The 144,179-nt window shown below is 45.9% G+C and overlaps 1 protein-coding gene and 1 pseudogene across 2 annotated transcripts; one reads left to right on the top strand and one right to left on the bottom strand.

Annotated features, from left to right (window-relative positions):
- The first annotated feature begins 33,257 nt into the window (after window positions 1–33,257).
- On the top strand, window positions 33,258–34,948 carry LOC147700397 (uncharacterized; annotated as a pseudogene).
- Window positions 34,949–44,492: 9,544 nt separating this feature from the next.
- Window positions 44,493–119,689, bottom strand: LOC147700396 (uncharacterized). Of its 2 annotated transcripts, XM_086935768.1 has the most exons (4): window positions 119,532–119,689; window positions 66,724–74,382; window positions 48,913–49,006; window positions 44,493–46,705 (listed from the first exon to the last, which is right to left on the bottom strand). In XM_086935768.1, exon 2 carries the CDS (start codon window positions 73,181–73,183, stop codon window positions 72,206–72,208), a length of 978 nt encoding a protein of 325 aa, XP_086791894.1. In that variant the 5' UTR covers window positions 73,184–74,382; window positions 119,532–119,689; the 3' UTR covers window positions 44,493–46,705; window positions 48,913–49,006; window positions 66,724–72,205. The 2 variants fall into 2 exon arrangements, with proteins under 2 accessions (XP_086791894.1, XP_086791892.1); XM_086935766.1 differs by lacking the exon at window positions 48,913–49,006.
- Window positions 119,690–144,179: the final 24,490 nt, after the last annotated feature.

Below are 144,179 nucleotides of genomic sequence, written 5' to 3'. Positions count from 1 at the left end.
AAGCAAGATCGTCGAGGAACCCCCCATATCTAACCTCCCCCACCTGTTGTGTAGTGTATAACTGTGTGTAGTGTTGCACAAAAGCCTCCTGAATCCCCTTCGCAGTCTGACACCGGGTGCCATCCCTCAGGACCAATTCCAACACCCCCGTACTAAATCGTGGGTGTCTCGTGAGTGCAGCAAGTACCTTCCCCGGTCTCTCACCCTCACAATATTTCCTCGCGGTCCAGTACTTTCCTCTGTGTTTCACCTCCCTGGCCGCCTCTTCCTCAAACTCCGAAAGCTTGTCCCTAAACTGACGTCTGAGTTCCGGGTCAGAACTGGTAAGCATTTTATTTTCCAGGTTTTTTAATTCAACCTCCAGTTTCGTGATGGTTTGGACAATAGTCTTGAGCACCCCACAGCTCTTGGATATCGTAACTCCCCGGATCGTCACTTTAAACGCTTCCCAGATCATTTCCACACTGTTCACTGACCCCCTATTCCTGGGAAAAAATGCCTCTATCTCCTCCCCAAGCTCCGCCTTAAATATGGGATCCAACAGGGCTGATGGAAATAGCCTCCAGGGGGGTCGCGGCCTATTGAGTCCTGGCATCGATAGTGTAATCCTAACCGGGCAGTGATCCGAGTATGTTCTGGGAAGATGTTCCACCTTGTGTATCCCCACGATAAGCCCCCGTGACAGGAAGACATAATCCAACCGCGCCCACGTGCGTGCATGCGCCGTGAAGTGTGTGCCCTCTCTACCGTCTGGATGAGTGTGTCTCCAGCTATCCACCAGCCCCGCCTCCTCCACAATGCCCCGTAACACATCCCTAGCTTGAGCGTTGTATTGATGGCTCCCGTCTGATCTATCCTCCACAGCCCTCAGTGCTAGGTTAAAATCCCCGCCCCATATAATATGCGTGGCCTCCACAGCTATGACATGACCCCAGAGTGTAAGAAAGAAGGCAGGTGTATCCACATTTGGCGCATAACAGTTCACAAATACCACAGTATCCAATCCAAGTCTCCCCCACAGAATCACAAAGCGCCCATCCGGATCCACTCTCACCCCTAACTCCTGAAAAGGAAGTGTTTTCTTAATCAGCACAACAGTCCCACGCGCATATGACGAGTATGATGAAAATTTCCTAATTGTGGCCCACTGCTTACCAAATGCAGGATCAGCTGTCGGGCGCAAGTGCGTCTCCTGCAGGAAAGCAATCTGTACTAGATGCCTATCTAAATACTGCAGCACATGCCTACATTTTCTGGCATCATTGAGTCCCCGCACATTCCAGGACATAATCGATATCTTATCCAGTGCAGTATCATCCATCACTCATGTACAGAGATCATCATTGCAGACTCATCCATAGAGCAGCGTCGCCTCGCAGGCGAAGAACAGTGTAGCACAACACCAGTATGCACTCTCATCCGCTCCAGATCCACACCACAGTCATCCTTGTCAGCTCCCATCCCCTGAACACAACAAATCCCACCCAACCCCAACCAGCAACTCACATGTACCGAGCACATGGTCAGAACCAGCAACAGTGCAAGCCCCATATACACCGTCCGGCTAACAGTGATAACATTTCCGCCATTAGAATTCCAACATCGCCTCCCTCCCCCCTTGTGGCAACAAAGAGGTCGAGTATGAATCATAGCACAGTACCACAACATATCTACACATGCGAGGCACAACGCGGCCCCAAAACAAGCAAATCCCTGGTCCAAACAGGCATGCACATTGAGATCAAAGCTGCAAATAGCTGCATAAAAAACCACAACCCCATGTGTCCATCGCATTTACGTATCAGTGCAGCCCCCCCCCCCACCCACCTGACCAACCCCAACCTGTCAGGACTGCATGCCCCCACCCCAACATCCACCCAACAAAACATTTGCGTAAGAAACTTCCAGTTCAGTGGGGAATACCCTTCGGGGTGTAGTCTAGAGGCGCACATGGCCGCCCCCCCATACCTCACCATTAGCCCTCACGTTCCAAGTATGCACGGCCCAGGCATTGGGGGGGGGGGTGCCTGGAGTACATTACCATCGTAGTCCAATGCTCCTCCAACGACCCTCCACAGCATCCAGTAGACCCAACTCTCACTTCATCACAGCAGTATCCAACATTACAAAGTCGAGAAGAAGTCAATCAAGGCGGTCATTGCGGACAAGGTCCTAAAAGCTCAAAGACAACAGTAGCCCAGGCGGTAGGAAGGATCATACATCTTCATCGGCTGAATGGAACCCCTCCTGACCTCCTCCCTCGCGTCGTCTATCCGCAGCACGTTCCCGCCTGAGTCGTTTCACAAAGTCTTCCGCCTGTTGCGGGTTCGTAAAAAAATGTTGCTTCGCCTGATGTGTCACTCTCAACTTTGCGGGATATAGCAGAGCGTAGTCCACCTGCAGCTCCCTGAGCTTTTTCTTAACATCAAGGAACTTGCGCCGCTGCTCCTGCACCACTGGTGTGAAGTCCGGGTAAATGGAGAAGTTGACCCCGTCATAGGAGAGTGTACGGGCAGTGCGAGCCGCCCGGAGAGCTGCGTCTCGGTCCCGATAGTTCAGGAGGCGCGCGATGATTGGGCGCGGCGGGGTAACCGTGGCCGGCCTCAGCCCAAGCGACCTGTGCGCCCGCTCCACAATAAATTGTTTAGAGAATGTCTCCGCACCAATCGCGCCAATCAGAATCTTTTCCACATATGTCTCCATCTTCCCCACATTTGTCGTCTCCGGCACACCTACCACGCGTATATTGTTGCGCCGACTTCTGGCCTCCAACTCCTCATTCTTTGCAGCTATTACCCGTAATACATTGTCCATTCTCGCCAGCTGCGTCGTGTGCGTAGCCGCAGTATCATCGTGGTCAGAAATACGCTGTTCCGCCGCCGTGATGCGTTCCTCATGTACGTCCAGTTTTTGCACCACCGCGTCCATCCGCGAAGATAGTTTATCCAACTTGTCCACGATAGTAGCGAACCCCTGTCTCATTTCTTGTAGCATCTGCTGAAGGTCCGGGAGAACAGGCTGCGGGGAAGCATCGGTGACAGGCGGAGAGGATCTGGAGCTCCCAGAATCCTGTGCAAGACGTGTACCCCTCCTGGCCGCCATTGAATCAAAGGACAGCTTCGGCTGCTTGTTGTCTGGTTTACCCATGGCAGTGCGTCCGTGTCCGATCACAGCACCTACTTAAGGCAGCAGGGGCGTCCGAGCCAACCCGTGATCACACCGCGACGCAATCCAAAAGGGGGCTCCTCCGCCCGTCCCCCGGTACACACTATTCACAAGGGACTTAAGGCAGGCTGCAGCTCATCCGCATCAGCACCTCGCAGACGTGGTCCAGATGTCGCTGCGCACTCCGGCAGCATCAAAAGCATGAAGCGCCCAGGTTCCAACAGGGGACTCTCGTGCCCATACACTCCTAGCAGTAGTGAAGGCCCATCAGCACTGTGGAGCCGCAGGTAAGCAGTAAGCGCGTTATGCCATCTCCCCAGTCTGTGCTACAAGCGGCATAGAGGTTCTTCACAGCGCCAGTGACAGTGCCACACAGAGACCAGCGTCGCTCACAGCAGTCCCAACAGTCAAAGTAGTGCCCTGCAGTAGTGACACAGCACTCCCACGTGAGGTGAGAGGTAGAATGTTCTAAAAAACAGTGTGGTGTTTAAAAGCTGCCGCTGCACAGTTGCATCACCCTTCCAGCGTCGTCATTCTCAGCACATTCCGTCTCCCTCCGACACCAGTCTCCCCGGGCTCACGCACCTGACAATGCCAATGGCGCCAACAAACACAGCAGATCTTTACCGGCAGTGCAACCGGGGGAGGCACGCAGAGAATCACCCCAGTGCTGCTCCGGCCGCCACAGTTCTACCGGCACATAGCCGAGGCAGGGAATGAACGTGACCGGACAGGGGCACGAGCAGGCACAGCACCCCGCCACACCCGTCCACTCAATGGCCGCCTCCTGACACGGCCGCCGGTCCCGATTTAAGTAGCGGACCTCTGCAGCCTTTCCCCTCGGCAGCGACCGCAGCGGAGCCCCGAGTGTCCAGAGAGAGCACCGGGCTGCTGTTTCCTCACTCCGGCAGCAGATCCCGCAGCTCAGCACCGCGCCGGGGAACTCCGCCTGGAGGCGTGTGGTAGGGCCCTCTCACCTCGTGGCGCGCCGCGGTCTCTGGTAGTGTGGAGACCCGGCCAGCAGCGCCAGTCTCCTCCAGGGCACTCCTCGGGGGAAACTTCAAACGGGCACAGCTTCGGCCAGGAGCAGCACAGACACCCAGAAATTAGACCGAGTATGTATCATGTCGGCCCCTTCGAGGATCCAGGGTCAAAAGAAGAGCAGGCGATGTAAAATTAGGATATTTAATTGGATTATAACTCCAGGCTGCAGGAGCCTCACATAAGTGCGGCCATGCTGCAAGTGCGCCCTCTAGCGCCCCCCGTTCTTCATCAATATTTAAATTGTTTGGTATTCATGTGACAGATAGAGGGCATCTTTGTTATGATGACAAGCATTATTTAAACTCATAATGACGACAAATTTCCTTTTCTGTGTTGTGTGATAGTTAGGGTCTTCAGGGCTGTGAAGCAGGCCCCTGCTCTGACGAGGAGTGTAGACTAGAGTGCGTGCATGAAAATCTAAAACATTTGGTGCTGGAGTATTGCTGGGAGCAATACTCCACCAAATGTTTGTTTTTCACGCATGTACTCTAGTCTACACAGTTCGCAGTGGTACCTCATTCCAGAGTACGTGCACGCAGGAAAAGCAAAGACATTTGGTGGAGTATTGTTCCAAGCAATACACCAGCACCAAATGTTTCAGTTTTAAGAGTGAAACATCTATGCGATGAGTGTCCGCCATGTATGATTAGCATATGTGTAAACGGATTACAATGTCGCCTCGTCCCTCCCACCCCCCCCCAGCCCATCAGTGAAATCTTTAATCATGCTGGCGCATTTTTTCAGTTAGTTCATTTAAAGTCACATGTCATTGAGTTCAGCATGCTGGAGGGATGGCACCATTGTATGGTACCTTGTGGCTACCACTTTGGTTTGTAAGTGAGTAGTGTGGTCCTACTTCCAGCCTATCAAAATCGGTTTTTATTATTTACACCACAGCGTGGCCGCTTCTCCGAACTGTAACATCCTAAACAGTAGAGCAGTATTTATTTAATTTTATACACTGTACCTCTGTGCTTGGCTGTGATCAGGAGCCTCGCATCTGGCTCGGAGGCTCAGACAGGCAACCACGAGGAGGTCAGGTGTGATCTTTATGCTCCCATGTTTGCAATGCCGCTGAAGCAACTTGCACGTACAGTGAAGGGAGAGAGAGATTGAGCAGCAAAGGCAGAATGGCCAATCACTGCACAGCTTCACAATACGCCATACAGTGATTGGTCATTACAGTGCCTCGAGAGATTACAGTGGCAAGTCAACGACGCTCTACATGAGCAGCAGTAGCCAATCCAGACGCTGATCTCAATCCTGGCGCTGCTCTCTACTCTCAGAGTAGAGAGCAGCGCCAGGATTGGGGTGAGCAGGCAAAGTCGCCGCTCATTTTTTGCCTACTGGGGCCAGCGATTAAGGACAGCCCCCACTCACCGATGCTGTTTCAGCAGAAAAGCCACTGTGTGCATGTTGGGTTCCTGGCCGGGTAAAGGCAGCCGGCCAAACCCAACATGCGCACGGCACTGCCGTTGTGCCTCAGACAGCCACAGAGCCGCAGAAGTCTGCAATCATTATTTCCTGCCAGTGAGTTCAGCTGGTAGTAAATAATAACCTTCAGCATGTGAGTTCAGTGTCACGTGACACCGCCGATCGAGAGCGCCGGTTTATTACTTTATTAGCAGAATTTCAACTTTCAAACTTTTAAATATGTACTTATTTAAAAGTTTGCCCCTGACGTAGGCTGTTACACTCTAAATGCATTGGGTTATATCACCAAATATGCTACTCTTCAAATTCCAATACCGATATCTCAGCAACTTCCATCTACAAGCGGAGAACAACATTTGTATCTGCGATGAAAGCATGACATCAACCTGTTTTGAATAAACTATGTACAACAGAATTATCATCCCTTTCTCCAGGAGTTTTTGTATGTTGTTAAAATGTTAATAAGGATAGTTTATTATTGAAGCCCTGGGGCAGATAGTTGTGCATTCTAAGTCTAGTTCACCTTTTAGTGAACTAGCTAACTGCAAAAGATTTATTTTGGCAGGATGAAATCACAGTTAAAAACTGTACACACAGGATGCAATGGCAGGCCTGACACAGGTTTAACCCTTTCCCCCCACTTTGCTAAGCCTTTTTTGACTATGTGGGGTAGTTAGCACTTAGGCCCCTGTAATTTTTGCTTCAAATAAAGTATCCATGGCAAACTTGTGTCCTTTTATTCCAGCATCATGAGGATTTTAAAGGTACCCAGGGTTTGTGGATTCCTCTGGAGGGGACTCGGAAATTAGCCAAAATACAGCAAATTATTATTATTTTGTTTTAAATGGGGAAAAAGTGCTGCAGAAGAAAGCGTCTGTTTTATTTACCTGCAAATGGTATCAAAAAAGGGTTTGTGGTGCTGAAATCACCATCTTCCCAGCTTTCAGGGACAGGTAGACTTGTGTTAGAAAACCAACATTTTCTACACTGTTTTGGCATTTTACTGGGACATAGCTACAAATTTCTGAAAAGTCGACAAAATTCTGAATTCAGCAAGGGGTCATTTGTGTAGATCCTTCAAGGTTTTGTTTATAGAAACCAACAGTTGAAAATAAGAAATATTGAAAATTAGTTGAAAAAAACAGCCATTTGTGCCAAGGTTTTAACCTGTAACTTCCTCTAAATATGACAGATGTTTTTAAAGCAATATACTGTTACATCCGCTGGACCCTTCTGGTTGTGGGTATATATCGGACTTGTAGGTTCACCAAGAACCCGAGGAACCCAGAGCCAATAATTGAGCTGCGTCTTGCAATGGTTTTTCATTGTGTACCGGGTATATAGCAATTCCTTTGGTAAAATATAAAGAGTGACACCTATGTATTTCCGAAATGGGAACAAAATATAGAGTTTAGAAGCAGTAGTTATTTGCACATCTCCAAAATTGTGGTCACCCATACTAGCATGTGAGCAGGTGAGTTATAGTACATTTTTCAAAGTTACTTCTTTTTTACACATTGTCTTGCATTTGGAAGGCAGAAATGCTTAGACAGTCAATAGGTAATAGCAGTTTCTCTGCAATGCTGTATTCCCCTAAGTCTCCCGATAAAAACGGTACCTCACTTGTGTGGGTAGGCATAGTGCCTGTGACAGGAAATGGGCCAAAACGCAACGGGGACACACCACATTTTTACAGTGAAAACTGACCCTTTTTTTGCAAAGTGCCTAGCTGCGAATTTTGAATCCTATTTCTGCCGGCACCTAGGGAAACCTAGCAAACCTCTACATTTTTTAAGACTAGACACTTGGGGGAATCCTGGATGGGGTGACTTGTGTGGCTCTCACCAGGTTCTGTTACCCAGAATCCCTTGCAAACCTCAAACTTTGTTAACAAAAGAAAAACACACTTTCTTCACCTTTCTGTGATGGAAAGTTCTGTAACCTGTATGGATCCACAAAAGTCCACCAATCCCGCATTCCCCAAAGTTTCTCGATAAAAATGGTACCGTACTTGTGTGGGTAGGGCTAGTGCCCGCGACAGGAAATTGGGCAAAACGCAATGTGGACACACCACATTTTTTACAGTGAAAACTGACCCTTTTTTTGCAAAGTGCCTAGCTGTGGATTTTGCACCCTAGCTCTGCCGGCACCTTGAGTAACCTAGCAAACCTATATATTTTTTTTAAACTAGACACCCTGGGGAATGTAGGTGATTCTGGGTAGGAAAATCTTGGGGGATCCACGCAACGCATACCTCCCTGGACTCCCAAGTGTGTCTAGTTTTCAGAAATGTGTGGGTTTGTTAGATGGCCGCTTAGCCCGGGGCCAAATACCCAGGTGACCCCCCTAACAAAACCAGGTCGTTTTACGATCGGTAATTTTGAAGTCTCCTGTTAGACTTGGCATCTTCTGACGTGTTTCCCCTGAGTTTTTGCTTTCTGCCCTCCTGGTTTTGACTCTGTTTTTGCTGACGTAGTGTTTCTGCGCACTTTTCGCACTGCTGATCAGTGGTAAAGTGCAAGTGCTCCTGTGGTAAAGTATGTTATGGATTGGTGTTTCCTTGATTGGCTGTTTGGTTTTCTTGTCAGCCCCTGGTAAAGTGCACTGAGTGTGCCAGAGCCTGGGAATGAAATGCTACACGTGGGCCTGCAGCACGGATTGTGTCACCCACGTGAGTAGCCCAGAAAAGGTACCCCAGACGTGCCATTGCAGAGTCTGAACGCAGTTTGTAACTGTCATGTTGACTTGACCCATGCACACACAAGCCAGTCCCTAACCCTCCCTTTTCCTACATGTCAGGCACCCCTAAGGTAGGCCCATAGTACCCCTGTGGGCAGGGTGCAGCGTATGTGAAAGGTAGGACATGCCCCGGTGTGTGTGGCATGTCCTGATAGTGAATTACAGCCCATTTCATTTTTCACTATTGCAAGGCTACCTGTTCCCCATAGGACAGAATGGGAAGTTTGTTTATAACATCTTATCAAACATAACTGGCCTGGGAATTAGGTGGGAAAATAACATTTAGTATGCCTGAACTCAGAATCTAATTCTGCATCTTTTAGTAAAGGTGATTTTTACATTTTGTGTTTGAAAATACCACTTTTAGGAAGTAGGTATTTTCTTGCTGGAATGTGGATTGCCTGTCTGGGTTTTGGACGACAGTTGGCTAGGAAGCAAGGGTGGCTCTCGATAGTCAAGGTAGATCAGGAAAGGGCTGAATAGACCTGGGCTGTGATGGGAGAAGAGGAAGGAGATTTCCTTGCACCTCAAAGGGCCTGGTCTGCCTCTGACAATGCTGTCTCCACCCCCTGCCGGGAAATCACACCAGAGAAGGCAGAACTGGTTCTGGCTGGGCACAGACACCTTCTGCCTAGAGGATCAAAGGATTTTTTAATACAAATACTGGGGCCCAGACCCCTGAACTTTTAAGAAATCTTTTGGATCAAGAAGCCTGCCAAGAAGAAGAGCTGGAGAAGCTGTGAGGAGGGACTACCATTTTGCTGTGTTGGCCTACAGTGGCTGCTTTTGTCTTGGGCAGTCTACTTTTGTGAGTTTCTCCAATGACTTGAGGTAGAGCTAGCCCCCTGTTCAAGAAGTCTCAGGAACAGCAAAGATTTCAAGCTCTTCTGCCCTCAGCACTGGGTGCTGTGTGTTTTGTGCTGCGACAGAAGAAAAGCAACTGGACGACGTCTACGGCGCCGCTGCCGACTCCGTGTCTTGAAGGCACCGCCGCAACGTGGTAGCGCGACCCTGGTCTCACCGATGATGCCGGCTTATGCCGCCCGAGCCGCTGCTCGCACCGCAACCTGTGGGCACTGCACTCTGCAACGGCTCGCTTCATGCCGAAGCCTGGGCACTGCAGAGAGTACCGCCGCAACGCAGCACTGCGAGCTGGGTCCCACCGACGATGCCTGCTGATGCTGCTACCGAGCCTTTGCTCGCACCGGGACCTGTGGGCACCGCACGCTGCACCGCATCGCTTCACGACGACGCCTTGGCCTTCCCGACGCTGCCGCTCCACGCCAAAATCAACGCTGCTGCTTTCCCCGTGGTTCGAGGGCACCACTCATAAAGTTACACGATGCACCGCAGCTTTGGCCTACTGATGCCATCACCATCGACTCCCGTTCGTCAGCTGATGACAGCGCTTCAGCAACGACGATGCCACTGCTTGGAACGTGACGTGCCAGCACCGTGATGAACACCACCTTCACCTCGCACCGCGACCCTGGTCTTACCGAGGACGCCATCTGGTGCTGCCACCAAGCCGCTGCTCTCACTGCGACCTGAGGACACTGCACGCTGCACTTCGCACCACAGCACTCCACGCCTGCTGACGCCAGCGCTCCTGATCCCAACAGAAAAGAGCTCGACCTGCAACGAGAGTGACTTCTAGGGCCTCGGCGCCCTGCATATCTAACAGGTACTGTTTGTGGGTCTTCCCGACACCGTAGCTGGTCTGCGACGCCGCAACCTGCCTGAACTGTTTGGATTTGTTTGCTCACGACACCGTGATAGCCCCGGACGGAGCTATCGACATCAAGGAACTTTTTTTTATAGCGTATAGCGTATTTTGATAACTGTAGATTTTTAAGTACTGTATTGTGGATTCTTATCATTTTTGGTCTTGTATATAAAAATATTGGCTATTTTTCTAAACTGGTGTGATGTCCTTTTGTAGTGCTTACTCTGTATTACTGTTGGTTATGTGCAAATGCTCTACACACTGCCTCTAAGATAAGCCTGTCTGCTCGTGCCAAGCTACCAAGGGGGTGAGCAGGGATTATTTTAGGAGTGTAACTCCCTTATCCTGACTAGGAAGAAGGGTCTCTACTTGGACAGAGGTGCAAGCCCTTGCCAACTAGAGACCCCCATTTCTAACATCTCCATAGTACGATTTGCGCCCTTGCCTGTCGCGGGCACTTGGCACACTCACACGAGTGTGGTACCATTTTTATTGGGAGAACTTGGGTGGTAGGACATTTGTGTCAACCTGGTAATCCCACAACTTTCCTCACAGAAAAGTGAGGAAAATGTTATTTTTGTTTTTAACCTAAATTTAAGGTTTGCAGGGATTTTGGGTAGGAAAATGTTGGGAGATCCACGCAATCCACACCTCCGTGAACTCCCCTGGGTGTCTAGTTTTCCAAAATGTCTGGATTTGGTAGGTTTCCTTAGATGGCTGTTGAGCCCGGGACCAAAAACGCAGGTGACCCTCTTGAAAAACCAGGTTGTTTTGTGATAAATAGGTGGGCACTTGTGTTTTTGGTCCCGGGCTTGCAGACATCCAGGGGAATCTAAAACACCCAGACTTTTCTGTAAACTAGGCACCCGTGGCAGTCTAGGGAGGCCTGGCTTGCGTTGATCCCCCAAACTTTTCCTTTCAAGAATCTGCTGCAAACCTAAAATTTTACTAAAAAGTCAAATTTTCCTCTAATATCTGTGTGGGGAAAGTCGTGGGATCGCCACACGGCACAAATTTCCTACCACTCAGTGTTCCACTCAGTCTCCCGATAAAAATGATACCTTACTGCCCAAAGCTGGGCCAAAAGGGCAGTTTGTTTTATTCTAAAATATTTTTATTAACATTTTACAATAAAATCACATTACATTGAGCGATGCATGATGAGGCGACAGTAATGCTGGTGTTCAATCAGCGGACATGCCCCCTGCATTTGGCAAGGACACCGGGAGTTGTAGTCCACTTGTTTCTATTGCAATGTGATTTCAAAGGGAACTGGGGATGCATTGCGGGGGGAGGGGGAGTCAGGGTGTGAGTATTGTGGAGGGCATCTGGGTCGCATCAACTACAAGCCGTTAGTGTGGCATAGTATTGTTTGTAGGGGCTATCAGTTGGATGTCGTCACTAGGTGCAGTAGGTGGTGTAGTATGCAGCAGAGTGCTCCTATATCACATAATGGTTGGGGCCACAGGGGATTGTGCTATGCGTGCTCTGTTGCGAGGTTTGAACTGTCGAGACCGTAGGGTCATGTTGAGAGGTGTTTGGATCCGTGCGCATGTGCGATTGTTGAAACTGGTGGGATAGCATGTCCCACTCTAACGATATGGGGTGTTTATGCAGTCCCTTCGCTTCCTCCTCCCTCAGGGTCTCCTCCTCTGCCTTTGCCCATTTCTGTACCGCTCCCGCCCATGCCTCTATCGGGAGGCCGAATGTGGCTCGCCAGTTCATGGCGATGTGTCTTTTAGCGAGGAGAAAGGATTGAGCCGCGAAGCGGACTTGCACTTTATGCGTTTTCGGCTTTCAGAATATTCCTAGAGCAACTGCTACCCACGTGTGTAACTCTGTAAGTCCTGTGAGTTCTGTTATTGTGTCTAGGATTGTAGACCAGTTCGGTCGTAGAGTGGGACAGCTCCAAAACATATGCTGGAAGTGCGAGTCTGATGAGTGACATCTGGGGCAGAGAAACTGAGTGTCTGGATAGAACCGCTGTAGGCACGCCGGTGTTTGATACGTTCTATGCAGGACATAAAACTGTATATTTTTTAAACGGGCATTATGGGACACTTTCTTGGGGAATTCCAGCGCTCTAACACATTCCCCGTCGTGTAGCTGTCGCCCGAATTCATCTTCCTAGGAGGCTCGGAGAGAGTGTAGTGGTCTGTTAGCAAGTTCTCTTATGGACTTATACAGCCATGTGACCGGGTGTCGGCCTATGCCCATGTATAGGATGGTATGTATGACTGGGTGTGTTGGTGGCTCGCCAGCAGTAAGGTCAGAGTGTGGGAAATAATTTTCTATGAGCTGTCGGTGCGTTAAAAACTGTCCCGAGGGGAGGTCATATTCCTTCATAAGCTGTTCGTAGGGACGAAGTTGCCCCTCCGTGAATAGCGCTTCTGCCTTGGTTATCTCACATTCCGTCCATGCACGGAGCGTGGTGAGTGTGAAGTAAGTTTCCTGCTTGGGCTAACTGACCAGCGGCAGCCTAGGGGAGTAACATGGGGTCCCTGCCGTCATGCGGTGAATTCTCTGCATACACCTTCGGGCCACCGACACTTGCAGCGGGTATGTCCGCCGTGGTTTGGTACCCGGAAGCAGTAGACAACAAAGTTCTGGGATGGGGACCGGGCCCTGCGCCGTGTATGTTTCACCGGTATGCCTACCCGCCGTCCAGTACGACAGCCACTGGAGTTGCGCCGCCAGGAAATACGACTCGAAAGCAGGGGCGCCCAAACCCCCTTGTGTGGTAGGCAATTGCAGTTTAGTGAGAGCTATCCGGTTTCGGCTAGCCCCCCAGATAAGTGAGCGGAGGAGCGCATCTAGTTCCCGAAAGAAAGACCTGGGTGGAATAACTGGTAAATTTGTGAAGTAGTATAGTAGCCGGGGAACCATGATCATCTTGGCTATGGCTACTCGGCCTATCGGGGCCAACGGGAGTTCCTCCAGAATCCCACCGATGCTCTGATGCCGGCCAACACAGTACAATAATTGCCCTCATAAATGTCAGTGGGAGAGTGGTACAGGCAGACACCGAGATAACGGGGGCGCCCGTGCTCCAAGGCAGACAATGTGCGCCCACTCGCACCTCCCGTGGCTCAAGGGACGTGTGTAATGGGTAGATGGTGGATTGATCCCAGTTTACCCTGAGTCCGGACGTTCCCGCGAACTCCGTCAAGGTCGTCCATATGGGTGTGAGGTCTGCGGTAATATCTCGGATGTACAGGAGGAGGTCGTCCGCATACAGGGAAATGCAGTGGACTGTGTCCGCTATGGGAATGCCCCATGTGATCCCCTCCCGACGTAATCGTATCGCGAGAGGCTCCACTGCCAGGGCGAAAATCAGGGGTGACAGGGGGCATCCCTGCCTCGTACCCCTCTCCACCTGGAATGGGGATGACATGTATCGGCCTAGCCTGACACGATGTGAGGTTGGTGTAGAGGAGCTGCGTGTACTTTAGGAGGGTTGGACCTATTCCTGTCTGTCGCAGGACGGCGAAGAGGTAAGGCCACGTAAGGGTATCAAAGGCCTTTTCGAGATCGAGGATTATACAGGCCGCGTAAGGGTGTATGTCTCCCACCTTATCCTGAACATGGAACATTCGCCTTATATTGTGGGATGTATTCCTGCCAGGAACAAACCCACATTGATCCGGATGGACTAGGGGTCGTAGAATTTGTTCATACCTGTCTGCCAGAATTTTCCTCAATATTTTACAGTCGGCCGATAGGATTGTGATGGCACGGTAGGAGAACAATTGTTGCGGGTCGCGGTGTGGTTTGAGAAACGTCACTATGACCGATTCGCGAAGGAAGCTCGGCAGCTCCCCCCTCTCGAGTGCATCCATCAACGTTTCCGCTAGACGAGGGACCAAGAGGATAGAGAAGGTGCTGTAATATTCAAGAGGTAGACCATTCCTGGCCAGCCCACGGATCGCGCAGGAGATGTCTGCCGCCGATATTTTGGTGTCTAATGCGTTTTTTTCGGCTTCTGTGATGTGTAGGATTGGCAACGGGTCTAGAAAGTGGCTTATCGCCTCTTGTCTAAGATGTGAAGGGGTGCAGTAAATCGTGGTATCGTATTGCTGGAAAGCACTTAGAATCTCCATTTGGGAGCGCACCAGGTTACCCGAGGGACTTATTATTTCGGTGAAGGGTTTTGTGTCTGTGTCCTGTTTTGCTAAACATGCTAGGAGCGTGCCCGTTTTATCCCTTTCCTTGTGCATCCGAGCGGCGTATGCTCTAATGTTATATTTGCGCAAGTCTGCCAGGGCGGTGGAGTATTGTGTTTTGTCCTCCGGTACCTGAGCTACCATTGCAGCATTTGCATCTGCTTGTTTCGTGAGTGCTGCTAGCCTCCGTTCAGTATCAGTGAGTGTTTGTTCTAGAGTGAGTTTCACCCCCACTATTTGTTTGATGCATGCTCCTCGAGCCACTATTTTGAATGCTTCCCATTCCACTAGTCTGGAGGTAGCGGTTCCTGCATTGTGAGTAAAATAGTCTTGTATGCTTTGCTCATGGTCGTGTTTGAACACTTGGGGCCAGATATAGGAGCCCAAATACCGGTCGGTAACGGCCGATTTCGGCCGTTACCGACCGGTATTTAGAAATTGGCATGTAGGGGCCTTTATTTTACAGAATCGGTAAATTTACCGATTCTGTAAATTTACCGATTCTGTAAAATACCGAATCGGTAATTTTACCGATTCGGTAAATCCAAATGTAGGTGGGACTCTTTTGAGTCCCAAAGGCCTTACAGATTCGGTATTTTACCACCCAATCTAATTGGGTGGTAAAATACCGAATCCAGAGGTGCATGCACATGTGTGCATGCACACCTATGCCATGTGACAGACAGACATGCCCTTAGGGCATGTCTGTGTGCCACATGAAACACATGCCTGTATTTGGGGTGCTAGAGGGTGTCAAAGTGACACCCCCTGCACCCTGTCAGGAATCGGTATTTACCGATTCGGTAATTACCGAATCAGTATTTCCCATTTATTCCTATGGGCTTCACAGCCCATAGGACTCAATAGGGAATACCGATTCGGTATTTACCGAATCAGTAAATAACGAATATTAACGATTCGGTATTTCTATTTTTAAAAATACCTACATCTCCCACCTTCATGTTTACCGATTCATAAATACCGAATCGGTAAAATTCGGTATTTATGAATCGGTAAATACGAATTACCTACATCTGGCCCTTGGTCCATCAGACAGTCTCGTGGGAGGCGCCATGTGGGCACCGGGGGTGAGGGGGCCTCCATTGTATGTGTAATATTTGTGCATCGTGGTCGGAGATTACACGGCCTAAGTAATCCGCGTGTTGTACTTTGGGAATCAGTGACAGGGTGCATAGAACCCTGTCTAATCGGATCCGTAAGTCATGGGGAATGGAGTGGAATGAGTAGAGTCTTGCTAAAGGGTGGTGCGCTCTCCACGCGTCTACTAATGCCCAATGACTGACCCAACGGTGGAAACGTTCCGTTTGTTTAAGGGCGGGAGAGTGCGGCGGTGGCGGGTGTGACCTGTCTAGCGCAACATTGAGTGCGCAATTGTTGTCGCCCCCTAAGATCCATGGGAGAGATGCAAATTGGGCCAGAATGCCTGTGAGGGATTCCCAAAACCGGTCTTGTTCAATATTCGGTGCATATATGCTACCCAACAGAATGGGCTGTCCATCTAATAGTCCCTCTATCAGGGCATATCTACCTTCCCTGTCCACTAGTCTCCGGAGTCCCTGAAATGGGGTACCCGGGCGGACCAGATTAAAGCACCCCGTGCGTACATGGAGTATGACGTGGCACATATGGTTCTGCGCCATCGGGACCGCAGTTTGCTCATTTCTGGCGCTGTAAGGTGTGTTTCTTGCAGGAACGCAATCTGCACTTGTTGGCGTTTAATGTATGCGTAAGTTGCGTACCTCTTGCATGGTGTATGGAGACCCTGTGTGTTTAGGGTTAGAATACTAACGTCTGCACTCTGCATGGGAATGCCTGATGATCACTACCTGTGCCCTGCAGTGTGACGATGAGTAATGAAGTCATGGGTGCTAGCGGTGTCCTAGCCCTACGGTCCTCACGTATGGCCGATAATGCCACCCACCCAGATGTGCTGGTTGCCCTAGTGCATGTACCCCCCCGCGGGGTGAAGGGTGAAAGGAAACCGGGTCAATAAAACATGTAACCGGGTGGGGAAACTGTCCCAATACCTGGGGCATATCGGCGGGGCCGATACGTCCAAACCAACTCTCATGGAACCAGAGAGTGAACAGTCAGTACGTGGGGGTGGCAGCTAGTGTCTGCGAGGCGGGGTCCCGCCGGGGCATTTGAAGGATCAATGTTTGTTGTCTGGATTGTAGTGCGTCACACGCATAGTGACGTAGGATGCGGGCGGGTTTCGTTTGGGCGCGCCAGCTCACGTTCGCCCAACTGCACTGGATACTTCCGGTCTTTACCTTTCATTTCTATTAGTGCAGGTCACCAGCAGTTTGTGGAGTAAACCGGGGTATGGTGATGGAATCGGCCATGGAATGGGCCTCATTGCTGTCATCTTCTCCTCCTGAGAAGAAGAGGTGGGGGGCTCCCTCATTGTCCTCGAGTGGGGGAGACCCCAGAACAACCACAGCCTGAAGGGCGTTGCGTCATTCCTGCATAATTTGCTCCAAGTCTGGAGAGTCGACAATGTGTCTCTCCGTGGTTTCTATCCGTCCCTTCCGCCCTTGCGTTTGCGACAGTTGAGAGGTGCGCTTCCTGTTGCATGGTGCTCTTTGACTTCACCCCGTGAGGCATCTTCTGCGGGGTCCTGTGTGCAGTGATGGTCTGCCCATTCACACATGTCCGTGGCGTTTGAGAAGAAGTGGGTGGTGCCGGTATAGATGACCTTCAGACGGGCTGGATATATCAAGGAATATTGTATGTTATTTGCTCGTAGTCGGCGCTTCACCTCGTTGAAGGACGATCTTTGTTTCTGCAACGCCCTTGCGTAGTCAGGGAAGATCATGATGTGTTTGTTTTCCACCTGAAGGGGGCCTGTGCGTCTGGTGGCCCACAACACCGCATTGCGGTCCTGAAAGTGCAGAAATGTTGCAAGCATCGGCCGAGGTGTGGTTCCGGGAGGAGGTTTACTGGCTGGTACCCGGTGGGCTCGCTCAATGGAGAAGAAAGCCGTTCGTCCATGGTTGAGGTGAATGACTTGACCCAGGCTTCCATATATGCGATTGGGTGCGTCCCCTCAACTCCCTCCGGGAGACCCAGCACGCGAATATTACATCACCGGGAGCACCCTTCCAAATTGTCCATGCGCTCTTCCACGGTGACCCAGGACGGACCGTATCGTTTTCTGCTGTGCGCTTACGGTGGGCTGTAGGTGGGCGAGGGACTTCTCTCCTTCCCTCACCTTGTCAGCCAGTTTCCTATGGTCATCTCGGATACGGTTGATATCCGTTGCAAGGGTGCCCAGTTGTTCCTCCATGGAGGCTCTTGACAGTTCTATGGCTGCCAGGACCTGGTCTAGTTTGTCCGAGATGGTCTGTTCCTGGGGGGTCATGGATGTCTTGGTTAGTGTGTTAGTGCGGGGCTGATTCTCCGGCGCAGTTTCTGGGACAGACGTCTGTTGTGTGGCCCTGGGCTTCCCCATTTCGTCATTTGGGGTGGAATCCTTCACACTCTGCGTTGTCAGCGGTGAAGGTGCGAGTGGTTCAGTATCCCCCTGTGGTCGGTTCACCCCACTTGTGGACCGCTTGAAATGGGGCCGTAGTGCGTCCGTATGTCACCTCCGCCCCAGTGGGGCCTGCTCCGTCGCACTGCCAGCCGCAAGCGTGGTGGAAATCCTTTTGCGGCAGTCGCTCTGTGTTGATTCCGTCTGGGGGCTAACGGTGATCGTAGCGCTAGACCCAGCGCTAGACCCAGCGCCCCCAGGGCATCAGCGACAAGCACAGGTACCCCAGCACGCCGCCGGTGTCCAGTAGGTATTGCTAAGGTCGGTAACGGCCCGAGCGCCCACCCACTAAGTCCATGGGCGCAGTGGTGGCTTGGAGGTGGCTTGCTTGCTGTGTCTAGGCCACTATGATGGCCGCCATGTTAGGGTCAGGCAATGGTGGTCCGGTCCCCTGTTCGTTGTGGCGCATGATAGGAGATTGTGGGGTCAGAGTCAGCTGAGGAGGGCAGGAGCACTTGTTGCTCACCTTCTGTGACATTGTGTAGAGACCCCTAGGGAGGTTCAGTTGGTGGTCGCGAGTGTCTTAGCTCACGGGGCCATCTTAAAGTCAGGCAACTGTCGGCGTGAGGAGGGCCCCTGGTGAAGATCCTTGGAGGAGGGGCCCCCTTGTCTCGACTCCCGGAATCTGTCCATTGTAGGTGGTGAGGTTTGCCCCTGAGGCCGCCCGCCGCCTTCGGCCTCGTGGTGGTGTCGATGGGGCAGAAACTCGTTGGATGGTCACCGGTCGCTCCCGGTGTCCCCGGCGTCACGGAGGGTCCGGGTTCATTGGTGGCGGTGGATGTAGGGCCGTCATCTCGCCCTGCCCGGGTCCGGGGTGGTGGCCAGGCTCTCCCGGTGCGGGAGATCGTGGTGTGCGGTTCGCTGCTACAGTGGGGTCAGGGCTAGCCACGGGCGACCGCCATTTTGTCGCTGGGTCCGGGGAAAGACTTTGGCAGCAGTCTCAGTGGGTACTGTGGTTTGCGGGTCAGCCAGAGCACCCCCCACATGTAGCCTTGGTTCCGTCGCCAGCTGGGGCAATTTGGTGCTGTCTTCTAGTCTGCCCGGCTGCGGAGCCTCAGCAGAGCACGTCCGCCATCGTGGCTTGCTTGGCCACGCCCCCCCAAAAGGGCAGTTTGTTTATACGTTTTTTAGGCTGACGCTACTTTGGGCACCAGCTTTCCCCTTGGTATCAGTAGACCAAGGGGAAAGCTGGATAGTAAGAAATTTTTCCTGCGCGGTGATCCTACAACTTAGCCACACAAATGTGAGGAAAATGTGACTTTGTAAGTAAATTTGACATTTGCAGGGGATTTTAGGTAAGAAAACGCTGGGGGATCCATGCAAGCCACACTGCCATCCAGGAGTCAGTACACGCACACCACCATCCACGCACACCGCCAGCCAAGTGCCATCCACACACACCACCAGCCAAGCACCATCCACACACACCACCAGCCAAGCAATATCCACGCACACTGCCAGTCAAATGCCAGCCACACACTTTACCAGTCAAGTGCCATCCCCGCACACTGCCAGTCAAATGCCAGCCACACACTTTACCAGTCAAGTGCCATCCCCGCACACTGCCAGCCAAGCAGGGCCGGACCGGGAACAGCAACCAGCCCTGGCAGATTGCTGCTCGACCGGCCCTTTGGGGGTGGGGGGATGCTAGTAGAAGCACCGCTCCCGCTTTTGTTACTGGGGCCCCCAGTGACAAAACTGCCCCCCACGGCCAGAAAACTGTCCCACCACCATATCGGCCCACCGGGGAAACGCCTGGTGCCGCTACGGCCTGTCCGGTCTTGTAGCCAGCACCATCCATGCACAAAACGAACCAAGCACCAGCCCACATACATTGCCAGCCAAACGCCCCTCCATGCACACCACTAGGCATGAAGATAACCTATACAATACGCAAGTAGCTAACCATGGATTTCAATTATATGAGCCAATAGCGATAACAAGGAGAACCTGGTTTATAATTAGTGATAATAATCATGCAAAAATAGTGTTGTGATTACTAAAAACTCAAATTATAAATATAAAATTCTCAATTCATGCGTGTTTCAAGTGACCACCATATTGTATATATTTGGTTTTAAAAGATTCTTGCAAAAAACAGCGATATATGATCACTGATTGTATGTGTTTTTAGTAATCACACACACGTTTTTTGCATGATTATTATCACTAATTACAAACCAGGTTCTCCTTGTTCTCGCTATTGGCTCATAAAATTGAAATCCATGGTTAGCTACTTGCCTATTGTATAGGTTATCCTCAATTATATACATGTATAATGTAAATATGCGAAAGGGCTTTTTTGTACTCTAGATTATTAATTATTTTTATACATTCCCTGTTTAGTTAACCACAGTGACGGAGTCCTGATGAAGGCATAGCCGAAACGCGTTGGTTTTCAACATGTGTCACCAATCTCTGCACATTGTAGTTTAGTAAATAAGACTATGCAAGCAAGTTATTGAAATATTGGCAATAGATTTATCATTAATGTTTTGTCATTAAATTTTGCCAGTTGAAAAATGGAACCAGGATGCTTAATGAATTGACTGTCTAATATTACTCATAGGATTAGACGAATTTACAAATGTGGTTCTAACTATTACCATTGGGAATATGCATTCATCAATTCTGTTCATGCAATTTTCAGAAGTGATAGTTTTTCTATTTAATATGACAAATAATATTTATAAAAAATAATAAATATAAATGTAATGATCAAATTGTCTCTCTTGATGATATTGATAAAGGGTCCAAGTAATTAGATATCTAGAGTACACACGCCCATCTATTGTAAAACAGAACTGTACCCGGTGTTTCTTTTTTCCAAATCAAAGACAGATATGTTAATGATTTTGCATAATTTGATGAAAAATGCCAGGCTCCATTGTCAAAGATGACAGCTTCCATGGTCTAAGATGGTGACCTAGGATGGATCCTGGGCCAAAGGTAAACCAACTCGACAGGCTAACTAAAATGGGTACTAGATAAAATTGAATCTGTTCTTTTATCTGTTTAAGGACCTAAAAGTAAAAGAAAGAAGCCTAAAAGAAAGTGATTAAAATAGATAAAATTATAGAAATGTGGAAAGAGTCATACGTTTGGTGACATTCCTGGAATAATTTCTAAGTTGAATAGTTACTAAATTGTCACTGAATGTGTTTTTGATTGATTTTGCTTAATGGACACTTCATTCTACATTTACAGAATAAAACCACAAGCCAAAATCGTGCATTTGATTACATAGCAATTCATCACTTGTTACATGTTCAATAACACGTCTTCAAACTGAAATTAAAAATGGGTCTCTGCGTTGCAAGACATGATCCTTACAACATGTGCCATGTGATAAGAAAGATGCATTAAAAAAAAATCACTATAATGTGCAACATCACATGCAAGGATTATAAACAAGGGTTTTAAGTGCAATGAAAAATAACAGGGAACTATGCAAATGTTTTCATTTTCTGATTATTGCAGCTGGGTGCAAAAAGGGAAAGAAAAATATAAGGAAGGCTAAAAAGTATTTGCAGTCTTATTTAAAACTCTATTCAAAATAAAAAAAAATAAGTAGTTAGTTTCTTTGTGCGTAGAGATGCAATCCGGTCACCTGTGTTTCTTTCCGTTGAATTCCACTGAATTCGAAGGTTGAACATTGTTTAGTCTTCAGTGATGGTTAGTGAAAGCACAGTGGAGCAAATAGAACAGGAGCTGTTGGATTAGACAACGCAGCTCTTGATTTGAATGGAGCAGAGAAAGCACATCATTTTCTGATGTTGCTGCAGCAGACGGAGCACATCCTTGCTGTCGATGGAATCCAATACAAAAGAGAAGTCTGTGGCCCTTTCTCTGGCAAGAGCAGGTTTTGGCGCTGCTGGTGGATCAGTATTTGGTGATTTTGGTGACCCATCAGCTTCTGCATCTTTGAAGATGGGCAACTGCAGTGCAACAGGTTAGTGCAACCTATGGTTGGAAACAGGTTCTTTGCTTGTACGTGGACAAAAGTCAAGTGCTCACAGATAGTTACTTCGAAACTGTAATGCCACTTTTTTTTGGCACTGCTTCTCTGTCAATAATTGCAATCCATGTTGAATGTTTAAAAAAATAGGAGTCATTATGCAACAGGGCACTAGAATCAGTAGGGAAGCCAGTCTTTGCAAGTCATTCACTCTTAGATTAACAATACGCTATTTGCTGGAAAAAAAACGTTTCTTGCCACTTGAGGTTAGAATACCTCTATTCAAATGTAGGTCATAACAAGCTCTTTTTAATTTGTCAATGCGCAAAATATATCAAATCTAGTTTCCTGCCAAGGTACACTTTCAACAGAATCTTTTTCACAAGGAATATTAATATCTCCCGATTTCATTTGGTGTTGCACAGTTAGCAAGTAGGCATAATAAGGCCTCAGCAAATCTACTCGCCCACTTGCTATGGCGAGTCAGATTTTATCAGGGGGAGCTATATTTAGGGCTTACTCACCCCCTCTGGCAAGCTGACAAACCGGATTTCTGTTCACTCTCAAAGTGAAGGAGCGTTAAAGATGCCTTCAAATCTTGTTTTTATCTTGTCACGTTTATTCTGTGTTCAGAGACAGCAGTCAAGTCAGTTTGCAATTACTTTTCTTTCTCCAACTACAAAGTTCGAAGATTTTGTAAAGTGAACTCTCTAACTTGCTGTAAAATAAGTGTGAAATGAAAGGCCTTAGGATGTCATGTTTTATTCTAGCACACATTTTAATTGATTAAAAGTGAATTGTACAAACATTTCAAAATAAATTAGTAGAGAGCGCTGTTGGGGTAATTAGTAGAGAGATGAAAATGGTCTGGGGTAAACCGCAGGGCACTGTCTGGGAGACCAGCGGGTACATGGGATGTTAAGAGGTGCGACAATTGGGGCCCATGGCACAACTGGTTTACCTATGAATTAAAACCTCTATTTGTAATCTTTTAAGCTCACTTTCACTAGAGTTGAGGAAGAGTTAAATGTGCCATGTTTATGGTGCAGTTCACTTATTGGTGGGGGAGGGGTAGTGCCTTTACAGATGGAAGCATCAATACAGGCTCTATCTCCATGGGTTCCAGCGAATACCGCAAGCTTTTCCACATGTTTAGGTCTGATTTCACAGGACAAATCAATTCAGGGATGCCTCCTGTTGTGAGTGAGTACCTGTTAAATATGAGTGGAGGGACAAGAGGTGGACTGCGAGCAAAAAGGAGGTTTGAAGGCAATATTGTGTGTGAGGGCGAGGGGTGGCAGGACGGGTCCTTGTGCAAGGACAGTGATAAGCCAGCAGCCCCTTGGCCCATTCGACAGAGCTTTTCCGGGTGTGGGAATACCGGGAGGTGGGGATTGGGGGTTTCATCTTGGATACCTCTCTGGCAGGCTCGTAATGAATGGAGGCAGCCAGTAGCACAGCTTTTTTACTGCTATCCGCTGTTTTTAAATAAAAGAAGGGCATGCTCCCATCCTCGCTTAAAGAGACCTTCAGTCTAAAATAAACACCTGAGGTCTCACAATCCGAAAAGAGGACCTTACAGCAGGGGCGCGTTATAAACCCAGGTCAAATACAAGTACTCAGCAGTCAGCACACCTTTCATTCCAGCCCTTTGCTTGAAAGTACCAACTAGCATCGAAATTTCCAATATCTAAGGGGGCGCTGTGCGCAGACCACTGACCTGTGGGCTTGACATTGCTGACAAACTGTGAATAAAGATGCCGCTCTATAAAAGAAGAGATGGTTTACAGCTAAATCTGAAGCAAGGAAACTATAGTAACGAAAGAGAGGTAAGTGGGGTACTCCTAGGTGGGTGACCGATTATCGGACTCAGATTCTTTCTGCACTTAGTGGATTTCATTCCTCCATGGGTGTGAATAGTTCTTTTACTCATTCCAAACGTCAGCAAACTCTGGCTTCTCAGAGAACAGCGTGCTGCATTTTGGAGCGAGCGCTATTAATATGAATCACCTTTTAATTGGTTACACCATGGTTTGGGCCTAAAACTCTCCAGGATTCAGCATAATTTGTCCCTTCCCTGCCGCGTAATTCAGTTGGCCCTGATTATACATTGCATCACACTTGACGTTACTACTTAAAGCTGTTCAGTCCGAGCCATGTGCATGTCTTCCCTGGCCTTTGTGTTCGATTCTTGAAATTGGAATTTATTAATTTTATATCCATGTAATACAAGTGTATGAATGTGTAAATACTTTATAAATATGTCGTTTAACTACATGCACACCTCACTATTCATTGACGAGAGACGTTATATGTTATATGTTATATGTTATGTTATATGCAATTTTTTATAGCGCTCGTACGCCCGTGGGCTTCATGGCGCTGTCGGGAGGGAGAGATGATACATGTTGCTGTGAAAACTACTATAAATAGGCTTGCTCAAACAGCCAGGTCTTCAAGGCATGTCTAAACGTGAGCAGATCTTTACTATGTCTGAGTGGTAGAGGTAACGAATTCCAAAGGGTGGCAGCGAGGTGATGAAAGCAGCTGCCCCCTTGTCGTTTCCTTTTGAATCGAGACACCACCACTAGTGTTTTCTGGGCAGATCGGAGGTGTCGTGTGGGGACATATTTTGTCACTAGGTTTTTAATAAAAATTGGTCCACAGTTGTTTAAGGCTCTGAAGGTTATACAGCAGGTTTTAAAAGCTATTCTCTGGGCCACAGGTAATCAGTGTAGCTCCTTCATGCCTGATTTAATTGAGTGCCTCTTGGGTTGTTTAGTTATGAGTCTGGCTGCTTGGTTCTGGACCAATTGGAGTCTTCTCAAGAGTCCCAATGGTAAGCCTAAATAAATGCTGTTTGAAAAATCTAGACGGGACAGCACCAGGGCTATAGTGACTTGAATGAGGGCAGAATGTGTGAGAAACTGAGCAATTTTTTTTATTTTACGGAGCTGAAAAAAAACTTGCTGACACCACTGCGCCTACCTGAGAGTGCAGCGACAGATCTGATCTTAAAGTGACCCCCAAGCTTTTTACTGAGGCGGAGCTGACAGGAGGAGTTCCCATATCGGTGGGCCAGAAATGGGGGCCCCAGCTGGGTGCGCTTTTCCCGGCTCGAAGGTTGCACTATAATAGGTTTAACATTTAATTGTGCTTTCACTATAGTCACGGTCTGTATTGTGGACTTCCTGCTATGCAACGGTGTCACCTAAAACAGATTCAGCGTGTTGTAGTGAAGTCACTGTTGTACTGGCGTTTCTTGCATGATGAATGTATTTATTGTATAGTTGAAACCATTACAAGTGTATCTGTGAGTTGAAAAGTTAATATGGGCAAATGATAACATGAGCAAATGCAAAGATTGTACTCTATAGCTCATAAAAATTGGCAATTCCTTAAATGATAAATAATTCAATCATATTGCTTTATTCTTCCTGCATCCTCAAATTTGCTTGAAAATGCACCATTTAGCCACTCTTTTTTTCAAATGTTCTCGGGGGGAGGTCATTTGCTTAATTATGCATAGATGCAATGTAAACAGTGATGTATGACTTAATGTGAACAATGTTATGTAACCTTTTTGGGTCGCGCATGTGTACAATGCTTTGTTTTTGTAATGTACTGCTGCTGGATGGACTAAAAATAAAAATAATTTTTTTTTAAAGTGAGTGTTTGCCGTTCAGTGCTGGAACCTAGTAGAATTGAGTTTGTGTGGACGCTCTGTGTAAACATAACTATAACATAAAGAACCCCAACTACCTCTCGTTACTTCCCTCCCTGCTCCCATGCTAGTGGAATTCCAACTTTCCACACCCCAACAAGGCAGAGTGCTTGTCGCCCACCCCGTCATAGGTAGGGTTCCTGGTTAACCACCTCTACCCCCGCCCATGTAACATGGAATACTCATGGTGTAGTAGAGCTTGCATTTTTAGTCCGATCCTTTAGATAGTAATGTTAGTCAGTATCTGTTATCTGAGGCAAAAGTTTTGTATGAGAAGTGTGGCCGCAAAGATGCGTTATGCTTTTCCTCAAGGGAGTCGGTCTGCACAGGTCACCTATGCAGTTCTGGCCTGGTGGTGTTCCTTTTGGAGACAAGTTGAGTCCAACAGTGTGCTCAGCGCGAACAATCTGGGTCTTCTTCTGAGCGTCGTTCCTGTGACACTGAGGGATTTCGTTGGCTGGCACCAGGTCCTTTATTGTTGAGGATGTCTGGCTGTTTTCCCACTCGACGCCAGCCTTCCAGCCACTCCCAGGTTTCCTCTGGGGATTGAAAGAACCATGTTTTTCCCTCAGATTCTACTCGACATTTGGCAGGGAACATCATGGAGTGTTTGATTTCCTTGTCACGTAGGGCTTTTTGACCGCTGTAAAGCTGCGCCTCTGAGCTTGTATCTTAACAATAAATTCAGGGAAGAAGGTGATACTTGCGTTGTCCAGACGCACCGGTGGTCCAGACCTCGCCATCTGTAGGATAACATCCCTGTCTCGAAAGTTAAAACCTCTAGCTATTATAGGTCTGGGGGGGGGCAGGCCTCGGGCCCCCCACCCCCGGGACTCTGTGGGCCCTCTCAATGGAAAAGTAGCTGGAGAGGCGCTTAGGTTGGAGTTTATTGAGCACCAGGCCTTCCACAAAGAGGTCCACGGCCTGTCCCTCTGATCGTTCAGTAACGCCCAGGATTTGGATGTTGTTCCGCTGTGCCCTCCCTTCATAATCGTCCAGGAGCTCCTCCGTTCTTTTCTGGTTATCTTGCAACTGGGTCACTTGTTGCTGTAAATTAGTGGTGTCGGACACAAGGGCTTTCGTTGTGGTTTCTACGTCTTTTACCCTCGGGTTCCTTTTTCTTCAGATCTGCCTTAGGAGAGTCACCACTATGTTCACCGAGTCTATTCGAGTCTCCAGGGAAGACTGAACACCCACTAAAGCTTGCATGACGATTTCGAGGGTAAGAGTCTTGGAAGAAGGGCGAGGTTGTGACGACTTATTCTACACTGGCGTTGCATCCGGGTCCTCTCCCTGCCCGGACCATTCGAACTTCGCCAATTGTTTCTGCATTTGGGATCTGAGACCTTTAGTGGTGGCCACCTTGAACGCGTAGGAGGGTGGGGGGGACAGGGATATGAGGGGGCTCACCCGTAATGGCCGCCGCCTACGCGTAGGAGGAGGATCGTCCTCTGCCGGCCTGTCGATGTTCCAGGTGAGCCTGCTGAGGTTGGAAATTGTTCACACAATCCTTGGTAGCAGGATGTAGTCCCCCTCTTTGGGCACTAGGACGGTGACCTGCGATTAGTAATAGGTAGCAGTCTGTGCCGCAAGCAGGGAGCAGGGAAATTTGCGTTCAATTTTGCAGAGAAGGGCCTCTGTAATTCCTCGTTCGATATGTAGCAAGGTTCATCAAATAGCGGCGTAGGTATTCTCTCCGCGAATGGCGCAGGCCCCTGAGGTTTCCTATGAGGGCCAGAGATTTGCCCTTGGTGTATCTGGTTAGTGCAGCTGGAGTCACAGATCATTGAAGGGGAATGAAAGCTGGCTGTCAGTTGCGGAGTGCGTCCCCTCTATTGGTGTAGGCCTGGGGAGGATTTGGCGTGTCTGTCCATAGGCCACGAAGCCGGGGTCTCAATTTTGGGGGGACTGTTAGCAGTCAGCGCACTCCCCACTTAGGCACCTCTCTGTAGATTTTCCCCAAGCAGGGCGGAAATTCCGATATAGCAGCTCCTAGTATGATCACCCCACTTGGGCTTCACCGCTATCCCAGTCCACACAACTGAGAGGGAGGGAGGGGGGAAGATGACCAGCTTACTGCCACCTCCCGAGCAGGCCCCAAAGCCGGGGCCTCGATTTCTGCTTGTCCATAGATCTCTCCCCAGATCGTAGCAAACTATTAATGCGGCCACCAGGCACGTTTATCTTCCCCTGGTGCGACAGCTGCCCTCACCTGCAGTAGTATCCGGCTCACGCTCCTGGGAGGATTTATTGGCGACACGGGAAGGCCGCAAAGCCAGGAGCCTCACCCCGCGTCCCAGCCGATTCTATCCCCTCGACACGGAGGTCACCAACGCGCGCAGTTCAACTCCCCGCTCAGCTGCTCACCAGGCCTCCGTCTCCTTCGATTGCGCCCAGAGGTCTCTCGCTGGTGCCGCAGGACCCCTCTGCTGATATTACTGCCGCCGTTCGTATCAGCATCTCCTCAGGCCACCATCTTGTGGATCACCGGCTTCTCGAGTCTGCTCCGCACTGTCGCCTCCATGAAGGTGCTTGCTCGGGAAATGAGTTACGCACTTGTGCAGGAACGGGTTAGGAGGAGATTCCCGACCTCGGAGGGGAATCACCTTCGTAGCATGCCAGGATAATTACGGATTTTATGGGCGAGGGTTATGGAGCCGCCTCAAAGAGCGACCATTCTCGCCGGTCGCTAGCCATGCCCTCCATTGTCCCTATGTTGATACACACCTGCCCAGTCTTAGCATATAACGAGGGCGACCTGTATTTTGGGCCACCCACACAAATGTCTCGATCTCAGCATGTGGGCCAGTCTAGTCACCAGCAGTGCGGTTTCAGGACAGTCTTACCAAATTCCATTGCTGCTTTAAGAGTACTGAAAATCTTGTATTTCCCCTCTACTTCTAGCTGCTTTGACGTATGCTGTAAAGTCCGGATAGAGCAATGTCATTGCCTTGATAACTGATGGTCCCCTTCTCCCGTGCAAGGCCCAGCACCAAATCCCAGTAGTTAAGAAGCCTGGCGATGATTGGCCTCAGCGGAGCACCTGGGACCGGCCTGGCAGCCAGTGACCGATGCGCTCTCTCCACTATTAGAACACTGGATAGGTAATCGGGCCAGAAAATCTCTTTCAACATCGTTTTAACATACAGTTCGAGCCAACCTGTGTTTGTCGACTCAGGCAGCCCAATGATGTGTAAATTATTGTGGCAGGACCTCGCCTCCAAGTCCTCATTCTTGGCCTGTATTACCGCCAGCACCTTTTCCATGTTTAAACATTTGAAGGAGATGTCTTGCAGACCGTCTTCCGTAGTGGATATGCGCTGCTCTGCCTCACCCAGCCTGGCACCCTGCTTATCTATTTTTGCCACCATGTGGTCCATCTGCAAATTGAGTGCGCCTATTTTGCCATCGATGGTTTGCAAACTGGACTGCATTGCCAACAGCTTCGCCTCCAGCCCGGAGGTGCCCTTCACCTGGGGCTCCTGCTCCGAATCAGATAAGGCGCGCTGTTGATTTTTTGCTGGCCTGCACGTCTCAAAGGTTAGGCACGCCTGCTGTTTGTCTGTTTTCTCCATGGCCATAGGACAGCTGAGTGCTAAACACCCTCAAAGTCCACGTATTATGATGCGCAGACTGCTGGTCCCACTTACACTATTACTGGCCTGCTACCCACGTCGTCGTAATACCTGCACTCATGCACCTTGAGAGCGCTGTGTGCTGCTGTGTCCACCCACTGTTACTTTTAATTTGCCTACTTTCCGGTGTGAATGCACCTTATTGTCACTGGCATGCATTCATCCGCCGCCTTCCACTGCCAGTTCTGGTTATAGGCCCAAATTCACTGCACCGCGGGCCCGTCCCTCCTGCTCGGCACCCGCTGCACCGTCAATGTCTGCAGCATCCGTCAGGGAGTTCTGGACCCTCTGTCCTTCTCTGTGCTGTCTGGGCTCCCCCAGCAGTTGTCGACTCTCTCCGCAGGTCAGTTTTGGCAGGGTTCCGGGGACCAACAGGATCCCTGCAGTACACCTTTGTCGGACCCAGACGCAGCCATTTTCTCTGTCATGGCAAATGCGGGTTGTGACTCCGTTCCGCATTCCATCCACTTCTAACTCATCACTTCTCAGTCCCGCAGTATTCCGATGACCAGACACATACTTTTAACACCCGAATAGCCCTCCAGGACCAGGTTAATTATCGGCTCGTAGTTCTTGGCCGGCAGAGCAGCACTAGTGCTCGGCCATCTTGCCGTGGGCATTCGAGCGCCCCCAATAATTTCTCTTGTTCTGCTGAAATGTGTTTTATACACATGTTGTTTGATAAAGGCAGATTAGGATTTTCCCTTAAATACTTAATTGTGAGAAGAGAGTGCCTGCACAACTAATACATTTTACTGTATGTGGCTGATACACAGATGTTTCAATAGTATGAGTGTACTTGCCTGCCTCCCCTAAGCTTGTCTGGTTATGTTAATATTCAATATTACTTGTTTATATATGGTGAACTAAACCACAAATCCCAGAATGCAGGGTGTTGTTGGCTAAATAAAAGCACTAGGCTAAGGCATCAATGATAAGCCTGCCATCACAATGCTCAGCACTTTAATAACACATCAATCCTGTGGCAAGTTTTAAAGCACATTGTTTGCAAATTAACAGGTATACTGGCCAGCTGAATCAGTATATTGTGGTGTTATTTCCCAAGGAGTGATGTACTAACTGGTCTCTTTCTCTCTTTGAGCGGTTGCACTGTGGAAGCTGATAAGTGAAGGAGCAGTGGCTGGGATCAATGCACTGGCTTCATACAGGGCCCAGGCTTCGACCCAGTGTTTCTTCCATGTCTCCTACGAGCTTGTGCTTGAATTCCATTTTCTGAAACCACATTGAAATGTTAATTTGTGTTGATCCAGTACATTCTGGATTATAATACTGCATTGAGTACAATCATGAATCCTGTGAGCATGCTTAAAACCTTCATTGTTTCTGGATAGGTCAATTCAAATGTGTTTGTTTTATAGATATTTGTCATGCATCATCTTCGCAGTACAGGTGAGACCCAAGAAATCTTTGTAGGACTACGCTGAACAGGACCAGTCACTGCACACTGCATAGCAGAACAGAGCAGCAACTTACCTGTAAGTACTAAACTCTTTTAACTTTTGGCTTTGGCTGTGTACCACAGGTACAGACTCATTGGTATTGGCAACAGGGCACTATTTATTGTTTCCAGAGGGTAATACATATCAGTGGTTTAAATTGAAAATAAGTCTGACTTCTAAGAAATGTGGGACTTTTTCAATGCCAGATAGTTGTGAACAGTCAAAACAGTGTTCTTACTTAAAATAAAAATAGAGGAAGCTCAGGAGCATAACAGATAGACAGGAAATATTAAACTCTATCAGTTGGGAGGAAACACCTGCTGGACTGCAGCTTCACTATGACCATCATGGATTGGCTAAAGCATGCTTTATCTCTGTTGGTCCTGCATGTAGAATTTTGGACCTATTTTAGTTTCTTTCCCATCCCTGTCTTTGCGGAATATTTTCTGAAGCTGATGACCTTGAGCCCTGCACTTCAATTATAAGTTCCAAAAAGGGAAAGGCTGGTACTAGCTAAAGGAAATATAGCAAGAAGAGATCTGGGGCACTGTACTATTGAAGTAAATTTGGCCTGTCCTGGATGCAAGCAGAGCAATACAAAGGTCGTAAAATCAGGTTTAAAGTGTGTTGACAATAGCATTTGTATTTCCTTGTATGTTTTTTGCTATTCCCATGTTGCCACCTAGGTTTTGTGTAATCAGGTATGAGTTGACTGATCTGTTTTAAGAGTCAATGCACAATGCCAAATGCTTTTCTACTTAGTACATCAGTTATTTAGGACACAACTTTTTAATAAATGCTCCCCACATTGTGTGATCCTGGGCATTTCAGTTTCTCTCTCTGTTCAGTTTACTTTTTAGTTAATCATGTGAAAGTATTACACTATCATGAACTGGGCTTCAATATTTTACGTCAATGGGATGGAGGTCCCGGTATGCTCACTTCATTGCGGGTGTCCTTTCCTAAAAAGTCTCTAGTCCGCTCTCAACAAATGTCATAATTGCATCGGATAGACTTTTTGTGTTGCACTGCAGCAGCCTGCATTAGGCGTGGCCAGCAGGTGCTTGTGAGCACCCTAGCCACTATGTGCACTTGTGCCTCAATGTAAAATCCTCATAGGCTAAAGCTCATAAGGGACAATAATAGTTTTGGAATTTCTTTTTAATTGCAGGATTCATTGTTCCTGTTAAGATCGATCCATGTGCCTTCTGCTGCTTGATTTGTGAGAAGAATGTCTCCTGTGGACATCAAGGAGAGTTTGATCTGAAACACCGTATGATTGGTACAGTTTATACATCCCTTCAGGGCACAAAGATTCAAATGAAGCCCATCTCAGGCTACAAGATAAAGAAAAATTCCAGTGAAGACTCCCTTGTCAGCGAGGTGGAAATAAATTCACAGGATTTTTGGCAGAACACAATGTGCCCATCGCTGCTGCTGATCATTTGGCGGTCTCATAGGAACATGTCTCCCAGACTATAAAATTGTGCAGGGTTATGCTTGTGCTAGAACAAAGAAGCCTGTGATTTAAATGATGCCATTGCACCAGAGTTGTTGACTGAGTTAGTGGCTGATATGACGGTCCCATCCTTTAGTCTGTGTGTTAATGGTAGCAGTGATCAAGACTGTTGGCGGCTGGCATCTACGGGGAGGAGACGCCCCTAATCAAGGCATTGAAAAAATGAACCCCATAACTGTACGTATTTTTTATATGAAGCAGGGTTTGGTATGCTGCAAATTTGACGTGTTTATGCAAGGAAAGTACAGCTGAAAGTATATTCACTGCAGTATCTAATGTTGTGGGAAAACATTCCATTCCTTGGGAAAATTGTATTGGCCTTGGTGTAGATAGTGTCTCAGTGAATGTGGGAAGACATACCTCCATTATAACTAGAGTACTGTCTCTGAATCCTAATGCCTAGTTCATGACTTCTCCGTGCCACATGGCTCACAATGCAGCATCCATCGCTGCATGTTGCATTAATGTCGCTACGTGCACCACGAGTTATCAGCAGCATGCGCCGCCACCCAACAATGGCTATGTATTATCTCACTGTTTTGACCACTTACCTGAGACGCAAACAGCGCCACAAATTTAAGATTGCATTTTATGGTGCTGCTACATGTGTCTAGTTTTGTCTTCTTTCTTCCAACAGGTTTTTATTCGAGAGTGTGTCTGTAAGTACACGATACCCTAAGCTAATGCCACACACCTTAGCGCGTGTGGAGGCACTTCACAAATTCACGTGGCGTTTCCATTTTGCCACTCACGTTTGTCACTCACCCGGTCCTGAAGAAAGCCCACTGTACCTACCGTTTTGGGCTGTAACATGTAGACCACGTTACTAGCCAACTAGGAGCAAATAATACCCCTCCAGTAGTTGCACCACCAGCTTTTAACCATATCCTGGACCGTCATTAATAGATACTACAGGCAAGGATTCCCAGAGATATTTTTAACTCATAACACTTCACACAAACCACACCACACCAGCTCTGCTGTAATCAGGCATTGTAGCACAACCGGGGGGGGGGCATTCAACTACCCGGTTGGGACCCCAATGATGAAGCATGACAGCGACTAGGTTGGTGTGTGAGGGGTCTTTTAAGAAAACCTAATGGTTCCATGTGTTCATCACAACAGTGATTTTCACACATTTACTCAGTGGGTCCGTCCACATTGTTTAATCTAGTATTGAATTGGGGACAAGGACGAACCTCTTTGTTTCCATTGCTCTCTTCTTGTTTTCCACACACTCACAATGCAGCATCCCATGCTGCTTCTGCCATTTGTTGCAACTTGAAAGACTTTGATATAGAAGAATTGCTTGTAGATGTCTACTTCTGGTTTGACACCTCTCCAAAACGTAAGAATGTGTATGCTGAATTCTGTTAATTTGTTGATTCTGATTATCGCTGTACGCTGAAATTAATTTCTGTGAGGTGGTTAGGAATGTCCACATTTGGATAGACTGATTCTTCAGTGTGCAGCTCAGCGTTCATACTTCCTGTCACCAGAAAGTGACAGAACTAACAAGGCCACGTTAAGGAGACTTGTTCAGAGTTTTGAGAACCCTATGACTGAGATCTACTGTCCATTTCTTCAGGTTTTGATTAATTTGAACCTTTTTCTTCAAAGGGAAGACCCAGTCATTCCCCTCCCGTACAATGCCATGATTAAACTAATTTTTGTGCTCTTGAGTAGAGTGTTTCATGTAGATGCCATGCAGTCATTAGAGCGGAGACCAGATGCTAGTTTACCTGATTTTACATCAGAAGAATGTCAAATCCCAGATTCAAGTCTGTATGTTGGCATCCCTGTGCGTGGAAAGTTAAGAAACATGCTAGAAAGTGGGGGACATTGATCCAAGAACCCAGAAAGATTTCTATGAAGCAGTTCACAGCTTTCACAAGAATTGAATAAAGTATGCTTTGAAAGTCCTTCCAGTTCATGATGCGCTCAAACATGCAATGTTTTGATTGTGTGCTGTTTTTGGTGGAACGGTTTGTGACCTACCTCAAGTTTACAGAGCACGCCCTTGTTTGCTTAGAACATGAATTTGCAAAATACCAAGTCACTGACTTTGAGGACATATCCAGAATTACAAGAGAAAGGGCTGCTTTTAAAATAAACTGTGGTGATGGTGAGGTTGTCACTCATAGGATGGATGTCATTTGACATGCCCTGGACACATAATTTACTGTTGTTGGCACTCAGAGAAGCAAGTCTTTCCTTCCTTCAAAATTAGACAAACTTATCTTTACATTGCCCCACAGCAATGCTGATGAAGAAACGGTGTTCTCAACAATAATTAAGAATAAAACCAGAATCCACCCCAGTATATCACTGGATAGGACAATGTCTTCTATATTAATGTTTCAAATGAACAGGCCTCAAGATGAAACATGTTATACATTTTCTCTATTTGAAAACGTGAAAATAGAAAGCAAGAACTGTGACGTAGGAGTTCAACAAGTTGCATGGAAGCACAAAATAAAATGTTAGCCTGTGTGTTCATTTGGTTTCAGATTAGAAGTGCCCATATTAACTCTGCTACAGGTTAGTGAAAGGAACATGCCTCTGTCAGCCTCTGATATACTTACCTCAGCACTCTGACTGGGCTGTTAGCGCTGGTCTTAGCATGTTTTCTTATTTGCTGTTCTGTCCAGTTGGGCAGGTGTTGTACTTGATCTAGACGTTATGGACATATGGACATTAATAGTATATTGTTTATTTTATAATTCAAGTGAAAATCTATTCCATCCAGTAAGTATTATCTTTTGTATTTAATTGTACGTGTCTGCATATGTGCACAGAACCTTAATAAAGTACTGCCTCTGAAAGACTTGTTTAATGTTTAATATCATGGTTACGCATTAGTTTAACAGTACGATCAGGTGACAAGGTCCCTTCCACTGGTGCTTTGCAGCAGTTTTAAGATCTTCTTAGAGTTTCTCATTGCTCAGATGGTTGTAGCTTCTGATATTTATATGTTTCCCACGTCTTCATTGCTTTATTTTGCTTGTGAGAAAGTGTCACTCATAGTCGTTGAATGTCACTCATAATTACATTAAAATTATGAAAATGTCACATATAATCTGAAACCTTTGCAGCTATGATTGCATTTCAAATATATTGTTTTTAACTCATTAATGCTAGCAGTTCGAGGAACGCCTTGGAAACTCACAATTACAGACTGATTAGTTAAGGGTTCTTGATTTAAGTGCTCTTGGTCACTAAACCCTGTGGCTTTTCTGTGATGCACTCAAGTTTACTGAGGAATCTTTCTTGCTTAGGTGCCATATGGCTGTGATCTTGGATTATGAAGCATTTTTTTATGCTGTAATAATATAAACTTTCTCCACATCTGTCAGCCTATGCTGACAACCTAATATGCACTTCAACACCATTAAAATGTAATCTGACGCTGTAACTGATCATGGCATTGCAAAAATGGTGCCCACTGCTGTTGCATGAAATGTAGCAACCTCTTTTATAACTTGGTCCTGTTATTGGGTCATTTGTGTTGCTTTTCATGGGACTGGTTTGACTATAAAACAAGTATTGGCAAAGCCAATAGGTCTCCCATATGCAGGAGCTTTTGGCTTTGTCAATGTGTTTTAGTCATGTTCTAGAGCAGTGCAGCTGCTCTGCAGCATGGGTAAAAGTAAAGGGCGTGCAAATATTGAGACGGGTCAGGGGTTGGGTGCCAAGATGTGCCTGGACCTTTAGGTAGCATCCTTCAACATCCCGGACCACTCCGAGGGGCACCTTTCCTAGCATGGCTTTTGTTAGCATTGCAACCCATGCTGATTTAGAGGAGGAGCAGGCCCAGTAGTGATATGGATATTTGGATATTGGCGTGTGTCGGAGGAAGTCAAATGTGTTTCTTGCAAGAATGTAATTTTGGGTCTTGTATGAGTAAGTGTCGCCAGACCTGTTGTCTCTTGTTGCCCCTTTACGTTGAGGGAGAGGAACTTAATGGGTGGAGCCGTGGTCATCATGGTAGGGGGTGGGAGAAAGCATTATCAGGGCTAGAAATGAGGAGGCTGTACTGCACTAAGGAGGGAGAATAGAGTGTGGTTGTTAGGGGGGATTGTAATAACGTGCCACGTATGTCTGGCTGGGTGAACTGCTCCCAAGATGTAAAGTAGTTGGAGTGGATTGAGGAGGGTTCTCTTGAACGTATTCACTCAAGTCCAAGTGTGGGGGAGGAGGTGGGGGGGAACAACAGTAATACCAGCAAAGAGGGGCCAACAGGGCCTATATAGCTCATCTTGGAATAGCTCATAAGTGGAAACAGAAGCCATTCTGAAGAAGTCACTCTTCTAGACATTGTGGTTGTGGGGGGCGCAATAGTCAGAAGTAGGTATTGGTCAGTCTCTGCATCCAGTGGCCAATCTCTAGAGTTGCAGCGGAAAACACCAACTATCACCCCCACTTGCATTCAGTAAAGGAGGCAAACTAATGTGTTCTGCGTTACAAGGTGAAGCCGCAGCATCTGTAGAAGCCTTGAGGTGGGTGGGAACAAGCAAGGCGTATAAGTCACAGTTGGCCGATACTTCCTGGAGTGTGATGCATGCGTTAAGTCCCCTAGAGTTTCAGAGGCAAGAGGCTGTGTTCAGGGGGATCAAAGCCGAGATAGCACTAAGGCAGGCGTAATTCAGTCCGAGGCTGCGGGAGAGTGGGCCGATGAATGAGGGTCTCTCATGGTGCGGAGATGTTTGATAATGTTTTGCTTCTCATGGGAGGATTCCTGTTGTTTAGCTCGAGATCTGTGCTTGGGGAGGAGGACATTACATAACATAACATAACATAACATGTGTATTTGTAAAGCGCACGTTCACCACTACGGGTATCTTGGCGCTGAATAACAGATGTTGACTATGCTGGGCCCCTTGTGTAGGATAGTTTCCTTCTCGACAAAAAAAAGTGGATTTGTGTGAGGATATACAGAGTAAAGTCCGGGCACCCCAGGGGGCTAATGACTCGGTGTGCTCTGTCTAGAGCAAGAGGGGATGCATCATCGTCTGCCCTGATCGTCAAGAGGTCTGCTGTAAAGGCCATAATGTCTTGTTCCTTGGCTCTGCGAGGGACCCCCCCTGATGCGAATGTTGTTATGTCGGCTTTTGTTCTCCAAGTCCTCCTGTTTCAGCTGGAGTTTGGTATTTTGGTCCTCGAGCTCTGCCATCCTGCGCAAGAGGCTCTCCTGATCCTCCGCTCATGCATCCATCGTGTGCTCAAGGTCGTCCACACGGCCCCCGATCTCCGTGACATGTTGACGATTCTACAGCAGGCAGGGTTTGAACTCGTTTTTGAGGGATCCAATTTCTGCCTTGATTTCCTGCAAAAAAGAGCTCATGAAGGCCTGTGTGATCTGGGCCCATGACAGTTCCTCAACAGCCATAGCTCCCGGGGGGTCAGAGGCAGGCGGCAGTGGAGGGTTGGACTTAAGCCATAGAGCTGTCCTTAGACAGGGTGGGCACAGGATCTTTACCAATCTTGGAGCATGGCATATCCAAGGGTACGACCTCGGTGGTGCAAGAGCCAGACAGAGGAGGCTCCACACGGTCGAAGACCTGTACGGCCGGAGAGAGAACTGAGGTGGTGCTTGCGGTCTAGTGTTGTTTAGAGACAGGGAGACAACATTGCCGTGGAGGAGCCGACACAAGGCAGACAAGCTTGGGCCAGGGATGCCCAGCAGAGTCCTGCCGGTCGCTGTAGGGGTCAGATCCACCCAAGAGAAGCAAGTGCCGGAGTATGAGATAGTCCTTCCTGGAAGCAGCGGAACTGGGGTAGGTCTAACGCTGGGTTCCTAATGAGGAACAGAGACACCACTCTTTGGGTGTACTTTTTCTCTGCTGCACCTGATGAGGCCATATCCTATATTTTTAGAGGTTGCCTCACTACGCTAGTAGAAGTGTTACTAGTGTTAACCAGTGGTAGGTAGCAAAGCCCCTTTCCACCCACATGTAGTTTTCCACATTTAATTGTAAGATTTTGTTCACGGTCCTGAAGAATCGCCATTGATTATTACATGACATTTCTAAGGCGAGAAATATGTCGACCATCTGGGAGTAGAGTATGCAATTTGTCTCATTAAGAACAGATACGCTATCCCTCCCTCAGTATTTTAACCAGGCAGGGTCCCTCACAGAATAAAGGCTTGAAGAGGATTCCCTTACCTGTTTTTAAATCACTAAGCACATCCACATCTAACTAGACCCCTTACACCCACTGCACCCTTACGGCAAGGAACAAAAGATCTCTGATAAAGAGCCCCTTTAAGGGTGCCCGTCGGGCATTGCAGCGCCAGCCCGATGAGGAGCAGGATCAAATGATGAAGCATGAGACCTAGCTTGCTGGGTGTGCGAGAGCCCGAGTCCCAAAAGGAGGAATTTCCCTCCTTGTCTTCCTGTACACACACTGCCAAAACTTCACTCAGTATGGCACTCTAATAACAAATTAATAAAATAGTGAATAATAAAGCTTAATGATCTTCCTACAGTGCGTTCTTGGCTTCTAATTGGTGCTGTTGGTATGAGTGATGATTGGAAGTAGTATGTGTGTGACGTATGTACTAACACAGAGCCCAAAGGGATCATTGTTTTAAGCGTTTACTCTAATAGTGATCACCGTATCACCTAGGAACTTCGTACCCTTTCTTTGCTAGAGAGTGTCCTCCAGACGCCAGTGGCTAGCGCCATGTAGTGGAAGGCGAGGCTTTAACTACTGAATGTCTGGGAGAAGAGGTCCTAGCCTTGTCCATTAAGCTGAAGAGGTAATCCCTCCAGGCCAACTATCCACCTGGCCTGTTTGTGAATTAGTGACCAGGCCTCTAGAGAGAGTGGGAGGGCCCAGCGTGTAACCCAGAGGCACAGCTACTCCCAGTGTCTCACCTCCAACCGTCAAGTCATCACCAGACTAGGGGTCCGGACGGCCGCGCTTCAATCCCGCAGCGTGGGTCCCACTGGTGCAGCAGCCATGCACTATGGGCCAGATGAACCCCACCTGTGGGAGCCTGTTAATGCTGTGGAAGGCGGCTCATGTTTGATGCACTGTACCTTTCTATGGTAGGCCAAGCTTCCATCACCCACCAGGCGTACCATCCTGGAGGCCCCAATGTCGTGTTGACCGTGGCTGATCCTCCCCGCAGCAGCCAGGAAGCCAGGCCCCTAATTTCCAGGAGAGGCCCACTGAGAGGGCATCCAGAGCAGGCAGACGAAGGGGGGGGGGGGGGGGAGTGCACAGACTCGCTGCGAGATCCCTGCAGCCGGTCCCCCAGTCACAGAGTCCAACGGATGGGGCTACTGCGTTGAGGTGTAGAGGACCCATGGATGCAGGGACAGGTGAGGGCCCCAGTCAGGCAGGCGGTGGTGCAGGAAGGAGTGTAGGCCCCAGTATAGTCGCACCCCAGGGTGATGGGAGATCCGTGCCAGTCACCATGTGCCCCCCAGTCGGGCTCAAGGTCCCCAGGAGGGGCCCACCAAGTGCCCATCAAGGAAGGAGGGTGGAAAGCACTGCTACGCGAGCCCCGCAGCTGATCCCTCTTACCTCTCATAATTGCTGCAAGGCGGGTCAGCGAGAGCAGGCAGGGCGGGAGACGCCAATCGAGAGAACATGGAACAGTAGAGCCCAGGGCTGGGCGCCGAGTTAGTGTTCTGGGTCGCTTCACAGGTCACCATCCATCGCATTTGGTCCGCGACGTTGGAAGTGGGCACGGGTCCCTCAGTTCCCAGAGCAGCCACCACCGGAACCGCAGGCAAGGGTGCCTTTTCCCCAGCCCACGGCACCAGCGAGGTGGCTGTGCAGATCGCAGCAGGAGGGCCCGCCAGGCCTGCAGCTGCTCTCCCCTTCAAGTGCGCAGCATTCCCGCCTCAGCGACCACCCCAGGAGAGTCCACGGGATCAGAGGTGGCACCCAGGCTGGGTGAGTATTTGTGCAGAGGCGAGGGTGGGGGGGGGGTTGTCTCCTTCCAAGCAGCTTCACTTGCGAGGCCCAAGATGGCAGCTGTGAGTGGCACATCAACCTTTCATCGGGGTGTCAGATCTGGTTCAGGAAGCCCTGCAACATGTTTCCAGGGCATCTGTAGATCCCTGGTAGATTCCAATAGTCAGATCCCAGTTCCAATGCCTGCAGTCGAGCCACAGTCTGGCGGGTAAGCTACAACAGGTCGCGGTGGAGCGGAGACTCGACAACACATGTCTCATTCCACTCGTGGCTTGGCCACGCCCGGTCCAATATCTATTTTTATAGGCAATTAACAAGTTTATCCACACACGGCAGGGGTCTAAGTTAAAACATACATGATGGATACACACTTTAGTTTTGCTTATGTAAGTTGATCTAATGTCTCAATGAATATAAATCATATCCACCATCTCCAAGCATTGTCGTAGTTGTGTACGAGGAACAATATGTTGATGATGCTTTTTTTCTGTGCTGTGGGTAAGTGACACTGATGCTGTGAAGGGCTGCTGACACATCAACATGGAGCCGTATACTGCATTCCTCCAGACCATAAAGGTACCTCTGTAGCCAGGATAGATGAAGATAATGAGAAAAAAGGCCAGGTGACCAGGGCCGTTTCTAGGTGTTTTGCCGCCATAGGCGAGAATTGAAAAATGCCACCCCTCCCTTTTACTACCATCACTCTCTCCCCCTGTCATTCAGCCTAGAAGAATTAATGCATTAGATATAAACATACTTGTATTCAACATTAAAAAATGAAACACATCAAACATTAAATAACTAAATAAGCAATGTTCATGATATTTAATTTGTTTTTAAATTTCTCTCTTCTAACTTCAATGGAGTTTTGGGTTCTTCCTCTTAATCCAATGGTACTTTCTTTGCCTTTATTTTAGCAAAGTCTTTAAGAAGATCTCTACTGTCAAGCTGGTAAGCCATGGGTGAGGTAATATGTAAGCCGTCATCAACCAGGCTAGCTTGAATCCAGTGGGGAGAGTGCTGCAATGGTCAACACTCCGTCCATCATCCCCTTTGGTTTTGCTTTGTTCGCCCTAAGTAGTCAGGGTATGCCCAGATGTGGGCCCCTTGCTCAATTTGCCACTGAATTCAAGCTAGCCTGGCTAATGGCTGATTAGCCAGAAACCGGTGCCAGGATGCATGTTTCCGGTCCAGGGAAGACATGGCTTGGCAGTTCGGGCTCAGGGCACATGGTCAGCCTGATTTGCTTATGGCCATGTCTGAACTGGGGGGGCGGAGTGAGCCAAAGAATGATGATGGATTAAACTCAGATCCGTTGACTGGAGGTGAGTGCTTGCAATGTTCAACACTCCATCAATCATCCCCTTTGGTTTGGCTTTATTAGGAGAGATCAACAGACACCGGGCCAATATCAATCCCAACAATTTGACGTAGGCTAATAAAAGGATCCAGACCAATGACAACCCACCGATTGCAGGTGAAAGTGGTGTGCGCCTGCATGCAATGCATTCATCGAATGTCACGTACAACACTTTATTTCCCACTGCTACCATAAGTAGGTTTCCTCTGAGACCACGAGCACTATACTGCACGAACCCTTCAAGTCTGGACAGATCACTCACTTACGGAGATAGGATCCATGTTCACAGATGGCCACCTACTCACCTTTGATGACCTATTAGCCGATACTGGCTTTCCCAGAGGTCAGTTCCTCCTACAGGGTTAATTGGTGGCAGATAGCTGCCGAACTTGGCATATGTTAGACAGGGAACCAGCAACTCATGTGGTCCTCCATGCTATCCTGCAAATGGGTCCTGGACGTCATATAGTGATGTGGATATACAGAGCCATTCGCCCCCTATGGGATAAATGTGAGACGTAACTCCAGAGGCCCTGCACGACAAAGAGTTGGAACAAGCATTAGAGTACCCAAAGAAAGTACCCCGCAATCCCTGATTTAATAACATACAATTTCTCATCTTACATCGTTCATACCTAACACCTGAGCACCTTCAAAGATACTATCCTAACATACCATTCTCATGCCCGAGATGTCACACCCCCAGGGCAACTTTCTTCCACATGTTCTGTATTGGAATGCAATATATACCTCAATATGCGAAGTAACAGGGCTCATAGATATTAGAACATGGGATGCCTGTGCATTGGGCATGTTCAAACGTGGCAAACACCACCAAGTCGGGACACAGTTTGTGTCTCTGGCTCTCCTATTAGTTAAGTGTGAAATTGCCATGCACTGGAGAACCCCAGCTGGGCCTCCATTAGCAGCCTGGATAGGAGTAGTCTCTAAATGGGGAGCATCAGAAGAAGATTCCCTGCGATATGAGGAAGCCCGAGGCACATGTAAATGTATCTCCATACAATGGATGACGTTCTTACATACCTTTAAACATACCCTAGAGAATCACAAGGTCCCACTTGTCATCGGCGCACCCCAGCAAACCCCTTTGAATGTGCCCACCTCCGAGTGAGGGCAAGGAGACCCCCCATATGAACCTAACACATAGGCCACAAATGTGTACAAAACACGACTTACCCCCTCCGAACCCCACTGAAACCTACATGTCTGGTGCCCTTTCTCCGCAAGTACAAATGTGGACTCTTAGCACTGCTTCATACCCATCCTCCTGTACCGTCCTTCTCACAACCACTCCCAGTTCAGTTTAATCCCCTAGTTAATTTACGGTTACATTTCCCTGAGTAATTGCCTCTCACATCTATCTACGTTCAAGATGGTGACAACACAGTTACGATATAAGAACATTGAAATTACACCCCTTGCTAAAGAGCAGGGTATGGGAAGGGTATCAATCAGAACACCAAACCTACCATACGTCAGTAGATATTGCAAAATTGAAGCCAATTGCATGTACAGGCTCTTATATATATCTTGATCGATGATGAAGTAATACTTCACTTATGAACGATGAAAACCAAATAAAACAGTTTACAAAAAAAAGAGCACAGCTGATAACCTGTACCTGCTTTTTCAGTTGCAGTTTACCACACAGTGTAACTGTCTGGTTTGCTAAAGACATCTTGGGACATTCAGAAAGTAGACTTAGGAATGCATTCTGCCCATTGCTTACCATTGGCTTTGTGGGTTGTAACTCGTGTTTTCTTGCTTTCCATTTGCTGGCTTTATTTGTTTTAGGCTGTCCAGCTTGAATTCGTACTTCCCCTTGCCCAAACCTTATTTACAGCAACCGTATGAATGCTCCCTTTCTGTAAACAGGTCTGTAAATCTTGTTCTTATCTTGTCACATTGCTGTGCATACAGACCAAGGGCAAATGTCAGGCGCTGGCTTCCAAGGGCGTTTATTTACTTTTCTTTCTCTGACTTCAAAGTGACAATCTTGCTGGATACTATGGGTAGGGAAGCGTTTTTAGTGCACACACGGACATTTAAATGAACTATCTAGGGTTGTTAGAATATACGAGAACTAGGAACACAAATAAAGTAATTTGTTTGTTATTTCTGAAGTGTGTTGAAAACAAATACTTTAATATTATCAAAACATATTCTTACATTAGGTGAGGAAATTTCCACACATTTTTGTCTGTACACTGTATACTTTTATTAGTAAAACTGTATGTATGTGCAAATGTAATGGTCATTTCAGTTGAAAATGTGTTGTCAGTTATGGATGTGTGCTACAACACCATGCATACTCAACACTACAACACTGTACTCCACTTGATGTCACTGCACTCCACGCCACTACACTCTACTCTGCATCACTCCACTCAATGCCACTGCACTCTACACTTCTCTACTCCACCCTGTACCACTGTATTTTATACCACTGCACTCTTCGCCACTCTACTCTACACCACTGCACTCTTCGCCCCTGCACTACTCCAGTCTAGACCACACCAATCTACTCTGCACAATTCCACCATATGCCGCTGTACTCTATGCCACTGCACTGTATGCCAATGCACTTTACTCTGTAACACAACTATATGCCCATGCACTCTACGCTAATCCACTGTACCCCACTCAAATCTACTCTGCACCACTGGACTCCACGGCACTTTACTCAACACCACTTTACGCCATTACACTCTGTGCCACTCTACGCAACTGCATCCTACTCTCCAGCACTCCACTCTATGGCACTTAAACACTTTGGTACAGCCAATAGCTCTTACATAGGCGAGACATATTGGCTTTGCCAATGCCTGTCTCACTGGCTTCCTCCAACTCAACTGTGGAGGTTCCTTTAAGCTCCTGAGGAAAACAGTAAATGGCTCCCTTCTGTGATGTCGTGACAGCCCTTCACGTAACCAGGGCTATTGATGAAACAATGGCTCCTGTGGAGTAGTAAGGTATATTTCTAATAGAGCTATGCACATGGCAATGCAAAGGGTTGGGGTGATGTCAGAAAGAAAGCTAACTACACACATTAAAGGTTCAGTCAATTTGTGAAATTATTTATATAGGAAATAAGTAAGTAACACAATACATTCATAGGTGTTTAAGTTGAAAGATATTCTGTACAATGGCTAAACATTAGACAATAGTGTGTGGTGTCCCAGTGAAAGAACAATTGAACCTAAGCTAAACAGTGACATTTAAAGTGACATATGTGCAAGGTTTCAATTTTAGAACATTTCAGCGACTATGGAAAATGTAACAATGTGATCCACAACACTTTATACAATCTTAAATGCTGCGTTTTGGTTCAACTTTTTAAACTGTCGACAGCGTTTCGACCCAGTTAGGATATTGACCCAAAGTTTAATCCCAAAAAATCCATTTCTAAAATCACTTCACAAATTACATAAACTGGAACAATACACTCAATTTCTAGGTGCTGTGATTCTATCTCTCTACTGAGATGTAATACCTTGTGCTCTCTTTATGGCCAATGACTGTTAACTAGCATTGAACTTGAAAATACAGCATGCCATAAAACACATACATGCAGATCTGCAGAGTGCAATATTTTGTTTGTTACCATTCTTGACGGAGGGTAGTGGCTTCAATACTCGGGAAACAGGACTTTCACTCACACACAATGGTAAATAGCAGCATATTCCACACTATGTGCGTGCATGAACACTCTATTGTACATTATATGATTAGTGAATTAATTTAAAGTTTAACACTAGTTTTCACAGACAGTGCTTCATCCCCATGAAATATTTCCCATATTCTACAGTGTCAAATAACGTGCACAGAAACAATCAGACAACTCATAAAATGAAAAACAAAAAAGCATCTGTATGTTACACAGGGCCATCTTCGAAGAGTGCAGAGCTCCAGCGTGGGAGACAGTCTTCCCTGCATGATCTGTATGCTGAGTCACCAGATAAAGCATTCAAACGGCTGTCAAAGCAGATTATGTTTGATCAAGGCAGTATGGACCATTGGGGTGAAGGATGCTTGCTTTTAGGCTCAATTTTGTATTTCGTAAAGAAAGTAGCATGCTTTGCAAAGAAGTGATCTACTTAAAGTAAGGCTTTCCATAAAATGTTCTGTTTTTCTAACAGGAATGTGAAATTAAGCTCCACATACCTCCCCACAATGCACACAAGTTTGGTAGAATGCAAGGTTATGTGGATTTGTAGAGCCTGGCTAATCACCTGTAAGTGTATCCAGGTCCTGAGTAGGGCAGAGGAGATCATGCTTCTTTTGTCAGAAGCAGCTATGTCTTGAGGTTCCTTCAGAAGTCCATGAAAGACGGCAAAGTTCTGAGGTGTTGCGGTAGGTCGTTTGAGGTCTTGGCTGCGAGGTATGAGAAGGAGCGTCCTACTCTTCTGGTCTACTTAATGCGATGTAGGGGTGTTACAGCCTGGGAAGCAGATCGAAGGTGGGTTGGTATAAGTTGAGGCAGTGGTTGAGGTAAGCTGGACTGGAGTTGTGGGGAGCTTTGCAGGCGTGGGTGAGTAGCTTGAACTTTCTGAATTGGGAGTCAGTGGAGATTGTTGACGAGTGGAGAGATGTGGTTATTTCACATGATGTTTAGGTTGAGTGTGACAGCAGTGTTCTTGATGGATTGACGTCAGTGTAGGACATTGGCTGGGATTCCGATGTTGAAGGATTCTCCACTGAAACCTGAGAAGCATACACCTATTTACCCAGTGTTTAAAACAATGTCTTTATCTACCTGGGAACATTATTGTGTTCCAGTGTTCACTGCAGGTAGAGTGCTACGAAAAGGACATTTGCGGATTAAAAAGGGAAAAGCTGTGCTAACGCTGAATCTATAAATTAACATTGTAAAAAAACGCAAAAAGAGGATCATACAATCTCTAGGCTAACTGCAATCTGCTCACAAAGTAGAGGTAAAAATATTCTAACCAGGATTGTCATTTAAAGATATGACAAAGATTACCAACAGCAAGTAAAACCAAATATTTTAAAAAGTTACAAAAGTACATTATGAATTAAAAAAATGTATTATAGGAATTGTGAAATGACGTGAGGATGATCCGATCAAGTGATCCACTTACGAGTCCTCAATTTCATGTGTCATCGCAGTCCACTGTGGTTATTGCAGTCCTTGTTCTTTTTCAATTTAAACTGATGTATCTGATGACACTTAGATGTTAAAAGTAAGTCCAGGAGAGTGAAGCCGGTGTGATAAGGAGTCATCTGGTCACCCTACATGCATGGATTACTAAAATAGAAAAAATATTTTTTTTAAAGGTTGGTTCTATAAACCCTAAAATACTACACTGTATAATTTCGAAGTATACATAATATCCAAATCTTATTCATGACACAATCAAACCACGTAGTATAAAAATATGCAACAGGTAATATGATCTGATACTTACATCTCCATGCCCATGCTGACATTTACAATCCAATCCGCCTTTGACCATGTGGTTAATCTTGACTCAAGAACTCCTTATAGACAATATAGGGCTACTGGTCATATATTTCCTATATATTACAGATGATTACTTTTATTAAACAAATGCAGCCATATTACAACCCCTAATTCATGAAGACCTAGAGAAAATGTTTTTCATTATAATAATTACAGCAGAGTACCCTGCTCTTCTAATCAGGGCATCTCATATATTCCAAGGGTCCGCAAATCTAGATCAGGTGGAAAATCCTTTTCTCTCTAGGTGGCCACAGTGTGGAATTCTATTTTGGAATAATCATGGGAAATGGAATTAGATTCTGCCTTTTAAATCCCAGCTAAACATGTTCCTCTTTAGAGAGGTGTATTCAAGCTCCTTCACAATGTTAGTTTTGGAAGTAGCTGGTCGCGCTCCAAAACTTGCTTTATAACTTTTTTTAAATTCCAAACCTCTATGCAGGGCTTTAATATCACCCAATGTTTAGTCAATCTTCTATTCATGAAAGGTAATCAAAAACTAAACATTCCAATTGCAACCATTGCCCACTTTTAAGTGCAATATTTTAACCACTGCTTCCTTCTAAAGACAGCATTTGTGTTTTAACCAATAACAGAATGGTTTTTACCTAAAAATGTATTTATTAACTACACAATTACGTATTTTTCTCCTGTTTATATTACAGACAGTCAAAAGAAACCCATAAAATATGGAAGCTAATTCACTGTACCATTTGCAGAGCTTTACTCTTGCCCTTGGTTGACTCAATATTCTATTCATGAAAGTCAAACATAACATGCACATTCTTATTCCAATCAATGTCCGTTCATATCAGACCTAGGGGATAACCGCTTTAATAATGTCCTTTCTGCAGACTTCATTTAGTGTTTGTTTTTTTATGTCCACATTTAAGCAAACAAACCTCCAAAAACAGGGCATCTCATATATTCCAAGGGTCCGCAAATCTAGATCAGGTGGAAAATCCTTTTCTCTTTAGGTGGCCACAGTGTGGAATTCTATTTTGGAATAATCGTGGGAAATGGAATTAGATTCTGCCTTTTAAATCCCAGCTAAACATGTTCCTCTTTAGAGAGGTGTATTCAAGCTCCTTCACAATGTTAGTTTTGGAAGTAGCTGGTCGCGCTCCAAAACTTGTTTTATACCTTTTTTTTAATTCCAAACCTCTATGCAGGGCTTTAATATCACCCAATGTTTAGTCAATCTTCTATTCATGAAAGGTAATCAAAAACTAAACATTCTAATTGCAACCATTGCCCACTTTTAAGTGCAATTTTTTTAACCACTGCTTCCTTCTAAAGACGAGTAGAGAGGTAAAGGCGCCTTCAAGGGAATTTGTTTTGAAACAAATTCCCTTGAAGGCGCCTTTACCTCTCTACTTAACACCATGCGCGCTAGCGGAATTCCGCTCGCACGCTGAGTTTTTTTAAAACGCACTTTACGTGACGAGCTGGGCTCGTCATCAGCGTGCGAGGAGGCTACGCCATGACAAGCCCAGCTCGTCATCAGCGTCGAAGGGGTTAACTACCCAAGCCCTCAAGGGTATTCTGGGTCTCTCACTTTTTGTTCATCCTTCTAAAGACAGCATTTCTGTTTTAACCAATAACAGAATGGTTTTTACCTAAAAATGTATTTATTAACTACACAATTACATATTTTTCTCCTGTTTATATTACAGACAGTCAAAAGAAACCCATAAAATGTGGAAGCTAATTCACGGTACCATTTGCAGAGCTTTACTCTTGCCCTTGGTTGTACATTCTTATTCCAATCAATGTCCGTTCATATCAGACCTAGGGGATAACCGCTTTAATAATGTCCTTTCTGCAGACTTTATTTAGTGTGTTTTTTTAAGTCCACATTTAAGCAAACAAACCTCCAAAAACATGTTTTTCAAGCAGTTACAAAATAAACACATAAAACAAAAAATGTATTACAAAGGTAATATTTGCAATATGACCCTATGCTGACATCTAAGGACTCTAGTAACACTTACACAACACATCATGTCCTTCTGCCTCGTGGTTTACGATGTCACCAGAACTCAATAGAGACAGAGGACCAGACTGTTCTGTTACCGACTTTTCATTCTACATGGGATAAAAAAAATCAACAATGAATATATGATGAAATATACTTGGACCAAAACACTTACCTAATTCATTAATCCCATCTAATGCCCTAATGTGCATAGAAAGAACAGAAAAAAGTGCAGACAGTCAACATGGTCATAGTTTGGGGGCTCGGGAGAGCACAAGTTGTTGAAGTAATGGAAGGACCCAGGGTCCCTCCCCCTAACCCAGAGATACGGGTGTCTGCAGGTGGACTAAACCTGGGGTCACAGAGTCCATGAGTTCTAAAGCACAAAGTCTGACCAAGGCCTCAAGAAGAGTGGCGCCGGAGTCGGTCTCTGGCCTCCATGTTGTAAGAACAGTAGTGCGCTAGTAACAAGACTCTGCGCGGCCTGCTGAAGTGGGCGCAAGCCTTGGAAATAGTATGACGGGCAGAAGTAATAGTCGAAGCAACAAACACACCCAGATCTGTAAGTAGGGCCTGGCACCAGATGAAAGCGAAAGGCTGGCAGTCTCACGAGGAAAATACAGGCTACTTGGCAGGATCAAGAAAGAGCTGAGGGCCTGGCGGAAGACCTATCAGCAATGTAGACAGCTAAGGCAGTGGCCCACTACCAGCCAGGAGATGTTTAGAAACATAAGAAACAGAGGCTTTGAAGTCTGATGAACTGGCTCTTGCAGTGCCCTGGGTGACTATGACAGTGAAGTGGGAAAGTGGGTGGACAACAAGCGAGTTGGGGGGCCCCCATGAAATTAACTTGAGGAAGGCACCCCCTGAAATCCGAGGTTTCCACTGATCTCAGAAAGATGACTGCCCCCCCATACTCAGTGTGGTATTGGGAAACCAAGACCTGGTTCTTCAGTATATCGATGACTACCCAAAAGCACTTGGCTGCTCGAGTGGTAGCAGATTATCAGAATGCACCTGTCACCGCGCACCCCTAAGGTGTCGTAGTGGGGCCTTGTCCCAAAGCCTGGTGACCTGAGGCTCTAAGCATGGACTGATCTCCTTGAAAAACACGCACCTGATGAAGCGATGGAGAAAAGATCATCACCTCCTGGAGTTAACCTCCATTATAACTTTATTTTGGATGTTCTGACCATAAAAGTGCAAATGTGTACAGTACAAAGAAAAGGGAAATAAGCATAGAAAGATCAGTAGCTGCAAGTTATCAAAATCCAAGTAACATAGTATTAATAGACAGTAACGTAACGACAATACAAGTGCCGATGCGTGCAGTACAAGGAAGGTGGATAGGAAGCATACAAAGATCAATAACTGCAACTTATCAAAGTTCAACTAAACAGTAATATAACAGTAAAAACTGTGTCCTGCATTTATTGTAACCTCACGGTAGCGGCAAAGACGCACCAGTTATGAGGTACCTGGACTGCCCCGGGACTTGCCTGACTGCACTTGCTGCCCAGGAAGAGATGACTGGAGAATATTTGGACTACTATGTGCCAAAGCACAGTTATCACAGGCTGAGTGATGACGAGTGTCCACACTACCGGCAATAATAATAACAGCCAAGTAGAAGGCTCTCCCCAAGCTAGGGACATTGGACAGGTTTGCTAAAGTCCTCTCTCACAATGGGAACACTAAGCTCACCAGTGGACCAGGCGAGGCCGGGCACAGCGATCTCCTTGATGGTGCTCACCTTAGCATGGATGACATCCTTCAAGCAGTATATTCTTCCCGTCAAGCACTCATAACCAAAATCGACAAAGTTTGAGCAAATGTAGCTCGACGTAAACAGGATCTCCGCAACACCACAGGCGCGTCCTTGACGTCTAGAGCCATATTGTGGCCCTGGAAGGCAGGGTCAAAGTCCTCCGCCGGACAGCTCAAAAACTGAAAAGCTTAAATGGGGAAGTGATAGTGAGAGAAGACGCTAAAGGCTGCTTGAGAAGCAACAGTCTCCGCTGCGTGCGACTCCCGGAGGGTTTTGAGTGCACAAATCTGGAGAAGTGCCCAAAAACCTGGATCCAAAACCTCCTACCAGCAGACCAGATCTCGTCCTGCTTCTTGATCAAGCCCACCCTTGCGGCACTCATGCAAAAGCCTCTGCCAGGGACCTGTTCTAGGCCCATAATCACCTGCTTCTTTAACTACAGGGACCTCATTCTACAGACAGTGAGAAGCCTGGGAGGGGTGTTGCAGGTTTCTCACCAGGTACTAATCTTCCCAGTCTAAGCTAAGCTAGCACAAAAGCTAAGAAAATCCTATGCACTGGTAAAGCGGAAGTTCTGTGGAATGAAGATTAAATATATCCTACTGTACCTGTCAAAACGGAAAGTCATTCAACAATGGAAAAGTACACCTGTTTGACTACCAAGACCAAGATTGGGAGTGGGTAGAGGAGCATGCCCACTGCCCTCCGAACAAGGCCAGAAATTGCAGTCATCTGAGAAGCAGAACAGGTCGATGTATGACCCAAAAGACAGGAAAGGCCGGCACTGCCAGAAATCAAAATGCACACTAAGGTACAGATGACAGAGCGGAGACTGGAATGCAGCAATGAAGTGCCAAGTGTCAAAAGCCCAAACCCAGGCTCTGACTGGCATCCAGCCAGGGCACTGAACACCGGCAAAAGACAGACTGTAACCAAACCAACTGAGGCTCTATGCACTTGCTTGAAAAGTACTGTAGTTCTATTGCAAAGCAAGCGGAGAGGGGAGTAAGTGTCTATTAAAAGTTAGGGAACCTCTTGATAGGAATTATGGGGTGGTGGGCTGTTAGGAAAGTAATTCGGTTGAGTTCAATTGGATTTATTAAGGCAGAAGAGGGGTCATAGACCAGACGATGAACCAGAGACACATTACCCTGCCAGGAAAGAAGCAGCAAGCAGAGGCATAATAAAATTGGTATGTGAAAATTAAATGGGATCCTAGACATGATCAAATGAAGGACTGCCAATCTGTACACCAGATGACAAGCCATAGATGCTATTTCAGGAAATGCAGCACCGAGCCGACTTCTTTGGGAGGCATGGATCTAAACACTGAGTAGCACACAGCGTCAGCCAAAGGTTCTCATGCACAGGATCAGCTAAAGGCTCTCATGAGGTGGCAATTTTACTGCACAAATCATTACCAATGGTGGTTTCCAAGATGTATGTAGGAAAACTAGGGTGGTGAGTAGCAATACAGGAGATATCATGGTCAATATGCAGTGTTCACGTTCCTCCTACCCTGATTACCAGCATGGTTCAGATAGTCTCTTCAGTTCTACTCTGCACTCTGTTGTTGATGATAGTGGTCAGAAAGAACTTTAATGCTATCATGAATAAAGCTTTTGACATAGACACCCAGTCACAACTTGTCAGATCAACACCCTAATCAAATGGGAGATCTCCTAAAAGGCTAGGAGAAGCTTGGCATATATGGCACAACGGAATGAAACAGTATACGCATTATTCAGTCACTCATTAATGCTTTTCCTGACTAGATTATTCATCGATCCCAGCTGCCAACCTCCGTGTCACCCTAGGCACCTGCATATCAACCATACAGTTGTTGGGTGACTGTAAACGGAGGCCGATCTGCCGTTTTTTGAGCTGGACAGGGGCACGCGTCAGGGCTGCCCAATGTTGCCTCTTCTTTTCACCCTCGTCTTAGAACCCCTGGCCATATGGATTAGAGGGGGCCCCAGGATTCGCGGTCTGAATTGGTCACCAGATTGGTCAGACAGAATTTCTCTTTATGCCGATGATATGTTACTGTATCTGGCCCGACCCCAGTCTTCAATTTTTAAAAAATATTCCGGTTACACGATCAACTGGGATAAATCTCTGGTTTATGTCTTGAGCGGTGAGCCACCAATCCTCCCAGCAGGCTGTCAGGCCCAGATCGTTACTGAAGGTTTTCGGTATGTCACCAAAGATGAAGGTGTTTTCCACTGTCAAAACGTGCTCCCGCCGCTCCAGAGGTTCCATGCCGATGTACAGCACTGGAAATCCTTACCCCTTACACTCTTGGGTAGACCTGCTCTCTATAAAATTATGGCTCTCCCGCGCTTTCTTTATGCATTGCAAAATATGCCTTTTTTGGTGTCTTCCCAATAGTTTCTCTCTATCGAGTCCGAGGTATGCTCCTTATTATGGAATAATGGCACTCCCAGAATCGCCCTCGCCAAAAGCTGGTATGATGGAGGCATAGCCTTGCCTGCCATTCAATATTACTATTGGTCCTCGCAGCTGGTGGTACTCAACCACTGGAGGAATCGGCCCATCACAGACCTGGCATACACAATGGACAGGTATAATATGTCCTCGGGTAACTTTCTCAGAGCTCTGTATGGAAGGAAAAAATATGCACCCCAGTACACACCAACCTTTACTAGAATTTATATATGGTGCTCGGCCACTGCGGCATTGGGATCGAAAGGTAGGATCACTAAGGCCACCCCGCTGTTTGAATCTTATCAGCTGGGTGTGCTCTCGAGGATTCCAGGGTTTGACAAATGGTACTTAATTGGCCTCTCGACCTTTGGACTGGGGGCGGGGGGGCAAGTGTAGTTCAGTTCAGTGATTTACATCATCACCATCTTCAGGTGGGGGAAACCTTCCGGTACCTTCAGGTTGGTAGTATACTGCAAAAGGTGCTACCTAGAGTCTTCGACCTGCTGGTTTCCTCACCATTACAAGATAGATTACTGGATGTTTACCTCCCAGAACGAGCGATTTCCCCGACATATCGCAAGATCCTTAACAATATACCTGACTCTAGGGGTAAAATACGGACAAAATGGAATGATGAGGTGGGAGAGCTGGATGACGAAGAGTGGAGGCAGGCTCTGGCATCACCCTGGGAGGTGGCAATTCGGTCCCGTTTTAAAGTGATACAACTCAAACTGATTCATAGGGCATACTACACCAGTTCAACACTTGTTACGATGGGTCTCTTGTCCTCTCCAGAATGTCCCCGGGGCTGTGGACAGATAGGTACTTTTTTACACCAATGGTGGGACTGCCCGGCCTTCAGACATACTGGGGGAGAGTGGTTCCCGGCATGTCCCAAATATGCCATAAGCCAATCGAGGTACACCCACGTCTCTGTCTCTTGAATGTTTTGGAGGCCACTGACCTAACCAGGGTTGAACGTCTTTGGGTAACACTGGGATGTATGATCGCCAAACACAATATTGCTAGAACCTAGGAAGGGGGGTTGCACTCCGACACATGGACTGGGCAGCAGACATGGACTGGTGCATGCAGGCGGAGAGGGCGGTGTATGAGAGCAGAGGATGCCCGGGTAAATGGACCAAAGTGTGAGGCCCCTGGAACAAAAGTAGAGGTTTTATCTGTACCCCATTTGATGAGACAATCGATGTTGTTGACAACATTACACCATAGGCGGGCTGATGATATCATTGTAACATTTTCTCTTTGACCTAATGTATTCTTTTGACTCATTCTTATTTCCTGTTGTCCTCAGGAATTGTACTTTGTTTTGCAACTGCACCAGTATTGTTTTACGTTTTTTTTCTCAATAAACAGTTATAATAAAATGTAACAACAAAAACATACAGTTGTCTGATTATGCCTGCCCCACCTTGTGGGTCCTCCGGGCGCTGCTGCTGGGGACTTGCCTTCTTCCCCCCCTGAAAATGCTTGAGCCAGCCGGGATTGTGGCCTGCTAACTCCCCATAAGACCCGCATAAGCCCGCCGCAATTGCCCTGAGGGGCCTGGCCCCCTGCCTGCTGCTGCACTGCCCCCCATGACACCAGGGCTTTGTCTTGGCCCTTGGGGAACTTCTGACCTGAGGAGAGCGGAGGGCCTTGGCTCGGCCTTTGCTGTTGGTCCTCTGCCTTGCTTCCCTTGGCGCCCTTGCACCTGCCCATCTTGGGGCTCCGGTTGTGCCCCCGAGGTGCTTGCTGGTGTGGAGGAGGGGCAGGAATCATGCTGGTGGTGCTGTGGGAGTGATGCTGGGGTTTGGGTACCGGCCACTAAGTTGGGTGGCGGGGCGGAGAGGCGACCAGATGCCCCCAACCCCACCCTCCATTATTCCCCTCCACTGGGTCACCCGAAGTCTGATTCCATGTGGAAGCACCAACATATCCAACGCTGCCAGGACACTTGAGCCCCAGAGTCGCGAGTGACTCCCTTGTCACCCCCGTCGGTGGAGAACTCCGGTGAGTCGGATTTGGGGGAGGAGATCGGCCACCGCGTCGGGTGGCAGGATGGCGCAGAGCCTTCAGCGCCTCCGCCCCCTGTTGGTTACCTTGACCCCACGCCTTCCACGCCATGATCCTTGGGGGTGCTTCTGCGGGTTCAACAAGACCCAAGATAATCTCTCGGAGAGGAAGCCGCTTTGGCTGGACTTGGAGACTGGGCTGGGGAACTGTTGCCGTAGCTGTCGCCTGGCTTGACCCAGCCACCATCTGCTGGATCATTCCGCCCGGACCTGCCACTGGGCCTGGGTCACTGATTTGATCTTGCCCTTATTGGGGGTCCTGTGGGAGGGGTCTCGGGTGCCCGGACCTGAGCATTGACGGTCCGGGTGTCAAACGACCCCCCCCTCCTCCTTTGGGGGACCATTGCTCACCTCTGCCTTTGCTGGCCGGATTCTATCCCTGACGGCAATGTGTAGAAACCGCACCCTACAGACTCCTGCCCCCCAACTCTATCAAAAATGGATCAATTCACCACGTCGGACCGAGATCCTGGCGGTGGGACGCCCACTGTATCTTGTGCCACCGGGGGTGATCTCACCACCATCCTTCAGGCGGTAGGCATGTCCCAGGCATCTCTAGAAATCAAGATTGGTGAAGTGAGGGTAGATGTGGCTCTCATTCGCCAGGACCTGCGCAACGCGGCAGCACGAATTGCGGAGGCCCATATCTCCACGGCAGAAGATGACATTGGCCAATTTAAAACTCAAGTGGCACGTCTCCAGACCCAGACCTCTGGCTCCACTGCAGGGCTGAGGACTCTGAAAACAGGTCGCGGAGAAACAATCTACGCCTTATAGGATTTCCAGAGGGAGTGGAGCAGGGTCACGCTAACACTTTCGTGGAAATCTGGGTGCGCCTCTGGATGCCCAAAGAATCCCTCTGACCCTGGTTCGCCATGGAGTGGGCTCACAGCTCCTTGGCTCCCAAGCCTCCACCCGGAGCTCCTGCCCGACCCATAATCCTGAGGGACCTTAACTTCCGGGACAGAGATGCCATCCTCGGGTGGCCAGGGAACAAGGCCCATTGCAGTTCCAGAACAACAGGATCATGGTCTTCCCGGATTACACCAGGTAGGTACAGGCCCAGGGTCAAACCTATGATGAGGTTAAACAGAAGCTCCGTAACATTGGTCTCCGCTACAGCCTTCTCTTCCCGACTCGGCTCAAAGTTATCTTTCAAGGCAGGACATTCTTCTTCAACAGCTCTCAGGGAGCATGGACCTGGCTCACGGAAGAACGGCCCCTCCTGAGTCGGTCGGTCTCTACCCCCGCCCAGCGAGTCCTCCCACAGCCACACCCAACCATGTATAAGCCCCAGAGACCTCGGGCTAGGTCCCGCAAAAAAATGATCACCGGAGGAGGCATCCCGATGACTAGGTGCACCATCCCAGCGCCATCTCTCCCAGGCTTCAGCTCGGAGGTCCGACACCCCCAGCCCGACCACCTCATTGACTGACCTAAGCGGTGTCCTGGACCTCTCTAAGACCTTGTGCCAGGCCATGTCCGACTCCAACCTGTCTAGGAGCCCTGCGCTCTGCGGATCCGGTGAAGAAGAAGGTACTTGAATAATGGCCAAAATCAGGAACTTTCCGTTTCACTTCCCAGAAGCTCATACAGTAAGACTGCACTCTCAATCCCTAATATGGAGGCGATCAGACTTCAGTACACCTAAAGGTTTTGCGTTCCATTCCCTATTTCAATCCCTGGACTCACTTGTAGTTCTTGTTGCATACTAGTCCTACATGTACTTGCCCCACGATGGGGACGATCTGCCATCATTTCTTCCTCAAGCCCTGTGACTTACTTCATATTTTACTGCATGGAACTATTTGCAGTCTTTGTTGCCTAATCTCTCTATGTATAACTGCAGCTGCTGACGAATCTTTATCCGAACATATTGGGGGGGGGTCCATCTCTGCCATGTTCCTGTTCCGCTAACCGTTTTAGCTTAGCACTTAGTCTCATTGTGGGGTTGTTGTTTTGAATTGTTTTTCCTTTTCAGGGTGACAGATGCTTCATCTTCAGAAGTGTAGGGTGGGGGGAGTTGGGGGGGTGAGGGAGGTGGGGGGGCGTTGTCTCCCGAATGTTTATTGTTTTTAGCCGCCTACGGGCCGTTGTTCATTGTTTTTATTGGTAGCTACACATGCACGCATGCTTTTGATGACAAGATACTCACCCTATCACGCGCCCTCTGCCCAGAGGCCCCGGCTACGGAGCGTTGTTTCCCTTGGGACCCGGGGTTACTTGCGCTCGCGTCCTCTTTTCCACGCACTGCACAGCAGGATGGCGTCTACTTTACATAGGGCCATCCACATCCTCTCTTGGAATGTTAACGGTCTATTGGACTGTATAAAACGTACTGCTGTTCTTCGTAGCGCCCAGAGACACGAGCCAGATATCCTGTTCTTGCAAGAGACCCACCTCCGGGGCTCACAATGTACCTTCTTCGGCCGGTATAGGTTTGAGAGGGTCTGGCACTCTGTTTTTACACGGGGTTCCGGGGGTGGCCATTCTACTTCAGAAAGGGCTTCCCTAGCACAGGCCGAAACAGACACACAAGCCCACCATGTGGCCCTGATGGGTACGCTCGAACGACATCCCCTCAATCTTCTGCGTACATACATCCCCCGCTACCATGGCCTCTGCCCTCCACCGCCTCACACTTGCTCTTACCTCCTTTCCACAGGGCCTGACAGTTATTGGGGGCGACTTCAACGTCGTCCTACAACCCTTGCGCGACACAACAGGTGTTCCGTCAGCTTCCTGCCTCACCTCTGAAAAGTGATTATCTGACTGGTCCTCGGCCCTGGGTCTCTGTGATGCCTGGAGCGTGTGGAACCCCCGCAAGGAACAATACACACACACTTCAGCAGCCCACCGCACCCACTCTCATATTGACCTATTCCTGCTATCCGCCATAGACTGTCAATTGATGACTGGGGCCGCGGTCTTACCCAGGGGCATCTCAGATCACTCCCCCGTCTCCCTTCGTCTCTGGAACCCTCCTAACGGCACTCGTACGGCATGGCGGATGAACGCCTGGTTCCCAGCAAGATGCAGACTCTGTTGAAGCCCTCGGGCAGGAACTGAGGCTTTACTTCTCCACTAATGCGGGTTCAGTCTCCTCGCCAGGTACACTATGGGAGGCCGGCAAGGCTGTGATACGAGGGGAGGCTAGAAACATACAAAACATATGGAACAGTCCGCCTGAATCGTACAGTTGGAGGCCCAGGCGGTGCAGCTGGAAGGCGCCCAGGCTACCACTGATAGGGATGACTCCGAAAACTCACACTGATCCGAGTAGAGATTTGCCAGATCTCGCTGGAGTCAGCTAAATGCTTTGGCGCTCCTCTGTGGCGCGCGTGTATGGCTGGGGCGATAAAAACTGCAGATTACTACACAACTTAGTGTCCTATCCCAAGGCCAATCGCATCATTCCCGAGATTCGGGACAAGAACGGAGCTCACCATGCCACTTGCCAAGCCATCGCCCGAACGTTCGCCGACTATTACATGGCCCTCTACGCAGCCCAACCCCCTCGGACTTCCTTGGTGACCTTACTGGCCGAGACAGAGGCTCATCTGCCCTGCCTTTCCCAGACGGACTCGGAGACTCTGCATCTTCCTTTTACCCCAGAAGAGATACACTGGGCTATTTTACTGTTGCACTCCAGCAAAACGCCAGGGCCCGACGGTTACCCCCAAAAATATTAAGCGGCCTATCGGGACATATTGGTCCTGCACTTGGTGGAGTTGTTTAAGCACGTAGTGGACAAAGGGTCCTTCCCGCCTGAGACGGATGTGGCCACTATTGTAGTCCTCCGGAAGACGCAGGCGGCTGGTCCGATCCGGCATATCAGGTGGAACTCGGGTCCATGGACTTCACACAACTCCAAGCCTACATGTACGGGCGCCCTGTGCCACAGGCTCTTCCCCCGTCACCAGAACGGTGCTTATGGCCTGGCGAGAAGCCTTACGCCACGTAAAGTGGGACCGAAAACTCACCAGACAAACTCCTCTGTGGAATGAAGCTTGGCTAGAAGAGGTCTCTTCTCTCCAAGACTTTCGCAGATGGGACCACATCGGGATCTCGCTATTGGGAGACGTCTGGGTGGGTAACCATGTCAGATCGTTTGCAGACCTACAACACCGTTACTGCCTCCACTCCTCCCAATTTTACAAATATTTACAGCTGAGACATGCCCTCCAAGCTCACATCCCATCCCCCACCTCCTTCCCAGAATTCAGCTCCCTGGAGGCCCAAGTGATGATGAGGAACCTGGGCAGAGAGGGGGTGTCGCGGATTTATCGCTCCTAAGTAAATAATGGCACCGCATCCCCAGACCTGCTTCGTGCCCACTGGGAGGGGTGGCTGGGCCCCTTGGAAGACGCGGATTGGAGGGACGCCCTTATGGCCCCCAAGACCTTGACGACCTCCTCCAAGCTGCGTCTAGTCCAACTCTATTATCTCCACACGGCATACCTTACCCCAGCGCACCTGTACAGCACCCGCATGCGACCCTTCCCATCCTGCACGCGCTGCAGTCACGCTCCAGCAGATTTTTATCACATGGTGTGGCAATGTCCCGTCCTTGCGCCGTTCTGGGTGGGGGTGGAACTCGAACTCACACAAACTCTTGGGTGGGAGGCCCCACGACCCGCTGCGCCAGATCCTGGGGGTGTTTGATGGCCTTGATGGATCCCGGGCTGATAAGCACTTCCTGGGTATGGCAGTAGCTGTGGCGAAACGCGACATAGCGGCGCTCTGGTCCCAAGCCAAGCCCCCTACTATGCGGAGGTGGAGAAGAGGAGTGAACTGGTGTGGAGCCCAGGAGGAGCCACTCTTCGAGGCCTGGGGATGCCCTGAACTTTTTGGCAAAATATTGGGCAATTGGTTCAACTTACTGCCTGTCTGAGGGGTTCGTGAATGTCCTGTACATGATTATTTACAAGCAGGTGCTGTACTCATTCCACGAGTGCCTTATGAGTCTCTGTCATCCTCTCCTGATCATACTGTGCTCAAATAATGTGTCTGATTTGCTACCAATGTATTTTGTTCTTAAAAATCCAAATAAACTTGATTATCCCCCCCAAAAAATTACGCAAAATTGTCCATTTTGAGATAATTTCACTAAGCGGTGAATTATTCACTACCAGACTATGGGGCAGATTTACAAGCCCCTTGCGCCACTTTTGCATCACTTTTAACATGGGAAAAGTGACACAAAAGTGTCGCGAGGGGCTTGTAAATAAGCCCCAATGTGATTATTTCATACTACATTAGATTGAGCAAGTGAAGCCTTTTATAATGGTTTATTTTTTCTCACGTTTTCTGAAATACATCGAACGAAAATGCGTGCAGCTATGATGATCCGAGAAGATTTGTGAGATCAATACTAAAAAAAATCTCTCCATGTACATATCTAGAGAGATATGAGTGTTTGCAACTATTTAAAAATTCTACTGTTTGTTCTCCAATGACGAGTTTCATTAAAGTAGCACTGGGTATTAGGAGACGATTTGGAATGTAGTAATTGAATCGGGCAGGGAAATGAAATTATTTTAGTCTATAGAAATTATAATGTTCTTAGCATAATTAGTGTTTTACATTTCCAGGCGAAATTTGTCTTTTTTTGGTTTCAAACATAAATGTGGTCTTTTTCTCAAAATGCACTTAGCACAATATGTATAATGACAACCTAGCTAGTAATTAAACTTAACATGAATTGTTATTATTTCCCACTGTGATAAATTATTTATATCCTGCTGCGATGATTTATGATAAATGTTTTAACGTTTTTATACTTGATGTTTTATAGAATGCTTTTATGGTTGTTTACTAACCGAATAAAGCTTGTTTTGATTGATTGCGTGCAGTTATCTCACATGGACTGTAAATGAACGCTTGGAAGCAAAATAAACTGAGAAATGTTTTTCTTTCTCAGCACTTTTAAGCTACATGCACATAATTTACACGATTGTTGTACAGAAATTCCATTCCTGTACTAATCACATTTCCACAGCTGAAAGCAAGTTTCACTACCCCACAGAGAATTGTGTGGTATAGTAAGTTCCTTCTTTTAAATGCTGCTCGAAATTTGTATCTCAACTCACGTAGTGCAAGCAGCAAGTTTTTTTGCAATGCCTTTACAGTAATGTTAATAAATCATTACACATCATTAACAACTTAACCATGCAAGTACTACAGAGCTGTTCTCTGAATGGCTCCACAGCAGTTTGCTCGCAGGTTTTGGAATGCAGGAATAGTTTGGTGGCAGCAACTTCAAAGCAACAGACAGACACACACACCCACACTTATTTGTTTTTTTATTTGTCTCCCCTGGCACAGCAATACCCAATCCCTACTATTTACATTATGTAAAGATGATCCTTTCAGTTCCCAAACTACAGCAGTTTAGGATTTAGTTTTAATGCCCACTACAGCTCACAATGTACTTTGCATACATTAGCACCTAAACAAATTTAGAGATTCAGAAGAGAAGTCAATAAAGGAATAGATGTTCTGAGGAAGGTGGCTGTCTTTCAGAGACAAGCTTCCAATGGTCTATGCCACACAACATGAACCATAAACGCAAAGGAATTCACATTTAAGGGAACTGTATGGCAAACTTTGTATTGCTGTGGATTGTATTGCTGTGGATGATACGTTTTAAAGAAATCTGGAGGTAACCCAATCTCAAGCCAAGATTGGCACAGATATTTTAACAGTGACTTAAGCACGCTCAAAAGGAGAAGGGTCTTCAGTTCAGTCCTACAACCTCCATTCAGATAACACTTTATAGGTTTTCGAACCGGAAGTGAAAGAGAAACACGCTCTTAGATGAGCAAACTACGTGATATTTAATTACTTAATGCACCTGCACAGGCTGGCATAAAACCTGCAGTGTCTAAGCTAAAAGACCGAAATGAGTGTCTAAGATAGCCATCCTCAATTAAACACACCAGAGGAAAAATAATTATGTATAGTGGATGTAATATTTTTGCTAATAAATGACACCATTTATTTTTTGGAAGACCCGTGCCTACTCCCTACACTATTTTGTTTGCCCTTTCCGGGTGATCTTTCCCTTGACAATGTCCGAGTTGATAACAGATGTAACTATTATTATTTTATATTAGTTTCTATTGATTCAGGCTCCAGCCTCTTATGGGTTTGAGCCACAAAGAAATGCTGATATGCTTAGATGGTCGAAAGGACTTCTAATATCAAAGCCACTGGAGCAGTTTTTGTTCTTCTCATTCAGACCATAGATCTGCAAACGCCTCAGTGTTACGTCTGCTCTGGGTGTTTATTTTCACTTCCCAATCTAATTTGTCTAGTAGGCAATTGCTTAGGTGAATGAGCTTAGATATGTTCAACAAGTCCTGAGCACTGGGGTATTGAATGCAGGACTGAGATGGTAGGGTGAGCTGTTGAAGGTCTAGAAAACATTAAATAGTTTGCCTAGCGGAGTAATAAATGGTTGCACTTCATAGTATATGCACTCTGCAGTATATAACTGTTCTGGATGTCCATAGGAAGGCAGCAGAAGCAAAACTGTCCCAGAAACTGAACAAATGCTGTTGCCAAACATTCAAGAAGTCAGAACTTAAATGCCCAAGGTGATGCATTGCAACTCTACTCCCTGTGAAGGTATGGTTTTCAAAGCTGCTGCTGGATGTCGCAAAGTTTGAGAGAAGATTCCTGATAAACAAGTATTTGAGTTATCCTAAAGACCACGTGTTTCAGTTCTTGTGGTAGAAGGCACATGGACTGTAATCCTGCTTTCGCTGCTTGATTAAAAGAACAACAATGTGTTCATCACTCACAAGAAAAGCATCATGTGTCTGATTCAGTCCAACAGGCCCTTTTTGACACCAAAGAGACTTCAGAGTACAACCTCCCAGTCTCTCCCTGCTCTGGGAGGACTACCCCAGGAAAAATACAGCGATGCTGGTATCCTGAGTCCCAAACCAGAGACTACAGAGCCTACAGTGTATCCAGCTTTACACCAAGTTCCAGATTCCACAGAGGAACCTGCTGCTGCAATTTCTGCAATCCAATGCTCTCAACTAATGCTCTGGTTTACCATGAACCTCCGCGTGAGTCAACATTTAACATTGTTGATGCCTTTTTGAGCAACAACGCTTTATGAAAATGAATCAGAATTCTACCCAGAGGACTTTATCACAATCCAGTCACTCTACGACATAAATGTCTTCTTTTGTGATGGTGTATGATGGCACTGTGGTCCTGAGTTTGGCTCACTACAACAGGGTTTCTTTTTCATCATGTTGCTGACAATTATAAAGAAATGCACTGTTTTCAGAATTGTGGTTATTATGAAATCCACAAAAGCACTGATTCCTGAGAAATGTACAATTATACACACTATACACAATAGGAACACTGCAAGGCCTTGCACATAAACATAAAACTTTCAGAGAACATTTTGTTGCCGACGTGTCAAGCACATCTGCTTTTTGCTACTCTGCAGAAAACAGAGAAACTTCAAAGAATTTTGATTAAACTTAATTGACATTCAACAACCACTTTTTTGTTGAAACTCTTACTGTTCAAGGCTACGAGCATTGGAAAGAAACATTACTGATAGTAATTTAACTGAAACGATTTACTATGGCATTTTCAAGTTGGCTGTATGTAATTTTAATGTCAAGCCTTATGGCTTCAAGATACATATATATATATATATATAGCAAAGTTATTCTTACATTAATTGATTGGTGCTTACACAATAATTTCTTTCTTTTCAATGACACTTTGTACAAGCAGCTGAGAGGAGTCGCCATGGGGGCCTGTTTCTCTCCCAGCTACGCATGTTTACATGTCGGCTGGTGGGAGGAACAGGTCCTTAGGCGTCTTCACAATGACATATTTGAAAGACATGTTATTGAATATTATCGTTATATTGATGATGTGTTCCTGATATGGCAGGGAACCCAAGAAGAGGCATTATCATTCATTGCCACCATCAATAATAACAACATGAATTTAAATTTCACTTCTACGATCAGTTCAGTGCAGATTGATTTCCTTGATGTTAGGCTCCAAGTGAAAAATGGTATACTAAATACTACACTATTTCGGAAGCCCACAGCCGGGAACATCACGTTACATGCTGCTAGTTCCCACCCTCAACATCTGATAGCCAGTATACCATATGGGGAGATCTTAAGATTAAAACGCATTTGTAGTGATCATGAAGATTTTTTAGCATGTCAAGAGAATATGTGTGCTCGTCTTAAAAATCATGGATATAGCAATAAAGTTATTGCAAAGGCCATTAAAAAAGCTAGTGAACGTCCAAGAAATTCTTTGTTCCCTCAGCTTCAATGTGAGAAAGAACCAGCCAATCAGGTTTCTGATAACCCCAGATTTATTACCACCTTTTCTAGGCAAGAAAGGAAGATCAGAACCATTATGACTAAACATTGGCCAATTGTTTTGACCGATGTTATGCTACAAGAAAGATTGCCCAACACACCTTCTATTACTTTTAGGAAGGGCAAATCAATGGGTACTGAACTTGATATTAACTCTCCAGAAACCAGAAAACCAACATTGTGGCTACACACTAGCAATGGCTTCAGACGGTGCACTTCCTGTCGTGCTTGCAAATTTGGCTGTAACAAAACTACCTATCAAATACCCTTTCAGACATCCCCAGTTCCAATAAGAGGCAGTTACAACTGTAAAACCGAATGTGCTGTTTACGTTTTGACGTGCACTTGCGGGCTGAACTACATTGGTAGTACCAAGCAGCCAGTGCACGTCAGAATATTGCAGCACATAAGGGCAATATTGCATAATGACCCTGCCTATCCTGTAGCCAGGCACTTTGCTCAATGTCATAATAAGGACATCAACTGTCTGTCATACTATGTTGTCAGTGCCATTCCTAAATCTAAGAGGGGTGGCAATAGAGAGCGTCAACTGCGACAACTTGAAACGAAATTTATATTAGAGTTTGACAGCAAGTTGCCTCAGGGTTTGAATAACACAGAGGACATGCATACTTATCTTTAGGGTCACATTATCACTCACATTTGCCTGTGTCAAAGAGTTTAAAACAGTTGTTCTGCCACTTCAATTCATGACATCTTTATACAACTGCAGTTCTATTGAACAAGTCAGCACCTTTTCCTTGCCTTATCTTGATTACTATTTTACAATGTGCTCATTTTTAGCAATTAAGCTACTTTCGTATAATTTTATCAATTTTAATGTTTTACCCGGACGGAGTATCTTATTATTGATGAATTGTTATACATGCTTGCTATGAATTTGTATATTGTATTTTATAATATTAATCAAGGTTTTATTATATTTATTGCACTGCACTTCTTTATGCTCATTTGCACATCACTGCCTTTTTTGCACTGTCTGATTAGTCCTTTTAATAGGAATTGTTTGCACTATGCACTTTAATTGAGTACTTGGTTGCTTGGATTTATCCGGATATTTTTATAATATACAAGATGGGCGCAAATTTATCATGTTACAGTGTAACACTGATACAAACATGGATTTATCCAGTTAGAAATGTTTGGTATTTAAATAACTTGACTTTGCAAAAAAACGCTATAATTTATAAAATTAATGTATGTGCAATACACGAACATTTAGAAATATTTTATAAATTATTTAAATAGCGACTAAAGCATGTATTGATGTCAGGTACAGAAGAAGTACTAGGCAATATATGAGATCATAGTCTTTTTTCAATGCCTTTTAATCTTGTGAATGTCACTGGAATGCAACTCAGGTGTGCACTTTCACCAATTGTATATAAAGAAAAAAATGGCGCTGTTTTAGCTGAATGTGATCAAGGGCTGCATAGCCCGAATCGCGTCGTCGTGAGAGGTGACAAATAAAATACTTCTTGCCTGAAATATTTGCTGCTGAGGCCTGAGTTTCCTTCTTTGCCAGGTGTTTGTCTGGAAGTGGTGGGAATCGTTTCGAATATATATATATATATATATATATATATATATATATATATATATATATATATATATATATATATATATATATATATATATATATATATATATATATATATATATATATATGCTTCTAGGCAATGATTTGTGGCTTATGGCTTATTATGCCTAAATGCTAACTGTGAAAAAACAAATGAAGTGTGATATTATTTCCTTTTTCCTTGTGAAAAAGATTATTTTAAAAGTGTGTCTTGCCACAATAGTAGAATTGGTAGATTATGCGTATTAGAAAGTAAAAAAGAGATTGTTATGACCTAAATTCAAAAACAGGTATTTTAACCTCAAGTGGTAAGAAGATCTTTTTTTTTCCTGCAAAGAGCTTATTTTCTAATTCAGAGTGACAGACTGGAGTTCCTACTGATGCGGGTGCCCTGTTGCACAACAACAATTTTTTAAACAAGCAACATGGAATACTATTATCAACAGAGAAGCAGTGCCATAAAAGTGGAATTCTAGTTTTGGGGCACCTATATGTGAGCACTTGACTTTTGTACAAGCAAAGCATCTGTTTATAAGAAATAGGTTGCACTAACCTGTTGCACCGCACTGCTGTTGCCAGTCCTGAAGCATGCAGAAATTGATGAGTCACCAAAATCACCAAATACTTATCCAAAACCTGTTCTTGCCAGAGAAAGGCCACAAACTTCTTTTTCATTGCATTACATCGACAGCAAGGATGTGCTCCGTCTGCTCCAGCAACGTTGGAAAATGATGTGCTTTCTCTGCTCCCTTCAAATCAAGAGCTGTGTTGTCTAATCCAGCAGCTCCTGTTCTATTTGCTCCACTGTGTTTTCACAAACCATCACCGAAGACTAAACGATGTTCAACTTTAAATTCAGTGGAGAGCTGACGTCCATATCACCAGCGGAAAGAAACAAAGGTGAACGGGTTACATCCCTATGCATGAAGAGAGAAACTGTCCCTGGTTTTATTTAAGTTTTTTTTAAAACCAGTTTTAAATCAGACTGGCTACACTTTTTTGCTTTCTTTATATTGTTCTTTCTTTTTCCACCGTCACCATAGTCCGAAAATGAAAAAAAAGTTCATTGTTCATTTTATTTTTATTGTGCATAAACCCCTTGTTTATATTCCTTGCATATGACGTTGCACATAATAATGATTTTTTTTAATGCATCTTTCTTATCAAATGTGGGCTGGTGTAAGGATCATGTATTCCAGAGCAGAGACCACTTGTTCATTTTAGTTTGAAGATGTGTTATTGATCATGTAACAAGTGATGAATTGCTATCTCATCAAATGCACGTTTCTGGCCTGTGCTTTTATTTTGTGAGCGTATAATAAATATGTCTGATAAGCAAGGTCAATCAAAATTGCATTCTTTGATAATATGGTGACAATTTTGCTTAGAAATTATTCCAGGAATGTCCTAAATCTTATGACTGTTACCCTACAGAATTCTATTTGATCTATTTTGCTTTTAGGCTTCTATCTTGTAGTTTCAGGTTCTTAAACACATACAGGATGGTTCCATTTTAACTATAGTCTCCATTTTAGTTTGTTTGCCTTTGGCCCAGAATCCATCCAAAGTGCATCTTAGACCACTGAGGGTGTCATCTTTGACAATGGAGGCTGCCAGTTTTCCTCAAATTGGCAGAATCATCAACATGTCTGCCTTTGACGCAGATGTGGTCTGTGCCTATCTTTCTTAGAACTGTTATTCAGACAGACATTAACAAAATTCCAAGTGTGACATCAGTTTGGGTCTGGAGCCTTTTTAAAGTCAAATAAGAACAAATACAGACATATAACCAAAATAGTGTAGTCTGAATTGACATTTTCTCACCTTATATGTCCATTAGGAAAAGTCAGAGAAGCACATCTTGATGCACATGATCTATATCAGACATTCCTCGAATGATATCAGGAATTCCAATCTCTGATAAGATTCAGTATACAAGGACTGTCACTTGAACACTTAGAGAGAAACTTAACCCAGGTCGCAGATGCAGATCCAGATGAGCACAGCACCAGATTCCATCTCGACTGAATAAGCCACCAGCAAGACTCCATGGCTCTAGGAAGCATTCCATTCTGCCTTCACAAACTGATGCCAGGATTAGGTTCTCTCGTAGACACAATCTCCTAGTGCTTGAAATAGATGCAAAGCTATTTCAAGCAGACACCAAACACTGGTGTTCAGGTATGCACACCACCTCTGAAACTCAAACTTATTATTTATTAATCTGCTAGAACTAACATAGCTCTTACAGATGCAATAGTGCGAGTGTAAGCGCTATAAATTGTGATTATAAGTTTATTTCCGTTTTCATTGTTATGGAAATGCTCAGCTGCTTTTTATTATTTTCTTGTGATGTTATCAATATTATGTTCTCTGCATGTTAAAAGAACTATTTTAAAATAAATATGTGAAAATATGTATACCCTCTCTAGTGAACTTGAGTGTGTACATCATTAATGATTGATTATTTGGATTACCATTGCTCCACGTTAAATTTTGGGTGGGGTTCTGTGGGGCTGCAATAACCACTCTTTACAGTCAGCACTAGTGCATTGAACAAAGTTCACTAATTTCGCCTGTAGATATGAAACCAAACCTGCTATAGTTAACCAAGAGACTCAGGTTCTGCAACACTCCAAGCCCGATTTTGTTGGCTTTTATGGGCCTGTCCAATTTACCACTACTAACAACTGCTGAAGTGCTTGTCCTCCCACCTTTAAACATGATGAATTAGGCTTACACCCAATTGCCATATTTAATTGACTAGTAAGTCACTAGTAAAGTGATACTTTATGTACCCAGGGCGATTAAATTATATGCTACTAGTGGCTTGTAGCACTGATTGCGCCACTCAAGTAGCCTTTTAAACCGGTCTCGGGCCTGCCATAGCAGCCCATGTGTGCAGTTTTTAACTGCCATTTTGACCTAGCAAAATAAACCTTTTGTGATGAATATCTAACGGGAGAGTGAGGAAAGACTATGCTAGTTCACTTCCACTGTTATGTATGTAAAAATCAAAGGTAACTAGCTACAGGGTAGAAGTTCCATATGTATGTTTTTGAATGTAAAAAGATTTGTTTTTTTAAAAAGACCCTCACCCACCAACCTAGTTGGTGGCATGCTTCATCATCGGGTCACACCCAAGGTACAGAGTGTACCTTAGTTGGGCTTCGACGTCTGATTACAGCAGAGCAGGTTGTGTGCAGTGAGTGTGCAGTAAAGGTGAAAATTGTGGGAGTTAAAAAAGCTGTCCCGGATGCAAAAAGACTACTTTAATGGTGGGCCCTTGGCAGCATTAACAACTGAGAGGCGGATATTTAATGTAGGTAATTTATGGCTCCAATATCCAGTGTGGTCAACATGTTTCAGCCAGGTCTCAGTATTCAACTGGATTTCTTCAGGGCTTACGTGAGTGGTGATAAGGGGTGGTCTTAATGGTGTGTGTAAGAAGGCCAACAATGTGCAGCACGCGCTAAGGTGCAAGAGGATGGTTTCCTATAAAAACTCAATTCTCTGAGATTTTCAGAAAAGAGCCCCATGAGTCCCGAGGGGGGCCGGACCTGTTGTCACACAATCAAGGTTTGCGGCTCACCGCTCAAACCTACAGCTCCCTGCATCGGAACTCCGTCGACGGAATTGAGCTTTTATTGCTTCAACCCGCGTTGTTGGTGATATGCGCAGCTCTCTGTCCCGCGGTTCCTGTGTCTCTCCCACAGCTCACCTGGTAGCACGCACCGGTCTACGGGCTCCCACCACCAGGAACGTTTTGCCGCTGGGGGCCAATACTGTGCTGACAGGCACTGCCCTGCGTCGGGCTGCCGTTTTCTCAGGGCTTGTCAGTGCCGGCTCCTCACCCAGCTTCGATGTCGTCACCGCCAGGTTCTTCCACATGGCACCGTCTCCTGATATTAATTCTCCCCCCAAGTTGAATATTGGACCATCAGACCCAACTCTTCGATACACTCCTGGACCTCTGTATACTACAGAAGAAGGACACCCTGCTGCCTTGCTGCTTGGGGCTTACCCTACTTGCTGAGAAGGAAGACTGGACCTGCACCCTTCATTCCTGGCTGAATGACTCCAAAGGTCAGCCAACTGAGCTTTTCTGAGCTATAGGAACACAACAAGCTCCAAAGCCTCCCTGCAACTGCCCAGCTGACCTGCTGAACTAGACTAGAGGGATAAACACAGGTTAATTTAGTGATGTTTTGTGTTTCATCCCGACAAGGATTGTGGCTGTTGCTTGAGTAATGTTTCACCACCAAACCAATTTCACACACAGCCATTTACCACCTTCTTGAAGCTGCTTGTAAAACCTGTGGGCTTTTTTTTTATGAGCAATAGCTGGTTCACTGGGGTATGGGAAATATCGAGGGTAATAGCTCCTTTTATTTCAGCTGCGGGCCAGAAGTATGAGAGGAGACTGGGGCCAAGAGAAAACTGGGACCTGGCACAAAAACATCCTGCAGCCTCCACTGCCCCTCCAAGGTCTGGTAGTCCGGTGGCTCTGGACTCAGAACCATCAGGTCCAGAGTTTGAGGGTGCAATTACTCAGGGTCTGGAGAACTTGTAGTTGCCTTGAGCTGTATCAATTGTGGAGATACACTGACAGGCAAATCATAATGAGGGCATTAATGTGTGTATAATGTAAGTTTGAGATATTTGAAGGGGTGGTGGCACTCTACTATGTATAACTTATCTTATATTAAATACAGGTGTCCCTGGTTGTTTAGCATTTAGATTTGAAAATTCAGTTCTGCGCTTCATATTCTTAGAGATAATTTAAAGTCTTGGAGGTACTACCTCAAACAGACACTGCCACTGTAACACTGTAGGGGAGAAATGGTCTTTACTGAACGTGCATCTAAGGACAAGCAAAGTATGCATAGCACACGGACACCAAATACCAGTTGAGTGCTGGCATCGTGAAAACCATGCTTTGTATAAACAGTGAAGGATCAGTATGCTCTTGGAACACCCAAAGAGTATCTATCAAAGAAGCAGTAAATTTCTCGAACAGATTCTAAATCTGTAACAACCTCACCTCTAGAATGTGCATCTTCACTGGTGGTTGACTAGGTACTTCAAAGTTTCCTCTTTGCAGTCTGGAATGACATAACATGGTTCATACAAAGCTCATGTGCTACTTTCTAAACTCTCAGGTGGGCTGTAAATTCTGTTGTTAGTACTAGTGTGGGCAAATATAACACATTTCCAGAGGTCATAAGGGGACGTATACAGCTCACTCATCTAGGGGTGGATAAGCAGGGTAGCACCGAATAGGAATAACCAAATATCTTAGTTTTTTATTCCATATTTGTCAACTTCTTGTGGCACTCCAAAACAGCATACACTGGTTTCTGTGTGAAGATGGCCTGTTTTTGTAGTTTCTTCACAACTATGAATGCTAAGAAACAAATACAAAGTGTCCCACATTTGCTGTGTATGAAATCTTTTTTTTGTTTACATTTGGTTTTTGCTGAGGTCAACTTATTATTGATGACAAACTGCAACTCACTCTATATAGGTTTCATGTATGTGTGCTATCCCGTGTATACTCTCTGATGCCCAAATAGATCCGAAAACTCACAGAAGATCTTCCCACAGCCACTGAAAAAGTATTTTGTCTCCTTTGTGTGCTTGCTAATGGACCCAGAGGATAATAAATCAAATAAACCCATATCATATTCATATCTGTATGGCTTTACAGATCAGAGTAAGGAATGACTGAAACTTACTCTACGGGTTCTATTTCCCCCACCCCAGCATGTTTGTGTTTGCTAATGGCATTTTGGAAGTAATGAAGGATAAAACTATTTTCACATTCACTGCAGGTTTATGCTTTTTCTCCTACATGCTTTTACTGGTGGTCCTTAAGCAAATTAAGTTATTTCCACATTTACTGCAGGGGCACAGTTTTATTCCTGTGCGTTCACTGTTGAGTCTTTAATTGTCATGAGTCAATTAATATTTTGCCACATTCTCTGTAAGGTAGGGTTCTTCTCCAGTCTGCATCTGCTGAAGGGCATTTAGCTTCACTGATTCAATAAAGCTCTCTCCGAATTCACTGCTTGTGTAGGGTTTTTTTCATGTGTTCTCTGATGGATCTTTAAATGCGCTAGTTGACTAATGCTCTTTCCACATTCACAACATCTGTATGGTTTGTCTTCTGAATGTGTTCGTTGATGGATCTTTAGGGTTCCTGATTGCATAAAGGTCTTTCCACATTCACTACATGTGTATGGTTTTTCTCCTGTATGTATTCGCTGATGGGTCTTTAGGTTTCCTGAGTGATGAAAGCTCTTTCCACATTCACTGCATGTGTATGGTTCTTCCCCTGTGTGAGTTCGCCAATGTAATTTTAGATTGAATGACTTATGAAAGCTCCTGCCACATTCAGTGCAACTATACAGTTTTTCACCTGTGTGCATTCGTTGGTGGTATTTTAAGGTTGTTGCTTGATAAAAGCTCTTTCCGCACTCATTGCATGTGTATGGTTTTTCCCCTGTGTGTATTCGGCAATGTAGTTTTAGATTGAATGACTTACTAAAGCTCCTGCCACATTCAGTGCAACTGTACAGTTTTTCACCTGTGTGCATTCGTTGGTGGTATTTTAAGGTTGTTAACTGCTTAAGGTTCTTTCCACATTCACTGCAGCTGTATGGTTTTTCTCCCGAGTGTGTTCGCTGGTGGTATTTTAAGGTTGATGAGTGAGCAAAGCTCTTTCCACATTCACTGCATGTGTAGGGCTTTTCTCCTGTATGTGTTCTCTCATGGGTCTTTAGGTGTGCTGACTGAATAAAGCATTTTCCACATTCACTACATATATATGGTTTTTCACCTGTGTGTGCTCTTTGGTGGTATTTTAAGGTTGCTGAGTGAGCAAACCTCTTTCCACATACAGTGCATATATATGTTTTTTCACCTGTGTGTATTTCCTGGTGCAATTTAAGCTTGTATGACTTACTAAAGCTCTTGCCACATTCAATGCAACTGTATGGTTTCTCATCCATGTGCGTTTGTTGGTGGTATTTTAATTTTGATGAGCGATCAAATCGTTTATCGCATTCACTGCATGCATGTAGTTTTTCTATTGTGTGTGTTCACTGGTGGCTCTTTAAGACTGGCGAATGAGTAAATCTCTGTCCACATTCACTGCATTTAAATGGTTTTCCCACTGTTTGTGTTCTCTGATGGCTCTTAACACTTACTGACTGAGTAAAGCTCTTTCCAAATTCACGACGTGTATGTGTTTTGAGCTGGATGAATTGACTGATGGCACAATAAACCTATAGATCTTTAGGTTTGATGAAACGGTTTTCACATTCACTGCTTGTGGTTTGTCTTCTACGTGTGTTCATTGAAGCATTTTTAGATGAACTAAATTAATACAACTCTCTCCACATTTACTGCATTTGTAAGGTCGTTCCCCTGTAAGTATACGCTGATGGCTATTTAGATTTGATGAGTGACTAAAGCTTTTTCCTCATTCATTACAGGTGTATGGTTTTTTTCCGCGCTGTTTGGTGATGGGTCTTTAGGTGTGATGAGTGGGTAAAGCCCATTCCACATTCACTGCATGTGTTTGCTTTATCTCCTGTATGAGTCTTTTAAAACACCCTGTAGAACTGATTACTCAGTAGAATTCTTCTTACATTAATTAGAACTGAATGTTTTTTGATTGTGTGATTTGCTGAGAACAGTGTAGCATTGATAGGTGATTTAAATCCTTCTTCCAAGCACTGCACAGGTAAGGTTTTTATTCAGTCTTTGTTTGCGAGAGAACTCTTAGTTGTGATGGTTGATGAACACTCTTGCCACATTCACGTGGCCTTTAAAGGTCTTCTCTTTTCCAGTGGTTTGTATGGTAGAGCCAAAATAGCATTTACGGTGGACTAACAACACAGCAAGGTTGTTTTTAGCCGAAGGGTGTTATTTGGTATCTCTTATTGTGTTGAACCAGTTTTAACGCTGTAACTTTATTTTATTCAAATGGTATCCATCTAGTAGCATGGGAGTCCACAGCCCGTTGAAACCAACAGATATTTCTTGATGTTTCTTCACGTAAGAGATTCTCTGCCTCCTACTTGATAGTCTAGTTCCTTATTACTGTTTGCCATCATTGCTGGCTCTTCTTGAGTATAGGATTTATTTCCAGTACTAAGGTATTTTCTTTATAGTTTTCTCTTTTATGTATTCATGAATCTGGTTTCTGTGGGTGTAAAGAAATTAGTAATCACTAAATGTACATGTTATGTCATAACTACATACCTTTTAGTAAATTCAGACGTTGCCCCTTATGTCTTAGCCACTGTTAATTACTCTGGGCCACAATTCAGTTAATCATTTTGCTCACTGTGCCACTTGATAAAGGAACCATCCTTTTGCAAAGCAGCATGGCTTTGCTCCAATAGGAAGTCTTATCTGAACTAACAGGTCAGGTTTTACCTTGTCGAGCCTGGTCAGTGAGGTGCAGCTAAAGGCCTATAGGAGAGCAAGCCAATTATTAAAAATGTCTTTACTTCAACACATGTATATGTTAGCAAAAAATAAGCAGTAAATAAAATTAATTAATTTACGGCAAGAGTGTCTGAACAATAGAATCATTCTTAAGACAGAAGTCAAAATACAGGGACTAAATAAGAATTAGTTGGTATAATTTCACGGTTTAGGATATCGTTATATTCATCATCTAAGACAGCGACCAGATATTGCCCGTTTCACCCCAAGGCACTGTTGCGAAGACCAACATACTTTAGTGTGATCAAACAGGTATAAAACAGATGTACAGAGTGTGAACATATATGGGATCATGGTCAGTTTATTAGCTTCAAGTTAGCACACAAATGGTTTGGGATTCAGGGTGGGAACTTCTTGATATCAACTGCAGGTGCCCTACTGGGAGACAAACGTAAACTAAATCACAGTATTAGATGGATGGTTGCATGTTTTAACAGGCACTGTGTGCGGGGCTTGATTAAAACACCTAGCAAGGGAAAGGTGAGACTCAAGCTTGGTGTAATGAGCCTGCTAGTAGCCAGAAAAGCAACAGCCATACACTGGTGACGACCCTCAGGTTCTAAGCTCAAAGATGTCACTCATTGGAATGTCCTTGAAAAGATTCACATGCAGCTCACAAAAAGGGTGCTAAGCTAAATGAGGACCTGGGAAGAGAACACAAAATGTGCTATATCCCTCAGATATGTTGCCCTTTAATACATGACAGAATTTGATTATGTAACTGTCAGTCTTGACAGTGCTTAATTTGTAAAACAATAGGTGCTAGCGCTCTTGTCAGGAGTCCACCGCAGCTTGCATCACACATTGCCCCTGCCATCCGGTCAATGATTTAATGTATACTGAGTTACTAATTAACTATTGTTGTGGTCATCTCTAAATTAGCCAGACTGTCACATGGGTCTCTGTAGTGAGTTCAGTGTCAGTGCTGAGCACCGGAAACCATCAGCTCAAATTAAGCACTGGTCTTGCTGCAGATTACCCTAGTAGATGTTTGGTGTAAATGACTGAGAATTATTGCAATTTTCAAATATGTATCAATATGTAATTGATGCTTTGCAGAGCCAGAATATTGCCTTACTTTAAAAATAAAAGCATATGTATATATTTTTTTTTAAAAATCTATACATTCACTGACAGATCCCTTGAAAGTTCATTGTTCCTCCCAAAAAATGGAGAATAAGTAAACCAGCCACTGAGTACAGTTGGGGTCAAATGTTGTGTTGGATCAAACCTCTTAATTTTGCAATTCGTACTGATTTCCATCGCTTTGGTGATATCTAGTCAGCGCTATATAAAACTCTTCAAATAAAATAAATAAATAAATAAATCTACAGCTTTTTTTCATACCTTTATTTTCATTTTCAACATCTTTGCAGCAGATATACAGAGACATTTGGCAAGTTTGGCAGCAATCAAAAGAGCACTCATTAGTAAGTCGACTAGCACGGTATAGAACTTTACTGTTCACAGCAGCACACTGGGATGCTTCACTCCAGCCAGTTCCACTCATTGTCCCCATCTGGCCCACTCCTACTAATATCGGAGTCATGAAAGTCACTCTCATCCTGATTGGTGTTCAAAAACACCTCACACATTTCCCTCCATTGCCTGAGGTAGTCTACCAATTTCTCATTCCTTCGGCTGGTGATTATATACAGTTGATCTGAAACCTAAACATAACAAAATTAACATTGCTTTAAGAGAACCTTATGAGGAGTACAAAGCACCTGCTTCCTAGTTCATTCTGTGCATCATTTAAATTTGTGAAATAGAAAACCTATCGTGAATTATGTTGGTTACTTAACATAACATTTTACACAAATATTTAACAAAAAATTGTGTTTAACATGGTACATCTCATTTACTTTAGAAGCGTGACCACTACTGTGAGTGAATAGAGTGTATGGCTTTAGGACATTCTCTGCTGCTAACTCTAATAAGGCGCTTGTCAGAGATTATGGCCTTCCGGTTCCCCCACACCCAAATTCAGTAATTAAGAAATCTGACCTGGGAATGGTGAATAATCACACGGATCTGAAAATGTTGGGTACTTTTACTTTTTTTGGGGTTCCCCCTAGCTCTGATGACAGATTCACCAACATTTTTCAGTTACTCAGAAGAAAAAACATTTCTTTGGGGGGTTGGTGAGGTGCCATGCTCAGTGAAAGCCAAGGCTATGTAGGGTTAGACCCATTAGAGCGTTGATTGCTCCCAATGGTGTTGCAGGGGCAAGGTGGGAGGCGGATTGCGTCCCGGTTTTCCCTGGGGCAAATCTGAGGTGCATATCGGCTGTTTGTATCAAGATCCAAAATTACTGTGTCCAGAGACAACAGGCTATTTGTCATGACCCGTACTAGTGTCTCTCCACAGGTAATGCTCCCGAAAAATAAATGACATCTCTCATAGTATGTGCCAAAGACGCTACTGCTTTAAACCAAATGTCCCAGAAGGGTGACAGATTATAGGAGAGAAAATGGCTTACAAGTCAATACCAAGAGTGGAATCTACCAGCAACCCCTAAGATTACTGGCCAGAGAATCCATCATACAAGGGTCCTAAAATGAGCTCCATCTTCCCCCTTTTAAAATGACCTAGACTATAAATATTCTATGAAGTTACCACATCAGTGGAGGAATCCTTGTCCCGGACCCCAACAACACCTACCTGCTCTACTCTAATATATGTGGGCCTGTGGGTCAGATGAGACAAAAGTAGACCCCTCCATGCATGGCGATAGGAATGTAGATAGATACCCATCAGCAATTGGTGGAAAAGAAGCAGTCACATTTCGGAAAATGACCCTATCCAAATACCACACTGGGTCTTCACAATAGCATGATGTGTTTTACATCACCTTTATTATCTATTAGAAAAAAGGATACATCATATTTTTTCATATTTTGGGTATGATTACTAATCGGAGGTGATTTTGAGAATGGCAGACTAGAGTTAACATGCTGTAATGTGACTGAGGTCTCAGATTCATACAGACAATACTGCTCTTCTCTGTTTCATGCTCAGTTAAGGGCATTATGTGAACAATACAATGACACTGCTGAGATAACTGTTGTTTACCTGGGCCAATTAATTGACCAAAAACATTGGCCCATATTTTTTTTGTGACTGAATAATGAGCTGTGCCAATGAAGATGTAGACACAATATAGAATTTTTAACAAGAAGCACCACATACCAGTCCTCAAGCATAGCTGCTAACTAAAACCAGTCTTGAAGCATATCTCTTAACTCCTGACAGAGGGAAACAGCCATTACAGCGTTGCCAGAACCACAAATTACCTTCACAATGCATCCATTACAACCCATGTGTCTTTACCACTTATGTCTTAACCATGCATTTTTTTACCACGAATATGCCTTTACCTTGTAAATGTACATATTCCGCAGGTAAGTGTATTATAGTTTCCATAGGAAAAGCATTTTTGGTTTGCTTGTAACTGCAGCGCCGTTTAACGAATCTTGGCACAAATTTGAAAAGGGACCTCCTATTTCTTGTTCTGTTTGGAAATCGATCCAATATGTGGAGCTGAGAAACAAATAGGTGGAGGGTGGGGGCAATAATTGTGCATTTGCTATAGGGATTTTAGAGACAACCACACCCCGAACTGCTGAACAGAAGTACAACAAATTTGTCAGAGAGGTAGCTATTCATCCCGAAAGAGCCCTTTTTGTGACCTAGTGTAAATCCGTTCAGTAGTTTGAGATAATAATTGAAAAAGAAATATAGCTATCTAAAGGCGCGAATCCATCATGGCATATCGCAAAGCGACGTGCCAACAGCACTGCAGTGATTGGCAGGCTGCAGACTGGGTAGAAAGTTGTGCCCACCATTTTATATATAGGGACATCCTCAGGTGTGAAATTAGGGATGAAATGTAGTAGAAGGATCAGGATAGAGGTACCCTGACCCCCTGGGTTTGTGAGGGACCCCTGATGGGGAAGAAAATGACAGAAATAATTTTTTTCTACATGCGAAGACTGGCGAATCTGCTGTGAGAGCGCGCCCGCCCTTGTACCATTATCGCAAATTCAGCTGAAAAAATATATATAAATCACACAGACACTAATGCACCCACTAACAGACCTACTAAAACAGTCATGCACCCACTCTCAGACCTACTCAGACAGTCATTGACCCACTCAAACCTACTCACTCATCCAGACACTCACACACCTACTCAGACACTTTCACACCCATTCACAGACTCACTCAGACACTCATACACCCTCTCACCGACCCACTTCGACAGTGATGCACCCACTCAGACACTGACACCCACTGACATACCCACACACTCCCATACTCACTGAGACACACACACACTCACGCATCCACTCACAGCCCCACTCAGACACTCTTCTCCCACACACAGACACTCACACATTCATTTAAAGACCCATTCACACACACACCCACTCAGACCCATACAGCCACTCACAGACCTATACATCCACTCACACACCCACTCTCACAGGTTACAGTTAGGAAATTGTCATGAGTGATGTAATATGTGAGGTCATAAGCAGTGCATTGCGGGGGCGAAAGTCATAGTGAGCTCAGGTAACTATAACTGCTAAATGTCTATGGTTTTGTACGAGTGAAATGAGCCTAACAATAACATCCCTGTAACCTTTGGTTTATTTCAGTGAATTTCTACGTTTTTAAAATGTTATTTCTCAACTATAACGTCCCTGTAACCTTTGTTTTTTTTCAGTGAATTCTATGGTTTTTTTAAATGTATTTCCTAACTATAACATCTCTGTAACCGTTGTTTTTTACAGTGAAATCTAAGTTTAAAAAAAAGAGGTATTTCTTCTCTGTAACCTTTGCGTGAGAGTGGCTGCATAGGTCAGTTAGTGGGTGTGTGAATGTGGGTGTGTGAATGTCTTGAGTGGGTCTGTGAGAGGTTGTGTAAGTCTCAGAGTGGGTCTGTGAGTGGGTGCATGAGTTAAGAGTGGGTCTGTGAATGGTAACTAGGTCTGGGAGTAAATATCTGCTCAACTTGCAGAGTTTGCAGAATTCTGCAACTCCGCTTTCCGTGGAGAATGTGGAGTTACTGATAAGCTCCGCACTCAGCAGAATTTTTTTGTGCCATAGGTAAGCACGATCCAGCACGAGCGACCGCGGCTGTAACCTGTAATGCTCCAGGAGGCCTGGGCCCTTTGCAGAGTGGTTGAGAAAGGGGGCGGACCTATGACGTCTCAGCAATCTGGCTGTGGGACACTTACCTATGGCAACATTAGGGGTTTATGGTCCCCAAGAACCCTCAGCAGCCAAATGGACGTCATCTCCCAACCAGTAGAGCACCAGGAGGCCCCAGGAGTAGGTGAGAAAGGGATCGGGCCTCCGACAACACCTCAACAATCTTGCTGTGGGGGACTTACTTGTGGCAACAATAGGGGTTCTTGGCCCCCAACGACCTTCAGCAGCCAAGGGGACTTCATCCCCCTACCAGTAGAGAGGTTAAAAAAGAAGCCGGGCCTGCAATAACGTCTCAACAACCTAGACCTACTTGTTGCAACAATAGGGATTCTTGGCCCCCAACGACCTTCAGCAGCCAAGGGGACTTCATCCCCCAACCAATAGTGCGCTAGGAGGCCCCTGTGCAGAGACCTCTATTCTGCCTCTTTCTGTTCGTTTGTCACCTTCGGCTTGCCTATTTCTGACCTTCATTTTGACTCTTTGTGCTCGTTTAGGACCTTTATTCTCCCTCTTGCTGCTCATTTCGGACCTCTATTTTGCCGCTCTCTTAGTTTCTGACCTTTATTCTATCTCTTTCTGCTGGTTGCTGACCTTTATTCTGTCTCTTTCTGTTTATTGCTGACCTTAATTCACCCTCTTTCTGCTCTCCTCTCACCTTTTATTGCCTCTCTGCTCTTTTCTCACCTTTATTCTCCCTCTTTATGCTCATTTCTACCTTTATTCTGCCTCTTTCTGCTTGTTTTTGACCTTCATTTTGCCTCTTTCTGCTTGTTTCTGACCTCTATTTTCCCTCTTTCTGCTTGTTGCGACCTTTTCCTGTCTCTTTCTGCTCGTTTTTCACCTTTATCTGGCCTCTTTCTGCTATTTTCTGACCTTTATTCTGCCTCTTTCTACTCGCTTCTCTGGGACTGCAGGCTTCCCCCACGGTCCCTACCAGCTCTCCACCTCAAGCTGGTGCAGACATTGTTCTCACAGACAGGAAGCTGCTAAACATGTAGCTACCTGTCTGTGAGAGAAATCCTTTCATCTGTTTCCCTGCCTGCTTGATAGTGTGAAGGGAAACAGATGAAACCTCCGCTTCCAGTATGCAAGAGCATTTTCTCAGCTCTCACTTGCTAGAAACGGAGTGTTTGCTATGGCTTGGGTGGAGCTGTCAAAGCTCCTGCCAAGTCACAGCAAACAGCTATGTCCCAGAGGTGGGCATCCTGGGACAAAAGAGGGGTGCCGGTCCCCAGGGCCATGTTTGGCTCTATTAAGGGGCCCTCGTGGCACCCCTGCTTCTCTTTGCATGGGCCGCCCCGGTTAGGTGGTAGGACCCTGGGGCAGAGAACAACCCCCTCTTTCTTAATAATTTTTATTTTTTTTTAAAGATAGCCCTGGGGAGGTGGTGGCCACCGGGGCGCTGGGGGTCTGAGCTGGGGGTCTGAGCTGCCTCAGCTCCAGAACTAAGTTAGCCCCATGGAGGTGTTGGCTCGGCTGGTCTGGGGCAGGGTTCTGCGTGGCACCCTCTAAGTACTCTTTTTAAAAGCTCAGGGAAGGTAGTGGTCTGCAGGGCTTAGGTGGGAGTCCACAAGGCCCCTCCCAAGCATTTAAGTAGACGCCCTGAGTGAGGTAGTGGTCCTCAGGCATTTTTAAACCCTTGGCGGTGGGCCCCCATGTGCTCCCCCTCCACTCTTATATTAATGGACTTGGCCCACTGGTGGCAAAATAAAAATAAGCACAAGAGGCAGTGCTTGTTTTTTGCCACAAATTTCCAGCATTTATGCCTTAGATGGGTCCCAGGGGGAAACCAAGACCAAGGCTTTGGGGTCAGCGTGCTTCTACCATGCCCCCTTTTCTTTTTTTTACCGTTTTTGTGGGACTTGGCTGAATCAGAGTCTCAATATGGCTGCCAACGCTCCCCGACTGATGTGTTGGCAGCCAATCAGAACTATAATTTCCCTGCACGAGTTTGCTATTTTTCGCGACGTCCTCACGGCCACAAATATCACTAACTGTATTTTCTTAAATGTCTCAACAACTACTGAACAGATGTATGCCAAATAATAAAAAAACTCAATATGCGTAACCAAATCTACCATTCTGCCAAATTTGGTGTAATTTCGTCCAGCGGTTCAGGCTGAAATAATATTCTACGGTTCTATGGGATTTATAATGGTTTTTTTTTATACACCCCTTTTTCTCGTCCTCCACTTGACACATCGCCCCGAAACCTTCCATGCACAACATGACTCACTATGCCACTTTTTGGGGGAAATTTTGTGAAGATTTGTCAACCGGCACCAAAGTTACAGAAAAGTCATAAATGCTTTCCAGAACTAAAAGAAAACTTTAAAATGTTACTAGACCAGCAGGTCTAGTAACTTTAATAATCTACTTGACCTAACTGTAATGTACTTGACCCATGAACTGGTCTCAAATAGTGTGATCCTAGGCAAATATATTTTTTCGTATGGAGCAGCCTTTTTCTTTATCAAATAAAAGAGCACCTTCAAATATGTAAGTTCACTATTTCTGCTGTACAAAAAACCTTTTTCTTTTACTAGACTAAATGTTTGCTCCATTTATAAGAAGAATCAAGCCCATATATAGGCTACACATGACTCCTGACTTGCCTCTTAGTTCACATATAGCATTGTCATCTGGGCAGGAGCAGTAATAATTCCCAGTTCATGTTTAAAAACTCACTTTTCATAAATATATTACCAAAGCATGAAGTGGTAGTGCATTGTCATTTACAGATAGCATATTTTCCATTGAAATGGCCAAAAAACGTTGCCACTAACATGTACTTTTACTGATAATAGCGCATAAACGATTTTTGGAAATTGGGTTTCAGCAAAAATATTTAAAATATGCATATCACTAAGTAAAGTGTTCTAATTTGTTATGATCCTATAAAAATATGTTTTTCACCACAGAAATAAAAAAAATGGTTCTTAATAACTAGTGAAATATATCTGAAATGTTTGAACAGATAACTTAGCTATTTCAGTGTTGTGTTGGGTTAGAAAAAAAGCCTGCCATCTTAAGCCTTTCATTTAACATGCTTTGCACAGTTCAATTGTCATACAGGTCACTTTACAAAATCCTCAGAAAGAAAAATAATTGTAATAAGATAAGCTGACTTTTGACCTCTGTCACTGAAAGCCAGCAAATGTGACAAGATAACAAGATTTAATTGCATTTTTATTGCTCTTTCACTTTCTAAGCAATAAAGATGCCTTTAAATCTTGTTACCTTGTCATATTTGCTCCGCTTTCAGAGATAGAGGTGAAAAGTCAGTTTGTCTTCCCTGAAGTTAGAGGATTATCAACTTCCCAGAAAGGGCGAGTAGTCCCTAAAAATTGCTCGCCCTGAATAAATCTTGCTTGACAATGCGAGCGGGCAAGAGGATTTTACGAGCCCTGCTTTTAATATGGAAACTTAGTCCTAACTACAACTACCTACTGGAGACCGCTAGTAGGAGAAATATATATATATATATATATATATATATATATATATATTCTGCTTTTGAGTTACAAACATATGATGGCCAATGAAGATGTATTTAGCAACACCCAAATCCGTGAATACAGCTACAAATAGGATTGCAAGGGATCTTCTGTAGTATAATCCCATTACACAGCACAAATCATTTTTAATAAGGTCAGAACATACACATATATATTATTTATATATATATACACACATACACATTATATATATATATATATATATATATATATATATATATATATATATATATAATTCTAGTATTTTACAGGTAAATACACACCCTTTATATATAAATCAAGGGTTTAAACTTACCAGTAAAATATAAATAGGGGTTTGTACATACCGGTGAAATACTTACATTTTCATGGTAAAGGCATATGCATGTTAAAATAATCATGGTAAAGATGCATGCGTTGTAATAGATATGTTGTAAAGGCATGTGTTTTTCGCCAAATTAAGGGCAGGAACTTAAGATAAAGAGAACAGTGATATTCTAGTTATAAATAGATTTGTGGCCATTTCTAAAACTTAACAAGTCTTACTACAATCACCTTCCCTCAAGCAGGAAGAAAATAGGACTAAACACGTGCATATTATTCTAACCCAAAATGCAAATTGATTACAGAAAGCTCATGAACATTAAAAAAAAGGTAGATTTCGATAGTTCCTTATGAATAAAAATACTCTCAATTCCCGAGCAATGATTAACAATATAAATATGAACTTACTCCCTCAAACCTTCCACATATTAAGTGCACAGCAATTACATTTACAATCTTTCAGAACAGCTTCGACAATTTGCACACAAAAAATAATAATAATAATGTCTTGGAACAAATTCAAAATTGCTAGAAGGCTGTATGGTTGTGGTTTCCGTAGTATCATGATTCATTAAAGTGAGGCATACTGTTGTGTGAGTGCTCACAACTCCGAAACACCACGTTGGATCTCTGCAGATACCTATTTCCTCTAAACTACTTTTAATAGGCGGCTTTGGTCTCGTTATCACCTGCTAGATATTTATAAAGGGTCCATGTCTTGTTTTCACATGTATGTTTTAAATGTGCTGTAAAATCCAGAGACTCTACATATCAACTTCAGAAATAACTCGGAAATTAACTCCTAAGGTAATTACGTTACCTTGCTTTCTTGTATGTCCTGTAGAATTGAACTGGCCAGTTTTCTCATAGCAATTTCACTACTTGAATACAAACTTAGAAAACTCTCTAAGTCGACACTCAGTTTTTCAGGCTTTTAAAAGGACACTAGTAACACATATAGCACCACAATTTTAAAATTGTATTTAACCAACTGGTCCACCTACACCGTGGCTGGACAGTTGATTGTAGTTCCTACAGACTACATAATAATTCTCTTTTACTGCTTAACACTCTTACATTCACGTTAGACAAAACTGCTATGGGGCGTGCTCATCACCCAGTACTGTACCACTCCAAAGCAACATACTACTGATCACCAGCTAAACAGGCAATAAATACCTGAAGAGATATGTCACATGCTGCTGGAAAATGTGGATTTTCATTTAGTTCACCACTGCAGGTCCTAACTAGCTACATATTACATCCACTTTTTGACATCTAACATTGACAAGTCGATATGGGAAGATATTAAAGTCAATTCCTGTTGAGCTGCTAGTGAGCGGGTTGACCAAATCACTGCAATTCTGGAATACACTGCTGCTGTCTAGGGCAGGGAGAATAGCGATGGCAAAAATAGTATTCCTCCCCCGGTATTTTTTAAGTAGTCCAGAACTTGTTTTATACACTGCAGTGTAGTTTCTTTAAGAGCTGTGACAGCCTCATGGTCTCATTGGTGTGGGCCGGAAAGAAGAGCTGAGTAGTGTTGCCAATACTTAAGCGGAACACGGGCCTCCCTGACTTGGAGCTTTACTATTATGCCTCTAAACTGCAGCATGCAGCGCTATGGGCGGACGGGGAGAAAACTGGGAGAAAAGGCTACTGCAAGGCACCTATTGAGGGCATTTGCTGATGGCACTGCAGATGTGCGGATCACCTACACCGACAATTGGCAGAATTGTGTGAACGAATGGTCACCAGGGTCTTGAAGAGTTCACCCTTTGCTGTAGACCTTATCCTTTGGACATTGTTGCCCTGTAGTCTCTACTAGGGTGAGCAGTTCCTTACATGCGCAGAAGCACGGGACGCGTTTGTGGTGGGGGGTGAAATTTGTTTGCAGTACCCCAATTAGACTAGCACATTGCAGCAGATGTGAGCACACACCCCGGCAGATGGACACCCTACAATTATTGTTGATGGCTGGGTCAATGAGATCTATGGGGACGCATTTATATAAAGCGCTCACGGTGGACAGAGTTATGGCTGAGCCTGCGTCCTGACGAGCATGAGGGGGAAGGAGCCGGTGATGCCCCTGTTGGACGCAGACTGGGAAGTGACTTGGGAGTTAGGGAAGAGTGCCTCATGTAATGCTAGATTTAAGTTAGCACACTTTAACTATGAGCATCGCACATATCTTATGCCTATTAACCTCAGATGAATGTATGATGGCAGAAGTGCTAATTGCCGTCGATGTGGGGGGGGACTCGATTGCCCTAGATGTGGGGGAGAAGGCCTCCTTTCGGCATAGAGCCTGAGCATGTCTTAGGGTGCTGTGTATTGGACGGCAGCGCTCACGCGGCTACGAGCCGTGACAGGTTTAACAAGCGAGGATTCAACACAGGTTTACTTGCTAAGTATTGTCAAAACAACTCAAAGGGGGGAAAATGCACTGGAGGTTCCTGCAGCTTGCCTTGGTGTTAAAAGAAAGAAAAGGAGAGTAGCTATAGCTGTGATACTCAAAGTACGGCCCGGGGGCCACACCGGCCCTCCTGACCTTTACATGCGGCCCCCTGGGAAACAGCAGCACTGGGCTAATGTTTACTGGAATCAGCACTAACATTACAAAAATGTCAAATAAACAGAAAGCATTTTTTTAAAGGTTCATTTCAATTAAAGAAAGGAAGTAACTATCACACTGTAATGAGGGTTGGATGACATGGGGTGGTGGAGAGCCAGCGAACCGGAGACAGATGGGGAGTTGATGTGGAACACACACATGTTGGTCTGGAACTTGAGCCTAGATGTATCCATGTTAGGAACTGCTGATTTATTACTGGTTGTGCTGAGTATGGGGATGCCAGAGTTGAGACTGAGCACTGGGCAATGGGGTTGGAATACCTTGATACATGCTGTTGGGTATTATGTGTACCTACACTTGATATTTTGCTGCTTATTGTTAATTTGTTATGTTTTTTTGTTTTGCTGTTCTGGTTTTCCTCTTTAATTGGTAGTGCTGTAACTGTACTAAGCAGAATTAATGCTTATTGTTGCCCTGATTGAGGGCCTGCTTTTCCAAAATGCAAAATAAAACTTATATAGAACAAATTCCATCACAGCAGATCTCTCCGCCATTTCTACCTTTAACGTATGCTTCTTCAGGACCATCAACTTTAAATAAAATAGCTCAGAATGGGCAACTCAGTGCAGTAACCACTCAGGGGTGGGGAAATCATATCGCCCGACGCCCGAGCCATGTTGATTTTTACCTCGGGCAAGAAGATTTAATGTCTAATTTGTCCGATGGACAAGTAGACATTAAATCGCGTACATAAAATACAGGCTTTGTGCACTTTGAGACTCACAACCAATCAGAAAGGCCGAATATGCTATTAAGGCCTCTGATTGGCTAGCAGTCCATGACTGGCTGTAGCCCATGATTGGCTGGGGGACGGAAGCGTCAGTCTCAGAAATCTGGTGTCTCGCTTTCTCAATTTCATGGGTTGGACGTGCAGAACCACGAGGAAGCGGTTTCCATTTCAACACATGAGGGTAGCACAAATAGCTCGTTGCTGGGGCGCGACCTGTAGAACGAGGTGAGAAGAAAGTGTGACATTAATGTTATCAGCTTAATGCAAAGTGAACTTGCGGCGTCAGGGTCGTAGGAATACAGTTCACTGTATCCTCTCTGCTCGCAAAGGGAAAAAGAAATGCAAACATCCTGCTGAGAGCTCAACTGAGAGCAGTCAAAATAACACGGCATTACGCTAGTGCCCATTTCAGATTCCACTTGAGAAAACAGAGCATGCTAACTTGGGGTTTGGAGCGAACTGTTCTTTAAGTGGAGCTCAGCTATGCAACTATGCATATTATATTAAATTTGCCATTAAAGAATTGTACTGGGTCGTAAACATTTAACATTACCGCGCTCAGTATCACCACACGTTAGCATTAGAGGAAATGAGCAACATGTTTGTTTTACCTCGTATTGTCTGTGACAGCTTGTGGAATTTAAAACTGTTGGGACGGATAGGCAATTTGTATTCATTTCCTTTAGGGACAGAAGTTGCAAACCGTTAACCGGCACAGTGCCTTTATCGAAGCAATCTACTTTTTGCCGGTATGAGAATTGACCTTGTGACAGTGAGCCTCTGTATGCTGTTATATAATATATATAAAGACGAAGAGATGTTGAAATTCCAGTGTCCCGAATCAGTCACATAGCGCAGACACTCATTCATTGGTGGGCTAATAGAGTGTGCGGCTCACATTGCACACAATCTGACATGAGTTAACACTATCTGTCTCATTCTCTCTCCCTCGCCTTATTTTTCTCTCACACGCCAACATTGCATGCTCTCTTTCCGAACCATGTGCCTGTGTAACCACATTTTGAAATAACTGCATGGCTCGTGAGGATCGTGAATGCTGCATGCAGCCACATGCTGCAAGCGCCTAAGCACTGTCTCTTCCTCCTCAAAGCCCCCTCTTAAGATGATTCTCGCAGCTCATTGCTTGCAGTTTAACTGGTTGACATGTATGGATCAAACCACATCAGTCCAATTGAGGACGCCTGGCACCCTCCCCATTTTGCACATTACATGTTGCGTGTTCGGAGGACCACATTGTCTGCTTTCTTTCAGGAGACCACAAAGAAAAGGATTTCCAACTAGTGCTCTAATGTAATTTGTGATAATTGGGTGTTTTAACAAGAACTGAAAATTGGGCAATTCCCCTAACACTCACCTGGCACAGAATATCCTGCATGTGGGCTGCACGGGAGGCAAGCAAGGTTTGCAAGAGACACCCCAGCACTCTGTAGGAGCAGTCCATGAGCTCCCAGTCACGAGACAGCTGGCAGCAGCTGAACTCCGTTACTTTATCATAGTTAAATGTACTCCCTTCAGTCTTGGAACCCGCACACCTTGGTTATATTATGGTTTTAGAGGGGTGTAATTCTGCTCTAAAATGATTCTCTCTCTCCCTGTTGCTCAGACTATGTCATAAAAAAAGTGAAAAATATCAAAACGAACTGCACGAGTGCACAACCTAGTAATTCCTCTCTACTAGTCCTTTCACACACTCCATGCACACCAATCGGTTCTTGCTAAAGCACCTCAAGTTAGGGTGTTCCTGCTGTTATAAAAATGTTCTCTGTAATCCCCCCGTTGCTCCAGGGAGTTAGACTGTATCAACTACTACACATGCAGTAAAGATACCAACGACTCCATGCTTCCTTGCACTAATACACGCACACATGCAGTCTATTGTTCATTTTCTCCCCCTTGCCCTCTCCTCTCTCCCTCCCCGTTTCCTTTTACCCCTCTCCCTCTCCAACAGGTTAATCAGCCCTTCAAACTAGCATACTGGCTTTGGAGCCTGAGACAGGCACATTGTAAACAGATCATGGAAGAAAAGACTCTACCTGCTGATCTAACTCACTAGGATCGGAGCTGGGAAACTGCAGGTGTCTCTATAGTATATGTGGTAGCAGGCACAAAAGCCCACCAAACTACCATACTTGTATCTATCTATGGAACGTAGGTTACAAACTGATCACTGCAGCAGACCTTTGACCTCATTGGCTGTCCAATCGGGAATGGAGTCTGTAATTAGTAAGCATCACCGTAGCCTGTGATGTGATCAGATTTTCTCGAGCTCTATTTAGGCATAGAGCCATCAATGCGTGGGTACGTTAGAAGTACAGAAGAATGTTTAGACTGTTGCCCTCACCCCTATTGCCACTCCTGAAGATCATGCCAAGCCCAAAACCCCACTCGATGCCTGCACTCTCCCATCCGTATTATTTTTTATTCTGACTAAAAAATGATTTTCAGGGGATCTCGGGTCATAACTCTTCATCGTCACTGGTTCAGTGTCACCACTAGGTGGCATCATAGCCTCCAGGACAGGCACCTGCGGATACAGAGCTGTTTCATTGTCCCTTCCTCTTCCGGTGGCCAGAACCCACCTTCAGCAGAGACCCATTTGCATCTCACAGCCTCCACCTCAATCATAGCCACTCAAAGGCTTGCCCGGTTCTTTTCACAGTTTGATGTTGCCTCTGGTGGAGTTCAGTGGCCTGCAGGATGGATGCCTGTGGCTAGCATCAGAAGTCTGCAGCGAAACTTGCACAGCCACCTGACAGTGAAAGACCATAAAAAGTTAGAAAATATTTTGAGTTTTTTAGCCACTGCTTTGACCCCGTCCCCAGACTCACTAACCCTGGTTCCCCCGTTTCGTGCAGCATCACAGTTCCTATCCATTTTTTAATGCAATTCAACCACTGAGCAGAGAGCACCTTTTCCAGCCTCGCAAACTGTTCCTGCTACCACCCCTGCACTCTCACTGCCCTGTGAATACAGTATTCAGGACTTGCTGCCATGGGGTTTGGAGGGCAGGACAGGAGAAGAGGTAGGGCCAGGGCCTCCTGTCACAGACTCCAGAGTGGGTGAAGGGAGGAAAGAGTCCCCTATTACGAAGAGAGTCGAATGGGGCTGCCCCACCATTTTACCAACCACCATCCCTATGCCCTTCACACAAAGACCACAAACATACCCACCCCGCTCCTGACTCCCCTGTTACAGCCAGAGCTGCCGACTTTGAACCTTGGGTACCAGGTTTGAGTCTCAGCATTGCTAAACATTCTGGGATTCTGGGCAGGTCACGTAATCTGTTCTGGCCTAAAAATAAAAAATACATTAACCTGATCTTGTGTATTGTAACTGGTGCTCATGAGAAGCACTCCAATACCTTTGGGTCATGATGGCGCTATATAAACAATCAGCAAAAAATAAACGCTCACATGACAAGCACGGTGCTTTCCTTTCACAGACGAATCAGACTCTGAAGCTTTCACTTTTTAAATGTGAAAGGAAAGAATCCTGCATCTTGAACTCAGACTCTACCACCATCAGTGCAAGAGGTGCATGGAAAGTACCTCGGTGTTTAGGCCTGTGTCCTGGCTTGATAATATAACTTGCATTTGTAAAGCACACATTTACCCAGAGGGGTAGTTTTGTGCTGAATAATAGATGTTTATTGTTACCCAACTCAATGGTACTAATTATATCGACGTCAGAAGGATGAAAGGCTAAGTGGTCCCTGTGGGATGTGAACCTGTGACCATGAGGTCAAACCCAGTGCCCTACAATAGATGCATTAGTCCACTAATCCACCACACCTGATATGTCACTAGAGAAAATACATTTTGTGGTGCTTTTGGGTGTTTGCTCAGCTATTATTGGATTTCTAAATTCGCTGCAGAATAAACAAACTTCATTCGCCAGATAGCATTTGACTTTCCAAGAGGCCAGAACAGTGTTTCCAACTCTACTGTGACTGAGCCTAGGCGTCATTGCCAGGTGTGACATAAAATGCTGAGTAGTTGCATTTATTCACTAGCCCCCCATCTCAATGATGCTCTGCTCTCCACTTCTAGATTTACTGTCATTTCAACGTAACACTTCTTCCGTTTGCTTTGAGACTAGTGCTTCCTTTCCAGCTTTGTGAGTGTGAAGATTTCACAGCTGCTACATGTCCTACCTATCTGAGGCAGACAAACTTGAACATAAGTTGCTAAGCTGCACCTCTTCATCTTATGGTAGCTTACTCTGCTGCTGCCTACTATATGCATGAGAGAACCATGTACTGCTACTGCCAGTGCCGCATATGCTTTTTGTGTGGGAGAAGAATGTGGAGATGTTAGCAGTGAGTGCACAATAATGTAAACACACCACACAGAAGTGTAAAAGGAGGGATTGATTTAACTGCCCATTACTGCCTATTGCGTATTTGTGGATACTGCCTCAGTGAACCACAGCACATCTGCTAGGTGATTTTGCTGCACCACGAACCATTCATAAGCTCTGCCAAGAAGGGCAGTTATTCCCATCCATAAGTTTCAGAGCATAACATTTGAGTATTTTTGAAGCTGGACAGCTATGAGTTGGCCCTATGATGAAGAACACCCTTCTGTCCTACAGCTTCATATTTCGACAGTCTGGTCTGTGCCAAAAACACTTCAAGAAATGTAGTCCATTACCAGTCTGCACTTTTTCTCAACTCATGAAAATGTGTTACATGCACACTAGTTGATAATTGGTTGCAGTGCGCACTGACACATCTGCACGCATGCTGTACAACCATAATTGGATTTGCATTTGAAATATGTATTGCTCAGTATGTTGCACGGATTCTAGTGCAGATTCTCTCTGTGCAGACCTACCATAGTAATTTATGGAGTAGGCGGGCAAGCAGTTACCTTCCCAGGACAAGTAGATTTATGTAACATTTTGTCCCCTGGCCAAGTAGATTTTTTAAAAATTTCCACACCCCTGGTAACCACCTATGTTGAGAATGAACTGAAAAAAATACCATAAAGGGATCTGCAGAGATGCTCTATGCTACTGGCCTACTGAAAACCATAAATTGCCTGTCTCTTAGACTTATTTATTTGTCACACTGATAAGCGGTGTATCCCATAACACGATAACCGCAGGTCAGAGGTCCGCACGCATGACACAGAAAAACTTCCCACACAGGATCAAAACAAAGACAGCACATTTCCAACCACACCTCACGTGATGTCATGTGCTACTCATCTAGGCTAGCGCTTCTCCGCCCCACATAGGAGTAGGAAGTGCTATAAAAATATTACAATACAATACTCTTCAGAATCAAAACTGAACAAATGTATCAACAAGGACAAGTTATCTACCATTCAGAAAAAAAGGAGATAGTGGAAAAGAGCTCAATATGAGAAAACCAGAACATGCAACTGAGTTTGAAACCATCTGTACACAACATATGATAATTCCACAAAACACATGCCACCTTTGCAGATGTCCAAGCTTGGTCTACAGAAAAATTCCACCTGCTTGAGATGCGAACTAGCTCATGCAAGTCCCACACTTATGTTAATCCGCTCTCCCATTGCTAAAGTAGAAATAAGAAATTAACCTCAAACCTATGTACTTTATTTAAGGATTTGTTCTCTCTGCCCCATTGCTATACTGGAAATAAGAAATTGATCTTAAATCTATTTACTTTATTTAAGGATATGTTCTCTCTAGCACTAAACACATTCATGAAGCAATGGCTACTGCTGACTATTGATGGTATTTGCGTGGTTGAAAAATGGGAAAATATCTTAAAAACCTCAATTAACTGGTTCTTGAAGAACATAGATATTTGATTTCAGACAACACTGAACACAACAAACAAACGAAGTGTTGGCATATTTTCCAAGCTTCAGCAGCATTCATATCTACTCCTCACTTCACTGAGTATCTCGTAGATCACCCCCAAATCATATGGAACACTGCTGACATGTTGTCCCCATAGTGTAAATAGCCATCATGAATAAACTCTCTGCTACCAGGTACATGAATGTGGAAACCAAGAGGAACCTCAAAACCAGACAAGCCTTGCAAATGATAAAAACTCAAAAGAAAAATGTATAAAACCTTGTTCCCTCGCCCATGCAAATTACATAAAAATAAATCAATAAAACCACAACTCAACCAAGTGCACTCAAGTAAACTGTTAAATATGGCACCATCCAAAACAAAAGCCAAACAGTCAAGTTCAGGTTCAACTATACTATCACTAGCATTAGCAATGCCTTTTCTGAGACTGTTCCATCATCGTACGCCATTCTTGCATTAGTCTACCCTTACAATAACCTATCAATTTCACCACACAGATGCAAAAATGTGTATCCTTCACACCTGCTCAATCCCTTCTACACATTATTGTCACCGATTTTCTTCCTATGCCGAAGAAATCTCTCCAGGAAACATGTGCTCAAGACTGCACCCCTCAATATGAGGGGCTAAAAAGTCCTAAACAATTTAAACCTTTACGTTAGTTGTAGTAGAAATAGTAGCATTTTTCATTATTTCTTTTAATCACAATACAATCACCAGGACTCGACTTAGCATCTGTAAATGGTGTAAGGTGAGGGCTCCATTCCGCAGGATATCAGAGCACTTTGCATGTTAGCTAACGGTGTAGGTGTACATATCATACGTGGCGTACGGGGCGATGCTTTTTTAGACATAAATTAAAGCACATGTACACTTATAGGAGGCAATAAGTTGTGGATTGGATGATGTACCATCTGACAATAAAGAAACTTCTTATCATAAAAAAGGACAGACTGAGTCAAATAAAAGGGTTGTTAATCTTGAATTCTTTTCAGGACCTATAAATGCTGAATTAATTCTTGTTTTTTTAGGATGCTATGCATTCTGATGGACGACTCAGAATTCTACAAGTCAGATCAGGCAAATGCTCTTTCCGCAGGATATGGTTATCTAGGCAGTAGTACTTCAAGAACATGTGGACAGACGTAGCAGTCGGGCAGACAACACCGTGTGTCTGTGTAGTTGTAGAAGTCTATAGTCTGGTAGAATGAGCTGCTTCTTCCCTAACCTGCCCTACTGCAATAGATAGCAAAAAGCCAAGGAGTTGGGATTCTACCAGAGCGATTGCCAGTGGTTAGACAAACAGCAAGCTTGCCTCCCATCACCTTCTGAGTGTTTTAACCCTTTCGATGCTCATGACGAGCTCAGCTCGTCATGATGCACAGTTGAGCTGTGCTGATGACGAGCTGAGCTCGTCATGACACCAGCAAAATGGCAATTTCCAGCACAGGGGGGGGGGGAAACGCCTAGCAGCCAAGGTGTTAAGTACCGATATTCACCTGCTGGATATCATTATGGTGCTAGCATTGCAGAGTGCGAGGTTCAGTCTGCAAACCTTGTAGCTTTGGTTATTTTGCAGGGATCGAGGCAACAGCCTCTTAGTTGGAACAGAGATCGTGAGTTGAAATTTGAATGGCAGGCCTCCAATTGCAGCCATGAGATCAAATTTCAAATTGACAGTTTCATGCTCATGGTGGAGTCGTCCTTGGTGGTGTATCTTCAGCAGTTGCATCATCCGGAACAATCAACACTTCCATCTACGCCAATGAATCTGGTTCACTTCCTGCTGCATCAGCCAAAGATGTTTAAAGCATAGGTTGCTTTATCACCATCAACTGGTTAAGGGCATGCGAATCTTTGGCACCCATCTCGCTCATCCAATCAATCCAACCAAGCAGCACATATCTAAGTTTCAAACACAACACCTTCCACTCTCTTTGAGTCGCTGAGGTACTGAGCTAGCTTTTGAACAAACTGTCTTATTAGAACTTCTTTCATCCCCTCGTGATTCATTTGATCAGATACAAGCATTAGTCCAATGAGTGGCATTGCTTCTAGGGGCAAGTGACTTGTTCAAGTATCTCCCCTAGACACATCAATCTGCACTCTACAAGTGATCTCAAAATTCACAAACTATTCCAAAAAATCCTGACCTTCTACATACCAGTGCACACACTACTTTGAAGCCTTGGAAGGTACTTCTGCAGAGTTCGACTTAGAATCACCTTTACCACATGTAGCCGTCCCTGTTTCCAACCTGAGTTTTTTATTCTATAAGGCTATTTGGTCTCTCTCTAATTCATTTTCCCTTTCCCTTCTTCCTCATCTAGCCCATTCAACCTGTGTTCCCAATCTCCTTTCCTCTAGTTCCTAGTGGGCTCATCACAACTCCCCATCCTTCTCCTCTGACTCAGTCGTTGCTTTCTGCAGCACAAACAGCAAGTTTAGAGTCTCTGTCAGAATTCGCCACCCAAGGAAACAACTCCTGGAGTTGGAGACAGTGATATCTTTGAAGGTGGGGGTAGAGCAGGTTCCATATCAGTATTTTCCCGATACAAGGACAATTAATGCAAGATCTCGATCTGAAGATACACAACTCCTGGCAATATATGCGTACTAACAGGCTTGGTAGTGGGCGTGCCCTAAATGGGGTACAATGACTCATGTTTTTTAGCCTGTAGTTTTTTCAAAATCTTCTGGAAAGAAGTTTTATGCAAAGTCAAGGGAATAAGATAGACCATGATTAAGATAGAACCCTTAATTCAGTTATTCATCAACAGTGGGAAGAATCAGAGTATCCTCTGATCACATCATGAGGTCAAGTTTTGACAAATATGTTAGTACCTAAGTAACTTACAACCACACAGACCCGAAAATTACCTAGATCGCAACCAATGTTGTTTGCTGGTTTAAACTAATGTCAACAGGACCACAAAAACTTTTTTTGTAGTAATCCACGATGAATGTTTTTTAACCAGCTCCCCCTATGTTCCATTCTGAAGCCCAGCAAGAATGTGAGTCGATGTCACAAAGGCCCCGGGGTAATGCCGACAAACATATGCAGATGGCTAATAACTGCTAATAACTGCTTCTGACCAAGCTGCTCCTGAATCCTTAAGAATGTATTGATACTCTCTATTTTAATGTCAATACGGGTCTATTCATTTTGTCCCTCTCAGCCATGATTTTATGTACCGTAGGTGTATGACACATACTACTACTTGCTGGATCATCCATAGTGAACTAATTGTGTAAAGATACAACCAACATGTAAATAAAGTTCTAGTGTTTTGCTAGGGATGGTGCAGGAGCCAGCGCATGCCATCTTATGAGAATGGAATTCCATAAATTATTTTTGTCATTAAACAGCAAAAGTATTGTTGAAGACACAGTGATAGAGACATCATTTAAAAAAATGAAAAGGATCCTCTTGGTTGCATTAGTGTAAATAATCGTTGTTTGCAGACATTTGATTTGATTTTTGAATTTGTAAAGCTCGACAGTTACCCAAGGGCGTCAAGGCACTGTAGATTACCATCCAAAAAGAGAGGCCATTAGTATATTTGATTTCGGAGATAACTACATGCAGAATAACCAGGTCTTTAGAGCGTTTCTAAAGGGCATGTGCTGGGAAATGGCCTTCATGTTTTTTGGAAGAGTATTCCAGAGCTTACTGGTGGCAGTCGAGAATGCTCTGTCTCCTCATCTCTTCCTTGATGTTCGGGGTACGTGAAGCTGTAGGTTAGAAGATGAGCAAAGGGATCTGCACGGGGAGTACCAGCTGAACATGGACTTTATTCTCGCTGGGTAGGGGAGATAGAGAGCCTTATGGACCATACAGAGACATTTGAAGCTGATGCACTTATTAATTGTAAGCTAGTGTAGGGTTTCCAGACCCTTGGCAGTCGAATGTCTTCCGGGAATGTCCAGAACCAGTCTCGCAAGGGAATTCTGCACCACTTGAAGTTTGTACTGCAAATTCTTGTTCGAGTCTAGGTAAAGTGAGCAATAATCCAGTCTGGATATTACCACGGTGAGAGCGAGCTGCTTGCATGCTGGCTGCTGGATAAGAGGAAAGATTTTCTTCAGCATCCTTATGAACCAAGTGCAGGTAGTGATAGTGCGATTTGTTTGGGTGTTGAAATTGAGCTCTGGGTCCATTAGAACGCCAAGGTTCTTTCCCTTTTTTCCTGGAGTAGGGCACATTCCTAGAGAATGAGGCCAACAGTTACTATTCCAGCTTGGTGCCCCTGGGCCAAAAACCATCCCCTCCGTCTTGTCCCCGTTCAGTTTTAGAAAGTTGCCAGACATCCATTCTGCCACTGTAGTCATGCAACGTTGAATGTTCTCAGCTAATGAACATGAGTTCTTAGGGATTGATACCATGATCTGCGTGTCATCTGCATATGACACTATCTCCATTCCACAGGAATGGATGATGGTCGCTAGCAGTGACCCATAAAGGTTAAATAGTGTGGGGCTTAAAAAGGAACCCTGCGGAACTCCACAGGGCAAGGAGAAGGCTTCAGAGTAAACGCGCTTCAGCTTCACCTTTTGAGATCGTTCCCCTAGGAAGGAGGACAGGAGGGCTAAGGCTTGATGTGAGATGCCCAAACCTTGGAGTCTGTCTAGCAGAAGAGTGGGAGAGAGGGTATCAAACGCTGCAGATGGAACTAGGAGTATTAGCAGCAGTTCCTGTCACTCATCAACTCAGCATCTGATACTGTCCGTGGCTGAGATTAAGGCAGTTTCTGTCCCATGATGTTTTCTGAAGCCAAACTGGGAGTCGTTGAACCAGTGGTGTTGTTCAGCAGTCTGCATCAGCTGGATATTGAGATGCATTTCCAGAACCTTTGCAGGTACCGGAAGCAGCGAAATCGGGTGATAGTTTTTACAGTCCGTGATGTCAAGATTTGATTTTTTCAGGAGGGGCCTGCTTCCAACTCAGTGTGTAGGACCCAGAGAGGATCACATTAATTATTAGCTTACAGAGTGGGGCAGCTATATTACTGGCTACCATATGGAGAACTGTATGGGGGCAGGCTTCGGAGGGTGAGCCTGCATAGGTTTTCAGGAGGTATTGTTTGACCAACTTGGGAGAGAGTGTAGTGAAGACGGAGAGGCCGTAGGTCTCATGGCTTGTGTCTAGTAACGAGTCTTGCAATGCTATGGGAGGCCCACAGTAGGTGGAAGGATGGGCTGGTGTAAGGGAAGTCATGCCATAGCCTGCGTGGATATCCATAATCATGGAGAAGAAGGTGGCCAGCTGATTGCAGAACACACGAAAGCTCTCTGGTTGCGCTCTCGAATGTGAGGCCGAGAGCAGTTGTACTAGCTTAAAGAAACTCTTTTGTGGAGGCAGCATTTTCAATTTTCTGGGTGCAGTACTTGCACTTTTCTTCAAATATTGCATGTTTATATTCTTGGATGGTGATTGTATATGAGATTCTCTCTCGTTTGTCTTGATTTTTCCCCCATGCTCGCCCGGTAGCTTGTCTCCTTTCTGGTGAAGAATTGGCTTGGTAGTTTAGTCTGCCCTGTTCCCATGATGCACTGGGCCAGGGACAGACTGATTTGCATATAGCCAGGTTCTGAGCTGGGATGGGGCAGTGAGATAAATAACGGTGATGGATCAAGCCCTGATCTTTGGACTGGGTGAGAGTGGTCTGTTTAACTCAGACACTCTGTTCATCACCACCCCCTTTTCTAAATCGTTTTTGGCCACTATAGGTGTGGCAGGGTATACTCAGACATGAGTCCCTTTCTCACTGCTCCATCAGGATTCAAGCAAGCCGGGCCGAAGAAGGCTGAAATGCCAGAAACCGGTCCCCGGTAGCTTGTCTCCTTTCTGGTGAAGAATTGGCTTGGTAGTTTAGTCTGCCCTGTTCCCATGATGCACTGGGCCAGGGACAGACTGATTTGCATATAGCCAGGTTCTGAGCTGGGATGGGGCAGTGAGATAAATAACGGTGATGGATCAAGCCCTGATCTTTGGACTGGGTGAGAGTGGTCTGTTTAACTCAGACACTCTGTTCATCACCACCCCCTTTTCTAAATCGTTTTTGGCCACTATAGGTGTGGCAGGGTATACTCAGACATGAGTCCCTTTCTCACTGCTCCATCAGGATTCAAGCAAGCCGGGCCGAAGAAGGCTGAAATGCCAGAAACCGGTCCCCGGTAGCTTGTCTCCTTTCTGGTGAAGAATTGGCTTGGTAGTTTAGTCTGCCCTGTTCCCATGATGCACTGGGCCAGGGACAGACGGATTTGCATATAGCCAGGTTCTGAGCTGGGATGGGGCAGTGAGATAAATAACGGTGATGGATCAAGCCCTGATCTTTGGACTGGGTAAGAGTGGTCTGTTTAACTCAGACACTCTGTTCATCACCACCCCCTTTTCTAAATCGTTTTTGGCCACTATAGGTGTGGCAGGGTATACTCAGACATGAGTCCCTTTCTCACTGCTCCATCAGGATTCAAGCAAGCCGGGCCGAAGAAGGCTGAAATGCCAGAAACCGGTCCCCGGTAGCTTGTCTCCTTTCTGGTGAAGAATTGGCTTGGTAGTTTAGTCTGCCCTGTTCCCATGATGCACTGGGCCAGGGACAGACGGATTTGCATATAGCCAGGTTCTGAGCTGGGATGGGGCAGTGAGATAAATAACGGTGATGGATCAAGCCCTGATCTTTGGACTGGGTAAGAGTGGTCTGTTTAACTCAGACACTCTGTTCATCACCACCCCCTTTTCTAAATCGTTTTTGGCCACTATAGGTGTGGCAGGGTATACTCAGACATGAGTCCCTTTCTCACTGCTCCATCAGGATTCAAGCAAGCCGGGCCGAAGAAGGCTGAAATGCCAGAAACCGGTCCCCGGTAGCTTGTCTCCTTTCTGGTGAAGAATTGGCTTGGTAGTTTAGTCTGCCCTGTTCCCATGATGCACTGGGCCAGGGACAGACTGATTTGCATATAGCCAGGTTCTGAGCTGGGATGGGGCAGTGAGATAAATAACGGTGATGGATCAAGCCCTGATCTTTGGACTGGGTAAGAGTGGTCTGTTTAACTCAGACACTCTGTTCATCACCACCCCCTTTTCTAAATCGTTTTTGGCCACTATAGGTGTGGCAGGGTATACTCAGACATGAGTCCCTTTCTCACTGCTCCATCAGGATTCAAGCAAGCCGGGCCGAAGAAGGCTGAAATGCCAGAAACCGGTCCCCGGTAGCTTGTCTCCTTTCTGGTGAAGAATTGGCTTGGTAGTTTAGTCTGCCCTGTTCCCATGATGCACTGGGCCAGGGACAGACTGATTTGCATATAGCCAGGTTCTGAGCTGGGATGGGGCAGTGAGATAAATAACGGTGATGGATCAAGCCCTGATCTTTGGACTGGGTAAGAGTGGTCTGTTTAACTCAGACACTCTGTTCATCACCACCCCCTTTTCTAAATCGTTTTTGGCCACTATAGGTGTGGCAGGGTATACTCAGACATGAGTCCCTTTCTCACTGCTCCATCAGGATTCAAGCAAGCCGGGCCGAAGAAGGCTGAAATGCCAGAAACCGGTCCCCGGTAGCTTGTCTCCTTTCTGGTGAAGAATTGGCTTGGTAGTTTAGTCTGCCCTGTTCCCATGATGCACTGGGCCAGGGACAGACTGATTTGCATATAGCCAGGTTCTGAGCTGGGATGGGGCAGTGAGATAAATAACGGTGATGGATCAAGCCCTGATCTTTGGACTGGGTGAGAGTGGTCTGTTTAACTCAGACACTCTGTTCATCACCACCCCCTTTTCTAAATCGTTTTTGGCCACTATAGGTGTGGCAGGGTATACTCAGACATGAGTCCCTTTCTCACTGCTCCATCAGGATTCAAGCAAGCCGGGCCGAAGAAGGCTGAAATGCCAGAAACCGGTCCCCGGTAGCTTGTCTCCTTTCTGGTGAAGAATTGGCTTGGTAGTTTAGTCTGCCCTGTTCCCATGATGCACTGGGCCAGGGACAGACTGATTTGCATATAGCCAGGTTCTGAGCTGGGATGGGGCAGTGAGATAAATAACGGTGATGGATCAAGCCCTGATCTTTGGACTGGGTAAGAGTGGTCTGTTTAACTCAGACACTCTGTTCATCACCACCCCCTTTTCTAAATCGTTTTTGGCCACTATAGGTGTGGCAGGGTATACTCAGACATGAGTCCCTTTCTCACTGCTCCATCAGGATTCAAGCAAGCCGGGCCGAAGAAGGCTGAAATGCCAGAAACCGGTCCCCGGTAGCTTGTCTCCTTTCTGGTGAAGAATTGGCTTGGTAGTTTAGTCTGCCCTGTTCCCATGATGCACTGGGCCAGGGACAGACTGATTTGCATATAGCCAGGTTCTGAGCTGGGATGGGGCAGTGAGATAAATAACGGTGATGGATCAAGCCCTGATCTTTGGACTGGGTAAGAGTGGTCTGTTTAACTCAGACACTCTGTTCATCACCACCCCCTTTTCTAAATCGTTTTTGGCCACTATAGGTGTGGCAGGGTATACTCAGACATGAGTCCCTTTCTCACTGCTCCATCAGGATTCAAGCAAGCCGGGCCGAAGAAGGCTGAAATGCCAGAAACCGGTCCCCGGTAGCTTGTCTCCTTTCTGGTGAAGAATTGGCTTGGTAGTTTAGTCTGCCCTGTTCCCATGATGCACTGGGCCAGGGACAGACTGATTTGCATATAGCCAGGTTCTGAGCTGGGATGGGGCAGTGAGATAAATAACGGTGATGGATCAAGCCCTGATCTTTGGACTGGGTAAGAGTTGTCTGTTTAACTCAGACACTCTGTTCATCACCACCCCCTTTTCTAAATCGTTTTTGGCCACTATAGGTGTGGCAGGGTATACTCAGACATGAGTCCCTTTCTCACTGCTCCATCAGGATTCAAGCAAGCCGGGCCGAAGAAGGCTGAAATGCCAGAAACCGGTCCCCGGTAGCTTGTCTCCTTTCTGGTGAAGAATTGGCTTGGTAGTTTAGTCTGCCCTGTTCCCATGATGCACTGGGCCAGGGACAGACTGATTTGCATATAGCCAGGTTCTGAGCTGGGATGGGGCAGTGAGATAAATAACGGTGATGGATCAAGCCCTGATCTTTGGACTGGGTAAGAGTGGTCTGTTTAACTCAGACACTCTGTTCATCACCACCCCCTTTTCTAAATCGTTTTTGGCCACTATAGGTGTGGCAGGGTATACTCAGACATGAGTCCCTTTCTCACTGCTCCATCAGGATTCAAGCAAGCCGGGCCGAAGAAGGCTGAAATGCCAGAAACCGGTCCCCGGTAGCTTGTCTCCTTTCTGGTGAAGAATTGGCTTGGTAGTTTAGTCTGCCCTGTTCCCATGATGCACTGGGCCAGGGACAGACGGATTTGCATATAGCCAGGTTCTGAGCTGGGATGGGGCAGTGAGATAAATAACGGTGATGGATCAAGCCCTGATCTTTGGACTGGGTAAGAGTGGTCTGTTTAACTCAGACACTCTGTTCATCACCACCCCCTTTTCTAAATCGTTTTTGGCCACTATAGGTGTGGCAGGGTATACTCAGACATGAGTCCCTTTCTCACTGCTCCATCAGGATTCAAGCAAGCCGGGCCGAAGAAGGCTGAAATGCCAGAAACCGGTCCCCGGTAGCTTGTCTCCTTTCTGGTGAAGAATTGGCTTGGTAGTTTAGTCTGCCCTGTTCCCATGATGCACTGGGCCAGGGACAGACGGATTTGCATATAGCCAGGTTCTGAGCTGGGATGGGGCAGTGAGATAAATAACGGTGATGGATCAAGCCCTGATCTTTGGACTGGGTAAGAGTGGTCTGTTTAACTCAGACACTCTGTTCATCACCACCCCCTTTTCTAAATCGTTTTTGGCCACTATAGGTGTGGCAGGGTATACTCAGACATGAGTCCCTTTCTCACTGCTCCATCAGGATTCAAGCAAGCCGGGCCGAAGAAGGCTGAAATGCCAGAAACCGGTCCCCGGTAGCTTGTCTCCTTTCTGGTGAAGAATTGGCTTGGTAGTTTAGTCTGCCCTGTTCCCATGATGCACTGGGCCAGGGACAGACGGATTTGCATATAGCCAGGTTCTGAGCTGGGATGGGGCAGTGAGATAAATAACGGTGATGGATCAAGCCCTGATCTTTGGACTGGGTAAGAGTGGTCTGTTTAACTCAGACACTCTGTTCATCACCACCCCCTTTTCTAAATCGTTTTTGGCCACTATAGGTGTGGCAGGGTATACTCAGACATGAGTCCCTTTCTCACTGCTCCATCAGGATTCAAGCAAGCCGGGCCGAAGAAGGCTGAAATGCCAGAAACCGGTCCCCGGTAGCTTGTCTCCTTTCTGGTGAAGAATTGGCTTGGTAGTTTAGTCTGCCCTGTTCCCATGATGCACTGGGCCAGGGACAGACTGATTTGCATATAGCCAGGTTCTGAGCTGGGATGGGGCAGTGAGATAAATAACGGTGATGGATCAAGCCCTGATCTTTGGACTGGGTAAGAGTGGTCTGTTTAACTCAGACACTCTGTTCATCACCACCCCCTTTTCTAAATCGTTTTTGGCCACTATAGGTGTGGCAGGGTATACTCAGATATGAGTCCCTTTCTCACTGCTCCATCAGGATTCAAGCAAGCCGGGCCGAAGAAGGCTGAAATGCCAGAAACCGGTCCCCGGTAGCTTGTCTCCTTTCTGGTGAAGAATTGGCTTGGTAGTTTAGTCTGCCCTGTTCCCATGATGCACTGGGCCAGGGACAGACTGATTTGCATATAGCCAGGTTCTGAGCTGGGATGGGGCAGTGAGATAAATAACGGTGATGGATCAAGCCCTGATCTTTGGACTGGGTAAGAGTGGTCTGTTTAACTCAGACACTCTGTTCATCACCACCCCCTTTTCTAAATCGTTTTTGGCCACTATAGGTGTGGCAGGGTATACTCAGACATGAGTCCCTTTCTCACTGCTCCATCAGGATTCAAGCAAGCCGGGCCGAAGAAGGCTGAAATGCCAGAAACCGGTCCCCGGTAGCTTGTCTCCTTTCTGGTGAAGAATTGGCTTGGTAGTTTAGTCTGCCCTGTTCCCATGATGCACTGGGCCAGGGACAGACTGATTTGCATATAGCCAGGTTCTGAGCTGGGATGGGGCAGTGAGATAAATAACGGTGATGGATCAAGCCCTGATCTTTGGACTGGGTAAGAGTGGTCTGTTTAACTCAGACACTCTGTTCATCACCACCCCCTTTTCTAAATCGTTTTTGGCCACTATAGGTGTGGCAGGGTATACTCAGACATGAGTCCCTTTCTCACTGCTCCATCAGGATTCAAGCAAGCCGGGCCGAAGAAGGCTGAAATGCCAGAAACCGGTCCCCGGTAGCTTGTCTCCTTTCTGGTGAAGAATTGGCTTGGTAGTTTAGTCTGCCCTGTTCCCATGATGCACTGGGCCAGGGACAGACTGATTTGCATATAGCCAGGTTCTGAGCTGGGATGGGGCAGTGAGATAAATAACGGTGATGGATCAAGCCCTGATCTTTGGACTGGGTAAGAGTGGTCTGTTTAACTCAGACACTCTGTTCATCACCACCCCCTTTTCTAAATCGTTTTTGGCCACTATAGGTGTGGCAGGGTATACTCAGACATGAGTCCCTTTCTCACTGCTCCATCAGGATTCAAGCAAGCCGGGCCGAAGAAGGCTGAATTGCCAGAAACCGGTCCCCGGTAGCTTGTCTCCTTTCTGGTGAAGAATTGGCTTGGTAGTTTAGTCTGCCCTGTTCCCATGATGCACTGGGCCAGGGACAGACTGATTTGCATATAGCCAGGTTCTGAGCTGGGATGGGGCAGTGAGATAAATAATGGTGACGGATCAAGCCCTGATCTTTGGACTGGGTAAGAGTGGTCTGTTTAACTCAGACACTCTGTTCATCACCACCCCCTTTTCTAAATCGTTTTTGGCCACTATAGGTGTGGCAGGGTATACTCAGACATGAGTCCCTTTCTCACTGCTCCATCAGGATTCAAGCAAGCCGGGCCGAAGAAGGCTGAAATGCCAGAAACCGGTCCCCGGTAGCTTGTCTCCTTTCTGGTGAAGAATTGGCTTGGTAGTTTAGTCTGCCCTGTTCCCATGATGCACTGGGCCAGGGACAGACTGATTTGCATATAGCCAGGTTCTGAGCTGGGATGGGGCAGTGAGATAAATAACGGTGACGGATCAAGCCCTGATCTTTGGACTGGGTAAGAGTGGTCTGTTTAACTCAGACACTCTGTTCATCACCACCCCCTTTTCTAAATCGTTTTTGGCCACTATAGGTGTGGCAGGGTATACTCAGACATGAGTCCCTTTCTCACTGCTCCATCAGGATTCAAGCAAGCCGGGCCGAAGAAGGCTGAAATGCCAGAAACCGGTCCCTGGTAGCTTGTCTCCTTTCTGGTGAAGAATTGGCTTGGTAGTTTAGTCTGCCCTGTTCCCATGATGCACTGGGCCAGGGACAGACTGATTTGCATATAGCCAGGTTCTGAGCTGGGATGGGGCAGTGAGATAAATAACGGTGACGGATCAAGCCCTGATCTTTGGACTGGGTAAGAGTGGTCTGTTTAACTCAGACACTCTGTTCATCACCACCCCCTTTTCTAAATCGTTTTTGGCCACTATAGGTGTGGCAGGGTATACTCAGACATGAGTCCCTTTCTCACTGCTCCATCAGGATTCAAGCAAGCCGGGCCGAAGAAGGCTGAAATGCCAGAAACCGGTCCCCGGTAGCTTGTCTCCTTTCTGGTGAAGAATTGGCTTGGTAGTTTAGTCTGCCCTGTTCCCATGATGCACTGGGCCAGGGACAGACTGATTTGCATATAGCCAGGTTCTGAGCTGGGATGGGGCAGTGAGATAAATAACGGTGACGGATCAAGCCCTGATCTTTGGACTGGGTAAGAGTGGTCTGTTTAACTCAGACACTCTGTTCATCACCACCCCCTTTTCTAAATCGTTTTTGGCCACTATAGGTGTGGCAGGGTATACTCAGACATGAGTCCCTTTCTCACTGCTCCATCAGGATTCAAGCAAGCCGGGCCGAAGAAGGCTGAAATGCCAGAAACCGGTCCCCGGTAGCTTGTCTCCTTTCTGGTGAAGAATTGGCTTGGTAGTTTAGTCTGCCCTGTTCCCATGATGCACTGGGCCAGGGACAGACTGATTTGCATATAGCCAGGTTCTGAGCTGGGATGGGGCAGTGAGATAAATAACGGTGATGGATCAAGCCCTGATCTTTGGACTGGGTGAGAGTGGTCTGTTTAACTCAGACACTCTGTTCATCACCACCCCCTTTTCTAAATCGTTTTTGGCCACTATAGGTGTGGCAGGGTATACTCAGACATGAGTCCCTTTCTCACTGCTCCATCAGGATTCAAGCAAGCCGGGCCGAAGAAGGCTGAAATGCCAGAAACCGGTCCCCGGTAGCTTGTCTCCTTTCTGGTGAAGAATTGGCTTGGTAGTTTAGTCTGCCCTGTTCCCATGATGCACTGGGCCAGGGACAGACTGATTTGCATATAGCCAGGTTCTGAGCTGGGATGGGGCAGTGAGATAAATAACGGTGATGGATCAAGCTCTGATCTTTGGACTGGGTGAGAGTGGTCTGTTTAACTCAGACACTCTGTTCATCACCACCCCCTTTTCTAAATCGTTTTTGGCCACTATAGGTGTGGCAGGGTATACTCAGACATGAGTCCCTTTCTCACTGCTCCATCAGGATTCAAGCAAGCCGGGCCGAAGAAGGCTGAAATGCCAGAAACCGGTCCCCGGTAGCTTGTCTCCTTTCTGGTGAAGAATTGGCTTGGTAGTTTAGTCTGCCCTGTTCCCATGATGCACTGGGCCAGGGACAGACTGATTTGCATATAGCCAGGTTCTGAGCTGGGATGGGGCAGTGAGATAAATAACGGTGATGGATCAAGCCCTGATCTTTGGACTGGGTAAGAGTGGTCTGTTTAACTCAGACACTCTGTTCATCACCACCCCCTTTTCTAAATCGTTTTTGGCCACTATAGGTGTGGCAGGGTATACTCAGACATGAGTCCCTTTCTCACTGCTCCATCAGGATTCAAGCAAGCCGGGCCGAAGAAGGCTGAAATGCCAGAAACCGGTCCCCGGTAGCTTGTCTCCTTTCTGGTGAAGAATTGGCTTGGTAGTTTAGTCTGCCCTGTTCCCATGATGCACTGGGCCAGGGACAGACGGATTTGCATATAGCCAGGTTCTGAGCTGGGATGGGGCAGTGAGATAAATAACGGTGATGGATCAAGCCCTGATCTTTGGACTGGGTAAGAGTGGTCTGTTTAACTCAGACACTCTGTTCATCACCACCCCCTTTTCTAAATCGTTTTTGGCCACTATAGGTGTGGCAGGGTATACTCAGACATGAGTCCCTTTCTCACTGCTCCATCAGGATTCAAGCAAGCCGGGCCGAAGAAGGCTGAAATGCCAGAAACCGGTCCCCGGTAGCTTGTCTCCTTTCTGGTGAAGAATTGGCTTGGTAGTTTAGTCTGCCCTGTTCCCATGATGCACTGGGCCAGGGACAGACGGATTTGCATATAGCCAGGTTCTGAGCTGGGATGGGGCAGTGAGATAAATAACGGTGATGGATCAAGCCCTGATCTTTGGACTGGGTAAGAGTGGTCTGTTTAACTCAGACACTCTGTTCATCACCACCCCCTTTTCTAAATCGTTTTTGGCCACTATAGGTGTGGCAGGGTATACTCAGACATGAGTCCCTTTCTCACTGCTCCATCAGGATTCAAGCAAGCCGGGCCGAAGAAGGCTGAAATGCCAGAAACCGGTCCCCGGTAGCTTGTCTCCTTTCTGGTGAAGAATTGGCTTGGTAGTTTAGTCTGCCCTGTTCCCATGATGCACTGGGCCAGGGACAGACGGATTTGCATATAGCCAGGTTCTGAGCTGGGATGGGGCAGTGAGATAAATAACGGTGATGGATCAAGCCCTGATCTTTGGACTGGGTAAGAGTGGTCTGTTTAACTCAGACACTCTGTTCATCACCACCCCCTTTTCTAAATCGTTTTTGGCCACTATAGGTGTGGCAGGGTATACTCAGACATGAGTCCCTTTCTCACTGCTCCATCAGGATTCAAGCAAGCCGGGCCGAAGAAGGCTGAAATGCCAGAAACCGGTCCCCGGTAGCTTGTCTCCTTTCTGGTGAAGAATTGGCTTGGTAGTTTAGTCTGCCCTGTTCCCATGATGCACTGGGCCAGGGACAGACTGATTTGCATATAGCCAGGTTCTGAGCTGGGATGGGGCAGTGAGATAAATAACGGTGATGGATCAAGCCCTGATCTTTGGACTGGGTAAGAGTGGTCTGTTTAACTCAGACACTCTGTTCATCACCACCCCCTTTTCTAAATCGTTTTTGGCCACTATAGGTGTGGCAGGGTATACTCAGACATGAGTCCCTTTCTCACTGCTCCATCAGGATTCAAGCAAGCCGGGCCGAAGAAGGCTGAAATGCCAGAAACCGGTCCCCGGTAGCTTGTCTCCTTTCTGGTGAAGAATTGGCTTGGTAGTTTAGTCTGCCCTGTTCCCATGATGCACTGGGCCAGGGACAGACTGATTTGCATATAGCCAGGTTCTGAGCTGGGATGGGGCAGTGAGATAAATAACGGTGATGGATCAAGCCCTGATCTTTGGACTGGGTAAGAGTGGTCTGTTTAACTCAGACACTCTGTTCATCACCACCCCCTTTTCTAAATCGTTTTTGGCCACTATAGGTGTGGCAGGGTATACTCAGACATGAGTCCCTTTCTCACTGCTCCATCAGGATTCAAGCAAGCCGGGCCGAAGAAGGCTGAAATGCCAGAAACCGGTCCCCGGTAGCTTGTCTCCTTTCTGGTGAAGAATTGGCTTGGTAGTTTAGTCTGCCCTGTTCCCATGATGCACTGGGCCAGGGACAGACTGATTTGCATATAGCCAGGTTCTGAGCTGGGATGGGGCAGTGAGATAAATAACGGTGATGGATCAAGCCCTGATCTTTGGACTGGGTAAGAGTGGTCTGTTTAACTCAGACACTCTGTTCATCACCACCCCCTTTTCTAAATCGTTTTTGGCCACTATAGGTGTGGCAGGGTATACTCAGACATGAGTCCCTTTCTCACTGCTCCATCAGGATTCAAGCAAGCCGGGCCGAAGAAGGCTGAAATGCCAGAAACCGGTCCCCGGTAGCTTGTCTCCTTTCTGGTGAAGAATTGGCTTGGTAGTTTAGTCTGCCCTGTTCCCATGATGCACTGGGCCAGGGACAGACTGATTTGCATATAGCCAGGTTCTGAGCTGGGATGGGGCAGTGAGATAAATAACGGTGATGGATCAAGCCCTGATCTTTGGACTGGGTAAGAGTGGTCTGTTTAACTCAGACACTCTGTTCATCACCACCCCCTTTTCTAAATCGTTTTTGGCCACTATAGGTGTGGCAGGGTATACTCAGACATGAGTCCCTTTCTCACTGCTCCATCAGGATTCAAGCAAGCCGGGCCGAAGAAGGCTGAAATGCCAGAAACCGGTCCCCGGTAGCTTGTCTCCTTTCTGGTGAAGAATTGGCTTGGTAGTTTAGTCTGCCCTGTTCCCATGATGCACTGGGCCAGGGACAGACTGATTTGCATATAGCCAGGTTCTGAGCTGGGATGGGGCAGTGAGATAAATAACGGTGATGGATCAAGCCCTGATCTTTGGACTGGGTAAGAGTGGTCTGTTTAACTCAGACACTCTGTTCATCACCACCCCCTTTTCTAAATCGTTTTTGGCCACTATAGGTGTGGCAGGGTATACTCAGACATGAGTCCCTTTCTCACTGCTCCATCAGGATTCAAGCAAGCCGGGCCGAAGAAGGCTGAAATGCCAGAAACCGGTCCCCGGTAGCTTGTCTCCTTTCTGGTGAAGAATTGGCTTGGTAGTTTAGTCTGCCCTGTTCCCATGATGCACTGGGCCAGGGACAGACTGATTTGCATATAGCCAGGTTCTGAGCTGGGATGGGGCAGTGAGATAAATAACGGTGATGGATCAAGCCCTGATCTTTGGACTGGGTAAGAGTGGTCTGTTTAACTCAGACACTCTGTTCATCACCACCCCCTTTTCTAAATCGTTTTTGGCCACTATAGGTGTGGCAGGGTATACTCAGACATGAGTCCCTTTCTCACTGCTCCATCAGGATTCAAGCAAGCCGGGCCGAAGAAGGCTGAAATGCCAGAAACCGGTCCCCGGTAGCTTGTCTCCTTTCTGGTGAAGAATTGGCTTGGTAGTTTAGTCTGCCCTGTTCCCATGATGCACTGGGCCAGGGACAGACTGATTTGCATATAGCCAGGTTCTGAGCTGGGATGGGGCAGTGAGATAAATAACGGTGATGGATCAAGCCCTGATCTTTGGACTGGGTAAGAGTGGTCTGTTTAACTCAGACACTCTGTTCATCACCACCCCCTTTTCTAAATCGTTTTTGGCCACTATAGGTGTGGCAGGGTATACTCAGACATGAGTCCCTTTCTCACTGCTCCATCAGGATTCAAGCAAGCCGGGCCGAAGAAGGCTGAAATGCCAGAAACCGGTCCCCGGTAGCTTGTCTCCTTTCTGGTGAAGAATTGGCTTGGTAGTTTAGTCTGCCCTGTTCCCATGATGCACTGGGCCAGGGACAGACTGATTTGCATATAGCCAGGTTCTGAGCTGGGATGGGGCAGTGAGATAAATAACGGTGATGGATCAAGCCCTGATCTTTGGACTGGGTAAGAGTGGTCTGTTTAACTCAGACACTCTGTTCATCACCACCCCCTTTTCTAAATCGTTTTTGGCCACTATAGGTGTGGCAGGGTATACTCAGACATGAGTCCCTTTCTCACTGCTCCATCAGGATTCAAGCAAGCCGGGCCGAAGAAGGCTGAAATGCCAGAAACCGGTCCCCGGTAGCTTGTCTCCTTTCTGGTGAAGAATTGGCTTGGTAGTTTAGTCTGCCCTGTTCCCATGATGCACTGGGCCAGGGACAGACTGATTTGCATATAGCCAGGTTCTGAGCTGGGATGGGGCAGTGAGATAAATAACGGTGATGGATCAAGCCCTGATCTTTGGACTGGGTAAGAGTGGTCTGTTTAACTCAGACACTCTGTTCATCACCACCCCCTTTTCTAAATCGTTTTTGGCCACTATAGGTGTGGCAGGGTATACTCAGACATGAGTCCCTTTCTCACTGCTCCATCAGGATTCAAGCAAGCCGGGCCGAAGAAGGCTGAAATGCCAGAAACCGGTCCCCGGTAGCTTGTCTCCTTTCTGGTGAAGAATTGGCTTGGTAGTTTAGTCTGCCCTGTTCCCATGATGCACTGGGCCAGGGACAGACTGATTTGCATATAGCCAGGTTCTGAGCTGGGATGGGGCAGTGAGATAAATAACGGTGATGGATCAAGCCCTGATCTTTGGACTGGGTAAGAGTGGTCTGTTTAACTCAGACACTCTGTTCATCACCACCCCCTTTTCTAAATCGTTTTTGGCCACTATAGGTGTGGCAGGGTATACTCAGACATGAGTCCCTTTCTCACTGCTCCATCAGGATTCAAGCAAGCCGGGCCGAAGAAGGCTGAAATGCCAGAAACCGGTCCCCGGTAGCTTGTCTCCTTTCTGGTGAAGAATTGGCTTGGTAGTTTAGTCTGCCCTGTTCCCATGATGCACTGGGCCAGGGACAGACTGATTTGCATATAGCCAGGTTCTGAGCTGGGATGGGGCAGTGAGATAAATAACGGTGATGGATCAAGCCCTGATCTTTGGACTGGGTAAGAGTGGTCTGTTTAACTCAGACACTCTGTTCATCACCACCCCCTTTTCTAAATCGTTTTTGGCCACTATAGGTGTGGCAGGGTATACTCAGACATGAGTCCCTTTCTCACTGCTCCATCAGGATTCAAGCAAGCCGGGCCGAAGAAGGCTGAAATGCCAGAAACCGGTCCCCGGTAGCTTGTCTCCTTTCTGGTGAAGAATTGGCTTGGTAGTTTAGTCTGCCCTGTTCCCATGATGCACTGGGCCAGGGACAGACTGATTTGCATATAGCCAGGTTCTGAGCTGGGATGGGGCAGTGAGATAAATAACGGTGATGGATCAAGCCCTGATCTTTGGACTGGGTAAGAGTGGTCTGTTTAACTCAGACACTCTGTTCATCACCACCCCCTTTTCTAAATCGTTTTTGGCCACTATAGGTGTGGCAGGGTATACTCAGACATGAGTCCCTTTCTCACTGCTCCATCAGGATTCAAGCAAGCCGGGCCGAAGAAGGCTGAAATGCCAGAAACCGGTCCCCGGTAGCTTGTCTCCTTTCTGGTGAAGAATTGGCTTGGTAGTTTAGTCTGCCCTGTTCCCATGATGCACTGGGCCAGGGACAGACTGATTTGCATATAGCCAGGTTCTGAGCTGGGATGGGGCAGTGAGATAAATAACGGTGACGGATCAAGCCCTGATCTTTGGACTGGGTAAGAGTGGTCTGTTTAACTCAGACACTCTGTTCATCACCACCCCCTTTTCTAAATCGTTTTTGGCCACTATAGGTGTGGCAGGGTATACTCAGACATGAGTCCCTTTCTCACTGCTCCATCAGGATTCAAGCAAGCCGGGCCGAAGAAGGCTGAAATGCCAGAAACCGGTCCCCGGTAGCTTGTCTCCTTTCTGGTGAAGAATTGGCTTGGTAGTTTAGTCTGCCCTGTTCCCATGATGCACTGGGCCAGGGACAGACTGATTTGCATATAGCCAGGTTCTGAGCTGGGATGGGGCAGTGAGATAAATAACGGTGACGGATCAAGCCCTGATCTTTGGACTGGGTAAGAGTGGTCTGTTTAACTCAGACACTCTGTTCATCACCACCCCCTTTTCTAAATCGTTTTTGGCCACTATAGGTGTGGCAGGGTATACTCAGACATGAGTCCCTTTCTCACTGCTCCATCAGGATTCAAGCAAGCCGGGCCGAAGAAGGCTGAAATGCCAGAAACCGGTCCCCGGTAGCTTGTCTCCTTTCTGGTGAAGAATTGGCTTGGTAGTTTAGTCTGCCCTGTTCCCATGATGCACTGGGCCAGGGACAGACTGATTTGCATATAGCCAGGTTCTGAGCTGGGATGGGGCAGTGAGATAAATAACGGTGACGGATCAAGCCCTGATCTTTGGACTGGGTAAGAGTGGTCTGTTTAACTCAGACACCCTGTTCATCACCACCCCCTTTTCTAAATCGTTTTTGGCCACTATAGGTGTGGCAGGGTATACTCAGACATGAGTCCCTTTCTCACTGCTCCATCAGGATTCAAGCAAGCCGGGCCGAAGAAGGCTGAAATGCCAGAAACCGGTCCCCGGTAGCTTGTCTCCTTTCTGGTGAAGAATTGGCTTGGTAGTTTAGTCTGCCCTGTTCCCATGATGCACTGGGCCAGGGACAGACTGATTTGCATATAGCCAGGTTCTGAGCTGGGATGGGGCAGTGAGATAAATAACGGTGATGGATCAAGCCCTGATCTTTGGACTGGGTAAGAGTGGTCTGTTTAACTCAGACACTCTGTTCATCACCACCCCCTTTTCTAAATCGTTTTTGGCCACTATAGGTGTGGCAGGGTATACTCAGACATGAGTCCCTTTCTCACTGCTCCATCAGGATTCAAGCAAGCCGGGCCGAAGAAGGCTGAAATGCCAGAAACCGGTCCCCGGTAGCTTGTCTCCTTTCTGGTGAAGAATTGGCTTGGTAGTTTAGTCTGCCCTGTTCCCATGATGCACTGGGCCAGGGACAGACTGATTTGCATATAGCCAGGTTCTGAGCTGGGATGGGGCAGTGAGATAAATAACGGTGATGGATCAAGCCCTGATCTTTGGACTGGGTAAGAGTGGTCTGTTTAACTCAGACACTCTGTTCATCACCACCCCCTTTTCTAAATCGTTTTTGGCCACTATAGGTGTGGCAGGGTATACTCAGACATGAGTCCCTTTCTCACTGCTCCATCAGGATTCAAGCAAGCCGGGCCGAAGAAGGCTGAAATGCCAGAAACCGGTCCCCGGTAGCTTGTCTCCTTTCTGGTGAAGAATTGGCTTGGTAGTTTAGTCTGCCCTGTTCCCATGATGCACTGGGCCAGGGACAGACTGATTTGCATATAGCCAGGTTCTGAGCTGGGATGGGGCAGTGAGATAAATAACGGTGATGGATCAAGCCCTGATCTTTGGACTGGGTAAGAGTGGTCTGTTTAACTCAGACACTCTGTTCATCACCACCCCCTTTTCTAAATCGTTTTTGGCCACTATAGGTGTGGCAGGGTATACTCAGACATGAGTCCCTTTCTCACTGCTCCATCAGGATTCAAGCAAGCCGGGCCGAAGAAGGCTGAAATGCCAGAAACCGGTCCCCGGTAGCTTGTCTCCTTTCTGGTGAAGAATTGGCTTGGTAGTTTAGTCTGCCCTGTTCCCATGATGCACTGGGCCAGGGACAGACTGATTTGCATATAGCCAGGTTCTGAGCTGGGATGGGGCAGTGAGATAAATAACGGTGATGGATCAAGCCCTGATCTTTGGACTGGGTAAGAGTGGTCTGTTTAACTCAGACACTCTGTTCATCACCACCCCCTTTTCTAAATCGTTTTTGGCCACTATAGGTGTGGCAGGGTATACTCAGACATGAGTCCCTTTCTCACTGCTCCATCAGGATTCAAGCAAGCCGGGCCGAAGAAGGCTGAAATGCCAGAAACCGGTCCCCGGTAGCTTGTCTCCTTTCTGGTGAAGAATTGGCTTGGTAGTTTAGTCTGCCCTGTTCCCATGATGCACTGGGCCAGGGACAGACTGATTTGCATATAGCCAGGTTCTGAGCTGGGATGGGGCAGTGAGATAAATAACGGTGATGGATCAAGCCCTGATCTTTGGACTGGGTAAGAGTGGTCTGTTTAACTCAGACACTCTGTTCATCACCACCCCCTTTTCTAAATCGTTTTTGGCCACTATAGGTGTGGCAGGGTATACTCAGACATGAGTCCCTTTCTCACTGCTCCATCAGGATTCAAGCAAGCCGGGCCGAAGAAGGCTGAAATGCCAGAAACCGGTCCCCGGTAGCTTGTCTCCTTTCTGGTGAAGAATTGGCTTGGTAGTTTAGTCTGCCCTGTTCCCATGATGCACTGGGCCAGGGACAGACTGATTTGCATATAGCCAGGTTCTGAGCTGGGATGGGGCAGTGAGATAAATAACGGTGATGGATCAAGCCCTGATATTTGGACTGGGTAAGAGTGGTCTGTTTAACTCAGACACTCTGTTCATCACCACCCCCTTTTCTAAATCACTTGGTGACAGCATGTTTGTTTGAGCACCCTAAGCCTATCATTGTACCAGGGAGTGGATGGAGAAAGCCTTTTATGTGCGGTTGCCTTCAGAGGAGCCAATATGTCAGCTGCACTCTGCTTTTCAAAGATTTATTTATACATTTTATAGAGCGCAAACAAATATTCTAGAAAAGGTGTCCTAGTGTGAGAGAAGACGGAGTCTGAAATATATGTAATGGATGCTGGTTGGAAAAACCAATTTTAATATGTTTTTTAAAAAACAAAAATTGGCCAAGAGTCGAGTAGATGTGGCCAGGTGATTCCAATTCTTTGCAGGAAGATACAAGAAAGAGTGGCTGCCAAATATGTAGCAACATTGAACTGTCACAAGCAAGAGATTAGATGAACAGAGAGATCAAAGTTGGCACCATTAGTAGACTTCCATGGTCGGACCACTTCCTGATAGCCTTCACCTGGACCACGAGCAAACCACCCCCTTTCTCATTCACATCTAGGAAAACCCGCAACTGGTCAAAACTTCCCATCGACAACTGGATGCAGGCTCTTAGCACCACTAGACCCACTCTCTCCCAAGACCCAATGTCAAATAACACAAAATATGATGAGTGGATAACCACCTCTCTTGACTCAGTCCTTCCGTTATACCCATCGAGATCCAAGAGACATAGTAAAACAGCCCCATGGTATACAGAAGATCTTAGAAACCAAAAACGTCTCTGCAAGAGACAAGAGAGGAAATGGCGCATATCCTATAACCCTGAGGAAAAAGCCACCTGTAGGGAAATGATCAGGAACCACAAACTGGCCATAAAAACCTCGCAAGCTGCCCACTACAACCTTAAAATAACTACGGCTAAATCAATATACCGCATAGTAAACTCCCTGATCAAACCTCCCCCACCTGCCACAGATAATAATAACTCACCGTCCAAATTCAATGATCTGGTGGAATTTTTCTTTCAAAAAGTTACCAAATTGTATCTTTCCTTCCCCAACCCACCCACCGACCCGCCTGTCCAATGCTCGCACTCAGCTTCAAAGTGGCTGGAGTCCTTTCCCTTGATAACATTGGAAACATTAGAGAAACTGGCTCAGCAAATAAAAACCGGCTCTCCATGTGACCCTGCTCCTCCAGGCTCACTGGGATTGGCCAGCAAAACGATTTTCCCCACCCTTCTGGAACTACTGAACTCCTCCATAGTGAGTAGGACAGTGCCCACGACCTGGAAGCACGCAATGGTGCGGGCTCTACTAAAAAAAACCTAACTTGACCCAGCCAACCCCAGCAACTACCGCCCGATCTCTCTGCTCCCATGGGCGTCCAAGATCCTGGAGAAGCACGTCAATACCATTCTGACAACGTTCTTCGAGGAAAACCACCTACTCGACGCTTCCCAAACGGGCTTCCGCCCTAAACATGGGACAGAGACCGCCCTACTGGCCGTAACGGAGGAGGCAAGACGGATCCTGGATCGAGGGGGGTCAGTGGCAGTGATCCTCCTCGATCTGAGTGCCGCGTTTGACACGGTACACCACAAAATCTTGCTGAACCGTCTTGCCGACCTAGGAGTGTCTGGAGATGCCCTGACATGGTTCGAATCTTTTCTATCAGACAGAACCTTTCAAGTCTTCGGCGGCACATCCCGCTCATCCAGTAGACCTCTGGGATGCGGAGTTCCGCAGGGCTCATCCTTAAGCCCTACGCTCTTTAATGCATACATGAGGCCACTGGCTGGAATTGGTGGTCCGCATGGTGTTAATATCATCTCCTATGCGGACGACATCCAGCTGGTGGTCTCCCTTGCACAAAAGAGCGGCCTCCAGTCTCCACCAGATCTAGCGTCCTGTCTGGAGGATGTAAAGAGCTGGATGATGAGCTCATGCCTGAAGCTCAACGATGACAAAACTGAGCTCATGCTCCTGGGCCCGGCGGCCCCCTCCACCTTAGAGCTGATCTGGCGGTCAAGCATGGGTATGGCCCCACCCCCCAGAGATAACATCAAAAGCCTGGGAGTCTGGCTCGACAAATCTCTGAGCCTTAACACACAGGCCACTAAGGTATCAGCCACCTGTTTCGGCCTCCTTAGGGTGATTAAAAAAGTCCTTCCCCCTCCTCCGATTCGAGGCCAGACAAATAATTATACAGGGCCTCATCCAATCCGGCCTGGTTTTTAATAACGCCCTTTATCTTGGAGCACCAGACTACAACCTACAAAAGCTTCAACGCACCCAAAACTGCGCTGCCCGGGCGCTGCTGGGAGTCCCTCGGAGGACCTCAATAAAAACTGGCCTAAAAACCTTACACTGGCTGCCTGTTAGGGACAGAGTAAAGTTCAAAGCGCTCTACATTGCCCACCAGACATTCTGGAAAATGGGCCCAGATATCAACTGCTACCTGATCTCTTCATACAAACCCAACAAGACTCTTCGTTCTTCGGCGGCATCCCTAGCCAAAATTCCCAGAATCTGTAGAGCCAGAGCAGGAGGACGCTCGTTCTCGTACAATGTATCCAAACTCTGGAACACCCTCCCTCTGCAGATGAGAAATAATGCCAACCTAACCAGCTTCCGCAAACAGCTAAAAACTATCCTGTTTAATAAATAGTAACCTTTGAGGGCATCCTCTGTTTTCCAGCGCCTGGACGCCTCAGGGCAGCTGCAGCGCTCTACAAATCCCATTTTCATTGCATTTCATCTCTTGGGTTGGTAAAGTTTAAATCTTTGCTAAGGTGTTGAGAGTTAGTGTGGAAAGCACAGAATGTTAAAAGCAGAACAATTGTTTATAGTGAGCTAATGAAGGTCCTACAAATGTTGAGAAATAGGGCAGCAATTTCAGAATGAGTATTGCTGCTGAGTTTTGAATCAATTGGAATTTGTGGATTTAGTAGTCTGGCATGCCACAGTAACGGATGCTGCAATAGTCTAGATGTAGTCCATAGATAGCAGATTTTCAAACTATAATAGGTACCAAGATAACAGATTTCCACTGCATTCTCAGGACAGAAAAGCAGTTTACTGTAACTTTATTACCGGAGTGGTCAGTAAGGATTACAAAGAATTAGAGTTTGACTGTGTTTTCTAGTCAAGAACATGTGGGAGGGACATGACCCCAAATGAGCAGGACACTGGGGTGGGCACCAGCTGGAAGGTTGTTTATCGAACAGAAGGATCTCCATTTTATCACCGTTTAATTTAAAGTATTTGGCTACTTTTCATTGCACAATGCATGACATACAAGATAGAAAGCTGGCTTGGATGACAGAAAAGTTACCAGTAGATGAGACAATAATTTGTATTTCGTTCATATGTGAGAGGAGGATGAAATTAGATACTTTAAGGTCCGGGAAAGGTCAAGCAGAATGACGACGGTGAGGTCACCCTGGTAAAAAATGGTGCAAATCTCAGCTCTGCCTGCAAGAAGTCCAGCGACTGTGGTGTATTTTTCCTGGAAACCAAACTGGGAAGAGCCACAGAGATAACTGTATTCAAGATTATTCATAACGGTTTGTTAAATACTTTCTCAGCAAATTTAGAGGTCAGAGGAAGGAGCAATAAAGGCCAATAATCTGAGGGATCTAAACTACCGGCAGAGGTGTTTTCAAGGTGTAGGGCTAGAGCGTCCTTCGAAGGTTTTATTAGTACTGTCAAATGAGATTCACAGCTAAAAATAGTGAAACTGGGTGCAAAAGTATGCACTGAATCAATATCACAAGACATGTCAAAGAGGATTATTTTGATTATTTCTACTAACACATGGTAAGTTTTAAATCTCCCACTTCTTACAGAAGTATCCAATGTTTGGAGCCTCTGTAGCCAATCTGAGATTTCCTCTGCAACCCTCAAAGCCCAGTCTGTTGCTGTGTTAAAACAGTTTCGGGCTGTCAGACATCATTAAAGTGGGCCACATTCAAAAGCAGTATGAGACTGCAAATCTGCTTCAATGCTACAGCTTGTTGTTGCTGGAGGTTGTGCTGTAAGTGTAGTTTGCTGTTATCCAAGAGGTGATTGCTCAATGCTTTAGCAATCTATCTTAGAAGGTAATAGCTTCTTGGTTCGTTTTCTCCAAATTCTTGTTTCTGAGGCCAAACGAAATACTGTATTCTGGGCTCTCCCCTCCTTATTACTACCCTTACTCACCTCAATCCCCTCCTTCCTTTTCTACAAAACTCTCCCGGCCAGGGCTCCCAGGTAAAGGGTGGAGAGAGTAAATGTGTCTGTCTTATTTGAGCCTGGAAAGGAACAGTAAGAGCACGGGGTGAGGAGGAGAGGCAGAACCGTGTGTGGTGGGGAGGAGGAGGGTGGAGGGGCAAAAAGGCTCCTACCTGCGCAGACCCCTGCTCAGAGCCTGGGACGGCGAATATGACAATCCGAGGTCGGAGGTGACGTCCGGGGTCAGAAGGTGAAGGTCACCGCACACACCACAGACCGCGGATCCTTCCAGCCCTACAGCTGCTGGAGCCGAGGAAGAGGCCGGAGTGACGATTTTCACTGCTTGTGCTGTCTCTGCCCGCGACGACCGGAAAAAGAAATCACGTGACCCAGGGCTGAGAGTAACTGAAAAAGACAACGGACTAAAATAAAAGAGCGTACAGCATAAAAAGTGATAAATAAACAGTAATGAAACCAACAACAACAAAAAAAAAGAGTTGACCGACACGCCAACACCAAAGGTCAATAATATTTCCTATCGAGATTTTCTCCGTCTCCCACGGCACCGTTACCCTGCAAGGTAAAATACATGGAGATCCTGTTCGTTTTAGCAGGAGCCTGCAATGCATTATACTGTAACCTTTATATAGCGCTTACTACCTCTATGTGGGGGCTGAAGCGCTTAGCTACATGGACAGCAAGCTACGCCATGTAGGTTGTGCATAACTGGCAAGTTTTCATTTTGCCCATGTGTGACAGCTTCATATTGTAAACATACTTGCGTGTAACATTTTAGTCATTATCTCCATAACTGCCAAGGTTTCAGATTGCTTATGTGTGACATTTTCATAATTTTAGTGAAATTATGAGTGACATTCAACTACTATGAGTGACACTCTTTTCCGTGCAAAATCAAGCAATAAAGACGTGAGAAACATAAACATATCAATAATTACACCCTTTGGAGCAACAACAAACTCTAACTGCTAGATGCATCAACGTTCGATTTTGTGAGTCCTTAATTGCGAAGTTTAAGGATTCGCATTTAGGGACTCGCAAAATCAGATGCATGTAGGATTTGCTAAAATATTAGCAATTCCTAAATATTCCTTATCTGCGATTCGCAAATAAGGAATGACATTTCATTGATTCCTATGGGCCCAGAGGCCCATAAGAATGAATGGGGAGGAATTCTCAATTTGCGATTAGCAATTACCTAATCGCAATTTGAGAATGCAATCTTAAGTGTGACGGGTGTCCAAAGGACACCCTGTTGCACCCCTTAAATTGACATGGACACTGGTATTGCGCACACATATGTCCCAAGGACATGTGTGTGTGTAACACAACTTTGAAAGATGCAGTTTAGTGCATTTATCACAGTTTTCGCTATTTACCATGAAGTTGGATTTCACGGTAAATAGTGACCCCTATCAGCGAAATCGCGAGCTATTTTACATTCATGAATTGCATTTAAGGAATCTCAATTTGAGATTCCTTAAATGCAATCACAAATAGCGAATTATACTATTGTAATGAAAGATGATGCGTGGTCAGGGTCTTGTAGGTACACAAGTATGTTTATTCATAAGTACAGGAAGATGGTAAGTCCTTAAGTTGTCTTAATTATAGCCCAAGTAATTGCTAAGTAATCGCCCCACCAGGAGCAGCCTCCTGGCTGCTCAGCCCATCCAGACCAACTGACTCTCACCACCTCAAACACACACCAACATTCCGCATGACCTCATCAGACGCTGAGCAGCAAAGCAGAGGGACACCATAGGGAGAGTGCAACTAGTAGAGCAAGACTACAACACATCTCCCCCATTATAATAATGAAAAACAAAGAGAAAGTGTGAAACAGTCAAACGTAAGGAAATAGTGTAGAGGAACAAAAAAGGTGTAGCGGAACAACAAGGAGGAAAGAAAGATGCATGAAACAAAATATGCCCATGAAACAAAATATGCCATACAACTCATCCTACCCCCTAGATAACGCACATACCACACATCCTACCCCCTTACTAAAAATTGCAAAGAGATGGTACAACGCACAAAGAAGAAAAGAGGATGCACTACAAAAACATATAAAACTATGGGTAGCAGTAAAACAAAAACTTTTAAACTATGAGTACCTAAAACTCAAGGCAAACGTGACATAGGTCACCCTAAAACGAAGCAAAAATGCCACGCCAAACTGCAAAAGAAAAAAACAACTGAGCTACAACAACCCAAAGGAACCCAACCTGGGCACTCCTTCACCCGAAGGACAACAAAATAATGGAAAACGCCATTCCCATGGCAACATCAGAAAGGTAGACCTAGAGCAAACAGACAAAATAATGGAAAACGCCATTCCCATGGCAACATCAGATAGGTAGACCTAAAGCAAACAGATTCCTAAAAAAAAAACTAAATCCAAGGAAAACAGAAATGTGGATTACAAGAAACCCACGACAAACTAACCTTAAAACCCATGACACACACATACAATTGGATGGGGCACACTCCACCAGAGTCAAAAGAGACAGCACACATACTTAACATCCACAACTCCAGAAAACAAAAGACAAACTATAAATGACCAGCAAAACAAGAATGTCTCATGCTCAAATGAGCTGTAAAAAAAAACAGGGAATGTTGTGAATACAGGAAGATTCGCGACGTCTTCCACGAAAACACAACATTTCTGCCAACGTCACAACAAACATAGAACTGTAACATGACCCCATCCAGATGTTAAAATCACAAGTAAATAGAACATAACAAACTAAAACAATAAACGTGGTCACCGTAGTCTAAGATGAGCGATACCTCACCCGAAAGTCCAGTCCAATGAAGATGAGCGATACCTCACCCGAAAGTCCAGTCAGCAAAACAGAAAGTCAAATCCATGGAAGACTATGTCAAATATTCATTCATCCAAAATCCAAATGTAGCAGGTAAAATCCAGCGTAGGTAGAGAATTGCGCCACAAGCAGCATCATCAACACGAGAACTCCCCTCATGGTTGAGCGTAGAATCACAAAGAAATCCTCATTAGCGCATGTAAAACCAGATTTGCGCATGTAAAACAGGTTTGCCACAACTATAATAGAGTTAGCCTTCACGTAAATGAGATGTTGGCAAAAGTAAACATCACACGCTTGCGATGTATCTGCAAGACAAACTTGGATGTGAAACGTCGTGAAACTGAGGATAACAAAGGGATTCATCCCAATGTCCCAAAATGGCCGCCACAGCGTCGTCCAGCGTCTATTTCTAATGGAAATAGGCCACAGCCACACCACGTCATAGGAAACCTTCACCAATACCACACAGGATTCCAAAGACGTCATCAAACAAGATATGCAGGCGAAGTGGAAGGAGCTCCTGAGACCAACCGTCACCGCTTTGACAAACGGTGAGTTGGCAGACATTAAATGAAGCGCAGGCTCAATTTTAAAATAAAAGGTATCTTCCACTGTCAAACACGCTGTGAGCGCAGAGTCCAATCTGTCCACCGGCAATAGATTTTAATGAGGTAAAGTAACGTTTCTTTTACTGCCAGGACGCGCTGCACAACAGAAGCCTAAAGTCTTTTGTTAAATTAGGCAAACTTCACGATCACGCAGATGCATAGCTCGAGCACCGAACACGTAAATTAATTCCCTGTCCATATATTTTTGGCCATTAGATGGCAGCAACAACACAGAAATCAGTCCAAAACGTAAGGAAATTTGGTGTAATCTTAATCAGCGCTCAATGCCTTCAAACATCAGCACAGCATGCTGTACACTTCGAGAATAATTCAACACCATTGCGCTGCTTTAACACGAACGCTGCGTGTTATTTCCAAAGCGGTAAACATTAGCTGTAGTTTAACCCTTTTTAAAAAAACGATGTAGCGCTTTATCAGTCAGCTTTGAGGATCAGCTTTCTTCACATTAAAGTAGCAGGTTGAAGCCTGATGACATTGGGAAACAGTAAACCCAGTCCAGCAAAGTCAATAAGTAAACAAATAGCACTCACCCAAGTGCAACAAGCACTGGCACATCCACATTGGGGCCGACCGGTCTTTGGTCACTGGTGGGGCATGTGGACAGCCAGTTTGCTTTTACTTCATGCGCTACTTCTTTTCAAATGCTTCTTCAGTTTCAGGAGTTTCAGCTTCATTTTTCTTGTGCTTCTTGGTTCCATATGTACAAGCCCATAGTAGATATCTTAAGTTCTCCACGTAGGTTCTCCAGTCCTTTTTACCTCGTCGCCAGTATTGTAATGAAAGATGATGCGTGGTCAGGGTCTTGTAGGTACACAAGTATGTTTATTCATAAGTACAGGAAGATGGTAAGTCCTTAAGTTGTCTTAATTATAGCCCAAGTAATTGCTAAGTAATCGCCCCACCAGGAGCAGCCTCCTGGCTGCTCAGCCCATCCAGACCAACTGACTCTCACCACCTCAAACACACACCAACATTCCGCATGACCTCATCAGACGCTGAGCAGCAAAGCAGAGGGACACCATAGGGAGAGTGCAACTAGTAGAGCAAGACTACAACATATACGTTTGGGATGATGCATCCTAAATGCATAAATACCGGTCGCAGAGGGGCAGATTCTGAGAATCTGCCCCTTTGCGAACGGTATTTCGCTTGATGCATCTAGCTGTTAGATCTTTAAAACTGCTGCAAAGCACCAGAAATGGAAGGGCCCTAAGCTAATAAAAATAAAAAACTCACAGCTAATCCTCGTAAAATACAGTTTTGCGAATATGTGTGATTCATGGTTTTTGGGTAAACTGTCACTAGACAAAACGCTGATCTTGGTCCTGCATTCCATTATTCACCAGAGTTATCTTGACATTTTTATTATTGCAAGAAAACTTCTGGACACACAAGGAATTCAGCCCCACCACCAGTTGGTTTTAAATCCACTTTATTTTTCTGGGCCTTTGAGGAATCTTAAAACATGATTCTCTGGGAGTCAATTTTAACCCCATCCATAACTAGGCTGTCTTCATCGGACCAGGAGGAGCATGGGAGGTGACTAGTCTAAACTGGATGTTCCAGAGAGCCACACCTAATAATAGTTATAGTAGAGCAGAACTTTAAAGAAGGTTCTGAAAGGAGGAATCAATAAGATGTCAAAACAGAAGAAATTACATTACGCAGAGTAAAACTCTAACAGCATATCTGCATTTTCGGTCACAAAGAAATAACAGTGTTTGCTCGCCAGCACCAAATTCAGAGAAAGGGGAGAGTTACTTTTCTGCACTTTTGTCAGCTTCACAGGGGATTCCCTGTATACCCTGTGATGAACTCCACTGTATATACTTTGGCTTCAGACACAGAACACACAAGTAAGGATGAGGCTCAGAAAACAGCTTTCGCGACACAACTAAACATGACACACAACCAGTGCTTGAAATGGAAAAGTAGAAGTGCAGGTACCCTGTACCAGAGTACCTACTTGTTTCTGAGAAGTGCTGGTACTACCCAATGAAAAGTATTACGTTTCTTTTAAGAAGTGTAGGTACTCTCTCTCTCAAAATAAAAAAAGTGCAGGTCCTCCATACTTAACAGTACTGGCCAATTTAAAGCACTGCGCACAACAGACTCTGTCTGTCTGTTAAATGTGGTGTGCTGAGTTAGATACAAGCTAAGAAAAACCAAAGGAAATGATGGATGGAGCGTTGACAATACAAGCACTCACCTCCAGTCAGCTGATCTGGGTTTAATCAATCACCGTTCTTTAGCCCACTCTGCCACCCCAGTTCAAACATGGCCATATGCAAATAAGTCTGACCCTGTGCCTCATGGGAACAGTCCAGCCCGAACTGCCAAGCCATGCCTTCCCTGGACCGGAAACAAGCTACCGAGGACCGGTTTCAAGCATTTCAGCCGTCTTCAGCCCGGCTTGCTTGAATCCAGTGGCAAAGTGAGCAAGGGACTCACGTCTGAGCATACCCTGCCAACTTATGGCGAACAAAGAAAAACCAAAGGAAATGATGGACGGAGCGTTGACAATACAAGCACTCACCCCCAGTCAACTGATCTGGGTATAATCCATCACCGTTCTTTAGCCCACTCTGCCACCCCAGTACAAACATGGCCATATGCAAATCAGTCTGACCCTGTGCCTCATGGGAACAGTCCAGCCCGAACTGCCAAGCCATGCCTTCCCTGGAACGGAAACAAGCTACCAAGGACCGGTTTCTTGCATTTCAGCCGTCTTCAGCCTGGCGTGCTTGAATCCAGTGGCATAGTGAGCAAGGGACTCACGTCTGAGCATACCCTACCAACTTATGGTGAACAAAGAAAAACCAAAGGAAATGATGGACGGAGCGTTGACAATACAAGCACTCACCCCCAGTCAACTGATCTGGGTTTAATCCATCACCGTTCTTTAGCCCACTCTGCCACTCCAGTTCAAACATTACCATATGCAAATCAGTCTGACCCTGTGCCTCAAGGGAACAGTCCAGCCCGAACTGCCAAGCCATGCCTTCCCTGGACCGGAAACAAGCTACCGAGGACTAGTTTCTGGCATTTCAGCCATCTTCAGCCCGGCTTGCTTGAATCCAGTGGCAAAGTGAGCAAGGGACTCACGTCTGAGCATACCCTGCCAACTTATGGCGAACAAAGAAAAACCAAAGGAAATGATGGACGGAGCGTTGACAACACAAGCACTCACCCCCAGTCAACTGATCTGGGTTTAATCCATCCCCGTTCTTTAGCCCACTCTGGCACCCCAGTTCAAACATGGCCATATGCAAATCAGTCTGACCCTGTGCCTCATGGGAACTGTCCAGCCCGAACTGCCAAGCCATGCCTTCCCTGGACCGGAAACAAGCTACAGAGGACCAGTTTCTGGCATTTCAGCCGTCTTCAGCCCGGCTTGCTTGAATCCAGTGGCAAAGTGAGCAAGGGACTCACGCCTGAGCATACCCTGCCAATTTATGGCAAACAAAGAAAAACCAAAGGAAATGATGGACGGAGCGTTGACAATACAAGCACTCACCCCTAGTCAACTGATCTGGGTTTTATCCATCACCGTTCTTTACCCCACTCTGCCACCCCACTTCAAACATGGCCATATGCAAATCAGTCTGACCCTGAGCCTCATGGGAACTGTCCAGCCCGAACTGCCAAGCCATGCCTTCCCTGGACTGGAAACAAGCTACCGAGGACCGGTTTCTGGCATTTCAGCCGTCTTCAGCCCAGCTTGCTTGAATACAGTGGCAAAGTGAGCAAGGGACTCACATCTGAGCATTCCCTGCCAACTTATGGTGAACAAAGAAAAACCAAAGGAAATGATGGACGGAGCGTTGACAATACAAGCACTAACCACCAGTCAACTGATCCGGGTTTAATCCATCACCGTTCTTTAGCCCACTCTGCCACCCCAGTTCAAACATGGCCATATGCAAATCAGTCTGACCCTGTGCCTCATGGGAACAGTCCAGCCAGAACTGCCAAGCCATGCCTTTCCTGGACCAGAAACAAGCTACTGAGGACCGGTTTCTGGCATTTCAGCCGTCTTCAGCCCGGCTTGCATGAATCCAGTGGCAAAGTGAGCAAGGGACTCACGTCTGAGCATACCCTGCCAACTTATGGCGAACAAAGAAAAACCAAAGGAAATGATGGATGGAGCATTGACAATACAATTGACTGGGGGTGAGTGTTTGATTTGCTCAAACGCTCTGTCCATCATCCCCTTTTATATCGCTTTGTTTTCCCTAATTTGGCAGGGTATGCTCAGACGTGAGTCCCTTGCTCACTTGGCCATTGTGTTGTAATTCAAAATTCCTGCCTCTCAGGGGTGTCACTGATACGTAGTCCATAAAGCAGTAAGAGACTGACACAGAACTCTGAAATATCAAAGGACAGTTTATTACACTCATATGAGGTGAGGCTGCGTCGCCCAAAAGCCATGGCAAATGAATGAGACAGTCTGAAGAATTCAGAAGGCTGGCGCCTTATATACATTTCAGACTTACACAGTAAGCATAAATGAAAGGGGCAGTCTTGGCTCCTGTGAGCACACAAAGAATACCTAATATGGACATATAGTTTCTCTTTGTTGAACCAAGTGGGAGGAGCTAACAGTTTTCAGAACGTAGTGAACACATTCCTATGTAAAACTAATCAGTAACAGCTGCAGACTCTACCAGGCATTTCTGAGCATGCGTTAAAGTGGAGGAGGCTAAAAATATCCTGTTACTAGGCAGACTTCAGGCGCAGCTAAAAGGAAGGTAGGACAAAGTACATAGTGAGCATATGGCAGCACATGGTAGGCAAGATGGCCTCCAGAAACTAAAATGGCTTCTAAAAAGCGGATAAGATAACTTCTAAATGCAAGATGGCTTCTGCTAACGCTAACCCATTTTTTCCAATTTACAACAATTGGATTCAAGATAGCCTGGCTGATGAGGATTATGAATCCGAAACCGGTCCCAGGATGCTTGTTTCCGGTCCAGGGAAGAAATGGCTTGGCAGTTCGGGCTGGACAGTTCCCATGAGGGGGCTTTATTATTTTACATTCTAACTGGGCGCAAAACAAAGGCCTAAGTTCAGGTGCAAACATGCTGCCTTTTGATTGCGTATCCTGGCTGAGAGCTATCTGGAACCTCACACCTAGCTGCAAATGCAATGGAGGGGAAACAATGCCTCACAGCTTTTTATTCACTCACTGGCACTTAAGAAAGGCATGCTTCGACTTTTTTTTTAAAATATATTTTTATTTGGTAATTTACAGTTGCAGGTACAGACAGAGAGACAAACAATGTTAAAAAAGGAATTCAATGAATATAATAAACAGTCTAAATAAGCAGGTACATTATTTTGAGTGAAGCAGTAATACTAAGAATATAACAGAAAAAGAAGCTATGACAGTTTTGTCCCGATTACACTCATTTATCCACAATCTCTATTGTCATTTTTCCATTTTTCAATTGGTTTCCAGATCTCAATACCACGTGCTCTCGACTTTGTTCCTTTACAGGCAAAAATCGCCTTCTCTTGATTGTACATACCTAACAGCCGGGACAGCCAAATCTGAAAGTTAGGGGGATCGGCATCCTTCCAGCGGGCTGTTAATATTATTCTATACACTGCTGTTCCCAGGAAGAGGGATACTTCTTCCGCCTTAGTAAGGCTCAGAGTGTTATCGTAACCCAAAATATAAAGTGTGGGAGATTCGGCTACTGGATGCCCGAACACTTCCTGCCAGAACCCAGCAATCATTCTTCTTAGTACTAGTAGTTTATCACATTCATAGAGCATATGTAATAGATTTGCCGCTGTTTTACCACACCTTGGGCACTCTGAAGTAGACCTTATTCCCCAAGAGTAAAGTTTGGCGGGAGTAAAATATAAGTCATAAATAGTTTTATAGAATTGAGCTTTCAAGTTAGAAGACATAAACAACTGTGTCGATAGTATCAAAGACATGTCGATATCCACATTAGGATTATTTAGTTTCCTCGACCAACCCACTTCAGTAGATTCTAAATCATCTTGTCTGTTTTCAATTAAGATGGCATAGATAATACCTATCCTAGTTGTGGGTCTGGAGATACAACCAATTAAAGGGATATTATCCAGAGAGATATTAGCAACTTTTGAATTTAAAATTGTATTGATTTGTTTACATTTAAATACACTATTGTTTGGGATAGCAAATTTGGATTGAAGTTGTTGAAATCTATGGCCATAAGTGGGAACTAAAAAATCTCCTATTGTTAATACTCCTAGTGTTTCCCAGCGTCTAGAAATAGCGTCATACATTTGTGGTGGTAATATTGATGAATGCCATAATGAAATATATCTATTGTATTTAGAGATTTTAATATATCTCGTAATTTTCCTCCACGTTACCCAGGCGTTTGATATAACCTTGAACTTAACTTTGGTCCATTCCAGTATATAAGACATATGCACGCACTGTAAGAATGTCAAGTGTGTTGGGTCTGTCCCAGTATTTACACAAACAACAATCTAAATACAAATATTTTGGGGTTTTTCTTTTATAGTGCTACTCAAATCGAGGGTGTTGGAACGCTTTCCATCACACATACACTCAATACATTGACAATAAATCATATGTGTGTAAATCAATGTAAAGGAGGTATTACATAGGACAATGGGGGTACATGTCCTCAGAGTGCTATATTAGAATGATTACAATTTATAAACTGCAAATAACAAAGGTATCTCTGTGTTAAAAGCAGTAACCCACTTGCCCATTTACACAAAATAAAAATCTGTTATCTGCGTGTCACATGATGTGCTTTGCAGGAGACAAATTAAACTTCTATGCTACTTTGATTCAAAACTGGGACTAGGAAAATACAGATCTCTCCAGCAAGTGTCTAAACATCCAGAGTTATCTTACCATTATTATTGTTCCCTCCGGTTTACTGGGCACACAAAGATCTATGCAGCAGCTTCTCGGCCCCATAAGATATTTTAAAATGCAGACTTTGCCAACAATTAAGCAGAACAGATTTACTGTCAATTATTTTCCTTTTTGCCACTATCTTTGTGGCAGAGTTAAAAAAAATAAACCTATAAGTTGAGGCCCAGATTTGCTTCAGGGTTGCGTCACTTTATTGGCACAATTCCGACACAAAATCTAATATGCTATACAATGCAATGTCATGATAGACAAGTTAAGCATATGTGTGAGGTCTTAAGGTCTGATTTTACTTTTTGTGATGTCACTTCTTGTGACATCATGGGCTGTGATGGCACTTCTGGTGATGCCAACGGCCATGTCATGCTCTGTGATGTCATGCGCCATGATATCACTTACATACTGCCTAATATGCACAGCACAGGAATATAGAGAGAAGAGATGGCACATATTGAAGTGGGCAACTACACAGATATAGAGTGCAGAAAGGCATAGGAATAAAAGTGGCAAATGGCAAAGAGCATGGTGAGCATGAAGGAAAGTGGTGCAGATCATTTGAGGGCAATAGGCGAGGGCACTGAGAGCCCGTGTAGTATAAAGGATGAGGGTGGTGAACACTGAGGCAGATAAGAATGGTAGAGAGCATAGGGAGTAAAACGAGGGTCTCACGTGCTGTCAGTTTGCAGATTTATGCTGCACTGGGCAGACATTACAGGCAATTGATGTGTTTACCTTTAGTTTTTCAGTTTGGCTATGTTGCAATCCCAAGCACTCTTGGGAACACAAGCCTCTAGTGTCTGCATGGCAACCTGACCTCTCCACAAACCCATCAGCAGCTGGCTTCAGGATATCTTTACCCCCCCTACTCTGTGAAGCACCTCAAACAATTCCAAAGGCTGAGAGGAGTTCCAATTGCATGACTAATGCACTTTAGCGCTGTAAAACAAGGAAAATCACTGAAATGTTTTAGTCTAACTCTAAAAGGGGTTTTATTTAACAACATGCAAAGACTCTCTCCCTTTTAGTATAAGGCTTTGGGTTTATTACATAACACTCTCTAAACAAAGGTTGTATCAGATGCCAAATGCATAAGATTGAAATATATGTAGCAAACTATAATCTAAATGCATGATAATACTGATTAATACTCATTAAATGCATAAATAATACTGATTAATACTCATTAAATGCATGAATAATACTGATTAATACTCATTAAATGTATGAATAATACTAATTAATAAACAAGCAGCAACTGAGATAAGATAAGACACACTGGAAGTCCTGCAAGAGATCAGAAAGATATTAATGTATGTGTTTGAAATGGGAATTTCTGGCTAGCTGAGACTTGCACCAAAGCAAGGCAGAAACCACCACTCATGATAAGGGAGTTACACTCCTAAAATAACCCTGCTCACCCCCTTGGTAGCTTGGCACAAGCAACTAGGCTTATCCTAGAGGCAGTGTGTAAAGCGTTTGCACATAACCAACTGTAATACAGTGTACGCACTACAAAAGGACACCACACCAGTTTAGAAAAATAGCCAATATTTTTATATACTTTTAGACGACCAAATACCATAAAAATCCACAATACCTTACTTTAAAATCTGCAGTTATCAAAATAAGTTTCAAACACAGTTAATTGATGTTGATAGCTTCGTCCAGGGTTATCACGGCGTCGTGAACAACAAATCCAACAGTTCTGGCTAGTCATGGGGACGCGGGCCAGCTATGGAATCGGGAAGACCCGCAAACAGTACCTGGGAGAAATGCAGGGCGTTGATGCCCTTGAAGTCACTTGCGTTGCAGGTCGGGCTCCTCTCTGATGGAATCAGGAGCGCTGGCGCGGACAGGCATCGGGCGCTGCGGTGCAAAGTGCAGCGGTGCGGTGCCCCCAGGTCGCGGTCAGATTGTGGCGCCGTTGAGACCAGGGTTGTGGTGCGAGATGAAGGTGGTGCTCGTCACTGTGCTAGAAGGTCACTGTGCCAGCAGTGCTGTCATTGTTGCTGAAGCGCTGTCATCGGCTGACGAGCGGGAGTCAATGGCACCGGCATCGGTAGGACACGGCTCCGCTGCAGGATGAAGGCGGTGCGTCGTGTGACTTACGAGCGGTGCCCTCGAACCACGGTGCAAGCAGTGGCGTAACTTCGGCATGGGGTGGCGGCATCAGGGAGGCCCAGGCATCCTCGTGAAGCCAGTTAGTGCAGAGTGCGGTGCCAACAGGTTGCGGTGCGAGCAGCAGCTCGGTGGCGGCGTCAACAGGAGTCGTCGGTGAGACCAAGGTTAGTGTGTGGCGGTGCCCTCTGTGGTGCCTTCAGCACACAGAGTCGGCAGCGGCGTCGTAGAGGTCGTCGAGTTGCTTTTTCTCTGTTTGCAGCACAAAACACATAGTCCACAGTGCTGTGGGCAGAAGAGCTTGAAGTCTTTGTTGTTCCTAACACTTTGTGAACAGGGGGGCAAGCTCTACCTCAAGTCCTTGGAGAGACTCACAATTCAGGTCACAGAAAGTCTAGTCCAGGCCTTTCACTGCCCAACACAGAAGTAGCCCCTGCAGGTCAGCCCAGCAAAGCACCAAGCAAAGCAGTCGTTCCTTTTCGCAGCTTCTCCGGCTCTTCTTCTTGACAGTCTTCTTGATCCCGATGAGTTCTAAGGTTCAGGGGTCTGGGACCCAGTATTTGTGCATAAAAATCCTTTGATCTTTCAAGCAGTCTGTGTCCGGCCAGAACCAGTCGGGCCTACTCTGGTGTGATTTCCTTGCAGGAGGTGGAGACGGCATTGTCAGAGGCAGACTAAGCCCTTGAGGTGCAAGGAAATCTCTTCCCTCTTCCCGCATCGCTGCCCAGGTCTATTCAACCCCTTCCTGACCTACATAGACTATCTGGAGCCACACCCGCTACCCAGCCTTCTCTCATCCAAAACCCAGACAGGCAATCCACATTCCAGCAGAGGCACACAGGATGGCCGAGCAAAATAATACTCATTTTCTAAAAGTGGCCTTTATGAATAGGGCAACCTCGCTAAAATCTGCGTCTTTAGATTCTGAGTTCAGGTATACTAAACTTAATTTCCTTACCTTCTTCCCCGGGCCCATTGGGTTTATAAAATGTTATAAACGAATTGGCTGATTCATCCTACGGGGGAAGGGGTGACCTTACAATAGTGAAGAGCGAATTTGGCTGTATTCACTGTCAGGACACGCCACACACACTCGGACATGTCCTGCCTTTCACATACAATGCACCCTGCCCATAGGGGTAACTTGGGCCTACCTTAGGGGCACCTGGCATGTAAGAAAAGGGAAGGTACCGTGATGGGCCAGTGTAGGCACGGGTCCCATCAACATGGCAGTCACAACTGTGCGCAGACTCTGCGATGGCAGGTCTGAGATACCTTTTTCCGTGCTACATGCGTGGGTGGCACACTCCGTGCTGCAGGCCCACGAATAGCATTTGATTCACAAGCCCCGGCACCGGTAGTGCACTTTACTAGGGACTGACATGCAAATCAAATATCTAATTGTGAAAACATCAATCCATAACATACTTTACCACAGGAGCACCTGCACTTAACCACTGATCAGCAGTGCGAAAAGTGGGCAGAAACGTTACGCCAGCAAAAACAGAGTCTAAACTGGGAGGTCAGAAAGCAAAAACTCAGGGGAAACACGCCAAAAGATGCCAAGTCTAACAATAGATATATACAGCAGAGGATTACTCTGCATGTGCACCTCCCACACCACAAAGAAAACACCTCAAATGATCAAAACAACTGGCCAAACATCACAATGGCAATAACCACAAAACTCAATACATCACCTGACACAAACACTACAAATGCATCTTAGCCCACTTCTGACTGGAGGAGACACAGCTGGGGATCAGAGCTCAGCAACCAGGGTTCACTCCGAGATAGACACGTCTCCTCTCACTCGGATTCCAAACTCCCAGTTTCTCAGTCTGCAACCCTCAGTTTTAAACAGACTAGAAGATTTGCGAAATACCTCCTTCCACCGCCGAGGAATTTTACCAGAACTGGCCAAGTTCCAAGCAAGCTTCCCCATGGCAGTAAGGAGCTCTCACGTCTCTTCCTCCATTCTCACATCTTCCAGCCTCTATCTTGACAAAGCCCTCACAAGGCCTTCCAGAGTACAATAAACAAAAACAATCGCTAAAAAAACAGACGGGACCTTGAATGTGAATAACCCAAACAACTTGCAAACACCTCTGTGCATGCAGCGGCAAGGCAGAGTCATATTTCTCACCAATGAGGTTCCGTGACAATTGTAAATGGTGTTTTCGACTCGCACGAATATGGTCGAGTCTGGTATCTATGAACCGCAAATGACGAGTTTAGTGGGTGTACGCAGTTTCGCTGTATTAACCTAAACCGTTCGTCTGTTTCGTGGGTTTTTCTATCTGTACCCACGGGTTCCATCTTAGATACGGCATCCATTTTGTTTCTTGCCCTCAAGTAGCCAGCGAACGGACGTTGTCCGCTTCGCGACCCTGGGATTCCCAAGACATTAGCGGAAGACACATTTCCTCTGAAAGTGTCTTTATGACGAGGGGGATGATACTATAAAGCAGATGGCCCCGCTCGAGGCTCATCTTGCTGTGCCGGTCTATTGTCTCAGCCGTGCATCCCATTAGGCACGTCCCTTTGATGCCTGTAGCTCGTGTTTCCCGATACCTCCTCTTTTACACCCTTTTCGATCTCTCCACTGTTTCCATCTTCCTCTGCACCTGTCCTTGTTCCTTTTTGGATCTGTTTTACTGCCGATTGGAATGTACTAATGGTAGGAAGATGGGTTTTTACAGTTGGGAACCGCCAAATGTTTCCGCACTTATGTACCGGACCTTGAATATATCAAAGTGACTAAAATGACCCCTCTTGGGGATAATTATGGGAACCGAGTTGTAAACCTTTGTGTACCATGTAACCCTATGGGAGAAACATGTATAAAAGAGCGTCCCACTTCCAGCAATTTGAAGCAGTCTCCCCAAGTTGCACGTGTTGTACTTGCTGTGACTTCTGTGTTCCCTGCAGTAATAAACCTCGAATCTTTGACGCCGAAGGAAGTGTCCCGTGTCTCTGTCACTTGTACGCCGGAACAGGTTACCCACAAAGGTTTCAGGTGTTGTCCCCTGGCACCGCTGGGTCTTAAAAGAACCCAGTCCTTCAGTTGGCGCCCAATGTGGGGCTGCATCAGTGGTACCGGTCCAAGCCCGACGATCGTGAGGAACTTCGTGTGAAATCTCCGAGGGAAGGTGCACTCCGCTTCATCGATCCTGTTGTCGAAATAAGTGGCCCGAAGACTTTTCCCGCGAAGATTCCCGCCTCCTGACGGCTGCAACGGACTGCTGCCCTGACTGTAGACCTGTTTTGGCGCCTGGCGTAGACCTTGGTATAGCGAGACGATTGACGGGCCTTCCTGGTGACGCCATCGATCTTTGAGTTAAGTATTTGTGGGTCGCTCTCAGAGTTCTTGGTTGTGGTTGCTTAGTTGTTGCATGGTTCCATTGCATTTGTGGTTCTTGGTACTTTGTTGTGATATTTGACGACTGCAGCCGCCAAAGACCGAGGGTTTTTGCTTGTTGCTGGGACTTGGTAAATCCCGTAACCCTTGAAGTTTGTGAAACACGGCTAGTGTGCAAGATGCCTGGTCGCTGTACTTTGTTTAATTGTTTCAGACGTTGTGGTACGGATTCCCGACTGGAGGACTCGTGTCCGATACCTCCGGTTGGAACTCCCACTTATGAGCTCTACAGTAAGCTGGGACTAGGTCCTATTACTTTTAATGAATATTGGATTCGTTACACCAAAAAAGATGGTGTCCTTAGTTGGCCACCTCATGGTAGTTTCGAGACCCCGATTTTAGATAACCTCGAGGCAAAATTGTTTAAGAAAAAGTCAAGGCCGGCCATGTTTGATGCTTTTCGGTTGTGGCGTAAAGAAGCCCGACAGAAGGAGATTAGACAGACTAAACATAATCAGAGAGATGGTGTGGCTACCATTGTAAAGAAAGCAGAGCAGTTTCAGCGTGATAAGGAGGATAAGGAAAAGGAAGTATTTGATAGGCTACAGCGTATGTCGATAGATAAATGCTATCCTGTTTTGCCTACGGAGTCGGATAAAAAGGAAGAATTAGTTGAGGATCCTTTAATGTCCTATCTTATGAAGTCGCCACCTCCGTATGTACAGGGTACCACGGCTCCTGTGGTCCCCCCTCAACCTGCTCCTCAACCTGCTCCTCAACCTGCTCCTCAACCTGTTCCTCAACCTGCACCTGTTCTTCCGACTATTCCTGCTCCTTTGTCTACTGCTGTCCCTACTGCTCCTCCGCTTGTACTTCCATATACTCCTGCTCCCGCTGCTGCTCCTACTCTACTTACTCCTGTTGCTTCTTCTGTTTCTACTCCTTCTCTTGTTAACCCCTTATGTTATACTTCTCCATCTACTCGAAGTCGTACCTCTCCTGTTGCGGCTAGCTTCTTCAATTCTCTTGGACCTGTCCTTGGACCCGCTGGTTCGGACGGTCCTCAAAGGCGTAGCCAGCTTCCCGGTAATAGGGAGCGTGCCGCGCTGTATAACATGGCGATGGGTTGGATGACATATCCTCTTAGAAATCCTCCACGTGCTGTACTTGATACGTTCTGTCAATTTAATATTCCGACACAGAGATACGTTTTCGAAGAAATGTGCAAGGTTTTGCGCGATCAGATATCGGCCAATGCACCTGACGATGTGTTCACCGCTTTGTCTGATCTACAGCTTCAGTTCTCGAACGGACTGATAGTGGATACCAACGTTCGACGCTCTGTTGAGCGGTTGTTATCTTTCCGTCCCACTCCTATACCTCAAGCCTTGTTTGTTGAGGACGTTGAGAGACAGTTAGATGTGTCTGGTCAGTTTCCCATGCGGGAAGTTCCACCAGTGTGGATGCCAGGCGATGCTACTGCTGTTCCTATTATTCCGCCACATTTCCAGAGAGTATGGATACATCTCCCATGGAAACGATCGGAAGTTTTACAGGTGAAGCAATCTTTGCCTGATCCTCGCAAAAATCCTGCAGGATATTATAAAGAATTATCGCAGCTCGTAGACGCTACGATAATGAATCTTGCCGATATCGATATGCTGTTTGGCAATGTCGTACCGCAACCGGTATGGGCTAAGATTCGTCAGGAAGATCATGCAAACGAATTGGGTGGTGATTGGGCTGCCCTTACGGCGGCAGATACACGACAAATTGGTGGGGCTAAGCCCGAACAGCTCATTACGGCTCTCCCACAGAGAATAATTACCCTGATGAAAACACTTATGCCAGCTATGAGGGTGAACTGGGACAAATTGTCAGCTTGCAAACAAAAGAAGGATGAGAGCGTTTCTGATTTCTTTACGAGGTTTGAGGAGGCTTTTATTGACCACAGTGGTCAAGATATGGGCACCGAAGGTGGTCAGAGGTTGTTTGTGGATAAATTTGTCTCTAACTTATTGCCCGACTTGGGCAATAAATTAAAAAATTCTGAGAGTGCGTGGGCTGTTTCTACCTCTGCTCAAATACTGGCTACGGCACAGTATTACGAGAACAGAGAAAAAGAGGAGAACGACCGCGCTGATAAAAAGACGAAAGAACTCAAAACAAAAGTGTTGTTGCAGCAGGCTTATCCTCCGCGTTCGAATCAGAATGATTCACAGCAGCGAAATCGATCGCAGCCGCAATCGAATAGGTTGCAATCTCGAAATGACTCCTCTTCCCAAAGATCTTCGTTAGGGTACAATCAGTGTGCCTATTGTAGACAGGAGGGTCACTTAAAATTCAATTGTCCTGTTCTAAATGATCGTAATAATGGTAACTCCTCTAGAGGAGGTCGAGGTGGTTCTCAGCAGACATCACGTGGTAGGGGTCGTGGTGCTCAGAATGATCGTTCAGATACCTCATCAAATTCCAATAATTGTTTTGATCAACGTGGATCCTCGCAAGGACGATCTGCGCAGTACAATGTAGACGATTATTACGTCGAGCAGGGAACTGACGACAGTAATTACTAGGACAGCCATAGACAAGGAGAGGGAGTGGTATCAGTTCCGGTTGATCAGAGAGGGCCTTACGTCGCAGTTGCTACATCGGGCGTTGTTGAGCCTTTTCTGTTGGACACTGGTGCAGCGAAAAGTTCCATAATGCATTCGAAACTCCCTGGCGCACCTTTGTCTGGCTTAACAAATGTTTCCGTTGGATTCTCTGGCGCCCCTGTTAGCAATCCAGTTTCGCGCCCTTTGCCTCTTACAATTGGGCCACGTGAGCTCGAAGCTCCGTTGATTTTGACTACTGGTTGTGGTGAAAATCTTTTGGGCCTGGATTTGCTAAAACGTTTATATGCAACTTTGTATTGTTCTCCTGCGGGAGTAAAGCTTACGTTAGGCGAGAGGGTTGTCTCTCCTATGTACTTGTCTCTTGATAAGCTTCCACCGGAATTGAGTTCTCTTCCTGCATCTTTGTGGGCAACAGGTCCCAATGATGTGGGCCTGCTCGATATCTCCCCTTATGTTGTTCAGTTGAAATCTAATGTGCGATTGCCAGGTATTCCCCAGTATCGAATATCTCTTGATGGTGAACGGGCACTGTTAGCGATCATCTATGATCTGATCGAGAAAGATGTTATTGAAGAAACTCGGGGAAACGTGTGCAATAGCCCTGTACTGCCTATTTTAAAACGTACTGATCCTTCGAAACCGCCTGTTTATCGTTTTGTTATCGATTTACGGGAGGTAAATAAAATTGTGATTCCTCAGTTCCCTGTTGTGCCTGACATCACGGCGCTACTGACTCTGATTCCAGCTTCTGCATCTTGGTTTTCGGTGATCGATCTGAAGAATGCGTTCTTTAGCATTCCGATTGCCGAAGAAAGCAGAGACCTTTTCGGTTTCTCTCTTGGTGGTCGTAGCTTCCGGTTTAAACGTGCTCCTCAGGGCTACTGTGAGAGTCCATCGATTTACAGTCAAGCCTTGAAGGGTCAACTGGATGCGTTTACGTTGCCGGCTGGTGCGGCCTTAATCCAATATGTCAATGACTTATTGGTGGCTGCAGATACTCAGGACATTTGCAAAATTGCTACGGTGTCGTTGCTGCAACATCTCTGTGACTTACATCACAAGGTGTCACCTTCTAAACTCCAATATTGTTGTCAAGAAGTAACCTATCTAGGTCACTTATTGTCAAAGGAGGGAAGGCGGTTGACCCCAGAGAGAATTGCAGCAATCGCGTGAATGACTGTGCCAACAACCCAAAGAGATGTGCGTGCCTTTCTGGGCATCACGTCGTACTGCAGACAGTGGATCCCGAATTTTTCACTGTTAGCGAAACCATTGGTGGCTCTTACGTGCAAGGATGTTTCAACTCCTTTACCATGGACGGAAGAATGTCAGAAGAGTTTTTCTGAATTACGTGACTCATTGTGTTCGGCTCCTGTGTTAGGTACCCCTGACTACAGCAAGCCGTTTACATTATATGTTCACGAGAGGGAAGGTTGTGCTTTGAGTGTCTTAACGCAACCTTTTGGTGGAAAGCAACGTCCATGTGCATATTTTTCCTCGACCTTGGACCCGGTAGCTAGAGCATTGCCAAGTTGCCTGAGAGCAACAGCGGCAGCTGCGATGTCCATCCGACAATCAGCAGGATTGGTCATGGATAATATGCTTACGGTGATGGTTCCGCATGCAGTTGACACTCTTTTGAATCGTACGAAAACCCAGCACTTGACGAGTGCAAGGTTGTCTGGGTATGAGCTGACATTGTTGGCAAGTCATATTCAGATAAAACGTTGCAATGTTCTGAACCCGGCAACTTTGTTACCAATTAGCACGGAGTCAGATGAAATAGCAGAACATGACTGTTATTTGAGGACTGAAGAGGAAACAAAAGGTCGCGTGGACCTTAAAAACACTCCTTTGGAAAATCCTGATGGAACTTTGTATGTGGATGGTTCATGTTTCAAATTGCCGAATGGTGATGTGACTACCGCGTATGCTGTTGTAACTTTGAATACTGTTGTGGAAGCTGCGAGATTGAATCAGAACTCTGCCCAGGCTGCAGAACTGATTGCTCTCACTAGAGCATGTGTGTTAGCGAAAGGGAAACGTGTGAATGTGTTTACCGACAGCCAATATGCATTTGGCGTCGCTCATAGCTTTGGACGATTGTGGAGAGAGAGAGGTTTTATGACGTCGCATGGTACGAAGATTCAGCATGGCCAGCTTGTGAATGATCTTTTGGATGCACTCACGTTGCCTAAGCAGGTAGCGATTGTTAAATGTAGTGCACATCGTAAGGTGACGGATGATATTGGTCGTGGTAATGCATTTGCGGATGAGACTGCTAAGGAGACTGCCCGGAACCTTAGCACTCGAATGTATGTGGCGAGCTCGGTTAGGTGGCCTACAGAAACAAGCATGTGTGAGGATACTATCGAGAGTGTGAAAGCGATACAGAATGAGGCCACCGAGACTGAAAAGGCGAAGTGGAAAGAAAGTACGGGAAAGTTGGATGCGAATGGTTGTTGGGTTGATTTGTCGGAACACAAGAGATGGATGTTGCCAGATGCGTATGTGCTCGCTGTTGTGACAATGGCACATGGGTTAGCACATATTAGTGTGAAAGGTATTTGTAAGTTATTGTCTCCTGTGTGGAAGAATGATGGTATCACGAAATGTGCTGAACGGTTGGTTAAGAATTGTATGGTGTGTGTGTTGTACAATCCTGGTAAGGGAACCCCAACACCTCCTGGCCATTTTGCTCCCCCATCATGTCCTTTTGAGGTGATTCAATTAGACTTCATCCATATGGAGCGATGCAATAACCTGAAATACGTTTTAGTTGTGGTTTGCGCGTTCTCCCGATGGATTGAAGCCTACCCTCTCAAAGACAACACTGCCCTGTCGACTGCGAAAATCCTACTGAAGGAATACTTTCCTCGGTATGGAATGCCTCGGATTGTATGGTCTGATAACGGAAGTGAGTTTGTGGGGAGTGTGATGAAGAGTGTGTGTAAGGGCCTTGGAATTAATCAAAAATTCCATAGCGCCAATCATCCCCAGTCAGCTGGTTTGGTTGAAGGGTATAATGGCACCCTTAAACTAAAACTGGTGAAGATTCAGGCTACGACTGGTCTTTCATGGCCTGACGCTTTACCCTTAGCTTTATTGTCAACAAGGGCGACAGTACACTCCCGAGTAGGGCTTAGTCCCTACGAGATAGTGTTCGGCCGCCCTGCAAATGTTTGGGGGGGTCCCTAGACCTAAATTGTTTTCTCATCTTGAGTACCCCATGTTGATTGACTATCTTCATGATCTGACTGCTAAACTGAGGTTAATTCATCAACAGGTCTTTGAAGCACTGCTGACGCAGACGGAGGGTCCAGGTCACCAGCTGCAACCTGGTGACTGGGTGGTGACGCGCAACTTTAGCCGGAAACACAGTTTGGAACCCCGCTTCACTGGACCCCATCAAGTCTTGCTGGCCACGAGGACTGCTGTTCGATTGGAGGGACGTAAACATTGGGTGCACGCTACCCATACTAAAAAGGTCCCTATACCTTTACCAGCAGACTCGTGGGTGAAGAAAGGCATTGCTTCATCTGAGACCGAAACAACATCGAAGTTTGTCCCTTTCAGTGACGCGCAGCTTGTCGAAGATACCTCAGTGCAGCAGGAAGATACTGTTGAACATTTGTCACCAAACTCAAGATCTGGACATTCAACTGATCCACAGAACTTTGTTTCGCCACCGGACCAGTTGTTTGAAGAACAGACACGTCCTGGGAGACATCGTTATTCTCTCCGTTCTAACGTAAAAGACTAATAAAATGCATACCTTTTGATTCTCCCCCTGACATACTACGTTACCCCCAACGTTGCTACTGTTCAGTCTGAACACTTGTATTATTGTGATTGTTTTTGTATGTATTGAGTTTCGTTCTACTCGTATTTTTGTTTCCACAGCTGAGAGACATTTTGCATATACATTGTGAATAAAGGCCGTAGGGCCGCGCGTGTACTTCCTTCTGGTTAGTAGGTCTTGACGCTAGGTTAAAGACCGTCGGTTCCTGGGAACCCCTAGGGATTGACTATTACTACACAGAACGAAGTGCGTCAAGAAACGTTGCGGACGGTCATAGGGGATGGCGTTTTCAAAGCTGATGGACTTGGAAGAAGCTCAGGCGCAAAGATTCAAACTGCAACAACTTATTCGTACCAAATGTTTTATGTTTCAAATGTTCGTATTGCTTTTGATTGTTTCTGCACTATTGGCGGGTGGGGTGTATTACATGATGTCTTACTTCTTACCTTCTGCCATACCTACTCCTACTTCTGACCCTAAACTTACCTCCACTGCATCCCCTCATTCCTTCCATATCTTACCCGAACACGAGCAGGCTAGACGTGCAGAATTCCGAAATAATTCCTTTATTCAGCTCCTTCATCAGCACCAGTTAGTGGTTAACACTACTAATTGTTGGGTGTGTGGGCTGATGCCACATACCACGGATAAGGGAATTCCATATCTGGTCTTACCGTATAGTTCCCAGGGTTCAGCTCGAGCATTTCAAACAATGTTTCGAAGCGCACTAGATTCTTACCCCAGTCGAGAGCCACGTTCTCCCTACTTTGGCCCTGGCTCGTATCATAAGGCTTTGTCTATAGCGATAGAAGATTTAGACAGAGATATCTATGAGCCGTCGCTCATCCCAGAGGAAGAGGTACAAGCCTATAGGGTCCTGAGTAAGGTCGAGTATAGTGCGCTCACGAGTGAAAAACAGCTTAGAAGCTCGCCTCCGATATGGGTCGTACCCCACATTGGTAATTTTTGTTTAATGGGTCGTGGCCGAAGATCGAAAGCCCGGCTTGGAGAGAGTGCTTGCACCGAGAATTACATTCTGCCGATGGTCTCGTCCCCTGTGTTTCTGGCTGCCAAGGGTACATACTTTATCTGCCATGATCGTGCGTATGCATGGTTGCCCTCCGACTTTGTGGGCTCATGTTTTATCGCAAATCTGTTGCCTCCGACGTTCACTGTAGATGCAGATTATCACAAGACTAGAGTTGTGAGAGGCGTAATTAGCAAAGAGGACACTGCCGGTCAAGAGGCAGGAGACTTTTTCAAGGGTTTCCTCCCGTTTTGGGGGCCTATGGCTAATAGTAGGAACCTGAGACAATTGACTCGAGTGGTGGAATCGACAGCTAATATTACTGCCAGTGCCCTTGGTAATATCACCACAGAACTTCAGGCGGATAGGCTTATGACGTTACAAAACCGTATGGTTTTAGACGTGATCTTAGCAGATCGAGGTGGGGTATGTAAGGTGATCCATTTGAGCTGCTGTATTTTCATTCCAGATAACGCTCCGACCGTCTATCAAGCCATCTCAAAGCTGCATAAAATCTCTGAGTCCATACACGTGGACGTAGGGGATTGGACGCTGCTTGGGTGGTTTTGGGGCCTGATGTCGACTTGGGGTTGGAAGATTCTGATGATTATCGGAGTTGTTGTGGCATTCCTGTTCACGTGTTGCCTTTGTGTACAGTGTGGTCCTGCCTTACGTGGCCTCTGTGCTACGACGTGTATAAGACAACCACCTGTTACCAGAGGTGCTCGGTTGGACAGAGTGATGTTACAGCAACATCTAGATGGTCTGATGAATATCGAATATGATTCCGACTAGTGCTTGCCTACATGAGGGCAAAAGGAGCGTCTGAGGTTCCGTGACAATTGTAAATGGTGTTTTCGACTCGCACGAATATGGTCGAGTCTGGTATCTATGAACCACAAATGACGAGTTTAGTGGGTGTACGCAGTTTCGCTGTATTAACCTAGACCGTTCGTCTGTTTCGTGGGTTTTTCTATCTGTACCCACGGGTTCCATCTTAGATACGGCATCCATTTTGTTTCTTGCCCTCAAGTAGCCAGCGAACGGACGTTGTCCGCTTCGCGACCCTGGGATTCCCAAGACATTAGCGGAAGACACATTTCCTCTGAAAGTGTCTTTATGACGAGGGGGATGATACTATAAAGCAGATGGCCCCGCTCGAGGCTCATCTTGCCGTGCCGGTCTATTGTCTCAGCCGTGCATCCCATTAGGCACGTCCCTTTGATGCCTGTAGCTCGTGTTTCCCGATACCTCCTCTTTTACACCCTTTTCGATCTCTCCACTGTTTCCATCTTCCTCTGCACCTGTCCTTGTTCCTTTTTGGATCTGTTTTACTGCCGATTGGAATGTACTAATGGTAGGAAGATGGGTTTTTACAGTTGGGAACCGCCAAATGTTTCCGCACTTATGTACCGGACCTTGAATATATCAAAGTGACTAAAATGACCCCTCTTGGGGATAATTATGGGAACCGAGTTGTAAACCTTTGTGTACCATGTAA

This window comes from Lissotriton vulgaris, chromosome 8, assembly GCF_964263255.1.
Source record: "Lissotriton vulgaris chromosome 8, aLisVul1.2, whole genome shotgun sequence".
NCBI lineage: Eukaryota > Metazoa > Chordata > Amphibia > Caudata > Salamandridae > Lissotriton > Lissotriton vulgaris.
Note: the sequence above shows the minus strand (reverse complement) of the source record. Positions and strands in the feature narration are given on the sequence as shown.

Excerpts from the sequence above, each read along its gene's own strand:
- LOC147700396 (XM_086935768.1), bottom strand. The coding sequence starts at position 73,183 with ATGGATGAGAAACCATACAGTTGCATTGAATGTGGCAAGAGCTTTAGT.